Here is a 144,179-nt window from a genome sequence, read left to right on the forward strand (position 1 = left end):
GCTCCCTGCAGTTCCAGCTGTTCTGCAGCCTGTGCTTTTCCGTACCCTGCTTTGCTCTTCAGGTGGCAGATGCCTTGGGCAGGTCACTCCAGACACACGAGAGTGCCAGGGTAGGCCCAATCCCTAAAGCTCTCACAGAGCTGTGCTTGACTCCAAATTAGGTAAGCATGGAACGGAATTTAAAGACTGTAGGACATCTGCAGTTTCAAGGGATAGTAAAGCCAGTGCTGCACTCTGAGAAGTAAGTCCACAGTAGGAGTTGTTGATGTCATTTAACTAATTTGCAGCTCATTCTGGTGATGATGATGATGATAGTACCATAGAGCATTTACTTTTGTTTTTCATCCCCCAAATAAAATGGTGCCATTCCGCTTCTGGAGAAAAGAACTCTCAAAGTGCAGTTTGGCAGTCATAGAGGCAGAGGTGGAGGAGAAACAGATATGCCCTGGAGGGATGCTCTGGTGGGCTCCAGAATTTAAACAAGCTACTTGGATACATAGACTCGGACATTTTCAATACTAAATGGCTGCATTAAATGGTTTTCCAGGCCTTATGCTGGCCAGAAAGCTTTTAAAGCCCATGGGAGCTTAGCCTCCATGAGAAGGGCAGCATCAGTTCCTGTGCCAGGTGAGACATAGCATTCAAAAGCTCAGCTTGTGTCTAGAGAAGCCACCAGCCTAATGTAAGCAAGGCCAGAAAGCTTCTCCAGTCCTGCTGAGCGGCTGTGGCAGAGCTGTTGTGTTTTACAGCAGCTCCATGGCAGAGCAGCAGCTGCAGGAGAGGGCTCAGGACAGGCTTGGGGGGAGTGGGGCGGCAGGAAGCTGAGCAAAGCCCCTGCTCTGTGACTGAGGCACTTTGTGCAGAAGCAAACAAAGATGGTGACTTGAAGAGATTCCTGCTGTGCTCAAAGTTTGCCTCTGCAGACTGAGAGGTGAGCTTGTCCAGAATCCCAGAAAACATCAGGGAAAAGCTTTTAGGTTAGTTGTGATCAGGCACAAGTGTCCAGTGGGAAAAGAGCCTCTGAAGCAGGCTGTGAGTCATAGGCTGCGTTAGTTTCAAGAAGAGCATAGATTAGCAATAAAATAAAATTTTAATTTTTATTTGAGATGTGTAAAAATATTCTAAGTTTTTCTGAATTCTAAAACTACTTTGAAAAATATAGAACTGCTGTGGGAAAATGAACAAAATATTTGGAGTATTTTCTATGAAAAATATTCCTACATTTTGCAAAATGAAAAATAAACACAGTAGCTGCTGGTCTCAGTAGCCCAAAGCCCAGCTGAGCCTGCCCAGCACTGGCTGTGCCCAGACAAGCAGCTCCGCCAGTGCTGGTGGTAGCAGCCAGGGACCAGAGCTGAAGCCCAAAGATGCTGCTGGAGTCAGGCCCTACCCTGGCAGGAGGGCTGCACCTCCTGTCCTGGCTGGACACCAGGGCCAGCACCTTTGGGGACTGAGGGCTCTGTTGTGGGTGGTGGCAGCATGTCCCCAGCAGTAAGTGATTAATGCAGCTCTGGAAGGGCTGTTGGAAACTGGCTTGGGGAGGGCTGATGACAGGCACAGGTCTCCGTGGCTGAAGTCCTTGTCAGGTCTTGTGAAGCTGCAGAGGCGCTGCTGTGGAGAGAGCAGTGGCTGAGGCCCCAGCTGCCAGTGGCACACAGGAACCCTCGTGCACAGCAGGGCCTAGAGCTGGCAGGGCTCCCCAGCACGGCTGGAGCGGCTGGCACACCTTGGCCCAGCTGCACAGCTGCCCCTCGAGGCCCCGGCGAGCAGGGGACGGCTCTGGGTAGCTCCCTGGCCAGGAGCAGCCCCCGAGCGCCTCTGCCTTTCAGGGGCAATCTCGTCCCCGCTCTTTCTCCTGCCCACCTTGCTGTGCCTCTGCCCTGTGCCCCTGGGGCTGCTCCTGGCCAGGCAGCCTCAGGGGGAGCCAGCACTGGCTGCAGCCCCAGCGGCCCCCCAGGACAAGGCCCAGCAATGAAGAGGCCAAGGAAAGCACTGGGCAGCAGCAGAACACTCAGCAGAGTGCTTTGGACAGCCATGGACTGGCCACAACTCCACTGCAGCCTGACTGGAAATGTTTCCCATCTACATTAGACTTTTAAAAGAAACTGTTTGAGGGAGAGATGATAAAAACACTCACCGTCTTCTCTTCCAGTAACACCAGATTCCAACACAGGGCAATATGAAGATAAGCTCCAGAAACAGCAGACCTGCAATTAACTGTAGCACACAGTGTGTTTCCCAACAGCAACCACTTCTGAGGCTGTTCTGGGCATCGGGAACAGGTGTTGTGGGGCCGGCTGCATCTGTGGGAGCAATGGGGAGCGTGAGCCCGCGCTGTGCTGCACTGCTGAGCTGGCAGCACGGTGGATACGGCCAGGACATTCTCTGTTTGCCCAGAGCTGGGGCCTGCAGGCACCTTGCCGCCCCTTGGCACAGGCTGTGCCTCCCAACACAGCCCAGCAGGCCGGGAGGAGAGCCCGGGGCCAGCGCAGCTGCTTGGGCCGTGGCTGCTTGGAGGGACAGGGGCCAAACCCATCCCTGAGCAGCCCCTGCCAGCCCTGGCCCTCCCTGCCCTGGGACAGCTCCCCCAGCCCCAGGGGACAGAGCCAGGCCCTGTCAGGACCCAGTGCAGCCCCTGCCCAGCCGGGAGCCAGGGCTGGCTCTGGCCCTGGGCTGGCAGCAGGGCTCCCGCTCGGGGCTGCTCCTGTGCCTGGGGCCTCTGGGCACTCAGGGCGGCTGCGGGAGCAGCTGCAGCGGGAGGGACGTTGGTGCAGAGTCCCGATTCCCCGGGGCTGCCAACGAGCTCCAGAGCCCTGGAAGCCCAGGCGCCTCCAGCTTTGGCTGCTGCCGGGCCGTGCAAGGGCAGGGCCTGGGGGAAGAGCTGCTGCCACACAGCCCCGCCGAGGGCTGAGCCCGGCTGAGCCCGGCACAGCTATCACCTCCTGTGCCTGTGCCCGTGCCTGGCATCGCCTTCCTTCCTGCAGCAGAGGTTGGCACTGAGCCACTCCTTTCTCCGGGATGTGCCTCCTTCTGCAGAGATGTTTCGTCCATTACTTGGGAAAGAAAGAGAGACAACTGGATCAGATGAGACTATCCACCATTAATGGAAGAGGCATCTTCAGGGGGCAATGCTTTTCAAAGTCATCATTAGGGATCAGAAAAACATCTGGGTATTGGGACTCAGCCAGGGCACTCCCTCCTTCAAGCATCTGCCAGGCCTGAGCAGAAGTCATAAGGGCATGGCCCAGGGCGAGGGCACACACGTGCATGATTCTGTCCTGGCACCTGCAGCGATGCCCCCCTGGCCGAGGTCTGGGCTCTGAGCTGGCAGCTCTCACAGGGGGAAAGGCCTTGACCTACCCTCAGCATCTCCCAGAGGCTCCATCCTGAACGTGGGTTGGGAAGCCAGATCACTTTCACTAGCAGGGTTATCAGCAACGAAAGGCAGGACACAACATCTCCTGTGGCAATGTAGGAGATCCTCAGGCTGCACCCAAGGCTCAGCCACAGGGCACAGCCCTGGGCTTGGCCCCTTCCCTCTCTGCTCTTCTCTGTGGCTGCACAGAGCACACGGAAGGACAATCTGGCATTGCACACAGGAAGAAAACTGACAGCTAAATGCTCCTTCCTCCCACTGACAGTGATCCTGTGGGATCACTCAGGGTTTGAGAAGGGAGCAGGGCAGGGTTTCTTAATCTCAACAACCTTCAGGCTATTAAGGGAATGGCACATGATTGAGCTCTTGCAACATGGACATTGATTGTTCTTTCAGGAAGACAGACATTGGGAACTTGCCTCCAAAATTCTCTAAGGATTTCAAACTGTCTTGTGCTAGGCCTCCCAGATAAGCCATGTCACGCTCCCAATCTAGACAGAAGCACAGATCAGAAGCATTTCCATGGTGTTCTGGGACCTCACTCTGCCTTTGGGAAATGGGCACTGCAATGGGGGTCAGGTAAGGAAGTGGGAGCCAGATGTGAATGGCCAAGGCCAAAGCTCCACAAGGGCCTGGAGAGCCCTGCACTGGCTCCTGGTCACTCTCCACCCTCTTTGCAGGCCCTGTGCTACATCTCTGGTGGGGTTGCTGAACCTGCCCAGGGCCCATGGTGGTTCTCTGACTCGCACAGAGGAAACCCTCACTAATTTCCTGAGGAAATGCGCAGCAGGCAGTGCCACAATAATTCCTTCCTGCCTATCTCTGCTCAGTCAGCTCAGACCAGCCAAGGAACAGTCAGACCCTCTCACACAGGTCAGGCCCTTGGAGAAGAGCTTCTGCCACACAGCCTCACCAAGGGCTGAGGCCAGCACAGCAATTACCTCCTGTGCCTGTGCCCATGCCTGGAATTGCCTCCCTTCCTTCAGGAAATGCTGCCTTCCAGAGAGCATCTCTGTCCATCCCTTGAGAAAGGAAGAGGCACAGGTGAATCAGATGGAAGCATTACACATCAGGGGGGTGGAAACTTCAGGAGGCAATCCTTGTCAAAGATATGGATAAGGATCAGGAAAAGGCCCAGGCTCTTGGGGCTGTGACAGGGCTCACTCTTTTCCAAACCACCACCCCTCCTGATCTTCTGGGGACTGGGAAATTGCAGGGGACATCAGGGTGTGCATGGCCCGTGGTGCAGTTGGGGCTCCCTGTCAGCTGGTGCCAAATGCTTTCCTGCAGGTGCTGGGGAGAAGCTGCAGCCAGGCCAGCCTGGGAAACAGCCCTGCAGGGCATGAGAGCAGCAGCAGGGCAGCGAGGCTGCCATGGATCCCTTCCCACTGTTCCAGGCACAACCTGTCCAGATGTGCAGGGAAAGGCCCCAGCTGCTGAGTGTCAGTGGAAGACTGAGGAAATGCACCCACCTTGTCCTGCCTGCAGCATTTCCTTCAGCATATGCTGCATATTTTCAGATGTCTCATGTGGTTTCTTGCGTCCTATGGCTCTGTTCTTTCCTGTTGGAGGACCTTAGAGCAAAATAATTCCATTTCCCAGGAACGGATCTCACAGAACCAGTGTCCAACCTGTGGGATCAGCAGGGACACACTACTCACCCCTGCGATGGGAGATGGGCTTGCGAGCAATATCCACCAAAGGACCTGGGAAAGTCCTCCCTGCAGCCACACCTGTAACTCAACAGCCACAGAATCTTCTGCCATCTCTGCAGATCGTCACGGGCAGCACTGAGCCGCAGGAGCAGTGAGGGGATGGCCCAGGGCGAGGGCACACATGTGCATGATTCTGTCCTGGCACCTGCAGCGATGCCCCCCTGGCCGAGCTCTGGGCTCTGAGCTGGCAGCTCTCACAGGGGGAAAGGCCTTGACCTACCCTCAGCATCTCCCAGAGGCCCAATCCTGAACGTGGGTTGGGAAGCCAGATCACTTTTGCTAGCAGGGTTATCTGCAAAGAAAGGCAGGACAGGACAGCTCCTGTGACACTGTAGGAGATCCTCAGGCTGCACCCAGGGCTCAGCCCCAGGGCACAGCCCTGGGCTCAGCTCCTTCCCTCTCTGCTCTTCTCTGTGGCTGCACAGAGCACACGGAAGGACACACTGGCATTGCACACAGGAAGAAAACTGACAGCTAAATGCTCCTTCCTCCCACTGACAGTGGTCCTGTGGGACCACTCAGGGTTTGAGAAGGGAGCAGGAAAATTTTCCTGATTCCGTCTAACTTGAGATGGTCTTAAGGGAAAGTGCAAATGTATGAGCTCTTGCCACCTTTGCACTGCCTATTCTGACAGGAAAGGAACAGGGAGAATTTACCTCTAGCATTCTCCAACATTTTCAAGCTTTCATCCAGCAGGGCATCCAGATAATGCAATTTACGTTCCCAGTCTAGAAGAGAGCAGAGATTGGAACAATTTCCATGGTGTGCTGGGATCCCCTTCTGCCTCAGGGAAGGGGCTCTCCAAGGGGGTTGGGGAAGGTCCTGGGAGCCTAAAGTGAAAGGACAAGGCTGATGCTGCACAGGGACCTGGGGAGCTCTGGGATGGCTCCTGGTCAATCCCCATCCACTTTGCAGGCCCTGTGCAACATCCCTGGAGAGGAAACTGGAGCAGCACGGGGTCCATGGGGATTCTCTCACTTCCACAAAGGAAACTCTCTTTAATCCCTGGGGAAAACTGCAGCAGGGAGTGCTGCAAATATTCAAGGCGTGATCCAAATCTAGAGGGAAGCAGAGACCAGACCCATTTCCATTGTGCTGGGATCCCCTTTTGCCTCTGGGAACTGGGCACTGCAAGGGGATCAATAAGGCTGTGCAAGCCAGGTGGCAATGGGCAAGGCCAAAGATGCACAGGGGCCTGGGGAGCTCTGGGCTGGCTCCTTGTCACCCTCCACCCTCTTTCCCTGTCCTGTGTAAAGTCCCTGGAGAAGAAATTGGAGCTGCCGAGGGCCCACAGGGGCTCTCTACCTCCCACAGAGGAAACCCTCCCTAAAGCCCATGGGAAAACCATCCCCAGCAATTCGCGGGGAGCAGGGAGCGCTGTCCTGGGATAGGGCAGCCAGGCTGCCGGCTCACCTGCTCCCCGCGCTTGCAGAGGAGCAGCCTGGGCAGCCCTGGCAGGCAGGGCCACGGCCAGGAGGAGCAGGAGGAGGAGGCGCAGAGCAAGGGCCATAGTGCCTTGCCCTGTGCCAGTCCCGCCGCTCTCGCTGCCACCACTCTCCTGACACCGCTGTCCCAATGTCAGCACCACTGCTGCCACCGCCGCTGCTGCCGCAGCAGTTGTGCTCCAGGACTGCCTGCTCGGGCCTTGTGGTGCTGTGCAGCCACGGGGCTCTGGGACCTCTGTGACCTCAGAGCCCGCTGTGACCTCAGCCTGCTGTGACCCAGAGCCCTCTGTGACCTCAGCCTGCTGTGACCCAGAGCCCTCTGTGACCTCATGCTCTTAGCTGTACCCCCAGAGTGTACCCCCTTCTGTACAAATGGACTGCCCTGACTGTAAAGGTTTTGCTTCATCCAAGGGCCATTGCTCAGAAAAACCTTCAGGGACACAGGGTTTTGTTTGGGTGGAGGCAGCATCTGCAGAGCAACAAGCTGGTAATGCAGCTGTGACAGGGACATCAGGCATGGGCATGGAGATAGGAAATGTCGGGCAGATGTGTCCCTGACTGAGTTGTTTGGCCGTTCTTGGAATTCTTTGCCCCATTCAGATTGGCATCTGCTGGGAGAAGAGCTAGCCAAGGCCCCAGTTGCAGCTGGGACACTGTCCTGGGGTGACTTTATGATGTTTCTATCCCCATTCGTCAGTTCAGCCCAGAAATATGTTTTGCACCTTTAGGACTGGTTCCAAGAGTGAAGGGGGAGGCAAGAAGAAGCGCAGAGTTTGTTGTCAGAAACTGCACTTGCTCCCCCACATCCTTCTCCTGGACTCTGCTGTCTGCAGACAGACAAGACAGCAGGATAGAGCTCTCCTTTGCTTTTTAGTTAGTATTTAGCTAGCTGAGTCAGGGAATTTCTCTGGACTGTGTTTTTTCTTTTTTCGTGGAACTGTTTAAACCTGCTCTGGACTGAGCACCCAGAAGAGCCCCAGCAGCTCACACCTGTGGCCCACCAGGCTGGGCCAGGGCTGCGGAATTTCCAGGGTCAGAGGGACTGATAAAAGAATGAGTTTGCAGAGCCAGAGCCCGCAGAGGGGACTTTCTGAGTTTGTAATCTCTTCTAAGCGGCGAGAGGTTTTATATTTTAATAATGTTCTTTTTTTTTTTCTTTTTTTTTTTTTTTTTTTTCTGGCGGTGAATACTTTTCCTGTTAAATATAGAGGTTTTTTCCACTTTTCTCCAAAAAATCATTTTCCCAAACTAGCTGGGGGCAGGGCTGCTGTTTTCTTGGGAACCCCTTTGGAGGTCATTTCCCAAATTTGCCCTAAACCAAGATAAAAAGAGGAGACCTACCTGCACAGCAGGAGATTCCCACTGTGCTCAAAGTTTGTCTCTGAAGAGTAAGAGGTGAGCTTGTCAGAAATCCTGGAAAACATCAGGGAAAAGGTTTTACATTAGTTGTTGTGACTAGGTACAAATCTGCAGTGGGAAAAGAGCTTCTGCAGCAGATTAGGTGCCCTGGGTTGTCTTAGTTCTTCCCAGAGTAAATATGACCAATGAAATTGAATTCAAGTTTTTACTCTAGTAGTATAAAAATGTTCTAAGTTTTTCAAAATTTTAAATCTACTTTGAAAAATCCAAACTATTGTAGAAAAAGGGAAGAAATTTTTGGGGTTTTCTTTCTAAAAGAAGAAAAAATCTAAATATTTCTAAAAATTTGTAATTTCTAAAATTAAAAGCAAAGCCAAAACATGGTGTCTCAGGAGCCCCTGCCCAGCCCCTGCCTGCCCACCCCTGGCTGTGCCCAGACAAGCAGCTCTGCCAGTGCTGGTGGTAGCACCCACCTGAGCTGAAGCCCAAAGATGTTGCTCCAGCCCTTCCCTGGCAGGAGGGGCCTCCCTTCAGTCCTGGCCAGACACCAGGGCCAGCACCTTCGGGGACAGAGGGTCCTGTTCTGGGTGGTGTCACCATGCCCCAGCAACAAGCTGATAATGCAGCTGTGGACGAGATCTTGGAACCTGGCTTGGGGATGGCTGATGGCAGGTACAGGTCTCTGCAAGTGAAGATTTTGTCCAATCTTGTGAGGCTGCACAGGCGCTGCTGTGGAGAGAGGAGGTGGCTGAGGCCCCAGCTGCCAGTGGCACACTGGGACCTGTTGGTATTGCCAATAATGAGGCCGGGACATGCCTTGGCTATTCTGGCCCCTTCGGCTGATCCAAATAGCGGCAACTGTGGCCTTTCACCCCAGAGACACTTTTGGCCAGCTGGATGTTTCAGCTGGGCACAAGGAGACAAATCCAGGCATGCCAGAGCTCCGGTGGCGGCGGGATGGAGCTTCCTCTCGTAGAGGGTCCGCTCCCTCAGGTTTCCATCTGCTGGAGAAGCTTTTGAAGTGAAAATGAAGAAACGGAGTCAGTTCTGATGGAGGGTTTTAATCCAGAGCTTTTATTCTGGCCTGTTGGCTCTGAATCCAGCAACTGCTCCAACAGAACTCCCCGACTGCATGGTTGCTTATTGTAAATGCAGGCGAACCCAATGAGAAGAAATGACGATGTCTGACTCAATTCAGAAGTCTGACTGATTTCTTTATTATAACAATGGCTAAAATACAGTAATATACTGTTATGTGTAGTAAACATGATTTGCGCCATTCCTTGAATGAAATGTGTAATATTGGATACTTGTTAGATTATGCTCGTTTGTATTAGCCCCCCCTCCACCCTCGAAAGCGAGGCTGGGTGTATATTGGAAACTGATTTACAAGTAAGAAGGTGCAGCTTGGCCAGGATTATGTTCTCGGGCTGCGGCTGTTTGATCAGCAGCCCAGGCAGAGATGCACACACTCCTGACACCCTGACTGTCCGGTGTCTTCTTCTTCTCTCTCCCTGCCCAGGGCTGCTGCTATCTTTTATAAGATATATTACTTATAACATATTTACAATTATTCCCCAATACCTATTACCTATATTACCAAGTGCTTTTCTACTCTAAACCAATCTGTGAGTCCCAACATCACCAAGAACATGGAGGTAAGGAAGAAGAAAGAGGAAGGACAGGATCAGCCCACTTTCCTCCATCTTAGAACTTCTGACCCCCATGTACAAAGTAAAACCCCCCCTGTACATGTGCTAAAACCCCCCTGTACACTACTAAAAAAAATTTCCCTCTGCTTTGCAACTACATTTACTATACTATCTAACCCTTTGTGACTGCTTGTTCCATCTTCAAAGTTGGTAATTCATTCCATGGTTCAAACTCAAAATCACAGTTGTTTGCAGCTGCCTGCCAAGGTCTAGAATGCCTCTGACCAAGGCCTGGAACCTCTAAAAATGTCTGAGAGACATTTTGAGTTCCCACGTGGGCATAGGTGAAAAATCTCTCCTGAGGCTGACTCCTTGTTGCACACCCAGGGTTGATCCCCAGGCTCGGCACTGTGTTGTTTTGGGTTTTTTTCCGTGGCTGGCTAGATAGAATTTGACCGCTAATAAAACTATTTTTATTTTTAATTTGGCTGAATAAATTTTCATTTATAAAAAATACTATATAAAAGGAAGAGACTAAAACTATATACTCTATTTTCTAACTCTAACACAACTTGTGACCCTCTCTTGAGAGTCCAGACACAGGTGGACTGGATTGGATTGGATTGGATTGGATTGGATTGGATTGGATTGGACTGGATTGGATTGGATTGGATTGGATTGGATTGGATTGGATTGGCCATCAGGCTCAAACAATCCTCCCCAGAATCCAATCAAGCACTCACTCCAGGTAAATAATTCTCCAAACACATTCCACATAGGAAAAACAAGGAGCAGAAATAGAAATTGTTTTCTCTTTAATTTCTCTCTGTGCACCTCTATGATAAATACTGAGAGGGAGAGAAATGTGCTTGCCACAGTTGCTGTCCCTTTTACCTCGGGGAGGGGAGGAGGGAAGGGGTAAGGGAGCCCAAAAACCAGGAACAGGAGAGGAGGTCTCAGGGGACAAAAGACACCTGGATGGTCCAAAGCTCCCTGGGTGCAGAGGGCATCTTTTTGACATGTGCAGTGCAAGCCCCCAGCTGCTGAGTCTCAGGAGAAGGCTGAGGGAAATGCACCCACTACGTCCCCTCTGCCACTCACTCGGCATCTGGTGCTGAAGTTTGGATGCCTGCAGGGGTTGCTTGTCTCCTCTGGGTGTGTTCTTCCTTCCCTCTGGGAGGGCCTTCATGGAAATTGGTTCCATTTCTCCTGCACACCAGAGTGGCAGGGAGTCACTGCAGGCTGGTGATACTCTGATACAAGGAAACGGGTGTGCATACAAACCAGGCTGTGAAAAGCCAGTGTCCATAAGGGAGCCAGAGGAGCCCTGCATCTTCATTTGAATAAAGGGAGAGAGTCCATGGGGACATCTGCTGCTGGGGTTTTCTCTCTCAAAGTTTTGGAGGACACAGCCTCCTTTTAAACTCCTGGCCACATGCTGCCCCCTTCCTTTCCCCACTGGCTGGGGTACCAGGCCAGGGGACTGCAGGGACCTTTGTACCCTCTTTTCCTTTTGCAAGGTATTTGTTCTGGTCTCCATCCAAACTGTAATAGATAGATAATGAGATGATTGGCTCTTGCAGTTAAGGGAAGAATATTGTGTGAATCTTAAGAGAAGCTTTATTGATGTAGAATTGTTATTGTGATTTGTTGTTTAGATGTTCTCTGTTCTCCTCACAGTCCCCTTCACCCTTTTATAAATGAAAATTAGTCCAGGCAAATTAAAAATGAAATAATAAAATATTTATTTAGGATGAATTCTCTCTGAGCCAGCCACAAGGAAAAGGACAGCGCTGAGCCCGGGTTCGGCGCTGGGTGCGTGACAGGAAGGAGCCTCTCGGCAGAGGTTCCCCTGGACACACACACCACCCTCCTGGGCCCTGCCGTTCTTATAGGAAATTTTCTGCCCGAGGCCAGGATTTCAGTCATCTGCCTTTTCTTTCTATTCAGAGTCCCACATCTTCATAAAGTTCTTTTCTCTGAGCCAGGGTTGAACAATCCAGGTCCAGGTGTGGACAGTTTTTCCTGATGAGGTGATGGGAACCGTGGCATTCAGATGTATCAGCCCGGAGTGTTATAAATTATGACACGGCAATTTGAAGTGTCTTAATTCAATAAAGCAATTTTATTTAAAATTAGCAAGCGAGTAAGGCAGGCAAAAATTCAGCGCTGGGCGGCCAGGGAGTCTCCTGCTCCACCAACGGCGCGCGCAAAAATGTTCTGTCCCAACCTTCCTTTTATCCCCCCTTTTCTCCTTGCAGACGTGACTCTCCAAATGTAGTCTGAGTCTGGTCGTTGTGATAGCTTCTAAGTCTCTTCTTTTGAGATACAGCAAGCAGACCAGATACACACACGCCCAGGACTTTAATCTCAACCTCCTTATCACCTTGTAAGCAATTAAGCATTTCAAAGACACACCAGTACATTCTTAGCCACTATCTTATGCAAAACAAATTAGGTTAACATACCACAGTACATTCTTATGCAAACTAAGACAAGCAAGCATATTACAGTGAACAAATTATCTTCTACTTATCTCAATTTCCCCCTTTTCTTGTTCATCTTTATTTTGTTCACTGAATCTTTGTAACTCCTGGTGACTTAGTATTAGGGTCTCATCTACATTGTGTATGGGTTCATATTTTGCCCTAATGAGCATTAAATGTGCTGCCTCTAATCGTCCCTTTACTATTTTTATTGCCTTATTGAAGATGCATGGCCCAAAGGTCAGTCCTAATATTATCAGTATCAGAGGTCCTGCAAGGGTGGATAGCAAGGTAGTTAACCAAGGAGATTGATTGAGCCATGATTCATACCAACTTTGCTGTGCCTCTCTTTCCCTCTTTCTCTGCTCTAATCTTCTCCTTAATTCTGCCATGGTGTCTGTAACAATTCCAGTATGATCAGCGTATGCACAGCATTCCTCCTTTAGGGCTACACATAATCCCCCTTGTTGTAATAATAGCAAGTCTAAACCCCTTCTGTTCTGCAACACTACCTCAGATAGGGACCTTAATGATTTTACCAATCTATTGATGGCCTGCTCAATTTCACTCAGATCTTCATCTACTGAAATTCTTAATGCTTTAAATTCCTTTTGTTGATTTACTAGGGATGCCACCCCAGTTCCAGCTCCTATTCTCCCGATGGTAAGGAGAGTTGCAATAGTTAGGGCAGTGAGGGGTTCCCTTTTTATTAGATGGTGTTCTGGCACAGTTTGTTGTTCATATATGTAGTCACTTGTATGGTAGGTAATTCTGGGCATAATCGTTACCTGGATGCAGTAGTCTTGGCTTGGATTAAACAGTTTCAGTGAGATGCACGGTGTGACACCCAGAGTGTTACATACCCACTTAGTGTTAGCTGCTGGCAATAGCCAGTCAGCCGGTTTCTTTCCACCTGTTTCTATTACTCCACAAAGGTATTCTCTTTGTGTTGGGATTTTTCCTATGCATCTCCCTTTCCCTGTTACCTGAGCCAAGGTAAGCCCCGGTGTTGTCTCTTTACCCTTTTTCCAAAAACACTGATTCGGATTAGTTCCATTCACTCTCCTGGGCTTTGCAGTGACCCCTATGGCTTCATAAAATGGGGGTCTTAAATTATAGCACAGCCAACAGTCTTCCGTCAGTTTTGGGTTGGTTCTATTTAGGACACCATAACTTGCTTTCATAACCTTCCAGAGTATATTACCCTCCTGGGTTTTTTCCTGTTCGTCTCCTGGAGTGTTTTCATTCTGAATTTTATTCTGGGTCTGATCCCTTTCTTTTGTTTGGTTGGCTAAAACAACCTTCTTTTCTAATAACACTGGGTTTGGCCCTACAGGTTCAGGATCAGGGGGCACAAGTTCCTTCTTTATAAATATTAAGCTACCAAAATTGCCAAAATCAGCCGAATATAAGCGAACACCCTAAGTTTTTCCAATTAACCATATACTATCCTCTGGCCTTAATGCAGTAATTTGTATATTCCTGCAAATATTTTCTGGGGGTTTATGACCTGTCCAGTAGCTGGGAGGAATACAACCATCTGGCTTCCAGACCACCTTAATGTATGGATCAGGAGTGGGGGGGTCCCATGTACCAGCTATTGTTTCACAACCCCAATATGCACAGTAATATTGTCCAGGACTATTGCAATACCCTTTACCAGGATTTGAAGCAGGACACATATAAAACGATGAAACCCAATGGGAACCCCAACCAGTACCTAAGGATGCCACAGGTAACTGGAAAGTGGGAGCTCCAGCTGTAGTATTGCTCCTTATAACTCGTGAATCCTCCCATCTTCCTAAAGTCCACTTAAAAGGTTCATGAGTAGTTACTTCCGCAGTATTACAATATATACAAAGGAAAATCACAAGCAGTAAGCAAATGGCATGTGGGGTCTGGTTTCTCACACTGCAACAATTATACCTTTGAGCCCAAAAACTATTTCTGCCTTTGTTACTCCCAGTCCCGGGGTAGTTTCGCAAATATTGCTTGTGTATTCCATCCTGAGGGCTCCTTCCTCCACAGCTGTTTACTCCTCTGCCTCGCCTGTCGACTCGGGTGCTTCGAGCCACAGGGTGTACCATCTTCTCAGCAGCAAGAGTATTCTTCAGGAGGGGATTTATGCCCTCTGGTGCCTTGCCGCATGCAATAAGAACGCCAATTCTGATCTTTTACCTCTGATGCGGTACAACTGACCCCTTTTAGGTCTTTCTTACAAAGGCCTTTTATGATCTCTGCCACAAATGGGCTCGGCTCGTTTGTATGGTAGCAGTAATTTGAGAAAATTTCCCACCACTCTTTAGATTCCAATCGGATTTCCCCTCTAGTCACTTTACAAGTCAGTACCCAAGCTGTAATCTCTCTTTGTACGTTCCAACAGGAATTGCAAGTTCCTCGTGGAGGATACCCTCTGTTGCAATGTGACCACCACCGTTCCCCACACACCTTACAGATATAGCATACAAAAGGATAGCAATTACAATTTTGATTTTTACACTTTAACACTTGAATTACTAATTAGCCCACTATCTAAGTAATATAAGTCTGATGTGTATTCAATCTGATAAGAGTCCATTAGTTTCTCTGTAACTTCAATTTCAGGTTCCCGGGAGGACTGGTTACTTGCCACACAGTGTTGTTAACTGGTCCTTTTACTCGACTGGCATGTGTCCATCCTCTTTCTGCAGTCCGAATTGCAGTTTCTGTAGTGAGTAACACAAGATAAGGACCTTCCCATTGTGGGGTTAGTGTAGATTCTTTCCAGGATTTTATTAACACATAGTCTCCTGGGTGTATTTTATGTATTTTTAAATCTAAAGGGGGTCTTTGCGTAATGATTCCTTTTTCCCAAAGTTCATTGCGGCGTTTCATTAAGGCAATAATATATGAGGTTATTTTATAGTCTTTTAACCGGGGGTGGTCTCGGGGTTCCTCCAAATCATATGGCATCCCGTATAGCATTTCAAAAGAGGAAATCCCAACATCTGCTCTGGGTCTTGTTCTTATGTACAATAGGGCTAAAGGGAGACACTTGACCCATGTCAATTTTGTTTCTATTATTAATTTGGTTAATTGCTTTTTTAGTTCCCCATTCATTCTTTCCACTCTTCCCGAACTCTGGGGATGCCATGGGGTATGGTATTCCCACTTAATTCCCAGAGCTTGTGAGATATCCTCAGTTATTTTGGACACAAAGTGAGGTCCCCTATCAGAATCTATTGTTTCTACTATCCCATATCTAGGGATTATTTCTTCTAATAATATTCTGACCACTGTCTGAGCAGTAGTCCGAGTAGTGGGGTAAGCTTCTACAAAATGGGTGAGATGATCTACTATTACTAACAAATATTTATATCTACCCACTTTAGGCAATTCAGTGAAGTCTATTTGTATTTTGGCAAAAGGCCTGTGAGCTAATTCCCTTCCTCCCATGGGTCTTTCCCTAAGATGTTTTCTGTTTACTTTTTGACAGATCAGACAATCTCCCACTACTCTTTTAGCCAAATCATAGATTCCAATACTCATATATTTAGTGCCAAATTGATCTACTAATGCCTGAGTTCCCCAATGAGTCTGGTCATGCAATCTTTGCAAAATTTCTGAGGCCTTGCTTTTAGGTAAAACAGTTCTCCCATCTGGGAGCTTCCATTGTCCATCAGACCCCTCCTCAATTCCCATCTTTTGTAATTTTTCCTTTTCTTGAGTGGTAAAACTATATATTTGCCATTTTTCTTTGGGGGAGTTCACAGATACAGTGTCGCTCTACCCCATGTTCCCCTGAGTTCGTAGGGCTGCTTTTTTGGCTTCTTGGTCAGCTAAATTATTTCCTCTGTTTCTAAAGTCCAATCCTTTCTGGTGTCCCCTTAAGTGGACCACAGCAATTTGAGCCGGGTCCCTTAAGGCATTTAAAACTTGGACAATTAGCTCTTGATGAATTAGATCTTTTCCCTGTGAGTTTATAAGTCCCCTTTCTTCCCAAATTTTTCCAAATGTGTGCACTACCCCATATGCATATTTAGAGTCTGTGTATATTGTTCCAATTTTTCCTTTTAATAACCTTAAAGCCCTGAGTACTGCATATAATTCACAAGCTTGTGCAGACCAGGAGTTACTTAGTGGTCCGGATTAAATTACCTTTAAATCTTTTTCCCCAATTATAGCATATCCTGACTTTCTTTTTCCTTCTACAACCCGAGAAGAACCATCTACAAACAATCGCTCCCCTTCGTCTAATTCTTCCTCTTCCAGATCGGGTCTAATTTTTGTTTGACTTTCAATAGTTTGAAAGCAGTCATGTGCTAACTTTTCATCACAGGGTTTCCCATACAAAAATTGGGCAGGATTTTGCGAGGTAACCACTTCAAGTGACAAATTGGGGGAATCAATTAAAATACCTTCATACTTCAGAAGTCTAGAATCTGTAATCCATTTATCAGCTTTCTGTTGTAAGATTCCTCTGATATTATGTGGGGATAACACTTTCAATTTTCCATTAAAAGTTATTTTATGAGCCTCTTCTACCAAAAGGGCAGTGGCTACTATAGCCTGCAAGCATGTAGGCCATCCTCTGCTCACTGGATCCAGTAATTTAGATAAATACGCTACAGGCTTCTTTTTATCCGCCCATTCTTGGGTTAAAACCCCGTATGCTGTTCCTCCCTCTGTATTAACAAACAAATAGAAGGGTCTTTTTAAATCAGGTAGGCTGAGGACTGGCGCGTTTACCAAATCATTCTGGAGCTCCTGGAGTCGCTGATCATCCGTGGGGCTCCATTTCATTAGGCTATCTTGGCTTAATTTATCATAGAGGAATCTGACCTTCTGACTGTAATTATCAATCCATTGTCTGCAATATCCAATTAACCCCAGTAGCTGACGAACTTGCCTTTTATTTCTGGGGGCTGGAATCGAGAGGATTCCTTTTACTCTTTCAGGATCAATCTTCTTTACCCCTCCACTTAAATAATGCCCCAAATACTTCACCTCCTCCTCTACAAACTGTAATTTAGATTTGGATACTTTTAGTCCTTTTAGGCTTAGGAAGTTTAGTAATTTAATACTTTCTTGCCTCACTGTTTCTTCTCCTGTCCCAGCAATAAGCAAATCATCCACATACTGAATCAGGGTCGTCCCTTTATCTACTTTATATTCCTGAAGAATTTGTTCCAAAGCTTGGCCAAATAAGTTAGGTGAATCCGTGAATCCCTGCGGCAAAACCGTCCACCTTAATTGCTGCCGCCGGTGTGTTGCCGGATCCTCCCATTCAAATGCAAAATAATCCCTACTTTTCTCATCCAGGGGGCATGCCCAAAAGGCATCCTTTAGATCAATAACACTATACCATCGATTTTCAGGTCCCAGACGGCTCAACAAAGTATATGGATTTGCAACTACTGGAAACCGGGCCAAAGTCCTCTTATTTATTTCTCTTAAATCGTGTACCAATCTGTAGGACCCATCTGACTTCTTTACAGGCAGGATGGGAGTATTGAAGGGAGACATACAGGGCTCTAAAAGCCCTTTTTCCAATAACCTATCTATTTCAGGTTTTAGTCCTAATTTTCCCTCCCTAGGGATAGGGTATTGTTTTATTCTTACGGGTTTGCCAGGATCACTTATTTCCACTGAAAAAGGCTTAATCTGCAATTTTCCCACCGTTTCTGGGGTATACCACACCTCAGGATTAATTTTCTTTTCATCCTCTACCCTTAAAGGGCAGAGCTTTATCTGTAATTCTTTATTTACAACTTCTAAATTAATACCCAATTCTATTATCAGATCTCTCCCTAATAAATTGTAATCTGCTTCAGGTACCAGTAGTAAAGAACCTATACCAAATTTGGAATCAGTTTCTACTATCACATCCTTGATAACAGATACCTCAAAGGGCTCTCCTTTTGCCCCAATTACATGTACAGTGTCAGATGACTTTTTACATCCAAGCGGCAAGGCTTGCACCGTGGATCTTTCAGCCCCGGTATCCACTAAAAATTCCATCTCTTGTTGTTGGGGTCCTACTTTAAGCTTTACCAAGGGCTCCTTATGATGTTTCTTCCCCAACAAATAGAGCCCTTGACACCCCTAATCTTCCTTAAAGGCCTTCTCATCCGCTATCCGTTGTCTGCATCCCCTCTTCATATGTCCCTTCTTTCCACAGTAGAAGCAGACAATTTCACGACCTCTTTCTTTTCCTTCCCTAGAAATATAACTCTGCTCCCGATTCTCCCTTTGTTCTACATTCCTTGCACGGAAATTAGGGTTAGGCCCTTCCCGCACAACTGCAGCCATAATCCTCACCTGTCTCTTGAAATTCTCATCCTCCCTTCTCACAAAAACCTTCTGCGCTTCCCTCAAGAGCTCCTCTAATCCTCTAGTCTGCCATCCGTCCAACTTTTCCAGTTTCCTCCTAATATCTACCCATGCATTTGCCACAAACTGCATTTTCAACACCGCCTCTCCCTCCTGGGTATCAGGGTCTATCCCAGAATACAAACGGAAGGCTTTCCTTAAGCGCTCTAACCATTCCGTGGGATCCTCATCTTTTTTTTGTTGTAATCCAAAAGCCTTCTTCACATTCTGCCCCCGCGGAACTGATTGTTTTATTCCCTGAATGATGATGTTTCGCAAATCACCCATGTGAGTGCGATGCAAGGGATCCTGGTTATTCCACTGGGGATTTTGTAGGGGCCACTTCATATCTGCTAAGGGTCCTTGGTGGTGTTCGTCATCCCATATCCTCATACCCGTTTCCCTTATCATCCTCCTTTCCTCTGCCGTGAACAAAATCCTTAGTATTGACTGTAACTCCTCCCATGTGTATACATTGGGCCCCAAAAATTGGTCCAACCGTTCTGCCACTCCTAGAGGATCGTCCAACAAATGTCCCATTTCCTTCTTAAAGTCCCTGACTTGCCCAGAGTCTAAAGGCACAGTTACATAGGCAACCCCTGCTATTTGGGGTGGCTGACCTTCCTGTCCCACTTGGGGATTCGGGATCATACCAATGCTTTGTTCTCTTAGGGGAAACATCCCCAATTCCTGTTCCTTTTTTCTAGTCTGACTTCTAGTTACCCTACGATTGTTTTCCCTTGTTCCTCCACTCTCTGCCTCATCATCAGAGTCTGAAGGAGCCGTGGGGACCCCGGGGCCAACCGGCTCCGCAGGCAGCTGGGGATATATATTTTGACTGGCAGGGGGTGGGAGTGGAGGAATATATGGAGGAGGAACGTAGGGGGGCATATTATCTTCCTCCTTGTTTTTCTTGTTCTTTTCCCTGGCTGATAAGGCAAATAGTTTTGTCCTTGTCTCCCCAACTGTCCACAGGGAAGCATATTCGCTCTCTTCTGAATCAAAGGCTTCCTTTGAGTTAACATATATATTTAGAGCCTGACAAATCCAATCCACAAAGGACCCGAATACCGGCCAATACAAATGGTCTCCCCTAATTTGTTTCCCCCCCCACACTTCCATACAATAATGTATCATTTTAACTTTGTCTTTCCCTTTTCTAGATGGGAAAGCATCCCAATTAATTATCATCAAACCCAAGGGGCTATCCCTGGGAATCTGGGGAAGCTTAGCATGGGTCCCCTCTCCCATGGGACCAGAGCGCTTGCTTTTCCTCTGTCCCATCTTCCGGAGTGCACTCAATTTCTCACACACGTGCTCCCCTGGTTCGTGGCCCAGCCCCTCGCGGGGAATGGAAAACGCACTAATACAGAGTCTGCACTCACTTGGTCTCCACGAGACCTCTCACACACAGCACTCCGGGAAAACCACCCCAAACCGAGCGGGAAACCGGCCTATACTCACGCGTCCTGCGTCTTCGCTGGTTCTTCGTGCACAAAGATTACAGGGGTAACCGGTTCTCCTTTGCCCGTTACTCAATTTAGGTTCATCGGTGGAGAGTGATCAGAAAGCCTGGGGCAGCCGGGCCGCCATAAGGGCGGGGCGCCTCCCGATCGTCCCGTAGCGACTGATCTACTTCTCCATCCGAGTCACGGCACCAAATTGTTATAAATTGTGACACGGCAATTTGAAGTGTCTTAATTCAATAAAGCAATTTTATTTAAAATTAGCAAGCGAGTAAGGCAGGCAAAATCCAGCGCTGGGCGGCCGGGGAGTCTCCTGCTCCACCAACGGCGCGCAAAAATGTTCTGTCCCAACCTTCCTTTTATCCCCCCTTTTCTCCTTGCAGACGTGACTCTCCAAATGTAGTCTGAGTCTGGTCGTTGTGATAGCTTCTAAGTCTCTTCTTTTGAGATACAGCAAGCAGACCAGATACACACACGCCCAGGACTTTAATCTCAACCTCCTTATCACCTTGTAAGCAAATAAGCATTTCAAAGACACACCAGTACATTCTTAGCCACTATCTTATGCAAAACAAATTAGGTTAACATACCACAGTACATTCTTATGCAAACCAAGATAAGCAAGCATATTACAGTGAACAAATTATCTTCTACTTATCTCACTGGAGAGGTTTGGGGAGGGGTCTGGGGGGTCCTGGAAGGGTCCTGGGTGGGGTCCTGGGAAGGGTCTGGGGGGTCTCAGGGGACATCCTGGGCTGGGCTCGATTGGGGTCTGGGGGCTCTCAGGGGGTCCTGGGCCAACCTTGGGGGTCTCTGGGGGGGTTTGGGGTTCCTGGAGGGGGTCCTGGGGAGATTTGGGGGTCCCGGGGGGTCCCAGGCCCACCCTGAGCCGGGGTCTGGGGGTTTGGGGGAGGAGCACAACAGGGGTTCCCCCTGCCCCGATTTTGGGGGTCTCCCATGGTGCCCCCTCCCCAAAAAGCTCCGAGGGCCCCTGAAGTGGCTCCTGTTCCACCGGGCGGTGCCCCTGACCCAGGACAGCCCCCAGTGAGTCTGGCGGGCTCTGGGGGGTTTGGGGGGATTTTGATGGTGTTTTTGGGCTTTAGAGGATTTTGTTGGGAGTTTAGGGGGAAATATTGGGTTTTTGGAGAGAATTACTGGGTTTTGGGGGGGTTACAGGACTTTTTGGGGTTTTGTGGCTTTGGGGACATTGGATTTTGAGGGATTTTTTTTAGGGCTTTCGGGATGTTGTTTTTTGGAGGGTTTATTGAAGTTTTTGGGAGTTTTTTTGATTGTTGATGGGTTTCACTGGGATTTTATTGGATTCTTTGTGGTTTTGGAGGGTTTTATTGGGATTTTGGGGGGTTTAAGAAGAGTTTTGGGGGGGCTTTGCAGTTGTCCCAGAGTGTGGGGAAGGGCTGAGAGGCACCAAAATCTCCTTTAAACCCTTGAAAGTCCCAATAAAACTCACAAAATCCCAATTAAATCTCACAAAAACCTCATTAGAACACCCCAGAATCCCAATAAAAGCCCACAAAATCCCAATTAAACTCGAAAAATCCCCCCCAAAAATGTACCCAAAACCACAAGAAAATCCCCCCAAGACCCAAAGAAATACTTGCAACACCCCAAAACCCCACAAAATCCCCCAAAATCCCACCACAGAAAAAAACCCCAAACAAAACCAAAAACCAAATCCCCAGAGAATACCATTAAATACAAAAAAAAAAAAAAAAAAAATACAATAAAATGCCCAAAATTCCAGAGTTCCACAAAATACTTAATTATTACAAAATACACACACCAGCACTGTGAGCTGCCCCCCCCCACCACATATTCGGTTACACCAGAGCCACACCAGAGCCGGGTTTTTTGGCCAATGCCTCATTTACAATCCAATACATGTGGCTGGCCTGGAGATGGGCTGTCCCAAAAGGCGATTCTGGAACACCTGGGAGCTGATCATGCTGGTAGCGACCCAAGATTGGGATCGCTGGAGTCCTCCGGGCTGATACATCTGAATGCCACGGTTCCCATAACCTCATCAGGAAAAACTGTCCACACCTGCACCTGGATTGTTCAACCCTGGCTCAGAGAAAAGAACTTTATGAAGATGTGGGACTCTGAATAGAAAGAAAAGGCAGATGACTGAAATCCTGGCCTCGGGCAGAAAATTTCCTATAAGAACTGCAGGGCCCAGGAGGGTGGTGTGTGTGTCGAGGGGAACCTCTGCCGAGAGGCTCCTTCCTGTCACGCACCCAGCGCCGAACCCGGGCTCAGCACTGTCCTTTTCCTTGTGCCTGGCTCAGAGAGAATTCATTCCTAAAAAAATATTTTATTATTTCATTTTGAATTTGCCTGGACTAATTTTCATTTATAAAAGGGGAAAGCGGACTGTGAGGAGAACAGAGAACATCTAAACAACAAATCACAATAACATAATTCTACATCAATAAAGCTTCTCTTAAGATACACACAATATTCTTCCCTTAACTGCAAGAGCCAATCATCTCATTATCTATCTATTACAGTTTGGATGGAGACCAGAACAAATACCTTGCAAAAGGAAAAGAGGGTACAAAGGTCCCTGCAGTCCCCTGGCCTGGTACCCCAGCCAGTGGGGAAAGGAAGGGGGCAGCATGTGGCCAGGAGTTTAAAAGGAGGCTGTGTCCTCCAAAACTTTGAGAGAGAAAACCCCAGCAGCAGATGTCCCCATGGACTCTCTCCCTTTATTCAAATGAAGATGCAGGGCTCCTCTGGCTCCCTTATGGACACTGGCTTTTCACAGCCTGGTTTGTATGCACACCCGTTTCCTTGTATCAGAGTATCACCAGCCTGCAGTGACTCCCTGCCACTCTGGTGTGCAGGAGAAATGGAACCAATTTCCATGAAGGCCCTCCCAGAGGGAAGGAAGAACACACCCAGAGGAGACAAGCAACCCCTGCAGGCATCCAAACTTCAGCACCAGATGCGGAGTGAGTCACAGAGGGGACGTAGTGGGTGCATTTCCCTCAGCCTTCTCCTGAGACTCAGCAGCTGGGGGCTTGCACTGCACATGTCAAAAAGATGCCCTCTGCACCCGGGGAGCTTTGGACCATCCAGGTGTCCTTTGTCCCCTGAGACCTCCTCTCCTGTTCCTGGTTTTTGCGCTCCCTTACCCCTTCCCTCCTCCCCTCCCCGAGGTAAAAGGGACAGCAACTGTGGCAAGCACATTTCTCTCCCTCTCAGTATTTATCATAGAGGTGCACAGAGAGAAATGAAAGAGAAAACAATTTCTATTTCTGCTCCTTGTTTTTCCTATGTGGAGTGTGTTTGGAGAATTATTTACCTGGAGTGAGTGCATGATTGGATTCTGGGGAGGATTGTTTGAGCCTGATGTCCAATCCAATCCAGTCCAATCCAATCCAATCCAATCCAATCCAATCCAATCCAATCCAATCCAGTCCACCTGTGTCTGGACTCTCAAGAGAGGGTCACAAGTTGTGTTAGAGTTAGAAAATAGAGTATATAGTTTTAGTCTCTTCCTTTTTATATAGTATTTTTTATAAATGAAAATTTATTCAGCCAAATTAAAAATAAAAATAGTTTTATTAGCGGTCAAATTCTATCTAGCCAGCCACGGAAAAAAACCCAAAACAACACAGTGCCGAGCCTGGGGATCAACCCTGGGTGTGCAACAAGGAGTCAGCCTCAGGAGAGATTTTTCACCTATGCCCACGTGGGAACTCAAAATGTCTCTCAGACATTTTTAGAAGTTCCAGGCCTTGGTCAGAGGCATTCTAGACCTTGGCAGGCAGCTGCAAACAACTGTGATTTTGAGTTTGAACCATGGAATGAATTACCAACTTTGAAGATGGAACAAGCAGTCACAAAGGGTTAGATAGTATAGTAAATGTAGTTGCAAAGCAGAGGGAAATTTTTTTTAGTAGTGTACAGGGGGGTTTTAGCACATGTACAGGGGGGGTTTTACTTTGTACATGGGGGTCAGAAGTTCTAAGATGGAGGAAAGTGGGCTGATCCTGTCCTTCCTCTTTCTTCTTCCTTACCTCCATGTTCTTGGTGATGTTGGGACTCACAGATTGGTTTAGAGTAGAAAAGCACTTGGTAATATAGGTAATAGGTATTGGGGAATAATTGTAAATATGTTATAAGTAATATATCTTATAAAAGATAGCAGCAGCCCTGGGCAGGGAGAGAAAAGAAGAAGACACGAGACAGTCAGGGTGTCAGGAGTGTGTGCATTCCTGCCTGGGCTGCTGATCAAACAGCCGCAGCCCGAGAACATAATCCTGGCCAAGCTGCACCTTCTTACTTGTAAATCAGTTTCCAATATACACCCAGCCTCGCTTTCGAGGGTGGAGGGGGGGCTAATACAAATGAGCATAATCTAACAAGTATCCAATATTACACATTTCATTCAAGGAATGGCGCAAATCATGTTTACTACACATAACAGTATATTACTGTATTTTAGCCATTGTTATAATAAAGAAATCAGTCAGACTTCTGAATTGAGTCAGACATCGTCATTTCTTCTCATTGGGTTCGCCTGCATTTACAATAAGCAACCATGCAGTCGGGGAGTTCTGTTGGAGCAGTTGCTGGATTCAGAGCCAACAGGCCAGAATAAAAGCTCTGGATTAAAACCCTCCATCAGAACTGACTCCGTTTCTTCATTTTCACTTCAAAAGCTTCTCCAGCAGATGGAAACCTGAGGGAGCGGACCCTCTACGAGAGGAAGCTCCAGCCCGCCGCCACTGGAGCTCTGGCATGCCTGGATTTGTCTCCTTGTGCCCAGCTGAAACATCCAGCTAGCCAAAAGTGTCTCTGGGGTGAAAGGCCACAGTTGCCGCTATTTGGATCAGCCTTAGGGGCCAGACAAGCCAAGGCATGTCCCGTCCTCATTATTGGCAATACCAATAGGTCCCAGTGTGCCACTGGCAGCTGGGGCCTCAGCCACCTCCTCTCTCCACAGCAGCGCCCGTGCAGCCTCACAAGATTGGACAAAATCTTCACTTGCAGAGACCTGTACCTGCCATCAGCCATCCCCAAGCCAGGTTCCAAGATCTCGTCCACAGCTGCATTATCAGCTTGTTGCTGGGGCATGGTGACACCGCCCAGAACAGGACCCTCTGTCCCCGAAGGTGCTGGCCCTGGTGTCTGGCCAGGACTGAAGGGAGGCCCCTCCTGCCAGGGAAGGGCTGGAGCAACATCTTTGGGCTTCAGCTCAGGTGGGTGCTACCACCAGCACTGGCAGAGCTGCTTGTCTGGGCACAGCCAGGGGTGGGCAGGCAGGGGCTGGGCAGGGGCTCCTGAGACACCATGTTTTGGCTTTGCTTTTAATTTTAGAAATTACAAATTTTTAGAAATATTTAGATTTTTTCTTCTTTTAGAAAGAAAACCCCAAAAATTTCTTCCCTTTTTCTACAATAGTTTGGATTTTTCAAAGTAGATTTAAAATTTTGAAAAACTTAGAACATTTTTATACTACTAGAGTAAAAACTTGAATTCAATTTCATTGGTCATATTTACTCTGGGAAGAACTAAGACAACCCAGGGCACCTAATCTGCTGCAGAAGCTCTTTTCCCACTGCAGATTTGTACCTAGTCACAACAACTAATGTAAAACCTTTTCCCTGATGTTTTCCAGGACTTCTGACAAGCTCACCTCTTACTCTTCAGAGACAAACTTTGAGCACAGTGGGAATCTCCTGCTGTGCAGGTAGGTCTCCTCTTTTTATCTTGGTTTAGGGCAAATTTGGGAAATGACCTCCAAAGGGGTTCCCAAGAAAACAGCAGCCCTGCCCCCAGCTAGTTTGGGAAAATGATTTTTTGGAGAAAAGTGGAAAAAACCTCTATATTTAACAGGAAAAGTATTCACCGCCAGAAAAAAAAAAAAAAAAAGAAAAAAAAAAGAAAAAAAAGAACATTATTAAAATATAAAACCTCTCGCCGCTTAGAAGAGATTACAAACTCAGAAAGTCCCCTCTGTGGGCTGTGGCTCTGTGAACTCATTCTGTTATCAGTCCCTGAGACCCTGGAAATTCCGCAGCCCCGGCCCAGCCTGTTGGGCCACAGGTGTGAGCTGCTGGGGCTCTTCTGGGTGTTCAGTCCAGAGCAGGTTTAAACAGTTCCACGAAAAAAGAAAAACCACAGTCCAGAGAAATTCCCGTCCTCAGCTAGCTAAATACTAACTAAAAAGCAAAGGAGAGCTCTCTCCTGCTGTCTTGTCTGTCTGCAGACAGCAGAGTCCAGGAGAAGGATGTGGGGGAGCAAGTGCAGTTTCTGACAACAAACTCTGCGCTTCTTTTTGCCTCCCCCTTCACTCTTGGAACCAGTCCTAAAGGTGCAAAACTTATTTCTGGGCTGAACTGACGAATGGGGATAGAAACATCATAAAGTCACCCCAGGACAGTGTCCCAGCTGCAACTGGGGCCTTGGCTAGCTCTTCTCCCAGCAGATGCCCCTCTGAATGGGGCAAAGAATTCCAAGAACGGCCAAACAACTCAGTCAGGGACACATCTGCCCGACATTTCCTATCTCCATGCCCATGCCTGATGTCCCTGTCACAGCTGCATTACCAGCTTGTTGCTCTGCAGATGCTGCCTCCACCCAAACTAAACCCTGTGTCCCTGAAGGTTTTTCTGAGCAATGGCCCTTGGATGAAGCAAAACCTTTACAGTCAGGGCAGTCCATTTGTACAGAAGGGGGTACACTCTGGGGGTACAGCTAAGAGCATGAGGTCACAGAGGGCTCTGGGTCACAGCAGGCTGAGGTCACAGCAGGCTCTGGGTCACAGCAGGCTGAGGTCACAGCAGGCTCTGAGGTCACAGAGGTCCCAGAGCCCCGTGGCTGCACAGCACCACAAGGCCCCAGCAGGCAGTCCTGGAGCACAACTGCTGCGGCAGCAGCGGCGGTGGCAGCAGTGGTGCTGACATTGGGACAGCGGTGTCAGGACAGTGGTGGCAGCGAGAGCGGCGGGACTGGCACAGGGCAAGGCACCATGGCCCTTGCTCTGCGCCTCCTCCTCCTGCTCCTCCTGGCCGTGGCCCTGCCTGCCAGGGCTGCCCAGGCTGCTCCGCTAAAAGTGGGGGGAATAGGTGAGCCGGCACCTGGCTCCCCTTTCCCGGGACAGCGCTCCCTGCTCCCTGGGAAGTGCTGGGGATGGTTTTCCCCTGGGCTTTAGGGAGGGTTTCCTCTGTAGGAGGGAGAGAGCCCCCGTGGGCCCTGGGCAGCCCCATTTTCCTCTCCAGGGATGTTACACAGGACAGGGAAAGAGGGTGGAGAGTGACCAGGAACCAGCCCAGAGCTCCCCAGGCCCCTGTGTATCTTTGGCCTTGCCCATTGCCACCTGGCTTCCACAGCCTTATTGATCCCCTTGCAGTGTCCAGTTCCCGGAGGCAAAAGGGGATCCCAGCACAATGGAAATGGGTCTGGTCTCTGCTTCCCTCTAGATTTGGACCGCGACTTGAATGATTTGCAAGTCCTGGTGAATGACACTTTGAAGATCTTGGAGAATGCTGGAGGCAAGTTCTGCATTTCCCTTTTTCCTGACAGCATAATCAGTATCAATGTGGCAAGAACTCACACATGCCATTTTTGTTGAGGGTTTAAGAATTCTGAAAACTTTTCCCTGCTCCCCTTCTGGAGCCCTGAGTGATCCCACAGGATCACTGTCAGTGGAAGGAAGGAGCATTTAGATGTTCATCTTCCTCCCATGTGTGCAATGCCAGTGTGTCCTTCCATGTGCTCTGTGCAGCCACAGAGAAGAGCAGAGAGGGAAGGGGCTGAGCCCAGGGCTGTGCCCCGGGGCTGAGCCTTGGGTGCAGCCTGAGGATCTCCTACATTGCCACGGGAGATGTTCTGTCCTGCCTTTCTTTGCAGCTGAACCTGTTGGTGAAGGTGCTTCAGCTTCCCCACCCATACCCATTACTGAGCCTCTGGGAGATGCTGAGGGTAGGTCAAGGCCTTTCCCCCTGTGAGAGCTGCTAGCTCAGAGCCCAGAGCTCGGCCAGGGGGGCATCGCTGCAGGTGCCAGGACAGAATCACACACATGTGTGCCCTCGCCCTGGGCCATCCCCTCACCGCTTCTGTGGCTCAGTGCTGCCCGTGCAGATCTGCAGAGATGGCAGAAGCTTCTGTGGCTGTTGAGTTACAGGTGTGGCTGCAGGGAGGACTTCTCCAGCTCCTTTGCTGGTTACTACCCGCAAGCCCATCTCCTACCGCAGGGGTGAGTAGTGTGTCCCTGATGATCCCTCAAGCTGAGCATGGGTTTTGTGGAATCCATTCCTGGGAAATTGTATGGGTTTGCTCTAAGGTCCTCCAACAGGAAAGAACAAAGCTACAGGACACAAGAAACCCGATGAGCCATCCAAAAATATGAGGCAAATTCTGAAGGAAATGCTGCAGGCAGGACAAGGTGGGTGCATTTCCTCAGTCTTCCCCTGGGGCTCAGCAGCCAAGGGGCTTTCCCTGCACATCTGGACAGGCTGTGCCTGGCACAGCGGGAAGGGATCCATGGCAGCCTCGCTGCCCCGCTGCTGCTGCTCTCATGCCCTGCAGGGCTGTTTCCCAGGCTGGCCTGGCTGCAGCTTCTCCCCAGCCTCTGCAGGAAGGCACTTGGCACCAGCTGACTGGGAGCCCAAATTCCACCACAGCCCATGCCCACCCTGAGATCCTCTGCAATTTCCCAGTCTCAAGGCAGATTAGGAGAGGTGGCAGTTTGGAGGAGGGAGTGGCTCATAACCTACCCAGAAATTTTATAAGGATTTCCTGATCCTTAACCATGCTTGCCTTTGACAAGCATTGACTCCTGAAGATGCCAACTCCACTATGTGGAACAGCCCCGCCTGTGTCTTTTCTTTTCTCCAGAAGTGGATGTAGAAGCTGGGCTGAAGGCAGCATTTCCCAAAGGAAGCAGTGGCTCATTGGCAGCCTCTGCTTCAGGAAGGGAGGTGCTGCCAGGCACAGTCACAGGAGGTAATTGCTGTGCCTCAGGGTCTGCGCCCTGCTGAGTCTTGAGCTGCCCTCTCTGCTGCTTGGCAGTGCGGGCACAGCCCGGACAGGGCCAGCACAGCCCAGAGGAATTATTATGCTCAGGGCACTCGGGTACTGAGCAGACCTGCTGGGGTCCCTTCTTGGGAGACACGTCCCGAGACCTGGGAGCGACTGCACAGGGTGCCCATGGTGGGGAAGGGCAGAGGGGGAGAGCAAGGCTCCAGGGTGTCCTGTAAAAGCTCTGCCATCTCCTGTTGTGGCAGAGGAGCTGTTCCAGCAGAAGGACGATGGGCAGTTGGTAGGACAGGAGGGAGGGAGGGAGGGAGTTAGGAAGGGATATTTGCAGCACTGCCTGCTGCAGTTTTCCCCAGGGATTGAAGAGAGTTTCCTTTGTGCAAGAGACAGAATTCCCATGGACCCCGTGCTGCTCCAGTTTCCTCTCCAAGGGATGTTGCAGAGGGCCTGCAAAGTGGATGGGGATTGACCAGGAGCCATCCCAGAGCTCCCCAGGCCCCTGTGCATCATCAGCCTTGTCCTTTCACTTTAGGCTCTCACGACCTTCCCCAACCCCCTTGGAGAGCCCCTTCCCTGAGGCAGAAGGGGATCCCAGTACAGCATGGAAACGGTTCTGATCTTTGCTCCCTTCTAGACTGGGATCGTAAATTGCATTATCTGGATGCCCTGCTGGATGAAGGATTCAAAATGTTGGAGAATGCTAGAGGCAAGTTCTCCCTGTTTCTTTCCGGACAGAATAGGCAGTGACAAGGTGGAAAGAACTCATACATTTGCCCTTTCCCTTAAGACCATATGAAGTTAGATGGATTCACGAAAATTTGCCTGCTTCCATCTAGAGCCCTGAGTGATCCCACAGGATCACTGTCAGTGGGAGGAAAGAGCATTTAGCTGTCAGTTTTCTTCCTGTGTGCAATGCCAGTGTGTCCTTCCGTGTGCTCTGTGCAGCCACAGAGAAGAGCAGAGAGGCAAGGGGTTGGGCCCAGGGCTGTGTCCTGGGGCTGAGCCTTGGGTGCAGCCTGAGGATCTCCTACATTGCCACAGGAGATGTTCTGTCCTGCCTTTCTTTGCAGATAACCCTGCTAGTGAAAGTGATCTGGCTTCCCAACCCACGTTCAGGATTGAGCCTCTGGGAGATGCTGAAGGTAGGTCAAGGCCTTTCCCCCTGTGAGAGCTGCCAGCTCAGAGCCCAGACCTCGGCCAGGGGGGCATCGCTGCAGGTGCCAGGACAGAATCACGCACATGTGTGCCCTCGTCCTGGGCCATCCCCTCACTGCTCCTGTGGCTCAGTGCTGCTCGTGCAGATCTGCAGAGATGGCAGAAGCTTCTGTGGCTGTTGAGTTACAGGTGTGGCTGCAGGGAGGACTTTCCCAGGTCCTTTGGTGGATGTTGCTCGCAAGCCCATCTCCTACCGCAGGGGTGAGTAGCGTGTCCCTGCTGATCCCACAGGCTGGGCACTGGTTTTGTGGGATCGGTTCCTGGGAAATGGAATTATTTTACTCTAAGGTCCTCCAACAGGAAAGAACAAAGCTATAGGACGTAAGAAACTCCATGAGCCATCCGAAAACATGCAGCAAATACTGAAGGAAATGCTGCAGGCAGGACAAGGTGGGTGCATTTCCTCAGCCTTCCCCTGGGGCTCAGCAGCCGGGGCCTTTCCCTGCACATCTGGACAGGCCGTGCCTGGCACAGTGGGAAGGGATCCATGGCAGCCTCGCTGTCCCGCTGCTGCTCTCATGCCCTGCAGGGCTGTTTCCCAGGCTGGCCTGGCTTTAGCTTCTCCCCAGCACCTGCAGGAAGGCATTTGGCAACAGCTGACAGGGAGCCCCAATATCGCTATGGGCCATGCACACCCTGATGTCCCCTGCAATTTCCCAGTCCCCAGAAGATCAGGAGGGGTGGTGGTTTGGAAAAGAGAGAGCCCTGTCACAGCCCCAAGAGCCTGGGCCTTTTCCGGATCCTTATCCATATCTTTGACAAGGATTGCCTCCTGAAGTTTCCACCCCCCTGATGTGTAATGCTTCCATCTGATTCACCTGTGCCTCTTCCTTTCTCAAGGGATGGACAGAGACGCTCTATGGAAGGCAGCATTTCCTGAAGGAAGGGAGGCAATTCCAGGCATGGGCACAGGCACAGGAGGTAATTGCTGTGCTGGCCTCAGCCCTTGGTGAGGCTGTGTGGCAGAAGCTCTTCTCCAAGGGCCTGACCTGTGTGAGAGGGTCTGACTGTTCCTTGGCTGGTCTGAGCTGACTGAGCAGAGATATGCAAGAAGGAATAGTTGTGGCACTGCCTGCTGCGCATTTCCTCAGGAAATTAGTGAGGGTTTCCTCTGTGCGAGTCAGAGAACCACCATGGGCCCTGGGCAGGTTCAGCAACCCCACCAGAGATGTAGCACAGGGCCTGCAAAGAGGGTGGAGAGTGACCAGGAGCCAGTGCAGGGCTCTCCAGGCCCCTGTGCAGCTTTGGCCATGGCCATTCACATCTGGCTCCCGCTGCCTTACCTGACCCCTTGCAGTGCCCATTTCCCAAAGGCAGAGGGAGACCCCAGAACACCATGGAAATGCTTCTGATCTGTGCTTCTGTCTAGATTGGGAGCGTGACACGGCTTATCTGGGAGGCCTAGCACAAGACAGTTTGAAATCCTTAGAGAATTTTGGAGGCAAGTTCCCAATGTCCCTCTTCCTGAAAGAACAATCAATGTCCATGTTGCAAGAGCTCAATCATGTGCCATTCCCTTAATAGCCTGAAGGTTGTTGAGATTAAGAAACCCTGCCCTGCTCCCTTCTCAAACCCTGAGTGATCCCACAGGATCACTGTCAGTGGGAGGAAGGAGCATTTAGCTGTTAGTTTTCTTCCTGTGTGCAATGCCAGAGTGTCCTTCCGTGTGCTCTGTGCAGCCACAGAGAAAAGCAGAGAGGGAATGGGCCGAGCCCAGGGCTGTGCCCTGTGGCTGAGCCTTGGGTGCAGCCTGAGGATCTCCTACATTGCCACAGGAGATGTTCTGTCCTGCCTTTCTTTGCAGATAACCCTGCTAGTGAAAGTGATCTGGCTTCCCAACCCACGTTCAGGATTGAGCCTCTGGGAGATGCTGAGGGTAGGTCAAGGCCTTTCCCCCTGTGAGAGCTGCCAGCTCAGAGCCCAGACCTCGGCCAGGGGGGCATCGCTGCAGGTGCCAGGACAGAATCACACACGTGTTTGCCCTCACCCTGGGCCATCCCCTTATGACTTCTGCTCAGGCCTGGCAGATGCTTGAAGGAGGGAGTGCCCTGGCTGAGTCCCAAAACCCAGATGTTTTTCTGATCCTTAACCACAACTGTGAATAGCATTGCCCCCTGAAGATGCCTCTTCCCTTAATGGCGGACGGTCCCATCTGATCCAGCTGTCTCTCTTCCTTTCCCAAGTTATGGACCAAACATCTCTGCAGAAGGAGGCACATCCCGGAGGAAGGAGTGGCTCAGTGCCAACCTCTGCTGCAGGAAGGAAGGCGATGCCAGGCACGGGCACAGGCACAGGAGGTGATTGCTGTGCCGGGCTCAGCCGGGCTCAGCCCTCGGCGGGGCTGTGTGGCAGCAGCTCTTCCCCCAGGCCCTGCCCTTGCACGGCCCGGCAGCAGCCAAAGCTGGAGGCGCCTGGGCTTCCAGGGCTCTGGAGCTCGTTGGCAGCCCCGGGGAATCGGGACTCTGCACCAACGTCCCTCCCGCTGCAGCTGCTCCCGCAGCCGCCCTGAGTGCCCAGAGGCCCCAGGCACAGGAGCAGCCCCGAGCGGGAGCCCTGCTGCCAGCCCAGGGCCAGAGCCAGCCCTGGCTCCCAGCTGGGCAGGGGCTGCACTGGGTCCTGACAGGGCCTGGCTCTGTCCCCTGGGGCTGGGGGAGCTGTCCCAGGGCAGGGAGGGCCAGGGCTGGCAGGGGCTGCTCAGGGATGGGTTTGGCCCCTGTCCCTCCAAGCAGCCACGGCCCAAGCAGCTGCGCTGGCCCCGGGCTCTCCTCCCGGCCTGCTGGGCTGTGTTGGGAGGCACAGCCTGTGCCAAGGGGCGGCAAGGTGCCTGCAGGCCCCAGCTCTGGGCAAACAGAGAACGTCCTGGCCGTATGCACCGTGCTGCCAGCTCAGCAGTGCAGCACAGCGCGGGCTCACGCTCCCCATTGCTCCCACAGATGCAGCCGGCCCCACAACACCTGTTCCCGATGCCCAGAACAGCCTCAGAAGTGGTTGCTGTTGGGAAACACACTGTGTGCTACAGTTAATTGCAGGTCTGCTGTTTCTGGAGCTTATCTTCATATTGCCCTGTGTTGGAATCTGGTGTTACTGGAAGAGAAGACGGTGAGTGTTTTTATCATCTCTCCCTCAAACAGTTTCTTTTAAAAGTCTAATGTAGATGGGAAACATTTCCAGTCAGGCTGCAGTGGAGTTGTGGCCAGTCCATGGCTGTCCAAAGCACTCTGCTGAGTGTTCTGCTGCTGCCCAGTGCTTTCCTTGGCCTCTTCATTGCTGGGCCTTGTCCTGGGGGGCCGCTGGGGCTGCAGCCAGTGCTGGCTCCCCCTGAGGCTGCCTGGCCAGGAGCAGCCCCAGGGGCACAGGGCAGAGGCACAGCAAGGTGGGCAGGAGAAAGAGCAGGGACGAGATTGCCCCTGAAAGGCAGAGGCACTCGAGGGCTGCTCCTGGCCAGGGAGCTGCCCAGAGCCGTCCCCTGCTCGCCGGGGCCTCGAGGGGCAGCTGTGCAGCTGGGCCAAGGTGTGCCAGCCGCTCCAGCCGTGCTGGGGAGCCCTGCCAGCTCTGGGCCCTGCTGTGCACGAGGGTCCCTGTGTGCCACTGGCAGCTGGGGCCTCAGCCACTGCTCTCTCCACAGCAGCGCCTCTGCAGCTTCACAAGACCAGACAAGGACTTCAGCCACGGAGACCTGTGCCTGTCATCAGCCCTCCCCAAGCCAGTTTCCAACAGCCCTTCCAGAGCTGCATTAATCACTTACTGCTGGGGACCTGCTGCCACCACCCACAACAGAACCCTCAGTCCCCAAAGGTGCTGGCCCTGCTGTCCAGCCAGGACAGGAGGTGCAGCCCTCCTGCCAGGGCAGGGCCTGACTCCAGCAGCATCTTTGGGCTTCAGCTCTGGTCCCTGGCTGCTACCACCAGCACTGGCAGAGCTGCTTGTCTGGGCACAGCCAGTGCTGAGCAGACTCAGCTGGGCTTCGGGCTTCTGAGACCAGCAGCTGCTGTGTTTAGTTTTCATACTGCAAGATTTAGGAATATTTTTCATAGAGAATTCTCCACATATTTTGTTCATTTTCCCACAGCAGTTTTATATTTTTCAATGTAGTTTTAGAATTCAGAAAAACGTTGATTATTTTTACTCTTCTCGAATAAAAATTAAAATTGTATTTAATTGGTAATCTATGCTCTTCTTGAAACTAAAACACCCTATGACTCACAGCCTGCTTCAGAGGCTCTTTTCCCACTGGGCGCTTGTGCCTTATCACAACTAACCTAAAAGCTTTTCCCTGATGTTTTTTGGGATTCTGGACAAGCTCACCTCTCAGTCTTCAGAGGCAAACTTTGAGTACAGCAGGAATCTCTTCAAGTCACCATCTTTGTTTGCTTCTGCACAAAGTGCCTCAGTCACAGAGCAGGGGCTTTGCTCAGCTTCCTGCCGTCCCGCTCCCCCCAAGCCTGTCCTGAGCCCTCTCCTGCAGCTGCTGCTCTGCCATGGATCTGCTGTAAAACACAGCAGCTCTGCCACAGCCGCTCAGCAGGACTGGAGAAGCTTTCTGGCCTTGCTTACATTAGGCTGGTGGCTTCTCTAGACACAAGCTGAGCTTTTGAACGCTATGTCTCACCTGGCACAGGCACTGATGCTGCCCTTCTCATGGAGGCTAATCTCCCATGGGCTTTAAAAGCTTTCTGGCCAGCATAAGGCCTGGAAAACCATTTAATGCAGCAATTTATTATTGAAAATGTCCGAGTCTATGTATCCAAGTAGCTTGTTTAAATGCTGGAGCCCACCAGAGCATCCCACCAAGGGCATATCTGTTTCTCCTCCACCTCGGCCTCCATGACTGCCAAACTGCACCTTTGAGAGTTCTTTTCTCCAGAAGCCGAATGGCACCATTTTATTTGGGGAATGAAAAACAAAAGTAAATGCTCTATGGTACTATCATCATCATCATCACCAGAATGAGCTGCAAATTAGTTAAATGACATCAACAACTCCGACTGTGGACTTACTTCTCAGAGTGCAGCACTGGCTTTACTATCCCTTGAAACTGCAGATGTGCTACAGTCTTTAAAGTCCGTTTCATGCTTACCTAATTTGGAGTCAAGCACAGCTCTGTGAGAGCTTTAGGGATTGGGCCTACCCTGGCACTCTCGTGTGTCTGGAGTGACCTGCCCAAGGCATCTGCCACCTGAAGAGCAAAGCAGGGTATGGAAAAGCACAGGCTGCAGAACAGCTGGAACTGCAGGGAGCCCATTCCTGTCAGGAGTAACACGACCATCCCACCTTAGGACTGGGTTTTGTGAGAAACAACAGTGCACATCAAAATTTTGAAAACGTTTATTAAACATTTACAAAAACATAAGAGAAGGATTAATAAGGAAGAACAGGCCTGGGAAGGCTCCCTGCCCCATGGCTGCCTGCCAGGTGGCTGCCTCATCTTCAAGATTGATGCTTCACCTTTCACACTCCTGGAGGGTGCATCAGCCACCCCTGGCCCCTCCCAAAGTCTGTCAGTCAACCCTTCTTTGCCCTTTATTGGTGGGATTTATTTCTTGTAGCTGCATTTGAAGGTCAGGTGTTGTCATGCTGTGTCCCCACAGCAACAAGCTGTTCCATTCCTAACTCTCCCATGCAAGGGGTATATGTCAACACCTATTGTGGTGGACCCCCACCGCAGGGAATGACGTGCATTGACTCCATGTTTGCAGAAGGCTGAGCAAAAGCTTTATTAAGCTGTCCTATATTACATGATACTAAAAACTATACTACTGCTATAGTGAAGAAAAACCCGTGACCCTTAGAGACAGTCCAACACAGAGTGGCTCCAGTTGGTCAAATGAAATCAAAACACCATCACCAGAGTCCAATGAAGAAATCCCTCTTTGCTAAACAATCTCCATAACACATTTCACATGTGCCAAACAACAGATGCAGCAAATGAAGATAATTGGTTTTCTTCTTTCTCTGAGCTTTCTCACAGCCTTCCCCAGGATTTTCCTGGGAAAGTCTGTGTCTCTCACTGTTCAAAGGATAAGTGAATACCACACACACCTTCTTTCTACCTGTCCTGTACAGCCCAGGCTGTCTGGTGGGAACAATAGGGAGTGTGTGTGGGGGGGGGGGGGGAAGGGGACTGTGGGGAGAACAGAGAACATCTAAACAACAAATCACAAAAACATAATTCTACATCAATAAAGCTTCTCTTAAGATTCACACAATATTCATCCCTTAATTGTGAGAGCCAATCATCTCCTTATCTATCTATTACAGTTTGGATGGAGACCAGAACTTGAAGAGAGCCTGACAGAGGAATGGTTGAACAACAAGGGACATGATACTGTAAAATTAATCCAACTAGGGAGGGCTACGTGACTGCTGCAAAGTTCGCATGACCCTGAAGAGTAGATGGTGTGCAGAAAGCAGGATATTGAAACTGCTTGGTATGTAGAAGTAGATAGAGAAGAACAAAGAAGTACTAAGCTGTTCTAGCTGCAAGGCCAGCTGGACAGGCAAGTATCATTCACAAAGATACTTTTAAGATAATAGTACAAGTCACATAGCAACCACTCATGAGCTCGGCTTTTGCAATATGTACGACCTAATTAACAAACATCTATAAACTGTGTAATCTGTCACAATAAACTGAGACTTGATGATCATGATAGCATGAGTCTTGTCTCCCGCGCCACCCTCCAACAATCTCTGTTTTGTCTCATTGACCTTGTGAGGTCACACAGCTGTCTATGATGTCACTCAGACATCTCCTTGATGTCATACATCCTCCTCTGATGTCACAATGACATCTCTATGATGTCACACAGACACCTCTGTGACGTCACACTTCGATGGCTGTGATGTCGCACAGACCCTGTGGGGTCACAAAGCTTTTTGTGATGTCACAAAGACATCTCTGTGATGTCACTCAGACACCTCTGTGATGTTACAGAGACCCTTCGAAGTCACACAGCTTTTTCTGATGACACAAAGATATCTCTGTGACGTCACACCGCTCTCTGTGATGCCGCACTGACAACACTGTGATGTCACACAATTCTATTTGATGTCACACTGACTCCTCTATGGTTGCACAGATCCTCCTTTGATGTTACAATGACATCTCTCTGATGCCACACTGACACATCTGTGACGTCACACAGCTCACAGTGATATCACATGGACATCTCTGTGATGTCGCACAGCCCTTCATGATGTCACATTGACATTTCTGAGAGGTCACAGGGCTTTTAGTGATGTCACACAGACATCTCTGTGATGTCACAGAACTTCCTGTGATGTCCCAGAGCTATCTCTCTGACGTCACACTGACATCTCTGTGAGGTCACATTGACCTTGTGAGGTCACACAGCTGTCTATGATGTCACACGGACATCTCTGTGATGCCACACAACCTCCTCTGACATCACAGTGACATCTCTATGATGTCACACTGACACCTCTGTGACGTCACACTTAGATGGCTGTGATGTCGCACAGACCCTCTGAGGTCACAAATCTTTTTGTGATTTCACAAAGACATCTATGTGATGTCACTCTGACACCCCTGTGATGTCACAGTGACCCTGTGAGGTTACACATCTTTTTGAGATGCCACACTGACATCTCTGTGATGTCACACAGCTCTCTGAGATGTCACATGGACATCCCTGTGATGTTGCACCAAGATCTGTGAAGTCACACAGCCTCCTCCTCTGATCTCACAATTACATCTCTATGATATCACACTGATGCCTCCAGAACGTCACACAGCTCTCTGTGATATCACATGGACTTCCCTGTGATGGTTCATAGCTCTCTGTGATGTCACACTGACTTCTCTGTGAACTCACACAGCCTCCTCCTGTGATCTCACAATTACATCTCTATGATGTCACACGGATGCCTCCATAACGTCACACAGCTCCCTGTGATACCACATGGACGTCTCTGGGATGTCACACAGCTCTCTGTGATGTCACACTGAAATCTCTGTGAAAGCACTCAGCTTTTAGGAATGTCACACTTATATCTTTGTGATGTCACCAATAAACTTCTGCGATGTTACACAACTTCCTGTGATGTCACAGAGATATCTCTGTGACGTCACACTGACATCTCTTGAAGAGAGCTTGACAGAGGAATGGTTGTACAACAGGGGACATGATGCTGTAAAATTAATCCAACTAGGGAGGGCTACGTGACTGCTGCAAAGTTCGCATGACCCTGAAGAGTAGATGGTGTGCAGAAATCAGGATATTGAAACTGCTTGGTATGTAGAAGTAGATAGAGAAGAACAAAGAAGTACTAAGCTGTTCTAGCTGCAAGGCCAGCTGGACAGGCAAGTATCATTCACAAAGATACTTTTAAGATAATAGTACAAGTCACATAGCAACCAATCATGAGCTCGGCTTTTGCAATATGTACGACCTAATTAACAAACATCTATAAACTGTGTAATCTGTCACAATAAACTGAAACTTGATGATCATGATAGCATGAGTCTTGTCTCCCGCGGCACCCTCCAACAATCCCTGTTTTGTATCATTGACCTTGTGAGGTCACACAGCTGTCTATGATGTCACTCAGACATCTCCTTGATGTCATACATCCTCCTCTGATGTCACAATGACATCTCTATGATGTCACACAGACACCTCTGTGACGTCACACTTCGATGGCTGTGATGTCGCACAGACCCTGTGGGGTCACAAAGCTTTTTGTGATGTCACAAAGACATCTCTGTGATGTCACTCAGACACCTCTGTGATGTTACAGAGACCCTTCGAAGTCACGCAGCTTTTCCTGATGACACAAAGATATCTCTGTGACGTCACACCGCTCTCTGTGATGCCGCACTGACAACACTGTGATGTCACACAATTCTATTTGATGTCACACTGACTCCTCTATGGTTGCACAGATCCTCCTTTGATGTTACAATGACATCTCTCTGATGCCACACTGACACATCTGTGACGTCACACAGCTCACAGTGATATCACATGGACATCTCTGTGATGTCGCACAGCCCTTCATGATGTCACATTGACATTTCTGTGAGGTCACAGGGCTTTTAGTGATGTCACACAGACATCTCTGTGATGTCACAGAACTTCCTGTGATGTCCCAGAGCTATCTCTCTGACGTCACACTGACATCTCTGTGAGGTCACATTGACCTTGTGAGGTCACACAGCTGTCTATGATGTCACACGGACATCTCTGTGATGCCACACAACCTCCTCTGACATCACAGTGACATCTCTATGATGTCACACTGACACCTCTGTGACGTCACACTTAGATGGCTGTGATGTCGCACAGACCCTCTGAGGTCACAAATCTTTTTGTGATTTCACAAAGACATCTATGTGATGTCACTCTGACACCCCTGTGATGTCACAGTGACCCTGTGAGGTTACACATCTTTTTGAGATGCCACACTGACATCTCTGTGATGTCACACAGCTCTCTGAGATGTCACATGGACATCCCTGTGATGTTGCACCAAGATCTGTGAAGTCACACAGCCTCCTCCTCTGATCTCACAATTACATCTCTATGATATCACACTGATGCCTCCAGAACGTCACACAGCTCTCTGTGATATCACATGGACTTCCCTGTGATGGTTCATAGCTCTCTGTGATGTCACACTGACTTCTCTGTGAACTCACACAGCCTCCTCCTGTGATCTCACAATTACATCTCTATGATGTCACACGGATGCCTCCATAACGTCACACAGCTCCCTGTGATACCACATGGACGTCTCTGGGATGTCACACAGCTCTCTGTGATGTCACACTGAAATCTCTGTGAAAGCACTCAGCTTTTAGGAATGTCACACTTATATCTTTGTGATGTCACCAATAAACTTCTGCGATGTTACACAACTTCCTGTGATGTCACAGAGATATCTCTGTGACGTCACACTGACATCTCTTGAAGAGAGCTTGACAGAGGAATGGTTGTACAACAGGGGACATGATGCTGTAAAATTAATCCAGCTAGGGAGGGCTACGTGACTGCTGCAAAGTTCGCATGACCCTGAAGAGTAGATGGTGTGCAGAAAGCAGGATATTGAAACTGCTTGGTATGTAGAAGTAGATAGAGAAGAACAAAGAAGTACTAAGCTGTTATAGCTGCAAGGCCAGCTGGACAGGCAAGTATCATTCACAAAGATACTTTTAAGATAATAGTACAAGTCACATAGCAACCAATCATGAGCTCGGCTTTTGCAATATGTACGACCTAATTAACAAACATCTATAAACTGTGTAATCTGTCACAATAAACTGAAACTTGATGATCATGATAGCATGAGTCTTGTCTCCCGCGGCACCCTCCAACAATCCCTGTTTTGTATCATTGACCTTGTGAGGTCACACAGCTGTCTATGATGTCACTCAGACATCTCCTTGATGTCATACATCCTCCTCTGATGTCACAATGACATCTCTATGATGTCACACAGACACCTCTGTGACGTCACACTTCGATGGCTGTGATGTCGCACAGACCCTGTGGGGTCACAAAGCTTTTTGTGATGTCACAAAGACATCTCTGTGATGTCACTCAGACACCTCTGTGATGTTACAGAGACCCTTCGAAGTCACGCAGCTTTTCCTGATGACACAAAGATATCTCTGTGACGTCACACCGCTCTCTGTGATGCCGCACTGACAACACTGTGATGTCACACAATTCTATTTGATGTCACACTGACTCCTCTATGGTTGCACAGATCCTCCTTTGATGTTACAATGACATCTCTCTGATGCCACACTGACACATCTGTGACGTCACACAGCTCACAGTGATATCACATGGACATCTCTGTGATGTCGCACAGCCCTTCATGATGTCACATTGACATTTCTGAGAGGTCACAGGGCTTTTAGTGATGTCACACAGACATCTCTGTGATGTCACAGAACTTCCTGTGATGTCCCAGAGCTATCTCTCTGACGTCACACTGACATCTCTGTGAGGTCACATTGACCTTGTGAGGTCACACAGCTGTCTATGATGTCACACGGACATCTCTGTGATGCCACACAACCTCCTCTGACATCACAGTGACATCTCTATGATGTCACACTGACACCTCTGTGACGTCACACTTAGATGGCTGTGATGTCGCACAGACCCTCTGAGGTCACAAATCTTTTTGTGATTTCACAAAGACATCTATGTGATGTCACTCTGACACCCCTGTGATGTCACAGTGACCCTGTGAGGTTACACATCTTTTTGAGATGCCACACTGACATCTCTGTGATGTCACACAGCTCTCTGAGATGTCACATGGACATCCCTGTGATGTTGCACCAAGATCTGTGAAGTCACACAGCCTCCTCCTCTGATCTCACAATTACATCTCTATGATATCACACTGATGCCTCCAGAACGTCACACAGCTCTCTGTGATATCACATGGACTTCCCTGTGATGGTTCATAGCTCTCTGTGATGTCACACTGACTTCTCTGTGAACTCACACAGCCTCCTCCTGTGATCTCACAATTACATCTCTATGATGTCACACGGATGCCTCCATAACGTCACACAGCTCCCTGTGATACCACATGGACGTCTCTGGGATGTCACACAGCTCTCTGTGATGTCACACTGAAATCTCTGTGAAAGCACTCAGCTTTTAGGAATGTCACACTTATATCTTTGTGATGTCACCAATAAACTTCTGCGATGTTACACAACTTCCTGTGATGTCACAGAGATATCTCTGTGACGTCACACTGACATCTCTTGAAGAGAGCTTGACAGAGGAATGGTTGTACAACAGGGGACATGATGCTGTAAAATTAATCCAACTAGGGAGGGCTACGTGACTGCTGCAAAGTTCGCATGACCCTGAAGAGTAGATGGTGTGCAGAAAGCAGGATATTGAAACTGCTTGGTATGTAGAAGTAGATAGAGAAGAACAAAGAAGTACTAAGCTGTTCTAGCTGCAAGGCCAGCTGGACAGGCAAGTATCATTCACAAAGATACTTTTAAGATAATAGTACAAGTCACATAGCAACCAATCATGAGCTCGGCTTTTGCAATATGTACGACCTAATTAACAAACATCTATAAACTGTGTAATCTGTCACAATAAACTGAGACTTGATGATCATGATAGCATGAGTCTTGTCTGCCGCGGCACCCTCCAACAATCCCTGTTTTGTCTCATTGACCTTGTGATGTCACACTGCTGTCTATGATGTCACTCAGACATCTCCTTGATGTCATACATCCTCCTCTGATGTCACAATGACATCTCTATGATGTCACACAGACACCTCTGTGACGTCACACTTCGATGGCTGTGATGTCGCACAGACCCTGTGGGGTCACAAAGCTTTTTGTGATGTCACAAAGACATCTCTGTGATGTCACTCAGACACCTCTGTGATGTTACAGAGACCCTTCGAAGTCACACAGCTTTTTCTGATGACACAAAGATATCTCTGTGACGTCACACCGCTCTCTGTGATGCCGCACTGACAACACTGTGATGTCACACAATTCTATTTGATGTCACACTGACTCCTCTATGGTTGCACAGATCCTCCTTTGATGTTACAATGACATCTCTCTGATGCCACACTGACACATCTGTGACGTCACACAGCTCACAGTGATATCACATGGACATCTCTGTGATGTCGCACAGCCCTTCATGATGTCACATTGACATTTCTGTGAGGTCACAGGGCTTTTAGTGATGTCACACAGACATCTCTGTGATGTCACAGAACTTCCTGTGATGTCCCAGAGCTATCTCTCTGACGTCACACTGACATCTCTGTGAGGTCACATTGACCTTGTGAGGTCACACAGCTGTCTATGATGTCACACGGACATCTCTGTGATGCCACACAACCTCCTCTGACATCACAGTGACATCTCTATGATGTCACACTGACACCTCTGTGACGTCACACTTAGATGGCTGTGATGTCGCACAGACCCTCTGAGGTCACAAATCTTTTTGTGATTTCACAAAGACATCTATGTGATGTCACTCTGACACCCCTGTGATGTCACAGTGACCCTGTGAGGTTACACATCTTTTTGAGATGCCACACTGACATCTCTGTGATGTCACACAGCTCTCTGAGATGTCACATGGACATCCCTGTGATGTTGCACCAAGATCTGTGAAGTCACACAGCCTCCTCCTCTGATCTCACAATTACATCTCTATGATATCACACTGATGCCTCCAGAACGTCACACAGCTCTCTGTGATATCACATGGACTTCCCTGTGATGGTTCATAGCTCTCTGTGATGTCACACTGACTTCTCTGTGAACTCACACAGCCTCCTCCTGTGATCTCACAATTACATCTCTATGATGTCACACGGATGCCTCCATAACGTCACACAGCTCCCTGTGATACCACATGGACGTCTCTGGGATGTCACACAGCTCTCTGTGATGTCACACTGAAATCTCTGTGAAAGCACTCAGCTTTTAGGAATGTCACACTTATATCTTTGTGATGTCACCAATAAACTTCTGCGATGTTACACAACTTCCTGTGATGTCACAGAGATATCTCTGTGACGTCACACTGACATCTCTTGAAGAGAGCTTGACAGAGGAATGGTTGTACAACAGGGGACATGATGCTGTAAAATTAATCCAGCTAGGGAGGGCTACGTGACTGCTGCAAAGTTCGCATGACCCTGAAGAATACATGGTGTGCAGAAAGCAGGATATTGAAACTGCTTGGTATGTAGAAGTAGATAGAGAAGAACAAAGAAGTACTAAGCTGTTCTAGCTGCAAGGCCAGCTGGACAGGCAAGTATCATTCACAAAGATACTTTTAAGATAATAGTACAAGTCACATAGCAACCACTCATGAGCTCGGCTTTTGCAATATGTACGACCTAATTAACGAACATCTATAAACTGTGTAATCTGTCACAATAAACTGAGACTTGATGATCATGATAGCATGAGTCTTGTCTCCCGCGGCACCCTCCAACAATCCCTGTTTTGTCTCATTGACCTTGTGATGTCACACTGCTGTCTATGATGTCACTCAGACATCTCCTTGATGTCATACATCCTCCTCTGATGTCACAATGACATCTCTATGATGTCACACAGACACCTCTGTGACGTCACACTTCGATGGCTGTGATGTCGCACAGACCCTGTGGGGTCACAAAGCTTTTTGTGATGTCACAAAGACATCTCAGTGATGTCACTCAGACACCTCTGTGATGTTACAGAGACCCTTCGAAGTCACACAGCTTTTTCTGATGACACAAAGATATCTCTGTGACGTCACACCGCTCTCTGTGATGCCGCACTGACAACACTGTGATGTCACACAATTCTATTTGATGTCACACTGACTCCTCTATGGTTGCACAGATCCTCCTTTGATGTTACAATGACATCTCTCTGATGCCACACTGACACATCTGTGATGTCACACAGCTCACACTGATATCACATGGACGTCTCTGTGATGTCGCACAGCCCTTCATGATGTCACATTGACATTTCTGTGAGGTCACAGGGCTTTTAGTGATGTCACAGAACTTCCTGTGATGTCCCAGAGCTATCTCTCTGACGTCACACTGACATCTCTGTGAGGTCACATTGACCTTGTGAGGTCACACAGCTGTCTATGATGTCACACGGACATCTCTGTGATGCCACACAACCTCCTCTGACATCACAGTGACATCTCTATGATGTCACACTGACACCTCTGTGATGCCACACTTAGATGGCTGTGATGTCGCACAGACCCTCTGAGGTCACAAATCTTTTTGTGATTTCACAAAGACATCTATGTGATGTCACTCTGACACCCCTGTGATGTCACAGTGACCCTGTGAGGTTACACATCTTTTTGAGATGCCACACTGACATCTCTGTGATGTCACACAGCTCTCTGAGATGTCACATGGACATCCCTGTGATGTTGCACCAAGATCTGTGAAGTCACACAGCCTCCTCCTCTGATCTCACAATTACATCTCTATGATATCACACTGATGCCTCCAGAACGTCACACAGCTCTCTGTGATATCACATGGACTTCCCTGTGATGGTTCATAGCTCTCTGTGATGTCACACTGACTTCTCTGTGAAGTCACACAGCCTCCTCCTGTGATCTCACAATTACATCTCTATGATGTCACACGGATGCCTCCATAACGTCACACAGCTCCCTGTGATACCACATGGACGTCTCTGGGATGTCACACAGCTCTCTGTGATGTCACACTGAAATCTCTGTGAAAGCACTCAGCTTTTAGGAATGTCACACTTATATCTTTGTGATGTCACCAATAAACTTCTGCGATGTTACACAACTTCCTGTGATGTCACAGAGATATCTCTGTGACGTCACACTGACATCTCTTGAAGAGAGCTTGACAGAGGAATGGTTGTACAACAGGGGACATGATACTGTAAAATTAATCCAACTAGGGAGGGCTACGTGACTGCTGCAAAGTTCGCATGACCCTGAAGAGTAGATGGTGTGCAGAAAGCAGGATATTGAAACTGCTTGGTATGTAGAAGTAGATAGAGAAGAACAAAGAAGTACTAAGCTGTTCTAGCTGCAAGGCCAGCTGGACAGGCAAGTATCATTCACAAAGATACTTTTAAGATAATAGTACAAGTCACATAGCAACCACTCATGAGCTCGGCTTTTGCAATATGTACGACCTAATTAACAAACATCTATAAACTGTGTAATCTGTCACAATAAACTGAGACTTGATGATCATGATAGCGTGAGTCTTGTCTCCCGCGGCACCCTCCAACAATCTCTGTTTTGTCTCATTGACCTTGTGATGTCACACTGCTGTCTATGATGTCACTCAGACATCTCCTTGATGTCATACATCCTCCTCTGATGTCACAATGACATCTCTATGATGTCACACAGACACCTCTGTGACGTCACACTTCGATGGCTGTGATGTCGCACAGACCCTGTGGGGTCACAAAGCTTTTTGTGATGTCACAAAGACATCTCTGTGATGTCACTCAGACACCTCTGTGATGTTACAGAGACCCTTCGAAGTCACGCAGCTTTTTCTGATGACACAAAGATATCTCTGTGACGTCACACCGCTCTCTGTGATGCCGCACTGACAACACTGTGATGTCACACAATTCTATTTGATGTCACACTGACTCCTCTATGGTTGCACAGATCCTCCTTTGATGTTACAATGACATCTCTCTGATGCCACACTGACACATCTGTGACGTCACACAGCTCACAGTGATATCACATGGACATCTCTGTGATGTCGCACAGCCCTTCATGATGTCACATTGACATTTCTGTGAGGTCACAGGGCTTTTAGTGATGTCACACAGACATCTCTGTGATGTCACAGAACTTCCTGTGATGTCCCAGAGCTATCTCTCTGACGTCACACTGACATCTCTGTGAGGTCACATTGACCTTGTGAGGTCACACAGCTGTCTATGATGTCACACGGACATCTCTGTGATGCCACACAACCTCCTCTGACATCACAGTGACATCTCTATGATGTCACACTGACACCTCTGTGACGTCACACTTAGATGGCTGTGATGTCGCACAGACCCTCTGAGGTCACAAATCTTTTTGTGATTTCACAAAGACATCTATGTGATGTCACTCTGACACCCCTGTGATGTCACAGTGACCCTGTGAGGTTACACATCTTTTTGAGATGCCACACTGACATCTCTGTGATGTCACACAGCTCTCTGAGATGTCACATGGACATCCCTGTGATGTTGCACCAAGATCTGTGAAGTCACACAGCCTCCTCCTCTGATCTCACAATTACATCTCTATGATATCACACTGATGCCTCCAGAACGTCACACAGCTCTCTGTGATATCACATGGACTTCCCTGTGATGGTTCATAGCTCTCTGTGATGTCACACTGACTTCTCTGTGAACTCACACAGCCTCCTCCTGTGATCTCACAATTACATCTCTATGATGTCACACGGATGCCTCCATAACGTCACACAGCTCCCTGTGATACCACATGGACGTCTCTGGGATGTCACACAGCTCTCTGTGATGTCACACTGAAATCTCTGTGAAAGCACTCAGCTTTTAGGAATGTCACACTTATATCTTTGTGATGTCACCAATAAACTTCTGCGATGTTACACAACTTCCTGTGATGTCACAGAGATATCTCTGTGACGTCACACTGACATCTCTTGAAGAGAGCTTGACAGAGGAATGGTTGTACAACAGGGGACATGATGCTGTAAAATTAATCCAGCTAGGGAGGGCTACGTGACTGCTGCAAAGTTCGCATGACCCTGAAGAGTAGATGGTGTGCAGAAAGCAGGATATTGAAACTGCTTGGTATGTAGAAGTAGATAGAGAAGAACAAAGAAGTACTAAGCTGTTATAGCTGCAAGGCCAGCTGGACAGGCAAGTATCATTCACAAAGATACTTTTAAGATAATAGTACAAGTCACATAGCAACCAATCATGAGCTCGGCTTTTGCAATATGTACGACCTAATTAACAAACATCTATAAACTGTGTAATCTGTCACAATAAACTGAAACTTGATGATCATGATAGCATGAGTCTTGTCTCCCGCGGCACCCTCCAACAATCCCTGTTTTGTATCATTGACCTTGTGAGGTCACACAGCTGTCTATGATGTCACTCAGACATCTCCTTGATGTCATACATCCTCCTCTGATGTCACAATGACATCTCTATGATGTCACACAGACACCTCTGTGACGTCACACTTCGATGGCTGTGATGTCGCACAGACCCTGTGGGGTCACAAAGCTTTTTGTGATGTCACAAAGACATCTCTGTGATGTCACTCAGACACCTCTGTGATGTTACAGAGACCCTTCGAAGTCACGCAGCTTTTCCTGATGACACAAAGATATCTCTGTGACGTCACACCGCTCTCTGTGATGCCGCACTGACAACACTGTGATGTCACACAATTCTATTTGATGTCACACTGACTCCTCTATGGTTGCACAGATCCTCCTTTGATGTTACAATGACATCTCTCTGATGCCACACTGACACATCTGTGACGTCACACAGCTCACAGTGATATCACATGGACATCTCTGTGATGTCGCACAGCCCTTCATGATGTCACATTGACATTTCTGAGAGGTCACAGGGCTTTTAGTGATGTCACACAGACATCTCTGTGATGTCACAGAACTTCCTGTGATGTCCCAGAGCTATCTCTCTGACGTCACACTGACATCTCTGTGAGGTCACATTGACCTTGTGAGGTCACACAGCTGTCTATGATGTCACACGGACATCTCTGTGATGCCACACAACCTCCTCTGACATCACAGTGACATCTCTATGATGTCACACTGACACCTCTGTGACGTCACACTTAGATGGCTGTGATGTCGCACAGACCCTCTGAGGTCACAAATCTTTTTGTGATTTCACAAAGACATCTATGTGATGTCACTCTGACACCCCTGTGATGTCACAGTGACCCTGTGAGGTTACACATCTTTTTGAGATGCCACACTGACATCTCTGTGATGTCACACAGCTCTCTGAGATGTCACATGGACATCCCTGTGATGTTGCACCAAGATCTGTGAAGTCACACAGCCTCCTCCTCTGATCTCACAATTACATCTCTATGATATCACACTGATGCCTCCAGAACGTCACACAGCTCTCTGTGATATCACATGGACTTCCCTGTGATGGTTCATAGCTCTCTGTGATGTCACACTGACTTCTCTGTGAACTCACACAGCCTCCTCCTGTGATCTCACAATTACATCTCTATGATGTCACACGGATGCCTCCATAACGTCACACAGCTCCCTGTGATACCACATGGACGTCTCTGGGATGTCACACAGCTCTCTGTGATGTCACACTGAAATCTCTGTGAAAGCACTCAGCTTTTAGGAATGTCACACTTATATCTTTGTGATGTCACCAATAAACTTCTGCGATGTTACACAACTTCCTGTGATGTCACAGAGATATCTCTGTGACGTCACACTGACATCTCTTGAAGAGAGCTTGACAGAGGAATGGTTGTACAACAGGGGACATGATGCTGTAAAATTAATCCAACTAGGGAGGGCTACGTGACTGCTGCAAAGTTCGCATGACCCTGAAGAGTAGATGGTGTGCAGAAAGCAGGATATTGAAACTGCTTGGTATGTAGAAGTAGATAGAGAAGAACAAAGAAGTACTAAGCTGTTCTAGCTGCAAGGCCAGCTGGACAGGCAAGTATCATTCACAAAGATACTTTTAAGATAATAGTACAAGTCACATAGCAACCAATCATGAGCTCGGCTTTTGCAATATGTACGACCTAATTAACAAACATCTATAAACTGTGTAATCTGTCACAATAAACTGAGACTTGATGATCATGATAGCATGAGTCTTGTCTGCCGCGGCACCCTCCAACAATCCCTGTTTTGTCTCATTGACCTTGTGATGTCACACTGCTGTCTATGATGTCACTCAGACATCTCCTTGATGTCATACATCCTCCTCTGATGTCACAATGACATCTCTATGATGTCACACAGACACCTCTGTGACGTCACACTTCGATGGCTGTGATGTCGCACAGACCCTGTGGGGTCACAAAGCTTTTTGTGATGTCACAAAGACATCTCTGTGATGTCACTCAGACACCTCTGTGATGTTACAGAGACCCTTCGAAGTCACACAGCTTTTTCTGATGACACAAAGATATCTCTGTGACGTCACACCGCTCTCTGTGATGCCGCACTGACAACACTGTGATGTCACACAATTCTATTTGATGTCACACTGACTCCTCTATGGTTGCACAGATCCTCCTTTGATGTTACAATGACATCTCTCTGATGCCACACTGACACATCTGTGACGTCACACAGCTCACAGTGATATCACATGGACATCTCTGTGATGTCGCACAGCCCTTCATGATGTCACATTGACATTTCTGTGAGGTCACAGGGCTTTTAGTGATGTCACACAGACATCTCTGTGATGTCACAGAACTTCCTGTGATGTCCCAGAGCTATCTCTCTGACGTCACACTGACATCTCTGTGAGGTCACATTGACCTTGTGAGGTCACACAGCTGTCTATGATGTCACACGGACATCTCTGTGATGCCACACAACCTCCTCTGACATCACAGTGACATCTCTATGATGTCACACTGACACCTCTGTGACGTCACACTTAGATGGCTGTGATGTCGCACAGACCCTCTGAGGTCACAAATCTTTTTGTGATTTCACAAAGACATCTATGTGATGTCACTCTGACACCCCTGTGATGTCACAGTGACCCTGTGAGGTTACACATCTTTTTGAGATGCCACACTGACATCTCTGTGATGTCACACAGCTCTCTGAGATGTCACATGGACATCCCTGTGATGTTGCACCAAGATCTGTGAAGTCACACAGCCTCCTCCTCTGATCTCACAATTACATCTCTATGATATCACACTGATGCCTCCAGAACGTCACACAGCTCTCTGTGATATCACATGGACTTCCCTGTGATGGTTCATAGCTCTCTGTGATGTCACACTGACTTCTCTGTGAACTCACACAGCCTCCTCCTGTGATCTCACAATTACATCTCTATGATGTCACACGGATGCCTCCATAACGTCACACAGCTCCCTGTGATACCACATGGACGTCTCTGGGATGTCACACAGCTCTCTGTGATGTCACACTGAAATCTCTGTGAAAGCACTCAGCTTTTAGGAATGTCACACTTATATCTTTGTGATGTCACCAATAAACTTCTGCGATGTTACACAACTTCCTGTGATGTCACAGAGATATCTCTGTGACGTCACACTGACATCTCTTGAAGAGAGCTTGACAGAGGAATGGTTGTACAACAGGGGACATGATGCTGTAAAATTAATCCAGCTAGGGAGGGCTACGTGACTGCTGCAAAGTTCGCATGACCCTGAAGAATACATGGTGTGCAGAAAGCAGGATATTGAAACTGCTTGGTATGTAGAAGTAGATAGAGAAGAACAAAGAAGTACTAAGCTGTTCTAGCTGCAAGGCCAGCTGGACAGGCAAGTATCATTCACAAAGATACTTTTAAGATAATAGTACAAGTCACATAGCAACCACTCATGAGCTCGGCTTTTGCAATATGTACGACCTAATTAACGAACATCTATAAACTGTGTAATCTGTCACAATAAACTGAGACTTGATGATCATGATAGCATGAGTCTTGTCTCCCGCGGCACCCTCCAACAATCCCTGTTTTGTCTCATTGACCTTGTGATGTCACACTGCTGTCTATGATGTCACTCAGACATCTCCTTGATGTCATACATCCTCCTCTGATGTCACAATGACATCTCTATGATGTCACACAGACACCTCTGTGACGTCACACTTCGATGGCTGTGATGTCGCACAGACCCTGTGGGGTCACAAAGCTTTTTGTGATGTCACAAAGACATCTCAGTGATGTCACTCAGACACCTCTGTGATGTTACAGAGACCCTTCGAAGTCACACAGCTTTTTCTGATGACACAAAGATATCTCTGTGACGTCACACCGCTCTCTGTGATGCCGCACTGACAACACTGTGATGTCACACAATTCTATTTGATGTCACACTGACTCCTCTATGGTTGCACAGATCCTCCTTTGATGTTACAATGACATCTCTCTGATGCCACACTGACACATCTGTGATGTCACACAGCTCACACTGATATCACATGGACGTCTCTGTGATGTCGCACAGCCCTTCATGATGTCACATTGACATTTCTGTGAGGTCACAGGGCTTTTAGTGATGTCACAGAACTTCCTGTGATGTCCCAGAGCTATCTCTCTGACGTCACACTGACATCTCTGTGAGGTCACATTGACCTTGTGAGGTCACACAGCTGTCTATGATGTCACACGGACATCTCTGTGATGCCACACAACCTCCTCTGACATCACAGTGACATCTCTATGATGTCACACTGACACCTCTGTGATGCCACACTTAGATGGCTGTGATGTCGCACAGACCCTCTGAGGTCACAAATCTTTTTGTGATTTCACAAAGACATCTATGTGATGTCACTCTGACACCCCTGTGATGTCACAGTGACCCTGTGAGGTTACACATCTTTTTGAGATGCCACACTGACATCTCTGTGATGTCACACAGCTCTCTGAGATGTCACATGGACATCCCTGTGATGTTGCACCAAGATCTGTGAAGTCACACAGCCTCCTCCTCTGATCTCACAATTACATCTCTATGATATCACACTGATGCCTCCAGAACGTCACACAGCTCTCTGTGATATCACATGGACTTCCCTGTGATGGTTCATAGCTCTCTGTGATGTCACACTGACTTCTCTGTGAAGTCACACAGCCTCCTCCTGTGATCTCACAATTACATCTCTATGATGTCACACGGATGCCTCCATAACGTCACACAGCTCCCTGTGATACCACATGGACGTCTCTGGGATGTCACACAGCTCTCTGTGATGTCACACTGAAATCTCTGTGAAAGCACTCAGCTTTTAGGAATGTCACACTTATATCTTTGTGATGTCACCAATAAACTTCTGCGATGTTACACAACTTCCTGTGATGTCACAGAGATATCTCTGTGACGTCACACTGACATCTCTTGAAGAGAGCTTGACAGAGGAATGGTTGTACAACAGGGGACATGATACTGTAAAATTAATCCAACTAGGGAGGGCTACGTGACTGCTGCAAAGTTCGCATGACCCTGAAGAGTAGATGGTGTGCAGAAAGCAGGATATTGAAACTGCTTGGTATGTAGAAGTAGATAGAGAAGAACAAAGAAGTACTAAGCTGTTCTAGCTGCAAGGCCAGCTGGACAGGCAAGTATCATTCACAAAGATACTTTTAAGATAATAGTACAAGTCACATAGCAACCACTCATGAGCTCGGCTTTTGCAATATGTACGACCTAATTAACAAACATCTATAAACTGTGTAATCTGTCACAATAAACTGAGACTTGATGATCATGATAGCGTGAGTCTTGTCTCCCGCGGCACCCTCCAACAATCTCTGTTTTGTCTCATTGACCTTGTGATGTCACACTGCTGTCTATGATGTCACTCAGACATCTCCTTGATGTCATACATCCTCCTCTGATGTCACAATGACATCTCTATGATGTCACACAGACACCTCTGTGACGTCACACTTCGATGGCTGTGATGTCGCACAGACCCTGTGGGGTCACAAAGCTTTTTGTGATGTCACAAAGACATCTCTGTGATGTCACTCAGACACCTCTGTGATGTTACAGAGACCCTTCGAAGTCACGCAGCTTTTTCTGATGACACAAAGATATCTCTGTGACGTCACACCGCTCTCTGTGATGCCGCACTGACAACACTGTGATGTCACACAATTCTATTTGATGTCACACTGACTCCTCTATGGTTGCACAGATCCTCCTTTGATGTTACAATGACATCTCTCTGATGCCACACTGACACATCTGTGACGTCACACAGCTCACAGTGATATCACATGGACATCTCTGTGATGTCGCACAGCCCTTCATGATGTCACATTGACATTTCTGTGAGGTCACAGGGCTTTTAGTGATGTCACACAGACATCTCTGTGATGTCACAGAACTTCCTGTGATGTCCCAGAGCTATCTCTCTGACGTCACACTGACATCTCTGTGAGGTCACATTGACCTTGTGAGGTCACACAGCTGTCTATGATGTCACACGGACATCTCTGTGATGCCACACAACCTCCTCTGACATCACAGTGACATCTCTATGATGTCACACTGACACCTCTGTGACGTCACACTTAGATGGCTGTGATGTTGCACAGACCCTCTGAGGTCACAAATCTTTTTGTGATTTCACAAAGACATCTATGTGATGTCACTCTGACACCCCTGTGATGTCACAGTGACCCTGTGAGGTTACACATCTTTTTGAGATGCCACACTGACATCTCTGTGATGTCACACAGCTCTCTGAGATGTCACATGGACATCCCTGTGATGTTGCACCAAGATCTGTGAAGTCACACAGCCTCCTCCTCTGATCTCACAATTACATCTCTATGATATCACACTGATGCCTCCAGAACGTCACACAGCTCTCTGTGATATCACATGGACTTCCCTGTGATGGTTCATAGCTCTCTGTGATGTCACACTGACTTCTCTGTGAAGTCACACAGCCTCCTCCTGTGATCTCACAATTACATCTCTATGATGTCACACGGATGCCTCCATAACGTCACACAGCTCCCTGTGATACCACATGGACGTCTCTGGGATGTCACACAGCTCTCTGTGATGTCACACTGAAATCTCTGTGAAAGCACTCAGCTTTTAGGAATGTCACACTTATATCTTTGTGATGTCACCAATAAACTTCTGCGATGTTACACAACTTCCTGTGATGTCACAGAGATATCTCTGTGACGTCACACTGACATCTCTTGAAGAGAGCTTGACAGAGGAATGGTTGTACAACAGGGGACATGATACTGTAAAATTAATCCAACTAGGGAGGGCTACGTGACTGCTGCAAAGTTCGCATGACCCTGAAGAGTAGATGGTGTGCAGAAAGCAGGATATTGAAACTGCTTGGTATGTAGAAGTAGATAGAGAAGAACAAAGAAGTACTAAGCTGTTCTAGCTGCAAGGCCAGCTGGACAGGCAAGTATCATTCACAAAGATACTTTTAAGATAATAGTACAAGTCACATAGCAACCACTCATGAGCTCGGCTTTTGCAATATGTACGACCTAATTAACAAACATCTATAAACTGTGTAATCTGTCACAATAAACTGAGACTTGATGATCATGATAGCGTGAGTCTTGTCTCCCGCGGCACCCTCCAACAATCTCTGTTTTGTCTCATTGACCTTGTGAGGTCACACTGCTGTCTATGATGTCACTCAGACATCTCCTTGATGTCATACATCCTCCTCTGATGTCACAATGACATCTCTATGATGTCACACAGACACCTCTGTGACGTCACACTTCGATGGCTGTGATGTCGCACAGACCCTGTGGGGTCACAAAGCTTTTTGTGATGTCACAAAGACATCTCTGTGATGTCACTCAGACACCTCTGTGATGTTACAGAGACCCTTCGAAGTCACGCAGCTTTTCCTGATGACACAAAGATATCTCTGTGACGTCACACCGCTCTCTGTGATGCCGCACTGACAACACTGTGATGTCACACAATTCTATTTGATGTCACACTGACTCCTCTATGGTTGCACAGATCCTCCTTTGATGTTACAATGACATCTCTCTGATGCCACACTGACACATCTGTGACGTCACACAGCTCACAGTGATATCACATGGACATCTCTGTGATGTCGCACAGCCCTTCATGATGTCACATTGACATTTCTGAGAGGTCACAGGGCTTTTAGTGATGTCACACAGACATCTCTGTGATGTCACAGAACTTCCTGTGATGTCCCAGAGCTATCTCTCTGACGTCACACTGACATCTCTGTGAGGTCACATTGACCTTGTGAGGTCACACAGCTGTCTATGATGTCACACGGACATCTCTGTGATGCCACACAACCTCCTCTGACATCACAGTGACATCTCTATGATGTCACACTGACACCTCTGTGACGTCACACTTAGATGGCTGTGATGTCGCACAGACCCTCTGAGGTCACAAATCTTTTTGTGATTTCACAAAGACATCTATGTGATGTCACTCTGACACCCCTGTGATGTCACAGTGACCCTGTGAGGTTACACATCTTTTTGAGATGCCACACTGACATCTCTGTGATGTCACACAGCTCTCTGAGATGTCACATGGACATCCCTGTGATGTTGCACCAAGATCTGTGAAGTCACACAGCCTCCTCCTCTGATCTCACAATTACATCTCTATGATATCACACTGATGCCTCCAGAACGTCACACAGCTCTCTGTGATATCACATGGACTTCCCTGTGATGGTTCATAGCTCTCTGTGATGTCACACTGACTTCTCTGTGAAGTCACACAGCCTCCTCCTGTGATCTCACAATTACATCTCTATGATGTCACACGGATGCCTCCATAACGTCACACAGCTCCCTGTGATACCACATGGACGTCTCTGGGATGTCACACAGCTCTCTGTGATGTCACACTGAAATCTCTGTGAAAGCACTCAGCTTTTAGGAATGTCACACTTATATCTTTGTGATGTCACCAATAAACTTCTGCGATGTTACACAACTTCCTGTGATGTCACAGAGATATCTCTGTGACGTCACACTGACATCTCTTGAAGAGAGCTTGACAGAGGAATGGTTGTACAACAGGGGACATGATGCTGTAAAATTAATCCAACTAGGGAGGGCTACGTGACTGCTGCAAAGTTCGCATGACCCTGAAGAGTAGATGGTGTGCAGAAAGCAGGATATTGAAACTGCTTGGTATGTAGAAGTAGATAGAGAAGAACAAAGAAGTACTAAGCTGTTCTAGCTGCAAGGCCAGCTGGACAGGCAAGTATCATTCACAAAGATACTTTTAAGATAATAGTACAAGTCACATAGCAACCACTCATGAGCTCGGCTTTTGCAATATGTACGACCTAATTAACAAACATCTATAAACTGTGTAATCTGTCACAATAAACTGAGACTTGATGATCATGATAGCATGAGTCTTGTCTCCCGCGGCACACTCCAACAATCCCTGTTTTGTCTCATTGACCTTGTGATGTCACACTGCTGTCTATGATGTCACTCAGACATCTCCTTGATGTCATACATCCTCCTCTGATGTCACAATGACATCTCTATGATGTCACACAGACACCTCTGTGACGTCACACTTCGATGGCTGTGATGTCGCACAGACCCTGTGGGGTCACAAAGCTTTTTGTGATGTCACAAAGACATCTCTGTGATGTCACTCAGACACCTCTGTGATGTTACAGAGACCCTTCGAAGTCACGCAGCTTTTTCTGATGACACAAAGATATCTCTGTGACGTCACACCGCTCTCTGTGATGCCGCACTGACAACACTGTGATGTCACACAATTCTATTTGATGTCACACTGACTCCTCTATGGTTGCACAGATCCTCCTTTGATGTTACAATGACATCTCTCTGATGCCACACTGACACATCTGTGACGTCACACAGCTCACAGTGATATCACATGGACATCTCTGTGATGTCGCACAGCCCTTCATGATGTCACATTGACATTTCTGTGAGGTCACAGGGCTTTTAGTGATGTCACACAGACATCTCTGTGATGTCACAGAACTTCCTGTGATGTCCCAGAGCTATCTCTCTGACGTCACACTGACATCTCTGTGAGGTCACATTGACCTTGTGAGGTCACACAGCTGTCTATGATGTCACACGGACATCTCTGTGATGCCACACAACCTCCTCTGACATCACAGTGACATCTCTATGATGTCACACTGACACCTCTGTGACGTCACACTTAGATGGCTGTGATGTCGCACAGACCCTCTGAGGTCACAAATCTTTTTGTGATTTCACAAAGACATCTATGTGATGTCACTCTGACACCCCTGTGATGTCACAGTGACCCTGTGAGGTTACACATCTTTTTGAGATGCCACACTGACATCTCTGTGATGTCACACAGCTCTCTGAGATGTCACATGGACATCCCTGTGATGTTGCACCAAGATCTGTGAAGTCACACAGCCTCCTCCTCTGATCTCACAATTACATCTCTATGATATCACACTGATGCCTCCAGAACGTCACACAGCTCTCTGTGATATCACATGGACTTCCCTGTGATGGTTCATAGCTCTCTGTGATGTCACACTGACTTCTCTGTGAAGTCACACAGCCTCCTCCTGTGATCTCACAATTACATCTCTATGATGTCACACGGATGCCTCCATAACGTCACACAGCTCCCTGTGATACCACATGGACGTCTCTGGGATGTCACACAGCTCTCTGTGATGTCACACTGAAATCTCTGTGAAAGCACTCAGCTTTTAGGAATGTCACACTTATATCTTTGTGATGTCACCAATAAACTTCTGCGATGTTACACAACTTCCTGTGATGTCACAGAGATATCTCTGTGACGTCACACTGACATCTCTTGAAGAGAGCTTGACAGAGGAATGGTTGTACAACAGGGGACATGATGCTGTAAAATTAATCCAGCTAGGGAGGGCTACGTGACTGCTGCAAAGTTCGCATGACCCTGAAGAGTAGATGGTGTGCAGAAAGCAGGATATTGAAACTGCTTGGTATGTAGAAGTAGATAGAGAAGAACAAAGAAGTACTAAGCTGTTCTAGCTGCAAGGCCAGCTGGACAGGCAAGTATCATTCACAAAGATACTTTTAAGATAATAGTACAAGTCACATAGCAACCAATCATGAGCTCGGCTTTTGCAATATGTACGACCTAATTAACAAACATCTATAAACTGTGTAATCTGTCACAATAAACTGAAACTTGATGATCATGATAGCATGAGTCTTGTCTCCCGCGGCACCCTCCAACAATCCCTGTTTTGTATCATTGACCTTGTGATGTCACACTGCTGTCTATGATGTCACTCAGACATCTCCTTGATGTCATACATCCTCCTCTGATGTCACAATGACATCTCTATGATGTCACACAGACACCTCTGTGACGTCACACTTCGATGGCTGTGATGTCGCACAGACCCTGTGGGGTCACAAAGCTTTTTGTGATGTCACAAAGACATCTCTGTGATGTCACTCAGACACCTCTGTGATGTTACAGAGACCCTTCGAAGTCACGCAGCTTTTCCTGATGACACAAAGATATCTCTGTGACGTCACACCGCTCTCTGTGATGCCGCACTGACAACACTGTGATGTCACACAATTCTATTTGATGTCACACTGACTCCTCTATGGTTGCACAGATCCTCCTTTGATGTTACAATGACATCTCTCTGATGCCACACTGACACATCTGTGACGTCACACAGCTCACAGTGATATCACATGGACATCTCTGTGATGTCGCACAGCCCTTCATGATGTCACATTGACATTTCTGTGAGGTCACAGGGCTTTTAGTGATGTCACACAGACATCTCTGTGATGTCACAGAACTTCCTGTGATGTCCCAGAGCTATCTCTCTGACGTCACACTGACATCTCTGTGAGGTCACATTGACCTTGTGAGGTCACACAGCTGTCTATGATGTCACACGGACATCTCTGTGATGCCACACAACCTCCTCTGACATCACAGTGACATCTCTATGATGTCACACTGACACCTCTGTGACGTCACACTTAGATGGCTGTGATGTCGCACAGACCCTCTGAGGTCACAAATCTTTTTGTGATTTCACAAAGACATCTATGTGATGTCACTCTGACACCCCTGTGATGTCACAGTGACCCTGTGAGGTTACACATCTTTTTGAGATGCCACACTGACATCTCTGTGATGTCACACAGCTCTCTGAGATGTCACATGGACATCCCTGTGATGTTGCACCAAGATCTGTGAAGTCACACAGCCTCCTCCTCTGATCTCACAATTACATCTCTATGATATCACACTGATGCCTCCAGAACGTCACACAGCTCTCTGTGATATCACATGGACTTCCCTGTGATGGTTCATAGCTCTCTGTGATGTCACACTGACTTCTCTGTGAAGTCACACAGCCTCCTCCTGTGATCTCACAATTACATCTCTATGATGTCACACGGATGCCTCCATAACGTCACACAGCTCCCTGTGATACCACATGGACGTCTCTGGGATGTCACACAGCTCTCTGTGATGTCACACTGAAATCTCTGTGAAAGCACTCAGCTTTTAGGAATGTCACACTTATATCTTTGTGATGTCACCAATAAACTTCTGCGATGTTACACAACTTCCTGTGATGTCACAGAGATATCTCTGTGACGTCACACTGACATCTCTTGAAGAGAGCTTGACAGAGGAATGGTTGTACAACAGGGGACATGATGCTGTAAAATTAATCCAACTAGGGAGGGCTACGTGACTGCTGCAAAGTTCGCATGACCCTGAAGAGTAGATGGTGTGCAGAAAGCAGGATATTGAAACTGCTTGGTATGTAGAAGTAGATAGAGAAGAACAAAGAAGTACTAAGCTGTTCTAGCTGCAAGGCCAGCTGGACAGGCAAGTATCATTCACAAAGATACTTTTAAGATAATAGTACAAGTCACATAGCAACCACTCATGAGCTCGGCTTTTGCAATATGTACGACCTAATTAACAAACATCTATAAACTGTGTAATCTGTCACAATAAACTGAGACTTGATGATCATGATAGCATGAGTCTTGTCTCCCGCGGCACACTCCAACAATCCCTGTTTTGTCTCATTGACCTTGTGATGTCACACTGCTGTCTATGATGTCACTCAGACATCTCCTTGATGTCATACATCCTCCTCTGATGTCACAATGACATCTCTATGATGTCACACAGACACCTCTGTGACGTCACACTTCGATGGCTGTGATGTCGCACAGACCCTGTGGGGTCACAAAGCTTTTTGTGATGTCACAAAGACATCTCTGTGATGTCACTCAGACACCTCTGTGATGTTACAGAGACCCTTCGAAGTCACGCAGCTTTTTCTGATGACACAAAGATATCTCTGTGACGTCACACCGCTCTCTGTGATGCCGCACTGACAACACTGTGATGTCACACAATTCTATTTGATGTCACACTGACTCCTCTATGGTTGCACAGATCCTCCTTTGATGTTACAATGACATCTCTCTGATGCCACACTGACACATCTGTGACGTCACACAGCTCACAGTGATATCACATGGACATCTCTGTGATGTCGCACAGCCCTTCATGATGTCACATTGACATTTCTGTGAGGTCACAGGGCTTTTAGTGATGTCACACAGACATCTCTGTGATGTCACAGAACTTCCTGTGATGTCCCAGAGCTATCTCTCTGACGTCACACTGACATCTCTGTGAGGTCACATTGACCTTGTGAGGTCACACAGCTGTCTATGATGTCACACGGACATCTCTGTGATGCCACACAACCTCCTCTGACATCACAGTGACATCTCTATGATGTCACACTGACACCTCTGTGACGTCACACTTAGATGGCTGTGATGTCGCACAGACCCTCTGAGGTCACAAATCTTTTTGTGATTTCACAAAGACATCTATGTGATGTCACTCTGACACCCCTGTGATGTCACAGTGACCCTGTGAGGTTACACATCTTTTTGAGATGCCACACTGACATCTCTGTGATGTCACACAGCTCTCTGAGATGTCACATGGACATCCCTGTGATGTTGCACCAAGATCTGTGAAGTCACACAGCCTCCTCCTCTGATCTCACAATTACATCTCTATGATATCACACTGATGCCTCCAGAACGTCACACAGCTCTCTGTGATATCACATGGACTTCCCTGTGATGGTTCATAGCTCTCTGTGATGTCACACTGACTTCTCTGTGAAGTCACACAGCCTCCTCCTGTGATCTCACAATTACATCTCTATGATGTCACACGGATGCCTCCATAACGTCACACAGCTCCCTGTGATACCACATGGACGTCTCTGGGATGTCACACAGCTCTCTGTGATGTCACACTGAAATCTCTGTGAAAGCACTCAGCTTTTAGGAATGTCACACTTATATCTTTGTGATGTCACCAATAAACTTCTGCGATGTTACACAACTTCCTGTGATGTCACAGAGATATCTCTGTGACGTCACACTGACATCTCTTGAAGAGAGCTTGACAGAGGAATGGTTGTACAACAGGGGACATGATGCTGTAAAATTAATCCAGCTAGGGAGGGCTACGTGACTGCTGCAAAGTTCGCATGACCCTGAAGAGTAGATGGTGTGCAGAAAGCAGGATATTGAAACTGCTTGGTATGTAGAAGTAGATAGAGAAGAACAAAGAAGTACTAAGCTGTTCTAGCTGCAAGGCCAGCTGGACAGGCAAGTATCATTCACAAAGATACTTTTAAGATAATAGTACAAGTCACATAGCAACCAATCATGAGCTCGGCTTTTGCAATATGTACGACCTAATTAACAAACATCTATAAACTGTGTAATCTGTCACAATAAACTGAAACTTGATGATCATGATAGCATGAGTCTTGTCTCCCGCGGCACCCTCCAACAATCCCTGTTTTGTATCATTGACCTTGTGATGTCACACTGCTGTCTATGATGTCACTCAGACATCTCCTTGATGTCATACATCCTCCTCTGATGTCACAATGACATCTCTATGATGTCACACAGACACCTCTGTGACGTCACACTTCGATGGCTGTGATGTCGCACAGACCCTGTGGGGTCACAAAGCTTTTTGTGATGTCACAAAGACATCTCTGTGATGTCACTCAGACACCTCTGTGATGTTACAGAGACCCTTCGAAGTCACGCAGCTTTTCCTGATGACACAAAGATATCTCTGTGACGTCACACCGCTCTCTGTGATGCCGCACTGACAACACTGTGATGTCACACAATTCTATTTGATGTCACACTGACTCCTCTATGGTTGCACAGATCCTCCTTTGATGTTACAATGACATCTCTCTGATGTCACACTGACACATCTGTGATGTCACACAGCTCACACTGATATCACATGGACGTCTCTGTGATGTCGCACAGCCCTTCATGATGTCACATTGACATTTCTGTGAGGTCACAGGGCTTTTAGTGATGTCACAGAACTTCCTGTGATGTCCCAGAGCTATCTCTCTGACGTCACACTGACATCTCTGTGAGGTCACATTGACCTTGTGAGGTCACACAGCTGTCTATGATGTCACACGGACATCTCTGTGATGCCACACAACCTCCTCTGACATCACAGTGACATCTCTATGATGTCACACTGACACCTCTGTGACGTCACACTTAGATGGCTGTGATGTCGCACAGACCCTCTGAGGTCACAAATCTTTTTGTGATTTCACAAAGACATCTATGTGATGTCACTCTGACACCCCTGTGATGTCACAGTGACCCTGTGAGGTTACACATCTTTTTGAGATGCCACACTGACATCTCTGTGATGTCACACAGCTCTCTGAGATGTCACATGGACATCCCTGTGATGTTGCACCAAGATCTGTGAAGTCACACAGCCTCCTCCTCTGATCTCACAATTACATCTCTATGATATCACACTGATGCCTCCAGAACGTCACACAGCTCTCTGTGATATCACATGGACTTCCCTGTGATGGTTCATAGCTCTCTGTGATGTCACACTGACTTCTCTGTGAAGTCACACAGCCTCCTCCTGTGATCTCACAATTACATCTCTATGATGTCACACGGATGCCTCCATAACGTCACACAGCTCCCTGTGATACCACATGGACGTCTCTGGGATGTCACACAGCTCTCTGTGATGTCACACTGAAATCTCTGTGAAAGCACTCAGCTTTTAGGAATGTCACACTTATATCTTTGTGATGTCACCAATAAACTTCTGCGATGTTACACAACTTCCTGTGATGTCACAGAGATATCTCTGTGACGTCACACTGACATCTCTTGAAGAGAGCTTGACAGAGGAATGGTTGTACAACAGGGGACATGATGCTGTAAAATTAATCCAGCTAGGGAGGGCTACGTGACTGCTGCAAAGTTCGCATGACCCTGAAGAGTAGATGGTGTGCAGAAAGCAGGATATTGAAACTGCTTGGTATGTAGAAGTAGATAGAGAAGAACAAAGAAGTACTAAGCTGTTCTAGCTGCAAGGCCAGCTGGACAGGCAAGTATCATTCACAAAGATACTTTTAAGATAATAGTACAAGTCACATAGCAACCAATCATGAGCTCGGCTTTTGCAATATGTACGACCTAATTAACAAACATCTATAAACTGTGTAATCTGTCACAATAAACTGAAACTTGATGATCATGATAGCATGAGTCTTGTCTCCCGCGGCACCCTCCAACAATCCCTGTTTTGTATCATTGACCTTGTGATGTCACACTGCTGTCTATGATGTCACTCAGACATCTCCTTGATGTCATACATCCTCCTCTGATGTCACAATGACATCTCTATGATGTCACACAGACACCTCTGTGACGTCACACTTCGATGGCTGTGATGTCGCACAGACCCTGTGGGGTCACAAAGCTTTTTGTGATGTCACAAAGACATCTCTGTGATGTCACTCAGACACCTCTGTGATGTTACAGAGACCCTTCGAAGTCACACAGCTTTTCCTGATGACACAAAGATATCTCTGTGACGTCACACCGCTCTCTGTGATGCCGCACTGACAACACTGTGATGTCACACAATTCTATTTGATGTCACACTGACTCCTCTATGGTTGCACAGATCCTCCTTTGATGTTACAATGACATCTCTCTGATGCCACACTGACACATCTGTGACGTCACACAGCTCACAGTGATATCACATGGACATCTCTGTGATGTCGCACAGCCCTTCATGATGTCACATTGACATTTCTGTGAGGTCACAGGGCTTTTAGTGATGTCACACAGACATCTCTGTGATGTCACAGAACTTCCTGTGATGTCCCAGAGCTATCTCTCTGACGTCACACTGACATCTCTGTGAGGTCACATTGACCTTGTGAGGTCACACAGCTGTCTATGATGTCACACGGACATCTCTGTGATGCCACACAACCTCCTCTGACATCACAGTGACATCTCTATGATGTCACACTGACACCTCTGTGACGTCACACTTAGATGGCTGTGATGTCGCACAGACCCTCTGAGGTCACAAATCTTTTTGTGATTTCACAAAGACATCTATGTGATGTCACTCTGACACCCCTGTGATGTCACAGTGACCCTGTGAGGTTACACATCTTTTTGAGATGCCACACTGACATCTCTGTGATGTCACACAGCTCTCTGAGATGTCACATGGACATCCCTGTGATGTTGCACCAAGATCTGTGAAGTCACACAGCCTCCTCCTCTGATCTCACAATTACATCTCTATGATATCACACTGATGCCTCCAGAACGTCACACAGCTCTCTGTGATATCACATGGACTTCCCTGTGATGGTTCATAGCTCTCTGTGATGTCACACTGACTTCTCTGTGAAGTCACACAGCCTCCTCCTGTGATCTCACAATTACATCTCTATGATGTCACACGGATGCCTCCATAACGTCACACAGCTCCCTGTGATACCACATGGACGTCTCTGGGATGTCACACAGCTCTCTGTGATGTCACACTGAAATCTCTGTGAAAGCACTCAGCTTTTAGGAATGTCACACTTATATCTTTGTGATGTCACCAATAAACTTCTGCGATGTTACACAACTTCCTGTGATGTCACAGAGATATCTCTGTGACGTCACACTGACATCTCTTGAAGAGAGCTTGACAGAGGAATGGTTGTACAACAGGGGACATGATGCTGTAAAATTAATCCAACTAGGGAGGGCTACGTGACTGCTGCAAAGTTCGCATGACCCTGAAGAGTAGATGGTGTGCAGAAAGCAGGATATTGAAACTGCTTGGTATGTAGAAGTAGATAGAGAAGAACAAAGAAGTACTAAGCTGTTCTAGCTGCAAGGCCAGCTGGACAGGCAAGTATCATTCACAAAGATACTTTTAAGATAATAGTACAAGTCACATAGCAACCACTCATGAGCTCGGCTTTTGCAATATGTACGACCTAATTAACAAACATCTATAAACTGTGTAATCTGTCACAATAAACTGAGACTTGATGATCATGATAGCATGAGTCTTGTCTCCCGCGGCACACTCCAACAATCCCTGTTTTGTCTCATTGACCTTGTGATGTCACACTGCTGTCTATGATGTCACTCAGACATCTCCTTGATGTCATACATCCTCCTCTGATGTCACAATGACATCTCTATGATGTCACACAGACACCTCTGTGACGTCACACTTCGATGGCTGTGATGTCGCACAGACCCTGTGGGGTCACAAAGCTTTTTGTGATGTCACAAAGACATCTCTGTGATGTCACTCAGACACCTCTGTGATGTTACAGAGACCCTTCGAAGTCACACAGCTTTTTCTGATGACACAAAGATATCTCTGTGACGTCACACCGCTCTCTGTGATGCCGCACTGACAACACTGTGATGTCACACAATTCTATTTGATGTCACACTGACTCCTCTATGGTTGCACAGATCCTCCTTTGATGTTACAATGACATCTCTCTGATGTCACACTGACACATCTGTGATGTCACACAGCTCACACTGATATCACATGGACGTCTCTGTGATGTCGCACAGCCCTTCATGATGTCACATTGACATTTCTGTGAGGTCACAGGGCTTTTAGTGATGTCACAGAACTTCCTGTGATGTCCCAGAGCTATCTCTCTGACGTCACACTGACATCTCTGTGAGGTCACATTGACCTTGTGAGGTCACACAGCTGTCTATGATGTCACACGGACATCTCTGTGATGCCACACAACCTCCTCTGACATCACAGTGACATCTCTATGATGTCACACTGACACCTCTGTGACGTCACACTTAGACGGCTGTGATGTCGCACAGACCCTCTGAGGTCACAAATCTTTTTGTGATTTCACAAAGACATCTATATGATGTCACTCTGACACCCCTGTGATGTCACAGTGACCCTGTGAGGTTACACATCTTTTTGAGATGCCACACTGACATCTCTGTGATGTCACACAGCTCTCTGAGATGTCACATGGACATCCCTGTGATGTTGCACCAAGATCTGTGAAGTCACACAGCCTCCTCCTCTGATCTCACAATTACATCTCTATGATATCACACTGATGCCTCCAGAACGTCACACAGCTCTCTGTGATATCACATGGACTTCCCTGTGATGGTTCATAGCTCTCTGTGATGTCACACTGACTTCTCTGTGAAGTCACACAGCCTCCTCCTGTGATCTCACAATTACATCTCTATGATGTCACACGGATGCCTCCATAACGTCACACAGCTCCCTGTGATACCACATGGACGTCTCTGGGATGTCACACAGCTCTCTGTGATGTCACACTGAAATCTCTGTGAAAGCACTCAGCTTTTAGGAATGTCACACTTATATCTTTGTGATGTCACCAATAAACTTCTGCGATGTTACACAACTTCCTGTGATGTCACAGAGATATCTCTGTGACGTCACACTGACATCTCTTGAAGAGAGCTTGACTGAGGAATGGTTGTACAACAGGGGACATGATGCTGTAAAATTAATCCAACTAGGGAGGGCTACGTGACTGCTGCAAAGTTCGCATGACCCTGAAGAGTAGATGGTGTGCAGAAAGCAGGATATTGAAACTGCTTGGTATGTAGAAGTAGATAGAGAAGAACAAAGAAGTACTAAGCTGTTCTAGCTGCAAGGCCAGCTGGACAGGCAAGTATCATTCACAAAGATACTTTTAAGATAATAGTACAAGTCACATAGCAACCACTCATGAGCTCGGCTTTTGCAATATGTACGACCTAATTAACAAACATCTATAAACTGTGTAATCTGTCACAATAAACTGAGACTTGATGATCATGATAGCATGAGTCTTGTCTCCCGCGGCACCCTCCAACAATCCCTGTTTTGTATCATTGACCTTGTGATGTCACACTGCTGTCTATGATGTCACTCAGACATCTCCTTGATGTCATACATCCTCCTCTGATGTCACAATGACATCTCTATGATGTCACACAGACACCTCTGTGACGTCACACTTCGATGGCTGTGATGTCGCACAGACCCTCTGAGGTCACAAATCTTTTTGTGATGTCACAATGACATCTCTGTGATGTCACTCAGACACCTCTGTGATGTCACAGTGACCCTGTGAGGTCACACATCTTTTTGAGATGCCACACTGACATCTCTGTGATGTCACACAGCTCTCTGTGATGTCACACTGAAATCTCTGTGAAAGCACTCAGCTTTTAGGAATGTCACACTTATATCTTTGTGATGTCACCAATAAACTTCTGCGATGTTACACAACTTCCTGTGATGTCACAGAGATATCTCTGTGACGTCACACTGACATGTCTTGAAGAGAGCTTGACAGAGGAATGGTTGTACAACAGGGGACATGATGCTGTAAAATTAATCCAACTAGGGAGGGCTACGTGACTGCTGCAAAGTTCGCATGACCCTGAAGAGTAGATGGTGTGCAGAAAGCAGGATATTGAAACTGCTTGGTATGTAGAAGTAGATAGAGAAGAACAAAGAAGTACTAAGCTGTTCTAGCTGCAAGGCCAGCTGGACAGGCAAGTATCATTCACAAAGATACTTTTAAGATAATAGTACAAGTCACATAGCAACCACTCATGAGCTCGGCTTTTGCAATATGTACGACCTAATTAACAAACATCTATAAACTGTGTAATCTGTCACAATAAACTGAGACTTGATGATCATGACAGCATGAGTCTTGTCTCCCGCGGCACCCTCCAACAATCTCTGTTTTGTCTCATTGACCTTGTGAGGTCACACTGCTGTCTATGATGTCACTCAGACATCTCCTTGATGTCATACATCCTCCTCTGATGTCACAATGACATCTCTATGATGTCACAAAGACACCTCTGTGACGTCACACTTCGATGGCTGTGATGTCGCACAGACCCTGTGGGGTCACAAAGCTTTTTGTGATGTCACAAAGACATCTCTGTGACGTCACTCAGACACCTCTGTGATGTCACTCAGACACCTCTGTGATGTTACAGAGACCCTTCGAAGTCACACAGCTTTTTCTGATGACACAAAGATATCTCTGTGACGTCACACCGCTCTCTGTGATGCCGCACTGACAACACTGTGATGTCACACAATTCTATTTGATGTCACACTGACTCCTCTATGGTTGCACAGATCCTCCTTTGATGTTACAATGACATCTCTCTGATGCCACACTGACACATCTGTGACGTCACACAGCTCACAGTGATATCACATGGACATCTCTGTGATGTCGCACAGCCCTTCATGATGTCACATTGACATTTCTGAGAGGTCACAGGGCTTTTAGTGATGTCACACAGACATCTCTGTGATGTCACAGAACTTCCTGTGATGTCCCAGAGCTATCTCTCTGACGTCACACTGACATCTCTGTGAGGTCACATTGACCTTGTGAGGTCACACAGCTGTCTATGATGTCACACGGACATCTCTGTGATGCCACACAACCTCCTCTGACATCACAGTGACATCTCTATGATGTCACACTGACACCTCTGTGACGTCACACTTAGATGGCTGTGATGTCGCACAGACCCTCTGAGGTCACAAATCTTTTTGTGATTTCACAAAGACATCTATGTGATGTCACTCTGACACCCCTGTGATGTCACAGTGACCCTGTGAGGTTACACATCTTTTTGAGATGCCACACTGACATCTCTGTGATGTCACACAGCTCTCTGAGATGTCACATGGACATCCCTGTGATGTTGCACCAAGATCTGTGAAGTCACACAGCCTCCTCCTCTGATCTCACAATTACATCTCTATGATATCACACTGATGCCTCCAGAACGTCACACAGCTCTCTGTGATATCACATGGACTTCCCTGTGATGGTTCATAGCTCTCTGTGATGTCACACTGACTTCTCTGTGAAGTCACACAGCCTCCTCCTGTGATCTCACAATTACATCTCTATGATGTCACACGGATGCCTCCATAACGTCACACAGCTCCCTGTGATACCACATGGACGTCTCTGGGATGTCACACAGCTCTCTGTGATGTCACACTGAAATCTCTGTGAAAGCACTCAGCTTTTAGGAATGTCACACTTATATCTTTGTGATGTCACCAATAAACTTCTGCGATGTTACACAACTTCCTGTGATGTCACAGAGATATCTCTGTGACGTCACACTGACATCTCTTGAAGAGAGCTTGACTGAGGAATGGTTGTACAACAGGGGACATGATGCTGTAAAATTAATCCAACTAGGGAGGGCTACGTGACTGCTGCAAAGTTCGCATGACCCTGAAGAGTAGATGGTGTGCAGAAAGCAGGATATTGAAACTGCTTGGTATGTAGAAGTAGATAGAGAAGAACAAAGAAGTACTAAGCTGTTCTAGCTGCAAGGCCAGCTGGACAGGCAAGTATCATTCACAAAGATACTTTTAAGATAATAGTACAAGTCACATAGCAACCACTCATGAGCTCGGCTTTTGCAATATGTACGACCTAATTAACAAACATCTATAAACTGTGTAATCTGTCACAATAAACTGAGACTTGATGATCATGATAGCATGAGTCTTGTCTCCCGCGGCACCCTCCAACAATCCCTGTTTTGTCTCATTGACCTTGTGATGTCACACTGCTGTCTATGATGTCACTCAGACATCTCCTTGATGTCATACATCCTCCTCTGATGTCACAATGACATCTCTATGATGTCACACAGACACCTCTGTGACGTCACACTTCGATGGCTGTGATGTCGCACAGACCCTGTGGGGTCACAAAGCTTTTTGTGATGTCACAAAGACATCTCTGTGATGTCACTCAGACACCTCTGTGATGTTACAGAGACCCTTCGAAGTCACACAGCTTTTTCTGATGACACAAAGATATCTCTGTGACGTCACACCGCTCTCTGTGATGCCGCACTGACAACACTGTGATGTCACACAATTCTATTTGATGTCACACTGACTCCTCTATGGTTGCACAGATCCTCCTTTGATGTTACAATGACATCTCTCTGATGCCACACTGACACATCTGTGATGTCACACAGCTCACAGTGATATCACATGGACATCTCTGTGATGTCGCACAGCCCTTCATGATGTCACATTGACATTTCTGTGAGGTCACAGGGCTTTTAGTGATGTCACACAGACATCTCTGTGATGTCACAGAACTTCCTGTGATGTCCCAGAGCTATCTCTCTGACGTCACACTGACATCTCTGTGAGGTCACATTGACCTTGTGAGGTCACACAGCTGTCTATGATGTCACACGGACATCTCTGTGATGCCACACAACCTCCTCTGACATCACAGTGACATCTCTATGATGTCACACTGACACCTCTGTGACGTCACACTTAGATGGCTGTGATGTCGCACAGACCCTCTGAGGTCACAAATCTTTTTGTGATGTCACAATGACATCTCTGTGATGTCACTCAGACACCTCTGTGATGTTACAGAGACCCTTCGAAGTCACACAGCTTTTTCTGATGACACAAAGATATCTCTGTGACGTCACACCACTCTCTGTGATGCCGCACTGACAACACTGTGATGTCACACAATTCTATTTGATGTCACACTGACTCCTCTATGGTTGCACAGATCCTCCTTTGATGTTACAATGACATCTCTCTGATGCCACACTGACACATCTGTGATGTCACACAGCTCACAGTGATATCACATGGACGTCTCTGTGATGTCGCACAGCCCTTCATGATGTCACATTGACATTTCTGTGAGGTCACAGGGCTTTTAGTGATGTCACACAGACATCTCTGTGATGTCACAGAACTTCCTGTGATGTCCCAGAGCTATCTCTCTGACGTCACACTGACATCTCTGTGAGGTCACATTGACCTTGTGAGGTCACACAGCTGTCTATGATGTCACACTGACACCTCTGTGACATCACACTTAGATGGCTGTGATGTCGCACAGACCCTCTGAGGTCACAAATCTTTTTGTGATGTCACAATGACATCTCTGTGATGTCACTCAGACACCTCTGTGATGTCACTGTGACCCTGTGAGGTCACACATCTTTTTGAGATGCCACACTGACATCTCTGTGATGTCACACAGCTCTCTGTGATGTCACACTGAAATCTCTGTGAAAGCACTCAGCTTTTAGGAATGTCACACTTATATCTTTGTGATGTCACCAATAAACTTCTGCGATGTTACACAACTTCCTGTGATGTCACAGAGATATCTCTGTGACGTCACACTGACATCTCTTGAAGAGAGCTTGACAGAGGAATGGTTGTACAACAGGGGACATGATGCTGTAAAATTAATCCAACTAGGGAGGGCTACGTGACTGCTGCAAAGTTCGCATGACCCTGAAGAGTAGATGGTGTGCAGAAAGCAGGATATTGAAACTGCTTGGTATGTAGAAGTAGATAGAGAAGAACAAAGAAATGCTAAGGTGTTCTAGCTGCAAGGCCAGCTGGACAGGCAAGTATCATTCACAAAGATACTTTTAAGATAATAGTACAAGTCACATGGCAACCACTTATGAGCTCGGCTTTTGCAGTATGTATGACCTAATTAACAAACATCTATAAACTGTGTAATCTGTCACAATAAACTGAGACTTGATGATCATGATAGCATGAGCCTTGTCTCCCGCGGCAGCCTCCAACAATCTCTGTTTTTTCTCATTGACCTTGTGAGGTCACACTGCTGTCTATGATGTCACTCAGACATCTCCTTGATGTCATACATCCTCCTCTGATGTCACAATGACATCTCTATGATGTCACACAGACACCTCTGTGACGTCACAATTCGATGGCTGTGATGTCGCACAGACCCTGTGGGGTCACAAAGCTTTTTGTGATGTCACAAAGACATCTCTGTGATGTCACTCAGACACCTCTGTGATGTTACAGAGACCCTTCGAAGTCACACAGCTTTTTCTGATGACACAAAGATATCTCTGTGACGTCACACCGCTCTCTGTGATGCCGCACTGACAACACTGTGATGTCACACAATTCTATTTGATGTCACACTGACTCCTCTATGGTTGCACAGATCCTCCTTTGATGTTACAATGACATCTCTCTGATGCCACACTGACACATCTGTGATGTCACACAGCTCACAGTGATATCACATGGACATCTCTGTGATGTCGCACAGCCCTTCATGATGTCACATTGACATTTCTGTGAGGTCACAGGGCTTTTAGTGATGTCACACAGACATCTCTGTGATGTCACAGAACTTCCTGTGATGTCCCAGAGCTATCTCTCTGACGTCACACTGACATCTCTGTGAGGTCACATTGACCTTGTGAGGTCACACAGCTGTCTATGATGTCACACGGACATCTCTGTGATGCCACACAACCTCCTCTGACATCACAGTGACATCTCTATGATGTCACACTGACACCTCTGTGACGTCACACTTAGATGGCTGTGATGTCGCACAGACCCTCTGAGGTCACAAATCTTTTTGTGATGTCACAATGACATCTCTGTGATGTCACTCAGACACCTCTGTGATGTTACAGAGACCCTTCGAAGTCACACAGCTTTTTCTGATGACACAAAGATATCTCTGTGACGTCACACCACTCTCTGTGATGCCGCACTGACAACACTGTGATGTCACACAATTCTATTTGATGTCACACTGACTCCTCTATGGTTGCACAGATCCTCCTTTGATGTTACAATGACATCTCTCTGATGCCACACTGACACATCTGTGATGTCACACAGCTCACAGTGATATCACATGGACGTCTCTGTGATGTCGCACAGCCCTTCATGATGTCACATTGACATTTCTGTGAGGTCACAGGGCTTTTAGTGATGTCACACAGACATCTCTGTGATGTCACAGAACTTCCTGTGATGTCCCAGAGCTATCTCTCTGACGTCACACTGACATCTCTGTGAGGTCACATTGACCTTGTGAGGTCACACAGCTGTCTATGATGTCACACTGACACCTCTGTGACATCACACTTAGATGGCTGTGATGTCGCACAGACCCTCTGAGGTCACAAATCTTTTTGTGATGTCACAATGACATCTCTGTGATGTCACTCAGACACCTCTGTGATGTCACTGTGACCCTGTGAGGTCACACATCTTTTTGAGATGCCACACTGACATCTCTGTGATGTCACACAGCTCTCTGTGATGTCACACTGAAATCTCTGTGAAAGCACTCAGCTTTTAGGAATGTCACACTTATATCTTTGTGATGTCACCAATAAACTTCTGCGATGTTACACAACTTCCTGTGATGTCACAGAGATATCTCTGTGACGTCACACTGACATCTCTTGAAGAGAGCTTGACAGAGGAATGGTTGTACAACAGGGGACATGATGCTGTAAAATTAATCCAGCTAGGGAGGGCTACGTGACTGCTGCAAAGTTCGCATGACCCTGAAGAATACATGGTGTGCAGAAAGCAGGATATTGAAACTGCTTGGTATGTAGAAGTAGATAGAGAAGAACAAAGAAGTACTAAGCTGTTCTAGCTGCAAGGCCAGCTGGACAGGCAAGTATCATTCACAAAGATACTTTTAAGATAATAGTACAAGTCACATAGCAACCACTCATGAGCTCGGCTTTTGCAATATGTACGACCTAATTAACGAACATCTATAAACTGTGTAATCTGTCACAATAAACTGAGAATTGATGATCATGATAGCATGAGTCTTGTCTCCCGCGGCACCCTCCAACAATCCCTGTTTTGTCTCATTGACCTTGTGATGTCACACTGCTGTCTATGATGTCACTCAGACATCTCCTTGATGTCATACATCCTCCTCTGATGTCACAATGACATCTCTATGATGTCACACAGACACCTCTGTGACGTCACACTTCGATGGCTGTGATGTCGCACAGACCCTGTGGGGTCACAAAGCTTTTTGTGATGTCACAAAGACATCTCAGTGATGTCACTCAGACACCTCTGTGATGTTACAGAGACCCTTCGAAGTCACACAGCTTTTTCTGATGACACAAAGATATCTCTGTGACGTCACACCGCTCTCTGTGATGCCGCACTGACAACACTGTGATGTCACACAATTCTATTTGATGTCACACTGACTCCTCTATGGTTGCACAGATCCTCCTTTGATGTTACAATGACATCTCTCTGATGCCACACTGACACATCTGTGATGTCACACAGCTCACACTGATATCACATGGACGTCTCTGTGATGTCGCACAGCCCTTCATGATGTCACATTGACATTTCTGTGAGGTCACAGGGCTTTTAGTGATGTCACAGAACTTCCTGTGATGTCCCAGAGCTATCTCTCTGACGTCACACTGACATCTCTGTGAGGTCACATTGACCTTGTGAGGTCACACAGCTGTCTATGATGTCACACGGACATCTCTGTGATGCCACACAACCTCCTCTGACATCACAGTGACATCTCTATGATGTCACACTGACACCTCTGTGATGCCACACTTAGATGGCTGTGATGTCGCACAGACCCTCTGAGGTCACAAATCTTTTTGTGATTTCACAAAGACATCTATGTGATGTCACTCTGACACCCCTGTGATGTCACAGTGACCCTGTGAGGTTACACATCTTTTTGAGATGCCACACTGACATCTCTGTGATGTCACACAGCTCTCTGAGATGTCACATGGACATCCCTGTGATGTTGCACCAAGATCTGTGAAGTCACACAGCCTCCTCCTCTGATCTCACAATTACATCTCTATGATATCACACTGATGCCTCCAGAACGTCACACAGCTCTCTGTGATATCACATGGACTTCCCTGTGATGGTTCATAGCTCTCTGTGATGTCACACTGACTTCTCTGTGAAGTCACACAGCCTCCTCCTGTGATCTCACAATTACATCTCTATGATGTCACACGGATGCCTCCATAACGTCACACAGCTCCCTGTGATACCACATGGACGTCTCTGGGATGTCACACAGCTCTCTGTGATGTCACACTGAAATCTCTGTGAAAGCACTCAGCTTTTAGGAATGTCACACTTATATCTTTGTGATGTCACCAATAAACTTCTGCGATGTTACACAACTTCCTGTGATGTCACAGAGATATCTCTGTGACGTCACACTGACATCTCTTGAAGAGAGCTTGACAGAGGAATGGTTGTACAACAGGGGACATGATGCTGTAAAATTAATCCAGCTAGGGAGGGCTACGTGACTGCTGCAAATTTCGCATGACCCTGAAGAATACATGGTGTGCAGAAAGCAGGATATTGAAACTGCTTGGTATGTAGAAGTAGATAGAGAAGAACAAAGAAGTACTAAGCTGTTATAGCTGCAAGGCCAGCTGGACAGGCAAGTATCATTCACAAAGATACTTTTAAGATAATAGTACAAGTCACATAGCAACCAATCATGAGCTCGGCTTTTGCAATATGTACGACCTAATTAACAAACATCTATAAACTGTGTAATCTGTCACAATAAACTGAAACTTGATGATCATGATAGCATGAGTCTTGTCTCCCGCGGCACCCTCCAACAATCCCTGTTTTGTATCATTGACCTTGTGATGTCACACTGCTGTCTATGATGTCACTCAGACATCTCCTTGATGTCATACATCCTCCTCTGATGTCACAATGACATCTCTATGATGTCACACAGACACCTCTGTGACGTCACACTTCGATGGCTGTGATGTCGCACAGACCCTGTGGGGTCACAAAGCTTTTTGTGATGTCACAAAGACATCTCTGTGATGTCACTCAGACACCTCTGTGATGTTACAGAGACCCTTCGAAGTCACACAGCTTTTTCTGATGACACAAAGATATCTCTGTGACGTCACACCGCTCTCTGTGATGCCGCACTGACAACACTGTGATGTCACACAATTCTATTTGATGTCACACTGACTCCTCTATGGTTGCACAGATCCTCCTTTGATGTTACAATGACATCTCTCTGATGCCACACTGACACATCTGTGACGTCACACAGCTCACACTGATATCACATGGACGTCTCTGTGATGTCGCACAGCCCTTCATGATGTCACATTGACATTTCTGTGAGGTCACAGGGCTTTTAGTGATGTCACACAGACATCTCTGTGATGTCACAGAACTTCCTGTGATGTCCCAGAGCTATCTCTCTGACGTCACACTGACATCTCTGTGAGGTCACATTGACCTTGTGAGGTCACACAGCTGTCTATGATGTCACACGGACATCTCTGTGATGCCACACAACCTCCTCTGACATCACAGTGACATCTCTATGATGTCACACTGACACCTCTGTGACGTCACACTTAGATGGCTGTGATGTCGCACAGACCCTCTGAGGTCACAAATCTTTTTGTGATTTCACAAAGACATCTATGTGATGTCACTCTGACACCCCTGTGATGTCACAGTGACCCTGTGAGGTTACACATCTTTTTGAGATGCCACACTGACATCTCTGTGATGTCACACAGCTCTCTGAGATGTCACATGGACATCCCTGTGATGTTGCACCAAGATCTGTGAAGTCACACAGCCTCCTCCTCTGATCTCACAATTACATCTCTATGATATCACACTGATGCCTCCAGAACGTCACACAGCTCTCTGTGATATCACATGGACTTCCCTGTGATGGTTCATAGCTCTCTGTGATGTCACACTGACTTCTCTGTGAAGTCACACAGCCTCCTCCTGTGATCTCACAATTACATCTCTATGATGTCACACGGATGCCTCCATAACGTCACACAGCTCCCTGTGATACCACATGGACGTCTCTGGGATGTCACACAGCTCTCTGTGATGTCACACTGAAATCTCTGTGAAAGCACTCAGCTTTTAGGAATGTCACACTTATATCTTTGTGATGTCACCAATAAACTTCTGCGATGTTACACAACTTCCTGTGATGTCACAGAGATATCTCTGTGACGTCACACTGACATCTCTTGAAGAGAGCTTGACAGAGGAATGGTTGTACAACAGGGGACATGATACTGTAAAATTAATCCAACTAGGGAGGGCTACGTGACTGCTGCAAAGTTCGCATGACCCTGAAGAGTAGATGGTGTGCAGAAAGCAGGATATTGAAACTGCTTGGTATGTAGAAGTAGATAGAGAAGAACAAAGAAGTACTAAGCTGTTCTAGCTGCAAGGCCAGCTGGACAGGCAAGTATCATTCACAAAGATACTTTTAAGATAATAGTACAAGTCACATAGCAACCACTCATGAGCTCGGCTTTTGCAATATGTACGACCTAATTAACAAACATCTATAAACTGTGTAATCTGTCACAATAAACTGAGACTTGATGATCATGATAGCGTGAGTCTTGTCTCCCGCGGCACCCTCCAACAATCTCTGTTTTGTCTCATTGACCTTGTGATGTCACACTGCTGTCTATGATGTCACTCAGACATCTCCTTGATGTCATACATCCTCCTCTGATGTCACAATGACATCTCTATGATGTCACACAGACACCTCTGTGACGTCACACTTCGATGGCTGTGATGTCGCACAGACCCTGTGGGGTCACAAAGCTTTTTGTGATGTCACAAAGACATCTCTGTGATGTCACTCAGACACCTCTGTGATGTTACAGAGACCCTTCGAAGTCACGCAGCTTTTTCTGATGACACAAAGATATCTCTGTGACGTCACACCGCTCTCTGTGATGCCGCACTGACAACACTGTGATGTCACACAATTCTATTTGATGTCACACTGACTCCTCTATGGTTGCACAGATCCTCCTTTGATGTTACAATGACATCTCTCTGATGCCACACTGACACATCTGTGACGTCACACAGCTCACAGTGATATCACATGGACATCTCTGTGATGTCGCACAGCCCTTCATGATGTCACATTGACATTTCTGTGAGGTCACAGGGCTTTTAGTGATGTCACACAGACATCTCTGTGATGTCACAGAACTTCCTGTGATGTCCCAGAGCTATCTCTCTGACGTCACACTGACATCTCTGTGAGGTCACATTGACCTTGTGAGGTCACACAGCTGTCTATGATGTCACACGGACATCTCTGTGATGCCACACAACCTCCTCTGACATCACAGTGACATCTCTATGATGTCACACTGACACCTCTGTGACGTCACACTTAGATGGCTGTGATGTCGCACAGACCCTCTGAGGTCACAAATCTTTTTGTGATTTCACAAAGACATCTATGTGATGTCACTCTGACACCCCTGTGATGTCACAGTGACCCTGTGAGGTTACACATCTTTTTGAGATGCCACACTGACATCTCTGTGATGTCACACAGCTCTCTGAGATGTCACATGGACATCCCTGTGATGTTGCACCAAGATCTGTGAAGTCACACAGCCTCCTCCTCTGATCTCACAATTACATCTCTATGATATCACACTGATGCCTCCAGAACGTCACACAGCTCTCTGTGATATCACATGGACTTCCCTGTGATGGTTCATAGCTCTCTGTGATGTCACACTGACTTCTCTGTGAACTCACACAGCCTCCTCCTGTGATCTCACAATTACATCTCTATGATGTCACACGGATGCCTCCATAACGTCACACAGCTCCCTGTGATACCACATGGACGTCTCTGGGATGTCACACAGCTCTCTGTGATGTCACACTGAAATCTCTGTGAAAGCACTCAGCTTTTAGGAATGTCACACTTATATCTTTGTGATGTCACCAATAAACTTCTGCGATGTTACACAACTTCCTGTGATGTCACAGAGATATCTCTGTGACGTCACACTGACATCTCTTGAAGAGAGCTTGACAGAGGAATGGTTGTACAACAGGGGACATGATACTGTAAAATTAATCCAACTAGGGAGGGCTACGTGACTGCTGCAAAGTTCGCATGACCCTGAAGAGTAGATGGTGTGCAGAAAGCAGGATATTGAAACTGCTTGGTATGTAGAAGTAGATAGAGAAGAACAAAGAAGTACTAAGCTGTTCTAGCTGCAAGGCCAGCTGGACAGGCAAGTATCATTCACAAAGATACTTTTAAGATAATAGTACAAGTCACATAGCAACCACTCATGAGCTCGGCTTTTGCAATATGTACGACCTAATTAACAAACATCTATAAACTGTGTAATCTGTCACAATAAACTGAGACTTGATGATCATGATAGCGTGAGTCTTGTCTCCCGCGGCACCCTCCAACAATCTCTGTTTTGTCTCATTGACCTTGTGAGGTCACACTGCTGTCTATGATGTCACTCAGACATCTCCTTGATGTCATACATCCTCCTCTGATGTCACAATGACATCTCTATGATGTCACACAGACACCTCTGTGACGTCACACTTCGATGGCTGTGATGTCGCACAGACCCTGTGGGGTCACAAAGCTTTTTGTGATGTCACAAAGACATCTCTGTGATGTCACTCAGACACCTCTGTGATGTTACAGAGACCCTTCGAAGTCACGCAGCTTTTTCTGATGACACAAAGATATCTCTGTGACGTCACACCGCTCTCTGTGATGCCGCACTGACAACACTGTGATGTCACACAATTCTATTTGATGTCACACTGACTCCTCTATGGTTGCACAGATCCTCCTTTGATGTTACAATGACATCTCTCTGATGCCACACTGACACATCTGTGACGTCACACAGCTCACAGTGATATCACATGGACATCTCTGTGATGTCGCACAGCCCTTCATGATGTCACATTGACATTTCTGTGAGGTCACAGGGCTTTTAGTGATGTCACACAGACATCTCTGTGATGTCACAGAACTTCCTGTGATGTCCCAGAGCTATCTCTCTGACGTCACACTGACATCTCTGTGAGGTCACATTGACCTTGTGAGGTCACACAGCTGTCTATGATGTCACACGGACATCTCTGTGATGCCACACAACCTCCTCTGACATCACAGTGACATCTCTATGATGTCACACTGACACCTCTGTGACGTCACACTTAGATGGCTGTGATGTCGCACAGACCCTCTGAGGTCACAAATCTTTTTGTGATTTCACAAAGACATCTATGTGATGTCACTCTGACACCCCTGTGATGTCACAGTGACCCTGTGAGGTTACACATCTTTTTGAGATGCCACACTGACATCTCTGTGATGTCACACAGCTCTCTGAGATGTCACATGGACATCCCTGTGATGTTGCACCAAGATCTGTGAAGTCACACAGCCTCCTCCTCTGATCTCACAATTACATCTCTATGATATCACACTGATGCCTCCAGAACGTCACACAGCTCTCTGTGATATCACATGGACTTCCCTGTGATGGTTCATAGCTCTCTGTGATGTCACACTGACTTCTCTGTGAACTCACACAGCCTCCTCCTGTGATCTCACAATTACATCTCTATGATGTCACACGGATGCCTCCATAACGTCACACAGCTCCCTGTGATACCACATGGACGTCTCTGGGATGTCACACAGCTCTCTGTGATGTCACACTGAAATCTCTGTGAAAGCACTCAGCTTTTAGGAATGTCACACTTATATCTTTGTGATGTCACCAATAAACTTCTGCGATGTTACACAACTTCCTGTGATGTCACAGAGATATCTCTGTGACGTCACACTGACATCTCTTGAAGAGAGCTTGACAGAGGAATGGTTGTACAACAGGGGACATGATGCTGTAAAATTAATCCAGCTAGGGAGGGCTACGTGACTGCTGCAAAGTTCGCATGACCCTGAAGAGTAGATGGTGTGCAGAAAGCAGGATATTGAAACTGCTTGGTATGTAGAAGTAGATAGAGAAGAACAAAGAAGTACTAAGCTGTTCTAGCTGCAAGGCCAGCTGGACAGGCAAGTATCATTCACAAAGATACTTTTAAGATAATAGTACAAGTCACATAGCAACCAATCATGAGCTCGGCTTTTGCAATATGTACGACCTAATTAACAAACATCTATAAACTGTGTAATCTGTCACAATAAACTGAAACTTGATGATCATGATAGCATGAGTCTTGTCTCCCGCGGCACCCTCCAACAATCCCTGTTTTGTATCATTGACCTTGTGATGTCACACTGCTGTCTATGATGTCACTCAGACATCTCCTTGATGTCATACATCCTCCTCTGATGTCACAATGACATCTCTATGATGTCACACAGACACCTCTGTGACGTCACACTTCGATGGCTGTGATGTCGCACAGACCCTGTGGGGTCACAAAGCTTTTTGTGATGTCACAAAGACATCTCTGTGATGTCACTCAGACACCTCTGTGATGTTACAGAGACCCTTCGAAGTCACGCAGCTTTTCCTGATGACACAAAGATATCTCTGTGACGTCACACCGCTCTCTGTGATGCCGCACTGACAACACTGTGATGTCACACAATTCTATTTGATGTCACACTGACTCCTCTATGGTTGCACAGATCCTCCTTTGATGTTACAATGACATCTCTCTGATGCCACACTGACACATCTGTGACGTCACACAGCTCACAGTGATATCACATGGACATCTCTGTGATGTCGCACAGCCCTTCATGATGTCACATTGACATTTCTGTGAGGTCACAGGGCTTTTAGTGATGTCACACAGACATCTCTGTGATGTCACAGAACTTCCTGTGATGTCCCAGAGCTATCTCTCTGACGTCACACTGACATCTCTGTGAGGTCACATTGACCTTGTGAGGTCACACAGCTGTCTATGATGTCACACGGACATCTCTGTGATGCCACACAACCTCCTCTGACATCACAGTGACATCTCTATGATGTCACACTGACACCTCTGTGACGTCACACTTAGATGGCTGTGATGTCGCACAGACCCTCTGAGGTCACAAATCTTTTTGTGATTTCACAAAGACATCTATGTGATGTCACTCTGACACCCCTGTGATGTCACAGTGACCCTGTGAGGTTACACATCTTTTTGAGATGCCACACTGACATCTCTGTGATGTCACACAGCTCTCTGAGATGTCACATGGACATCCCTGTGATGTTGCACCAAGATCTGTGAAGTCACACAGCCTCCTCCTCTGATCTCACAATTACATCTCTATGATATCACACTGATGCCTCCAGAACGTCACACAGCTCTCTGTGATATCACATGGACTTCCCTGTGATGGTTCATAGCTCTCTGTGATGTCACACTGACTTCTCTGTGAAGTCACACAGCCTCCTCCTGTGATCTCACAATTACATCTCTATGATGTCACACGGATGCCTCCATAACGTCACACAGCTCCCTGTGATACCACATGGACGTCTCTGGGATGTCACACAGCTCTCTGTGATGTCACACTGAAATCTCTGTGAAAGCACTCAGCTTTTAGGAATGTCACACTTATATCTTTGTGATGTCACCAATAAACTTCTGCGATGTTACACAACTTCCTGTGATGTCACAGAGATATCTCTGTGACGTCACACTGACATCTCTTGAAGAGAGCTTGACAGAGGAATGGTTGTACAACAGGGGACATGATGCTGTAAAATTAATCCAACTAGGGAGGGCTACGTGACTGCTGCAAAGTTCGCATGACCCTGAAGAGTAGATGGTGTGCAGAAAGCAGGATATTGAAACTGCTTGGTATGTAGAAGTAGATAGAGAAGAACAAAGAAGTACTAAGCTGTTCTAGCTGCAAGGCCAGCTGGACAGGCAAGTATCATTCACAAAGATACTTTTAAGATAATAGTACAAGTCACATAGCAACCACTCATGAGCTCGGCTTTTGCAATATGTACGACCTAATTAACAAACATCTATAAACTGTGTAATCTGTCACAATAAACTGAGACTTGATGATCATGATAGCATGAGTCTTGTCTCCCGCGGCACACTCCAACAATCCCTGTTTTGTCTCATTGACCTTGTGATGTCACACTGCTGTCTATGATGTCACTCAGACATCTCCTTGATGTCATACATCCTCCTCTGATGTCACAATGACATCTCTATGATGTCACACAGACACCTCTGTGACGTCACACTTCGATGGCTGTGATGTCGCACAGACCCTGTGGGGTCACAAAGCTTTTTGTGATGTCACAAAGACATCTCTGTGATGTCACTCAGACACCTCTGTGATGTTACAGAGACCCTTCGAAGTCACACAGCTTTTTCTGATGACACAAAGATATCTCTGTGACGTCACACCGCTCTCTGTGATGCCGCACTGACAACACTGTGATGTCACACAATTCTATTTGATGTCACACTGACTCCTCTATGGTTGCACAGATCCTCCTTTGATGTTACAATGACATCTCTCTGATGCCACACTGACACATCTGTGACGTCACACAGCTCACAGTGATATCACATGGACATCTCTGTGATGTCGCACAGCCCTTCATGATGTCACATTGACATTTCTGTGAGGTCACAGGGCTTTTAGTGATGTCACACAGACATCTCTGTGATGTCACAGAACTTCCTGTGATGTCCCAGAGCTATCTCTCTGACGTCACACTGACATCTCTGTGAGGTCACATTGACCTTGTGAGGTCACACAGCTGTCTATGATGTCACACGGACATCTCTGTGATGCCACACAACCTCCTCTGACATCACAGTGACATCTCTATGATGTCACACTGACACCTCTGTGACGTCACACTTAGATGGCTGTGATGTCGCACAGACCCTCTGAGGTCACAAATCTTTTTGTGATTTCACAAAGACATCTATGTGATGTCACTCTGACACCCCTGTGATGTCACAGTGACCCTGTGAGGTTACACATCTTTTTGAGATGCCACACTGACATCTCTGTGATGTCACACAGCTCTCTGAGATGTCACATGGACATCCCTGTGATGTTGCACCAAGATCTGTGAAGTCACACAGCCTCCTCCTCTGATCTCACAATTACATCTCTATGATATCACACTGATGCCTCCAGAACGTCACACAGCTCTCTGTGATATCACATGGACTTCCCTGTGATGGTTCATAGCTCTCTGTGATGTCACACTGACTTCTCTGTGAAGTCACACAGCCTCCTCCTGTGATCTCACAATTACATCTCTATGATGTCACACGGATGCCTCCATAACGTCACACAGCTCCCTGTGATACCACATGGACGTCTCTGGGATGTCACACAGCTCTCTGTGATGTCACACTGAAATCTCTGTGAAAGCACTCAGCTTTTAGGAATGTCACACTTATATCTTTGTGATGTCACCAATAAACTTCTGCGATGTTACACAACTTCCTGTGATGTCACAGAGATATCTCTGTGACGTCACACTGACATCTCTTGAAGAGAGCTTGACAGAGGAATGGTTGTACAACAGGGGACATGATGCTGTAAAATTAATCCAGCTAGGGAGGGCTACGTGACTGCTGCAAAGTTCGCATGACCCTGAAGAGTAGATGGTGTGCAGAAAGCAGGATATTGAAACTGCTTGGTATGTAGAAGTAGATAGAGAAGAACAAAGAAGTACTAAGCTGTTCTAGCTGCAAGGCCAGCTGGACAGGCAAGTATCATTCACAAAGATACTTTTAAGATAATAGTACAAGTCACATAGCAACCAATCATGAGCTCGGCTTTTGCAATATGTACGACCTAATTAACAAACATCTATAAACTGTGTAATCTGTCACAATAAACTGAAACTTGATGATCATGATAGCATGAGTCTTGTCTCCCGCGGCACCCTCCAACAATCCCTGTTTTGTATCATTGACCTTGTGATGTCACACTGCTGTCTATGATGTCACTCAGACATCTCCTTGATGTCATACATCCTCCTCTGATGTCACAATGACATCTCTATGATGTCACACAGACACCTCTGTGACGTCACACTTCGATGGCTGTGATGTCGCACAGACCCTGTGGGGTCACAAAGCTTTTTGTGATGTCACAAAGACATCTCTGTGATGTCACTCAGACACCTCTGTGATGTTACAGAGACCCTTCGAAGTCACGCAGCTTTTCCTGATGACACAAAGATATCTCTGTGACGTCACACCGCTCTCTGTGATGCCGCACTGACAACACTGTGATGTCACACAATTCTATTTGATGTCACACTGACTCCTCTATGGTTGCACAGATCCTCCTTTGATGTTACAATGACATCTCTCTGATGCCACACTGACACATCTGTGACGTCACACAGCTCACAGTGATATCACATGGACATCTCTGTGATGTCGCACAGCCCTTCATGATGTCACATTGACATTTCTGTGAGGTCACAGGGCTTTTAGTGATGTCACACAGACATCTCTGTGATGTCACAGAACTTCCTGTGATGTCCCAGAGCTATCTCTCTGACGTCACACTGACATCTCTGTGAGGTCACATTGACCTTGTGAGGTCACACAGCTGTCTATGATGTCACACGGACATCTCTGTGATGCCACACAACCTCCTCTGACATCACAGTGACATCTCTATGATGTCACACTGACACCTCTGTGACGTCACACTTAGATGGCTGTGATGTCGCACAGACCCTCTGAGGTCACAAATCTTTTTGTGATTTCACAAAGACATCTATGTGATGTCACTCTGACACCCCTGTGATGTCACAGTGACCCTGTGAGGTTACACATCTTTTTGAGATGCCACACTGACATCTCTGTGATGTCACACAGCTCTCTGAGATGTCACATGGACATCCCTGTGATGTTGCACCAAGATCTGTGAAGTCACACAGCCTCCTCCTCTGATCTCACAATTACATCTCTATGATATCACACTGATGCCTCCAGAACGTCACACAGCTCTCTGTGATATCACATGGACTTCCCTGTGATGGTTCATAGCTCTCTGTGATGTCACACTGACTTCTCTGTGAAGTCACACAGCCTCCTCCTGTGATCTCACAATTACATCTCTATGATGTCACACGGATGCCTCCATAACGTCACACAGCTCCCTGTGATACCACATGGACGTCTCTGGGATGTCACACAGCTCTCTGTGATGTCACACTGAAATCTCTGTGAAAGCACTCAGCTTTTAGGAATGTCACACTTATATCTTTGTGATGTCACCAATAAACTTCTGCGATGTTACACAACTTCCTGTGATGTCACAGAGATATCTCTGTGACGTCACACTGACATCTCTTGAAGAGAGCTTGACAGAGGAATGGTTGTACAACAGGGGACATGATGCTGTAAAATTAATCCAACTAGGGAGGGCTACGTGACTGCTGCAAAGTTCGCATGACCCTGAAGAGTAGATGGTGTGCAGAAAGCAGGATATTGAAACTGCTTGGTATGTAGAAGTAGATAGAGAAGAACAAAGAAGTACTAAGCTGTTCTAGCTGCAAGGCCAGCTGGACAGGCAAGTATCATTCACAAAGATACTTTTAAGATAATAGTACAAGTCACATAGCAACCACTCATGAGCTCGGCTTTTGCAATATGTACGACCTAATTAACAAACATCTATAAACTGTGTAATCTGTCACAATAAACTGAGACTTGATGATCATGATAGCATGAGTCTTGTCTCCCGCGGCACACTCCAACAATCCCTGTTTTGTCTCATTGACCTTGTGATGTCACACTGCTGTCTATGATGTCACTCAGACATCTCCTTGATGTCATACATCCTCCTCTGATGTCACAATGACATCTCTATGATGTCACACAGACACCTCTGTGACGTCACACTTCGATGGCTGTGATGTCGCACAGACCCTGTGGGGTCACAAAGCTTTTTGTGATGTCACAAAGACATCTCTGTGATGTCACTCAGACACCTCTGTGATGTTACAGAGACCCTTCGAAGTCACACAGCTTTTCCTGATGACACAAAGATATCTCTGTGACGTCACACCGCTCTCTGTGATGCCGCACTGACAACACTGTGATGTCACACAATTCTATTTGATGTCACACTGACTCCTCTATGGTTGCACAGATCCTCCTTTGATGTTACAATGACATCTCTCTGATGCCACACTGACACATCTGTGACGTCACACAGCTCACAGTGATATCACATGGACATCTCTGTGATGTCGCACAGCCCTTCATGATGTCACATTGACATTTCTGTGAGGTCACAGGGCTTTTAGTGATGTCACACAGACATCTCTGTGATGTCACAGAACTTCCTGTGATGTCCCAGAGCTATCTCTCTGACGTCACACTGACATCTCTGTGAGGTCACATTGACCTTGTGAGGTCACACAGCTGTCTATGATGTCACACGGACATCTCTGTGATGCCACACAACCTCCTCTGACATCACAGTGACATCTCTATGATGTCACACTGACACCTCTGTGACGTCACACTTAGATGGCTGTGATGTCGCACAGACCCTCTGAGGTCACAAATCTTTTTGTGATTTCACAAAGACATCTATGTGATGTCACTCTGACACCCCTGTGATGTCACAGTGACCCTGTGAGGTTACACATCTTTTTGAGATGCCACACTGACATCTCTGTGATGTCACACAGCTCTCTGAGATGTCACATGGACATCCCTGTGATGTTGCACCAAGATCTGTGAAGTCACACAGCCTCCTCCTCTGATCTCACAATTACATCTCTATGATATCACACTGATGCCTCCAGAACGTCACACAGCTCTCTGTGATATCACATGGACTTCCCTGTGATGGTTCATAGCTCTCTGTGATGTCACACTGACTTCTCTGTGAAGTCACACAGCCTCCTCCTGTGATCTCACAATTACATCTCTATGATGTCACACGGATGCCTCCATAACGTCACACAGCTCCCTGTGATACCACATGGACGTCTCTGGGATGTCACACAGCTCTCTGTGATGTCACACTGAAATCTCTGTGAAAGCACTCAGCTTTTAGGAATGTCACACTTATATCTTTGTGATGTCACCAATAAACTTCTGCGATGTTACACAACTTCCTGTGATGTCACAGAGATATCTCTGTGACGTCACACTGACATCTCTTGAAGAGAGCTTGACAGAGGAATGGTTGTACAACAGGGGACATGATGCTGTAAAATTAATCCAACTAGGGAGGGCTACGTGACTGCTGCAAAGTTCGCATGACCCTGAAGAGTAGATGGTGTGCAGAAAGCAGGATATTGAAACTGCTTGGTATGTAGAAGTAGATAGAGAAGAACAAAGAAGTACTAAGCTGTTCTAGCTGCAAGGCCAGCTGGACAGGCAAGTATCATTCACAAAGATACTTTTAAGATAATAGTACAAGTCACATAGCAACCACTCATGAGCTCGGCTTTTGCAATATGTACGACCTAATTAACAAACATCTATAAACTGTGTAATCTGTCACAATAAACTGAGACTTGATGATCATGATAGCATGAGTCTTGTCTCCCGCGGCACCCTCCAACAATCCCTGTTTTGTCTCATTGACCTTGTGATGTCACACTGCTGTCTATGATGTCACTCAGACATCTCCTTGATGTCATACATCCTCCTCTGATGTCACAATGACATCTCTATGATGTCACACAGACACCTCTGTGACGTCACACTTCGATGGCTGTGATGTCGCACAGACCCTGTGGGGTCACAAAGCTTTTTGTGATGTCACAAAGACATCTCTGTGATGTCACTCAGACACCTCTGTGATGTTACAGAGACCCTTCGAAGTCACACAGCTTTTTCTGATGACACAAAGATATCTCTGTGACGTCACACCGCTCTCTGTGATGCCGCACTGACAACACTGTGATGTCACACAATTCTATTTGATGTCACACTGACTCCTCTATGGTTGCACAGATCCTCCTTTGATGTTACAATGACATCTCTCTGATGTCACACTGACACATCTGTGATGTCACACAGCTCACACTGATATCACATGGACGTCTCTGTGATGTCGCACAGCCCTTCATGATGTCACATTGACATTTCTGTGAGGTCACAGGGCTTTTAGTGATGTCACAGAACTTCCTGTGATGTCCCAGAGCTATCTCTCTGACGTCACACTGACATCTCTGTGAGGTCACATTGACCTTGTGAGGTCACACAGCTGTCTATGATGTCACACGGACATCTCTGTGATGCCACACAACCTCCTCTGACATCACAGTGACATCTCTATGATGTCACACTGACACCTCTGTGACGTCACACTTAGACGGCTGTGATGTCGCACAGACCCTCTGAGGTCACAAATCTTTTTGTGATTTCACAAAGACATCTATATGATGTCACTCTGACACCCCTGTGATGTCACAGTGACCCTGTGAGGTTACACATCTTTTTGAGATGCCACACTGACATCTCTGTGATGTCACACAGCTCTCTGAGATGTCACATGGACATCCCTGTGATGTTGCACCAAGATCTGTGAAGTCACACAGCCTCCTCCTCTGATCTCACAATTACATCTCTATGATATCACACTGATGCCTCCAGAACGTCACACAGCTCTCTGTGATATCACATGGACTTCCCTGTGATGGTTCATAGCTCTCTGTGATGTCACACTGACTTCTCTGTGAAGTCACACAGCCTCCTCCTGTGATCTCACAATTACATCTCTATGATGTCACACGGATGCCTCCATAACGTCACACAGCTCCCTGTGATACCACATGGACGTCTCTGGGATGTCACACAGCTCTCTGTGATGTCACACTGAAATCTCTGTGAAAGCACTCAGCTTTTAGGAATGTCACACTTATATCTTTGTGATGTCACCAATAAACTTCTGCGATGTTACACAACTTCCTGTGATGTCACAGAGATATCTCTGTGACGTCACACTGACATCTCTTGAAGAGAGCTTGACAGAGGAATGGTTGTACAACAGGGGACATGATGCTGTAAAATTAATCCAACTAGGGAGGGCTACGTGACTGCTGCAAAGTTCGCATGACCCTGAAGAGTAGATGGTGTGCAGAAAGCAGGATATTGAAACTGCTTGGTATGTAGAAGTAGATAGAGAAGAACAAAGAAGTACTAAGCTGTTCTAGCTGCAAGGCCAGCTGGACAGGCAAGTATCATTCACAAAGATACTTTTAAGATAATAGTACAAGTCACATAGCAACCACTCATGAGCTCGGCTTTTGCAATATGTACGACCTAATTAACAAACATCTATAAACTGTGTAATCTGTCACAATAAACTGAGACTTGATGATCATGATAGCATGAGTCTTGTCTCCCGCGGCACCCTCTAACAATCCCTGTTTTGTATCATTGACCTTGTGATGTCACACTGCTGTCTATGATGTCACTCAGACATCTCCTTGATGTCATACATCCTCCTCTGATGTCACAATGACATCTCTATGATGTCACACAGACACCTCTGTGACGTCACACTTCGATGGCTGTGATGTCGCACAGACCCTCTGAGGTCACAAATCTTTTTGTGATGTCACAATGACATCTCTGTGATGTCACTCAGACACCTCTGTGATGTCACAGTGACCCTGTGAGGTCACACATCTTTTTGAGATGCCACACTGACATCTCTGTGATGTCACACAGCTCTCTGTGATGTCACACTGAAATCTCTGTGAAAGCACTCAGCTTTTAGGAATGTCACACTTATATCTTTGTGATGTCACCAATAAACTTCTGCGATGTTACACAACTTCCTGTGATGTCACAGAGATATCTCTGTGACGTCACACTGACATGTCTTGAAGAGAGCTTGACAGAGGAATGGTTGTACAACAGGGGACATGATGCTGTAAAATTAATCCAACTAGGGAGGGCTACGTGACTGCTGCAAAGTTCGCATGACCCTGAAGAGTAGATGGTGTGCAGAAAGCAGGATATTGAAACTGCTTGGTATGTAGAAGTAGATAGAGAAGAACAAAGAAGTACTAAGCTGTTCTAGCTGCAAGGCCAGCTGGACAGGCAAGTATCATTCACAAAGATACTTTTAAGATAATAGTACAAGTCACATAGCAACCACTCATGAGCTCGGCTTTTGCAATATGTACGACCTAATTAACAAACATCTATAAACTGTGTAATCTGTCACAATAAACTGAGACTTGATGATCATGATAGCATGAGTCTTGTCTCCCGCGGCACCCTCCAACAATCTCTGTTTTGTCTCATTGACCTTGTGAGGTCACACTGCTGTCTATGATGTCACTCAGACATCTCCTTGATGTCATACATCCTCCTCTGATGTCACAATGACATCTCTATGATGTCACAAAGACACCTCTGTGACGTCACACTTCGATGGCTGTGATGTCGCACAGACCCTGTGGGGTCACAAAGCTTTTTGTGATGTCACAAAGACATCTCTGTGACGTCACTCAGACACCTCTGTGATGTCACTCAGACACCTCTGTGATGTTACAGAGACCCTTCGAAGTCACACAGCTTTTTCTGATGACACAAAGATATCTCTGTGACGTCACACCGCTCTCTGTGATGCCGCACTGACAACACTGTGATGTCACACAATTCTATTTGATGTCACACTGACTCCTCTATGGTTGCACAGATCCTCCTTTGATGTTACAATGACATCTCTCTGATGCCACACTGACACATCTGTGACGTCACACAGCTCACAGTGATATCACATGGACATCTCTGTGATGTCGCACAGCCCTTCATGATGTCACATTGACATTTCTGAGAGGTCACAGGGCTTTTAGTGATGTCACACAGACATCTCTGTGATGTCACAGAACTTCCTGTGATGTCCCAGAGCTATCTCTCTGACGTCACACTGACATCTCTGTGAGGTCACATTGACCTTGTGAGGTCACACAGCTGTCTATGATGTCACACGGACATCTCTGTGATGCCACACAACCTCCTCTGACATCACAGTGACATCTCTATGATGTCACACTGACACCTCTGTGACGTCACACTTAGATGGCTGTGATGTCGCACAGACCCTCTGAGGTCACAAATCTTTTTGTGATTTCACAAAGACATCTATGTGATGTCACTCTGACACCCCTGTGATGTCACAGTGACCCTGTGAGGTTACACATCTTTTTGAGATGCCACACTGACATCTCTGTGATGTCACACAGCTCTCTGAGATGTCACATGGACATCCCTGTGATGTTGCACCAAGATCTGTGAAGTCACACAGCCTCCTCCTCTGATCTCACAATTACATCTCTATGATATCACACTGATGCCTCCAGAACGTCACACAGCTCTCTGTGATATCACATGGACTTCCCTGTGATGGTTCATAGCTCTCTGTGATGTCACACTGACTTCTCTGTGAAGTCACACAGCCTCCTCCTGTGATCTCACAATTACATCTCTATGATGTCACACGGATGCCTCCATAACGTCACACAGCTCCCTGTGATACCACATGGACGTCTCTGGGATGTCACACAGCTCTCTGTGATGTCACACTGAAATCTCTGTGAAAGCACTCAGCTTTTAGGAATGTCACACTTATATCTTTGTGATGTCACCAATAAACTTCTGCGATGTTACACAACTTCCTGTGATGTCACAGAGATATCTCTGTGACGTCACACTGACATCTCTTGAAGAGAGCTTGACTGAGGAATGGTTGTACAACAGGGGACATGATGCTGTAAAATTAATCCAACTAGGGAGGGCTACGTGACTGCTGCAAAGTTCGCATGACCCTGAAGAGTAGATGGTGTGCAGAAAGCAGGATATTGAAACTGCTTGGTATGTAGAAGTAGATAGAGAAGAACAAAGAAGTACTAAGCTGTTCTAGCTGCAAGGCCAGCTGGACAGGCAAGTATCATTCACAAAGATACTTTTAAGATAATAGTACAAGTCACATAGCAACCACTCATGAGCTCGGCTTTTGCAATATGTACGACCTAATTAACAAACATCTATAAACTGTGTAATCTGTCACAATAAACTGAGACTTGATGATCATGATAGCATGAGTCTTGTCTCCCGCGGCACCCTCCAACAATCCCTGTTTTGTCTCATTGACCTTGTGATGTCACACTGCTGTCTATGATGTCACTCAGACATCTCCTTGATGTCATACATCCTCCTCTGATGTCACAATGACATCTCTATGATGTCACACAGACACCTCTGTGACGTCACACTTCGATGGCTGTGATGTCGCACAGACCCTGTGGGGTCACAAAGCTTTTTGTGATGTCACAAAGACATCTCTGTGATGTCACTCAGACACCTCTGTGATGTTACAGAGACCCTTCGAAGTCACACAGCTTTTTCTGATGACACAAAGATATCTCTGTGACGTCACACCGCTCTCTGTGATGCCGCACTGACAACACTGTGATGTCACACAATTCTATTTGATGTCACACTGACTCCTCTATGGTTGCACAGATCCTCCTTTGATGTTACAATGACATCTCTCTGATGCCACACTGACACATCTGTGATGTCACACAGCTCACAGTGATATCACATGGACATCTCTGTGATGTCGCACAGCCCTTCATGATGTCACATTGACATTTCTGTGAGGTCACAGGGCTTTTAGTGATGTCACACAGACATCTCTGTGATGTCACAGAACTTCCTGTGATGTCCCAGAGCTATCTCTCTGACGTCACACTGACATCTCTGTGAGGTCACATTGACCTTGTGAGGTCACACAGCTGTCTATGATGTCACACGGACATCTCTGTGATGCCACACAACCTCCTCTGACATCACAGTGACATCTCTATGATGTCACACTGACACCTCTGTGAAGTCACACTTAGATGGCTGTGATGTCGCACAGACCCTCTGAGGTCACAAATCTTTTTGTGATGTCACAATGACATCTCTGTGATGTCACTCAGACACCTCTGTGATGTTACAGAGACCCTTCGAAGTCACACAGCTTTTTCTGATGACACAAAGATATCTCTGTGACGTCACACCACTCTCTGTGATGCCGCACTGACAACACTGTGATGTCACACAATTCTATTTGATGTCACACTGACTCCTCTATGGTTGCACAGATCCTCCTTTGATGTTACAATGACATCTCTCTGATGCCACACTGACACATCTGTGATGTCACACAGCTCACAGTGATATCACATGGACGTCTCTGTGATGTCGCACAGCCCTTCATGATGTCACATTGACATTTCTGTGAGGTCACAGGGCTTTTAGTGATGTCACACAGACATCTCTGTGATGTCACAGAACTTCCTGTGATGTCCCAGAGCTATCTCTCTGACGTCACACTGACATCTCTGTGAGGTCACATTGACCTTGTGAGGTCACACAGCTGTCTATGATGTCACACTGACACCTCTGTGACATCACACTTAGATGGCTGTGATGTCGCACAGACCCTCTGAGGTCACAAATCTTTTTGTGATGTCACAATGACATCTCTGTGATGTCACTCAGACACCTCTGTGATGTCACTGTGACCCTGTGAGGTCACACATCTTTTTGAGATGCCACACTGACATCTCTGTGATGTCACACAGCTCTCTGTGATGTCACACTGAAATCTCTGTGAAAGCACTCAGCTTTTAGGAATGTCACACTTATATCTTTGTGATGTCACCAATAAACTTCTGCGATGTTACACAACTTCCTGTGATGTCACAGAGATATCTCTGTGACGTCACACTGACATCTCTTGAAGAGAGCTTGACAGAGGAATGGTTGTACAACAGGGGACATGATGCTGTAAAATTAATCCAACTAGGGAGGGCTACGTGACTGCTGCAAAGTTCGCATGACCCTGAAGAGTAGATGGTGTGCAGAAAGCAGGATATTGAAACTGCTTGGTATGTAGAAGTAGATAGAGAAGAACAAAGAAATGCTAAGGTGTTCTAGCTGCAAGGCCAGCTGGACAGGCAAGTATCATTCACAAAGATACTTTTAAGATAATAGTACAAGTCACATGGCAACCACTTATGAGCTCGGCTTTTGCAGTATGTATGACCTAATTAACAAACATCTATAAACTGTGTAATCTGTCACAATAAACTGAGACTTGATGATCATGATAGCATGAGCCTTGTCTCCCGCGGCAGCCTCCAACAATCTCTGTTTTTTCTCATTGACCTTGTGAGGTCACACTGCTGTCTATGATGTCACTCAGACATCTCCTTGATGTCATACATCCTCCTCTGATGTCACAATGACATCTCTATGATGTCACACAGACACCTCTGTGACGTCACAATTCGATGGCTGTGATGTCGCACAGACCCTGTGGGGTCACAAAGCTTTTTGTGATGTCACAAAGACATCTCTGTGATGTCACTCAGACACCTCTGTGATGTTACAGAGACCCTTCGAAGTCACACAGCTTTTTCTGATGACACAAAGATATCTCTGTGACGTCACACCGCTCTCTGTGATGCCGCACTGACAACACTGTGATGTCACACAATTCTATTTGATGTCACACTGACTCCTCTATGGTTGCACAGATCCTCCTTTGATGTTACAATGACATCTCTCTGATGCCACACTGACACATCTGTGATGTCACACAGCTCACAGTGATATCACATGGACATCTCTGTGATGTCGCACAGCCCTTCATGATGTCACATTGACATTTCTGTGAGGTCACAGGGCTTTTAGTGATGTCACACAGACATCTCTGTGATGTCACAGAACTTCCTGTGATGTCCCAGAGCTATCTCTCTGACGTCACACTGACATCTCTGTGAGGTCACATTGACCTTGTGAGGTCACACAGCTGTCTATGATGTCACACGGACATCTCTGTGATGCCACACAACCTCCTCTGACATCACAGTGACATCTCTATGATGTCACACTGACACCTCTGTGACGTCACACTTAGATGGCTGTGATGTCGCACAGACCCTCTGAGGTCACAAATCTTTTTGTGATGTCACAATGACATCTCTGTGATGTCACTCAGACACCTCTGTGATGTTACAGAGACCCTTCGAAGTCACACAGCTTTTTCTGATGACACAAAGATATCTCTGTGACGTCACACCACTCTCTGTGATGCCGCACTGACAACACTGTGATGTCACACAATTCTATTTGATGTCACACTGACTCCTCTATGGTTGCACAGATCCTCCTTTGATGTTACAATGACATCTCTCTGATGCCACACTGACACATCTGTGATGTCACACAGCTCACAGTGATATCACATGGACGTCTCTGTGATGTCGCACAGCCCTTCATGATGTCACATTGACATTTCTGTGAGGTCACAGGGCTTTTAGTGATGTCACACAGACATCTCTGTGATGTCACAGAACTTCCTGTGATGTCCCAGAGCTATCTCTCTGACGTCACACTGACATCTCTGTGAGGTCACATTGACCTTGTGAGGTCACACAGCTGTCTATGATGTCACACTGACACCTCTGTGACATCACACTTAGATGGCTGTGATGTCGCACAGACCCTCTGAGGTCACAAATCTTTTTGTGATGTCACAATGACATCTCTGTGATGTCACTCAGACACCTCTGTGATGTCACTGTGACCCTGTGAGGTCACACATCTTTTTGAGATGCCACACTGACATCTCTGTGATGTCACACAGCTCTCTGTGATGTCACACTGAAATCTCTGTGAAAGCACTCAGCTTTTAGGAATGTCACACTTATATCTTTGTGATGTCACCAATAAACTTCTGCGATGTTACACAACTTCCTGTGATGTCACAGAGATATCTCTGTGACGTCACACTGACATCTCTTGAAGAGAGCTTGACAGAGGAATGGTTGTACAACAGGGGACATGATGCTGTAAAATTAATCCAACTAGGGAGGGCTACGTGACTGCTGCAAAGTTCGCATGACCCTGAAGAGTAGATGGTGTGCAGAAAGCAGGATATTGAAACTGCTTGGTATGTAGAAGTAGATAGAGAAGAACAAAGAAATGCTAAGGTGTTCTAGCTGCAAGGCCAGCTGGACAGGCAAGTATCATTCACAAAGATACTTTTAAGATAATAGTACAAGTCACATGGCAACCACTTATGAGCTCGGCTTTTGCAGTATGTATGACCTAATTAACAAACATCTATAAACTGTGTAATCTGTCACAATAAACTGAGACTTGATGATCATGATAGCATGAGCCTTGTCTCCCGCGGCAGCCTCCAACAATCTCTGTTTTTTCTCATTGACCTTGTGAGGTCACACTGCTGTCTATGATGTCACTCAGACATCTCCTTGATGTCATACATCCTCCTCTGATGTCACAATGACATCTCTATGATGTCACACAGACACCTCTGTGACGTCACAATTCGATGGCTGTGATGTCGCACAGACCCTGTGGGGTCACAAAGCTTTTTGTGATGTCACAAAGACATCTCTGTGATGTCACTCAGACACCTCTGTGATGTTACAGAGACCCTTCGAAGTCACACAGCTTTTTCTGATGACACAAAGATATCTCTGTGACATCACACCGCTCTCTGTGATGCCGCACTGACAACACTGTGATGTCACACAATTCTATTTGGTGTCACACTGACTCCTCTATGGTTGCACAGATCCTCCTTTGATGTTACAATGACATCTCTCTGATGCCACACTGACACATCTGTGACCTCACAAAGCTCACAGTGATATCACATGGACATCTCTGTGATGTCGCACAGCCCTTCATGATGTCACATTGACATTTCTGTGAGGTCACAGGGCTTTTAGTGATGTCACACAGACATCTCTGTGATGTCACAGAACTTCCTGTGATGTCACAGAGCTATCTCTCTGACGTCACACTGACATCTCTGTGAGGTCACATTGACCTTGTGAGGTCACACAGCTGTCTATGATGTCACACGGACATCTCTGTGATGCCACACAACCTCCTCTGACATCACAGTGACATCTCTATGATGTCACACTGACACCTCTGTGACGTCACACTTCGATGGCTGTGATGTCGCACAGACCCTCTGAGGTCACAAATCTTTTTGTGATGTCACAATGACATCTCTGTGATGTCACTCAGACACCTCTGTGATGTCACAGTGACCCTGTGAGGTTACACATCTTTTTGAGATGCCACACTGACATCTCTGTGATGTCACACAGCTCTCTGAGATGTCACATGGACATCCCTGTGATGTTGCACCAAGATCTGTGAAGTCACACAGCCTCCTCCTCTGATCTCACAATTACATCTCTATGATGTCACACTGATGCCTCCAGAACGTCACACAGCTCTCTGTGATATCACATGGACTTCCCTGTGATGGTTCACAGCTCTCTGTGATGTCACACTGACTCCTCTGTGAAGTCACACAGCCTCCTCCTCTGATCTCACAATTACATCTCTATGATGTCACACGGATGCCTCCATAACGTCACGCAGCTCCCTGTGATACCACATGGACGTCTCTGGGATGTCATACAGTTCTCTGTGATGTCACACTGAAATCTCTGTGAAAGCACTCAGCTTTTAGGAATGTCACACTTATATCTTTGTGATGTCACCAATAAACTTCTGCGATGTTACACAACTTCCTGTGATGTCACAGAGATATCTCTGTGACGTCACACTGACATCTCTTGAAGAGAGCTTGACCGAGGAATGGTTGTACAACAGGGGACATGATGCTGTAAAATTAATCCAACTAGGGAGGGCTACGTGACTGCTGCAAAGTTCGCATGACCCTGAAGAGTAGATGGTGTGCAGAAAGCAGGATATTGAAACTGCTTGGTATGTAGAAGTAGATAGAGAAGAACAAAGAAATGCTAAGGTGTTCTAGCTGCAAGGCCAGCTGGACAGGCAAGTATCATTCACAAAGATACTTTTAAGATAATAGTACAAGTCACATGGCAACCACTTATGAGCTCGGCTTTTGCAGTATGTATGACCTAATTAACAAACATATATAAACTGTGTAATCTGTCACAATAAACTGAGACTTGATGATCATGATAGCATGAGCCTTGTCTCCCGCGGCAGCCTCCAACAATCTCTGTTTTTTCTCATTGACCTTGTGAGGTCACACTGCTGTCTATGATGTCACTCAGACATCTCCTTGATGTCATACATCCTCCTCTGATGTCACAATGACATCTCTATGATGTCACACAGACACCTCTGTGACGTCACACTTCGATGGCTGTGATGTCGCACAGACCCTGTGGGGTCACAAAGCTTTTTGTGATGTCACAAAGACATCTCTGTGATGTCACTCAGACACCTCTGTGATGTTACAGAGACCCTTCGAAGTCACACAGCTTTTTCTGATGACACAAAGATATCTCTGTGACGTCACACCGCTCTCTGTGATGCCGCACTGACAACACTGTGATGTCACACAATTCTATTTGGTGTCACACTGACTCCTCTATGGTTGCACAGATCCTCCTTTGATGTTACAATGACATCTCTCTGATGCCACACTGACACATCTGTGACGTCACACAGCTCACAGTGATATCACATGGACATCTCTGTGATGTCGCACAGCCCTTCATGATGTCACATTGACATTTCTGTGAGGTCACAGGGCTTTTAGTGATGTCACACAGACATCTCTGTGATGTCACAGAACTTCCTGTGATGTCCCAGAGCTATCTCTCTGACGTCACACTGACATCTCTGTGAGGTCACATTGACCTTGTGAGGTCACACAGCTGTCTATGATGTCACACGGACATCTCTGTGATGCCACACAACCTCCTCTGACATCACAGTGACATCTCTATGATGTCACACTGACACCTCTGTGACGTCACACTTCGATGGCTGTGATGTCGCACAGACCCTCTGAGGTCACAAATCTTTTTGTGATGTCACAATGACATCTCTGTGATGTCACTCAGACACCTCTGTGATGTCACAGTGACCCTGTGAGGTTACACATCTTTTTGAGATGCCACACTGACATCTCTGTGATGTCACACAGCTCTCTGAGATGTCACATGGACATCCCTGTGATGTTGCACCAAGATCTGTGAAGTCACACAGCCTCCTCCTCTGATCTCACAATTACATCTCTATGATGTCACACTGATGCCTCCAGAACGTCACACAGCTCTCTGTGATATCACATGGACTTCCCTGTGATGGTTCACAGCTCTCTGTGATGTCACACTGACTTCTCTGTGAAGTCACACAGCCTCCTCCTCTGATCTCACAATTACATCTCTATGATGTCACACGGATGCCTCCATAACGTCACGCAGCTCCCTGTGATACCACATGGACGTCTCTGGGATGTCACACAGCTCTCTGTGATGTCACACTGAAATCTCTGTGAAAGCACTCAGCTTTTAGGAATGTCACACTTATATCTTTGTGATGTCACCAATAAACTTCTGCGATGTTACACAACTTCCTGTGATGTCACAGAGATATCTCTGTGACGTCACACTGACATCTCTTGAAGAGAGCTTGACCGAGGAATGGTTGTACAACAGGGGACATGATGCTGTAAAATTAATCCAACTAGGGAGGGCTACGTGACTGCTGCAAAGTTCGCATGACCCTGAAGAGTAGATGGTGTGCAGAAAGCAGGATATTGAAACTGCTTGGTATGTAGAAGTAGATAGAGAAGAACAAAGAAATGCTAAGGTGTTCTAGCTGCAAGGCCAGCTGGACAGGCAAGTATCATTCACAAAGATACTTTTAAGATAATAGTACAAGTCACATGGCAACCACTTATGAGCTCGGCTTTTGCAGTATGTATGACCTAATTAACAAACATATATAAACTGTGTAATCTGTCACAATAAACTGAGACTTGATGATCATGATAGCATGAGCCTTGTCTCCCGCGGCAGCCTCCAACAATCTCTGTTTTTTCTCATTGACCTTGTGAGGTCACACTGCTGTCTATGATGTCACTCAGACATCTCCTTGATGTCATACATCCTCCTCTGATGTCACAATGACATCTCTATGATGTCACACAGACACCTCTGTGACGTCACACTTCGATGGCTGTGATGTCGCACAGACCCTGTGGGGTCACAAAGCTTTTTGTGATGTCACAAAGACATCTCTGTGATGTCACTCAGACACCTCTGTGATGTTACAGAGACCCTTCGAAGTCACACAGCTTTTTCTGATGACACAAAGATATCTCTGTGACATCACACCGCTCTCTGTGATGCCGCACTGACAACACTGTGATGTCACACAATTCTATTTGGTGTCACACTGACTCCTCTATGGTTGCACAGATCCTCCTTTGATGTTACAATGACATCTCTCTGATGCCACACTGACACATCTGTGACGTCACACAGCTCACAGTGATATCACATGGACATCTCTGTGATGTCGCACAGCCCTTCATGATGTCACATTGACATTTCTGTGAGGTCACAGGGCTTTTAGTGATGTCACACAGACATCTCTGTGATGTCACAGAACTTCCTGTGATGTCCCAGAGCTATCTCTCTGACGTCACACTGACATCTCTGTGAGGTCACATTGACCTTGTGAGGTCACACAGCTGTCTATGATGTCACACGGACATCTCTGTGATGCCACACAACCTCCTCTGACATCACAGTGACATCTCTATGATGTCACACTGACACCTCTGTGACGTCACACTTCGATGGCTGTGATGTCGCACAGACCCTCTGAGGTCACAAATCTTTTTGTGATGTCACAATGACATCTCTGTGATGTCACTCAGACACCTCTGTGATGTCACAGTGACCCTGTGAAGTTACACATCTTTTTGAGATGCCACACTGACATCTCTGTGATGTCACACAGCTCTCTGAGATGTCACATGGACATCCCTGTGATGTTGCACCAAGATCTGTGAAGTCACACAGCCTCCTCCTCTGATCTCACAATTACATCTCTATGATGTCACACTGATGCCTCCAGAACGTCACACAGCTCTCTGTGATATCACATGGACTTCCCTGTGATGGTTCACAGCTCTCTGTGATGTCACACTGACTTCTCTGTGAAGTCACACAGCCTCCTCCTCTGATCTCACAATTACATCTCTATGATGTCACACGGATGCCTCCATAACGTCACGCAGCTCCCTGTGATACCACATGGACGTCTCTGGGATGTCATACAGTTCTCTGTGATGTCACACTGAAATCTCTGTGAAAGCACTCAGCTTTTAGGAATGTCACACTTATATCTTTGTGATGTCACCAATAAACTTCTGCGATGTTACACAACTTCCTGTGATGTCACAGAGATATCTCTGTGACGTCACACTGACATCTCTTGAAGAGAGCTTGACCGAGGAATGGTTGTACAACAGGGGATGAAGAGAGCCTGACAGAGGAATGGTTGAACGACAAGGGACATGATACTGTAAAGTTAATCCAAATAGGGAGGGCTACGTGACTGCTGCAAAGTTCGCATGGCCCTGAAGAATAGATGATGTGCAGAAAGCAGGATATTGAAATTGCTTAGTATGTAGAAGTAGATAGAGAAGAACAAAGGGGGTACTAAGCTGTTCTAACTGCAAGGCCAGCCGGACAGGCATGTATCGATCATAACGATACTTTTAAGATAATAGTACAAGTCACATAGCAACCAATCATGAGCTTGGCTTTTGCAATATGTATGAGCTAATTAACGAACATATATAAACTATGTAATCTGTTACAATAAACTGAGACTTGATGATCATGATATCATGAGTCTTGTCTCCCGCGGCATTTTTCTCTAACAACTGGCGCCCGAAAGCAGGGACCTGATCCGAGCCTAAGGCGAGAGAGGTGCTGCGTTGGAGTGCGGGTCCTGCAGCTGGAAGGACGGCGAAAATAGAGAGAAGAGGCGAAACGCTCTTCTCCGCGCCCTGAGTGACCGTAGAAGCGGGCTCAGCCGATACGTGCTGCCGAAGCCTGAAGGAGCCAGCAACGGTACCGACTTAACCATGGAAAGGCAAGCAGCATATGATTTATTTAGTGCTTCTCTTAGAAAAAGGCAGATTAGGGGGATTGACTTAGATAAGGATCTCCCTTCGCTATTGCATCATGCTGAGTCTTACGGCTTTTTCGTTAACCCCCATAGTGTTCATGAACTTTCCGAATGGAGGAAATATGGGGATAAGTTGGTGGAGTTAGTGTTAGATGAGGATAAAACGGGTAAGAAGATGGGTAAGCTTTGGCGGGTAGTTCATAGTGAATTGCTAATGTGTCAGGCAGAAAAGAAGGCGGTGGAAGGGATACGGACAGCCCGGGAAAAAAATAAGGAATATGAACCCTCGCTTTCTTCTAGTGAGCCTAACCCTCCGGTCCTTACAAATTTCCCTGTCCCCATCTCTGCTCCTGAAATGCCTGCACCGCCCACAGATACTAGTGGCATTGAGGTGCTGCCATCAGCTCCCCCTCTACCCCCACCGTCGCGTCCCCCTCCGGCAATTCAAAACGTTACCGTAACACCCTCCTCGCGGCATCCGCCGTCTCCCGGCCAGGCGCCTGTCCCTAGGGCAGATTCTGACCTCGTGGAGGCCATGGCTAAGGGAAGACGTGAGTTATGGGCTGCTATTGCACAGGAGGGCATGCAGACGGGGGACGCTGAGCTCTTCACGGCAGCACAGGAAACCCTTGCGTTTCCGGTGATATTTTCGCCGAATGGCGACGGGGGGTACACTGCGCAGGTCCAGAGCATGGACTGGAAACTGTTGACACAGCTGCGCGCCACTGTGGGGAGCTATGGTATCGCCAGTGAGCCTGCCAGGCAAATGCTTGATTTTATTTTTAATGCTCACACTTTATTGCCTTCCGATGTTAGGGGAATGGCCAAATTGATCTTCACGCCGCATCAACGCTTACTTTTTGAGGCACGCTGGAGAGAGGAAGCGGAGAGAAGTGCCAATTTACCAAGGGCTCAGGGGGATCCTTTGGCAGGGCTTACTGTAGCCGAGCTCATGGGACAGGGTAATCATGTACGCTTAGAACAACAGGCAGCACTAGGACCTGACAAATTAAGAGAAGCAACAGTGGTGGCAAGAAGAGCCATAGACAAAGTCAAGACCCCGGGTGGAATTCCAATGTATATGGGGATTAAACAAGGCAGGGAGGAGCCTCTTGGCACATTCGTAGATAAAATAATGGAGGCGTTGTCCAAAGCAGGGGTGGCTGATCATATGCAGGATGCCCTACTTAAGCAGTGCATACTCCAGAATAGCAATCCCACAACTAGAAATTTGATTACTTCTATCCCTGGGGATTGGACTGTCCAAGCATTGTTAGAAAAGGCTGCTTCAGTACCAGTTGGAACTCAGGCACTATTGGTTAATGCTTTGCAAGAGATAGGACAGGGATTACGAGAACAGGCAAGCTCTCAAAATCAGGTTTTAGCTTCTCAAAATCAGGTTTTAGCAGCCCTTGCTCCCCTTCAGGCTACGGCTGGCCGCCCCCATTCTAATACTACCGGGGGGGCACGTGTAAAATGCTACCGCTGTGGAAGCTTAGGTCACACTCGAAGGGAATGCGGAGCAACAGGAGTCTGGTGTGGCAGATGCCAATCAAACACCCACAACTCTAACGCATGCAAAAGGAAGCAGGGAAACTTCAGGAGCAGCGCGATCAGCGGCCGCGCCAGGACACAAATAGCAGCTGCAGAAATGAAGCCACTCAGCAATTCCAGCCTGCCACCTGCGGGAGCCTCGGCCTGGACTTGGCAGCCGCAGTAGACACTGATCTCCTAACTTCAAGACCACATAAAATTCCAACTGGAATCCATGGCCCCTTGCGAATACACGGACAAGCTATGGGAGGACTCATTATTGGCCGCTCTTCAGCCTCTATTTTAGGCCTCTTTGTGGAACCAGGGATCATCGATGCCGACTGCTGCGGCGAAATCATGATCATTGCTCATACGCCATATCCCCCCGTGACAGTACCAAAAGGTCAAAGGATTGCTCAGTTAATCCCACTGCCACAAATGACCAAAGGATTGGAACCTATATCCCAAGTCCCCAGGACTCCAGAGGGATTTGGCTCAACAGGAGGTCTCGCATTGCTTACCTTGGATCTCAACACCCGCCCCAGGAAATCCTGTCGCTTGATCCATCAGGGACACAGCATTGTGCTTAAAGGACTTCTGGATACGGGCGCAGATACCAGCATTATTGACCCAGGTCATTGGCCTGCGTCTTGGCCCACCCAGCCCACAGCAACCACGGTGAGCGGCATCGGCGGAATGACACTCGCAAGCCGCACCCCAGTGCTGACTGTTGAAATTGAAGGGAGACAGGCGTCTGCAGCGCTCTCTATAACAACCTTACCACCCGCTGTTCAATGCTTGATTGGCCGTGATGTTCTGGCCCAGCTGGGCCTCGTCCTTACCAACGATCATTCTTTTCAGTGATGGCCATTGCTTGGATCTTCCCGCTACCACTTACATGGACTACTAACGAGCCTGTGGTAGTTAAGCAATGGCCTTTGAAACGGGAAAGTCTGGAGCAGGCACATTTGTTGGTTGATGAACAATACAAGCAGGGACATCTTAGACCATCCACAAGCCCTTGGAACACTCCGATCTTTGTTATCAAGAAAAAGTCGGGCAATTACCGGCTCTTGCATGATCTCAGAGCAGTAAATGATCAGATGGAACCTATGGGAGCACTGCAACCTGGGATGCCGAATCCTGCTATGTTACCACAAGAATGGCCCATCTTAGTTATAGATTTGAAAGACTGCTTCTTTACTATTGCTCTGCACCCTGCAGATACTAAAAGGTTTGCCTTTACTCTCCCTGCCCTCAATCATGGCGAGCCAGCCAGGAGATTTGAATGGACGGTTTTGCCACAAGGAATGCGTAATTCGCCCACAATTTGTCAGCTATATGTGGATGCAGCACTTCAGCCACTGCGACAACGCATGCCCGATACCATCATCTATCACTACATGGATGATATTCTGTTCGCACAAGCAACCCCCTTTTTAGACTCTCAAATCCATGATATCCTGCATACCTTAGAGAAGTCTTCTCTTGTCATTGCACCCAACAAAATTCAATTTTCTGCTCCATGGAAATACTTGGGATGGACGATCACTCAACAGCGAGTTACACCACAGAAGCTATCTATCCAGTCATCAGTCAACACCTTGCATGAAGCGCAAAGGCTTTTGGGCGACCTACAATGGCTCAAGCCAGTTACTGGAATTCCTAATATCCTTTTAGACAAACTGCGCCCACTCCTCAAAGGAACCGATCCCTGCACTCCAGTTCGCCTGACGTCAGATCAACGTCGTGCTTTACACGACATTACACACTGCATCTCTACTGGTTTTGTGAGACGTCTTGATCCTGATCTTCCTTTACATTTGACCATTTGGAACACTGAGGACCACCTATTAGGGGCTGTCACCCAGCATGAAAAGAAAACGGGGGAGACAGTGGTGCTAGAATGGATCTCACCCCCATTACAGCAAAAAAGAACAGTAACCTCCAAGGTCGACAGCCTGGCAACACTTATCAAGAAGGGACGTACTCGTATTTTAGAGATAAGTGGTTCAGAACCAGTAAAAATCAATATACCCATGGAAAAACCCACTTTGGACTGGTACCTTCTAAACTCTGCACCCCTTGCCGAAGCATTGCTCTCATCTGCAGCTACTGTTAGTACAGGACCCCTTACACCCAAACAATTACAATGGGTAGGAAAATGGACATGGATACAGAAACCCCTCAGAAAGGAGAAGCCTATCTCAAATGCCATTACAGCTTTCACAGACGCAGGCCACAAATCACGCAGAGCGGCTGTGGTCTGGAAGACAGAACAACAATGGCATTACCAGATACTGGAAGCAACATTTCAGGACAACTTACAGACATTGGAGTTAAGGGCAGTTATTTGGGCAGTGTCTCACTTGTTGGGGCCGCTGAACGTTGTTTCTGACTCACTCTATGTCGTAGGAGTGGCATCAAGGATTGAAGATGCCGCCATCAAGGAGGTCCAAAATCAGCGTCTTTACGAGCTCTTTCTTCAATTAAAGCGCGCCTTAAGGAACAGAAGGGAGGCATATTCTATCATACATGTCCGCAGCCACAAATGGAATGAAGGACTGGGAGCAGGCAATGCCAGAGCCGACAAATTAGTGTCAGTGTCAATTGCTCATCATGTAGTACTTCCACGGCAAACAATGGCCCGAGAGAACCATGCTATCTTTCATCAGAATGCCAAAGGCCTATCACAGGAGTTCCGTATTCCACTACAAGAAGCTAGAGCTATTGTTAAGGCTTGCCCCATATGTAGCCATCACAACAGAGGAGTGGGCCTGGGAATAGGAGTAAATCCGCGAGGCCTGCAAGCTAATGAACTTTGGCAGATGGATGTCACCCATGTACCTAGTTTTGGTCGTTTGAAGTACGTCCATGTGACTATTGATACTTACAGCCATTACATATGGGCTACTGCTCAGACAGGAGAACGGGCCCTTCATGTGGAGCGACATCTCAGCAGCTGTATCGCAGTCATGGGAGTGCCTCAGAAGATCAAGACTGATAATGGCCCTGCTTATTGCAGTAAACGTGTTGCCCGCTTTATGCAAACATGGAACATCACACACGTTACAGGGATTGCAAACTCCCCTACTGGACAGGCAATAGTAGAGAGAGCCAATGGAACTCTTAAACAATATCTGGAAAAATACATTGATACAGTCAGCGTGCAGGATAGGTTATTGAAATGCCTGTTTGTGCTTAATCACTTATGTATTTTTGGAGATGGGGGGTTACCCGCAGCAATTACTCACTTTGCCTCTAAAGCCCCTACCCCTCCGCAAATGGTAGTCAGGTATAGAGATCCAAAAACAGGGATTTGGCAAGGTCCAGCCAAAGTATTATACTGGGGCAGGGGCTATCTCTGTGTTTCTACACCAACAGGTACTGTCTGGGTCCCAGCTAAGTGGGTGCGGCCCACCAATGACCAGCCCGGAGCAGAGAAGGAGGCAGCGCCTACAGAGGACGATCTCCAGGATCCTGTATGAATTAGAAGAAGAGTTTCAGATTAAATTCCTGTTTGACTCGGAGAGAGAAGTTGAAGACTGCCTCTTGCCTCAGTTAGCTAGAGACTTTGACCGCTGTTGTCCGCTTGCTTGCTTGACTTGCAATAGTTATGACCACCAATCTTGGGTAAAAATATATTGTGGAGGGTGCTCTCATCGTTGGTGGATTCATCAGCACCACCTTACCTCTGCATTCTGGTGTCTTACCTGTCAGCGCCAGTGGAGCTTTGACTCACCACAGCGCGCTTTAACACGATTAACAGGTCAGCCTATCAGGGAGAGCCTGAGATTAATAGAAAATAGAGAAGACCTGGAATTAAGAAGGCTAGCTTGGAGGGTACAGCACTTAGTAGAGAAAATTCTAGGTGTTAAAAGGACAGGGATTATAGATTCCTGTTGTCAGAATGGTATTGGCATCCCCATTCAGTGGCAAGTTGACCCAGACGAATGGGACACGCAGTGTAGGAGGTTTCGTCATCGCAGCCGTGCTGCTAAGTGTGCAGGCATACGTCCCACCTCAACCTAAAACAAATGTATGGGTCACAATGGCAAATCTAACAGGGCAAGAGTCCATCTGTCTTGCTTTATCTTCCCCAGGCAATCCGTTCTCCACCTGCCTAGTCGGTCTACCATTGGATACATGGCCATGTCCTACACGTGTTCCAACTTGCGATAATTTAAATTTGAATACTACTGTAGATAATTGGGACAGGTGGGTGCCCTACTTACCGATCGCCCCGGCAGAACCCCAGGAACTAGAGCTACTGGGGGCAGTTGGCATGGATTGCTGTTTGTACTTTAACTGGACAAGCAAGCAACAGAGAATCAATGAGTCTGCAATTGTCGTTAATTCCACTTTGCCAATTTACAGAAACAGTAGTATCTGGTGTCAGTACACGGCCAAAAAGGTTTCAAAGTCAACAAATAATCCGCTTTCTTTGCCCCGAGGAATATTCTTTATTTGTGGTGACAGAGCTTGGGCTGGCATACCTTCCAGAATAAAGGGAGGCCCTTGTTCGTTAGGAAGATTGTCATTGCTGACACCCAACACATCAATGATATTAGACATGGCTCGGCGTTATCATGGCAGCAGATTGCGACGCAGTGTACATAACTTTGCCAGTAACTGTCAAGATAATGTTAGATTTTGGTCCCCTGAGGCGATTATTGCTGCCTCTTTCCTAGCGCCTGGTGTTGCCTCAGCAGGAGCATTAGCTCAACTCAACAAGCTGGGGTGCTGGCTAGCTAAACAGACAAATGCTACATCGAAGGCCTTAAGTGACATGCTTTTGGATGTAGACTCAGTAAGACATGCCACACTGCAGAATAGGGCGGCTATAGATTTCCTATTGCTAGCCCAAGGTCATGGTTGTGAGGAATTTGAAGGAATGTGCTGTATGAACTTATCTGACCACTCTACATCCATCCATAAGCAAATACGAAAATTGACCGAGCTAACTCAACAGTTGAAGGTGGAGGACGGATTGGGCTTGGAAGGCTGGCTGAAAGGATTGGGGATTGGACCATGGTTGAGGGACATCATCAAATATGGCATAATAGTTCTAAGCATAATTGTGATACTTTTGCTTGTCTTGCCCTGTGTGTTTACTTGCTTACAAGGCTTGATGCAGCAGCTTTTGCAGAAAATGCTGAATGCACACCTTCTTGTCCAAAAGGAAAACGGGGGAGATGAAGAGAGCCTGACAGAGGAATGGTTGAACGACAAGGGACATGATACTGTAAAGTTAATCCAAATAGGGAGGGCTACGTGACTGCTGCAAAGTTCGCATGGCCCTGAAGAATAGATGATGTGCAGAAAGCAGGATATTGAAATTGCTTAGTATGTAGAAGTAGATAGAGAAGAACAAAGGGGGTACTAAGCTGTTCTAACTGCAAGGCCAGCCGGACAGGCATGTATCGATCATAACGATACTTTTAAGATAATAGTACAAGTCACATAGCAACCAATCATGAGCTTGGCTTTTGCAATATGTATGAGCTAATTAACGAACATATATAAACTATGTAATCTGTTACAATAAACTGAGACTTGATGATCATGATATCATGAGTCTTGTCTCCCGCGGCATTTTTCTCTAACAAGGGGACATGATGCTGTAAAATTAATCCAACTAGGGAGGGCTACGTGACTGCTGCAAAGTTCGCATGACCCTGAAGAGTAGATGGTGTGCAGAAAGCAGGATATTGAAACTGCTTGGTATGTAGAAGTAGATAGAGAAGAACAAAGAAGTGCTAAGCTGTTCTAGCTGCAAGGCCAGCTGGACAGGCAAGTATCATTCACAAAGATACTTTTAAGATAATAGTACAAGTCACATGGCAACCACTCATGAGCTCGGCTTTTGCAGTATGTATGACCTAATTAACAAACATCTATAAACTGTGTAATCTGTCACAATAAACTGAGACTTGATGATCATGATAGCATGAGTCTTGTCTCCCGCGGCAGCCTCCAACAATCTCTGTTTTGTCTCATTGACCTTGTGAGGTCACACTGCTGTCTATGATGTCACTCAGACATCTCCTTGATGTCATACATCCTCCTCTGATGTCACAATGACATCTCTATGATGTCACAAAGACACCTCTGTGACGTCACACTTAGATGGCTGTGATGTCGCACAGACCCTGTAGGGTCACAAAGCTTTTTGTGATGTCACAAAGACATCTCTGTGATGTCACTCAGACACCTCTGTGATGTTACAGAGACCCTTCGAAGTCACACAGTTTTTTCTGATGACACAAAGATATCTCTGTGACGTCACACCGCTCTCTGTGATGCCGCACTGACAACACTGTGATGTCACACAATTCTATTTGATGTCACACTGACTCCTCTATGGTTGCAGAGATCCTCCTTAGATGTTACAATGACATCTCTCTGATGCCACACTGACACATCTGTGACCTCACAAAGCTCACAGTGATATCACATGGACATCTCTGTGATGTCGCACAGCCCTTCATGATGTCACATTGACATTTCTGTGAGGTCACAGGGCTTTTAGTGATCTCACACAGACATCTCTGTGATGTCACAGAACTTCCTGTGATGTCACAGAGCTATCTCTCTGACGTCACACTGACATCTCTGTGAGGTCACATTGACCTTGTGAGGTCACACAGCTGTCTATGATGTCACACGGACATCTCTGTGATGCCACACAACCTCCTCTGACATCACAGTGACATCTCTATGATGTCACACTGACACCTCTGTGACGTCACACTTCGATGGCTGTGATGTCGCACAGACCCTCTGAGGTCACAAATCTTTTTGTGATGTCACAATGACATCTCTGTGATGTCACTCAGACACCTCTGTGCTGTCACAGTGACCCTGTGAGGTTACACATCTTTTTGAGATGCCACACTGACATCTCTGTGATGTCACACAGCTCTCTGAGATGTCACATGGACATCCCTGTGATGTTGCACCAAGATCTGTGAAGTCACACAGCCTCCTCCTCTGATCTCACAATTACATCTCTATGATGTCACACGGATGCCTCCAGAACGTCTCACAGCTCCCTGTGATACCACATGGACGTCTCTGGGATGTCACACAGCTCTCTGTGATGTCACACTGAAATCTCTGTGAAAGCACTCAGCTTTTAGGAATGTCACACTTATATCTTTGTGATGTCACCAATAAACTTCTGTGATGTTACACAACTTCCTGTGATGTCACAGAGATATCTCTGTGACGTCACACTGACATCTCTTGAAGAGAGCTTGACCGAGGAATGGTTGTACAACAGGGGACATGATGCTGTAAAATTAATCCAACTAGGGAGGGCTACGTGACTGCTGCAAAGTTCGCATGACCCTGAAGAGTAGATGGTGTGCAGAAAGCAGGATATTGAAACTGCTTGGTATGTAGAAGTAGATAGAGAAGAACAAAGAAGTGCTAAGCTGTTCTAGCTGCAAGGCCAGCTGGACAGGCAAGTATCATTCACAAAGATACTTTTAAGATAATAGTACAAGTCACATGGCAACCACTCATGAGCTCGGCTTTTGCAGTATGTATGACCTAATTAACAAACATCTATAAACTGTGTAATCTGTCACAATAAACTGAGACTTGATGATCATGATAGCATGAGTCTTGTCTCCCGCGGCAGCCTCCAACAATCTCTGTTTTGTCTCATTGACCTTGTGAGGTCACACTGCTGTCTATGATGTCACTCAGACATCTCCTTGATGTCATACATCCTCCTCTGATGTCACAATGACATCTCTATGATGTCACAAAGACACCTCTGTGACGTCACAATTCGATGGCTGTGATGTCGCACAGACCCTGTGGGGTCACAAAGCTTTTTGTGATGTCACCAAGACATCTCTGTGATGTCACTCAGACACCTCTGTGATGTTACAGAGACCCTTCGAAGTCACACAGCTTTTTCTGATGACACAAAGATATCTCTGTGACGTCACACCGCTCTCTGTGATGCCGCACTGACAAGACTGTGATGTCACACAATTCTATTTGATGTCACACTGACTCCTCTATGGTTGCACAGATCCTCCTTTGATGTTACAATGACATCTCTCTGATGCCACACTGACACATCTGTGACGTCACACAGCTGACAGTGATATCACATGGACGTCTCTGTGATGTCGCACAGCCCTTCATGATGTCACATTGACATTTCTGTGAGGTCACAGGGCTTTTAGTGATGTCACACAGACATTTCTGTGATGTCACAGAACTTCCTGTGATGTCACAGAGCTATCTCTCTGACGTCACACTGACATCTCTGTGAGGTCACATTGACCTTGTGAGGTCACACAGCTGTCTATGATGTCACACGGACATCTCTGTGATGCCACACAACCTCCTCTGACATCACAGTGACATCTCTATGATGTCACACTGACACCTCTGTGACGTCACACTTAGATGGCTGTGATGTCGCACAGACCCTCTGAGGTCACAAATCTTTTTGTGATGTCACAATGACATCTCTGTGATGTCACTCAGACACCTCTGTGATGTCACAGTGACCCTGTGAGGTTACACATCTTTTTGAGATGCCACACTGACATCTCTGTGATGTCACACAGCTCTCTGAGATGTCACATGGACATCCCTGTGATGTTGCACCAAGATCTGTGAAGTCACACAGCCTCCTCCTCTGATCTCACAATTACATCTCTATGATGTCACACTGATGCCTCCAGAACGTCACACAGCTCTCTGTGATATCACATGGACTTCCCTGTGATGGTTCACAGCTCTCTGTGATGTCACACTGACTCCTCACTGAAGTCACACAGCCTCCTCCTCTGATCTCACAATTACATCTCTATGATGTCACACGGATGCCTCCATAACGTCTCACAGCTCCCTGTGATACCACATGGACGTCTCTGGGATGTCACACAGCTCTCTGTGATGTCACACTGAAATCTCTGTGAAAGCACTCAGCTTTTAGGAATGTCACACTTATATCTTTGTGATGTCACCAATAAACTTCTGCGATGTTACACAACTTCCTGTGATGTCACAGAGATATCTCTGTGACGTCACACTGACATCTCTTGAAGAGAGCTTGACCGAGGAATGGTTGTACAACAGGGGACATGATGCTGTAAAATTAATCCAACTAGGGAGGGCTACGTGACTGCTGCAAAGTTCGCATGACCCTGAAGAGTAGATGGTGTGCAGAAAGCAGGATATTGAAACTGCTTGGTATGTAGAAGTAGATAGAGAAGAAAAATGAAGTGCTAAGCTGTTCTAGCTGCAAGGCCAGCTGGACAGGCAAGTATCATTCACAAAGATACTTTTAAGATAATAGTACAAGTCACATGGCAACCACTCATGAGCTCGGCTTTTGCAGTATGTATGACCTAATTAACAAACATCTATAAACTGTGTAATCTGTCACAATAAACTGAGACTTGATGATCATGATAGCATGAGTCTTGTCTCCCGCGGCAGCCTCCAACAATCTCTGTTTTGTCTCATTGACCTTGTGAGGTCACACTGCTGTCTATGATGTCACTCAGACATCTCCTTGATGTCATACATCCTCCTCTGATGTCACAATGACATCTCTATGATGTCACACAGACACCTCTGTGACGTCACACTTCGATGGCTGTGATGTCGCACAGACCCTGTGGGGTCACAAAGCTTTTTGTGATGTCACAAAGACATCTCTGTGATGTCACTCAGACACCTCTGTGATGTTACAGAGACCCTTCGAAGTCACACAGCTTTTTCTGATGACACAAAGATATCTCTGTGACGTCACACCGCTCTCTGTGATGCCGCACTGACAAGACTGTGATGTCACACAATTCTATTTGATGTCACACTGACTCCTCTATGGTTGCACAGATCCTCCTTTGATGTTACAATGACATCTCTCTGATGCCACACTGACACATCTGTGACGTCACACAGCTGACAGTGATATCACATGGACATTTCTGTGATGTCGCACAGCCCTTCATGATGTCACATTGACATTTCTGTGAGGTCACAGGGCTTTTAGTGATGTCACACAGACATCTCTGTGATGTCACAGAACTTCCTGTGATGTCACAGAGCTATCTCTCTGACGTCACACTGACATCTCTGTGAGGTCACATTGACCTTGTGAGGTCACACAGCTGTCTATGATGTCACACGGACATCTCTGTGATGCCACACAACCTCCTCTGACATCACAGTGACATCTCTATGATGTCACACTGACACCTCTGTGACGTCACACTTAGATGGCTGTGATGTCGCACAGACCCTCTGAGGTCACAAATCTTTTTGTGATGTCACAATGACATCTCTGTGATGTCACTCAGACACCTCTGTGATGTCACAGTGACCCTGTGAGGTTACACATCTTTTTGAGATGCCACACTGACATCTCTGTGATGTCACACAGCTCTCTGAGATGTCACATGGACATCCCTGTGATGTTGCACCAAGATCTGTGAAGTCACACAGCCTCCTCCTCTGATCTCACAATTACATCTCTATGATGTCACACTGATGCCTCCAGAACGTCACACAGCTCTCTGTGATATCACATGGACTTCCCTGTGATGGTTCACAGCTCTCTGTGATGTCACACTGACTCCTCACTGAAGTCACACAGCCTCCTCCTCTGATCTCACAATTACATCTCTATGATGTCACACGGATGCCTCCATAACGTCTCACAGCTCCCTGTGATACCACATGGACGTCTCTGGGATGTCACACAGCTCTCTGTGATGTCACACTGAAATCTCTGTGAAAGCACTCAGCTTTTAGGAATGTCACACTTATATCTTTGTGATGTCACCAATAAACTTCTGTGATGTTACACAACTTCCTGTGATGTCACAGAGATATCTCTGTGACGTCACACTGACATCTCTTGAAGAGAGCTTGACCGAGGAATGGTTGTACAACAGGGGACATGATGCTGTAAAATTAATCCAACTAGGGAGGGCTACGTGACTGCTGCAAAGTTCGCATGACCCTGAAGAGTAGATGGTGTGCAGAAAGCAGGATATTGAAACTGCTTGGTATGTAGAAGTAGATAGAGAAGAACAAAGAAGTGCTAAGCTGTTCTAGCTGCAAGGCCAGCTGGACAGGCAAGTATCATTCACAAAGATACTTTTAAGATAATAGTACAAGTCACATAGCAACCACTCATGAGCTCGGCTTTTGCAGTATGTATGACCTAATTAACAAACATCTATAAACTGTGTAATCTGTCACAATAAACTGAGACTTGATGATCATGATAGCAAGAGTCTTGTCTCCCGCGGCAGCCTCCAAAAATCTCTGTTTTGTCTCATTGACCTTGTGAGGTCACACTGCTGTCTATGATGTCACTCAGACATCTCCTTGATGTCATACATCCTCCTCTGATGTCACAATGACATCTCTATGATGTCACACAGACACCTCTGTGACGTCACACTTAGATGGCTGTGATGTCGCACAGACCCTGTGCGGTCACAAAGCTTTTTGTGATGTCACAAAGACATCTCTGTGATGTCACTCAGACACCTCTGTGATGTTACAGAGACCCTTCGAAGTCACACAGCTTTTTCTGATGACACAAAGATATCTCTGTGACGTCACACCGCTCTCTGTGATGCCGCACTGACAACACTGTGATGTCACACAATTCTATTTGATGTCACACTGACTCCTCTATGGTTGCAGAGATCCTCCTTAGATGTTACAATGACATCTCTCTGATGCCACACTGACACATCTGTGACCTCACACAGCTCACAGTGATATCACATGGACATCTCTGTGATGTCGCACAGCCCTTCATGATGTCACATTGACATTTCTGTGAGGTCACAGGGCTTTTAGTGATGTCACACAGACATTTCTGTGATGTCACAGAACTTCCTGTGATGTCACAGAGCTATCTCTCTGACGTCACACTGACATCTCTGTGAGGTCACATTGACCTTGTGAGGTCACACAGCTGTCTATGATGTCACACGGACATCTCTGTGATGCCACACAACCTCCTCTGACATCACAGTGACATCTCTATGATGTCACACTGACACCTCTGTGACGTCACACTTCGATGGCTGTGATGTCGCACAGACCCTCTGAGGTCCCAAATCTTTTTGTGATGTCACAATGACACCTCTGTGATGTCACAGTGACCCTGTGAGGTTACACATCTTTTTGAGATGCCACACTGACATCTCTGTGATGTCACACAGCTCTCTGAGATGTCACATGGACATCCCTGTGATGTTGCACCAAGATCTGTGAAGTCACACAGCCTCCTCCTCTGATCTCACAATTACATCTCTATGATGTCACACTGATGCCTCCAGAACGTCACACAGCTCTCTGTGATATCACATGGACTTCCCTGTGATGGTTCACAGCTCTCTGTGATGTCACACTGACTCCTCTGTGAAGTTACACAGCCTCCTCCTCTGATCTCACAATTACATCTCTATGATGTCACACGGATGCCTCCATAATGTCACACAGCTCCCTGTGATACTACATGGACGTCTCTGGGATGTCATACAGTTCTCTGTGATGTCACACTGAAATCTCTGTGAAAGCACTCAGCTTTTAGGAATGTCACACTTATATCTTTGTGATGTCACCAATAAACTTCTGTGATGTTACACAACTTCCTGTGATGTCACAGAGATATCTCTGTGACGTCACACTGACATCTCTTGAAGAGAGCTTGACAGAGGAATGGTTGTACAACAGGGGACATGATGCTGTAAAATTAATCCAACTAGGGAGGGCTACGTGACTGCTGCAAAGTTCGCATGACCCTGAAGAGTAGATGGTGTGCAGAAAGCAGGATATTGAAACTGCGTGGTATGTAGAAGTAGATAGAGAAGAACAAAGAAGTACTAAGCTGTTCTAGCTGCAAGGCCAGCTGGACAGGCAAGTATCATTCACAAAGATACTTTTAAGATAATAGTACAAGTCACATAGCAACCAATCATGAGCTCGGCTTTTGCAATATGTATGACCTAATTAACAAACATATATAAACTGTGTAATCTGTCACAATAAACTGAGACTTGATGATCATGATAGCATGAGTCTTGTCTCCCGCGGCAGCCTCTAACAATCTCTGTTTTGTCTCATTGACCTTGTGAGGTCACACTGCTGTCTATGATGTCACTCAGACATCTCCTTGATGTCATACATCCTCCTCTGATGTCACAATGACATCTCTATGATGTCACACTGACACCTCTGTGACGTCACACTTCGATGGCTGTGATGTCGCACAGACCCTGTGGGGTCACAAAGCTTTTTGTGATGTCACAAAGACATCTCTGTGATGTCACTCAGACACCTCTGTGATGTTACAGAGACCCTTCGAAGTCACACAGTTTTTTCTGATGACACAAAGATATCTCTGTGACGTCACACCGCTCTCTGTGATGCCGCACTGACAACACTGTGATGTCACACAATTCTATTTGATGTCACACTGACTCCTCTATGGTTGCAGAGATCCTCCTTAGATGTTACAATGACATCTCTCTGATGCCACACTGACACATCTGTGACCTCACAAAGCTCACAGTGATATCACATGGACATCTCTGTGATGTCGCACAGCCCTTCATGATGTCACATTGACATTTCTGTGAGGTCACAGGGCTTTTAGTGATCTCACACAGACATCTCTGTGATGTCACAGAACTTCCTGTGATGTCACAGAGCTATCTCTCTGACGTCACACTGACATCTCTGTGAGGTCACATTGACCTTGTGAGGTCACACAGCTGTCTATGATGTCACACGGACATCTCTGTGATGCCACACAACCTCCTCTGACATCACAGTGACATCTCTATGATGTCACACTGACACCTCTGTGACGTCACACTTAGATGGCTGTGATGTCGCACAGACCCTCTGAGGTCACAAATCTTTTTGTGATGTCACAATGACATCTCTGTGATGTCACTCAGACACCTCTGTGCTGTCACAGTGACCCTGTGAGGTTACACATCTTTTTGAGATGCCACACTGACATCTCTGTGATGTCACACAGCTCTCTGAGATGTCACATGGACATCCCTGTGATGTTGCACCAAGATCTGTGAAGTCACACAGCCTCCTCCTCTGATCTCACAATTACATCTCTATGATGTCACACGGATGCCTCCAGAACGTCTCACAGCTCCCTGTGATACCACATGGACGTCTCTGGGATGTCACACAGCTCTCTGTGATGTCACACTGAAATCTCTGTGAAAGCACTCAGCTTTTAGGAATGTCACACTTATATCTTTGTGATGTCACCAATAAACTTCTGTGATGTTACACAACTTCCTGTGATGTCACAGAGATATCTCTGTGACGTCACACTGACATCTCTTGAAGAGAGCTTGACCGAGGAATGGTTGTACAACAGGGGACATGATGCTGTAAAATTAATCCAACTAGGGAGGGCTACGTGACTGCTGCAAAGTTCGCATGACCCTGAAGAGTAGATGGTGTGCAGAAAGCAGGATATTGAAACTGCTTGGTATGTAGAAGTAGATAGAGAAGAACAAAGAAGTGCTAAGCTGTTCTAGCTGCAAGGCCAGCTGGACAGGCAAGTATCATTCACAAAGATACTTTTAAGATAATAGTACAAGTCACATGGCAACCACTCATGAGCTCGGCTTTTGCAGTATGTATGACCTAATTAACAAACATCTATAAACTGTGTAATCTGTCACAATAAACTGAGACTTGATGATCATGATAGCATGAGTCTTGTCTCCCGCGGCAGCCTCCAACAATCTCTGTTTTGTCTCATTGACCTTGTGAGGTCACACTGCTGTCTATGATGTCACTCAGACATCTCCTTGATGTCATACATCCTCCTCTGATGTCACAATGACATCTCTATGATGTCACACAGACACCTCTGTGACGTCACAATTCGATGGCTGTGATGTCGCACAGACCCTGTGGGGTCACAAAGCTTTTTGTGATGTCACCAAGACATCTCTGTGATGTCACTCAGACACCTCTGTGATGTTACAGAGACCCTTCGAAGTCACACAGCTTTTTCTGATGACACAAAGATATCTCTGTGACGTCACACCGCTCTCTGTGATGCCGCACTGACAAGACTGTGATGTCACACAATTCTATTTGATGTCACACTGACTCCTCTATGGTTGCACAGATCCTCCTTTGATGTTACAATGACATCTCTCTGATGCCACACTGACACATCTGTGACGTCACACAGCTGACAGTGATATCACATGGACATTTCTGTGATGTCGCACAGCCCTTCATGATGTCACATTGACATTTCTGTGAGGTCACAGGGCTTTTAGTGATGTCACACAGACATCTCTGTGATGTCACAGAACTTCCTGTGATGTCACAGAGCTATCTCTCTGACGTCACACTGACATCTCTGTGAGGTCACATTGACCTTGTGAGGTCACACAGCTGTCTATGATGTCACACGGACATCTCTGTGATGCCACACAACCTCCTCTGACATCACAGTGACATCTCTATGATGTCACACTGACACCTCTGTGACGTCACACTTAGATGGCTGTGATGTCGCACAGACCCTCTGAGGTCACAAATCTTTTTGTGATGTCACAATGACATCTCTGTGATGTCACTCAGACACCTCTGTAATGTCACAGTGACCCTGTGAGGTTACACATCTTTTTGAGATGCCACACTGACATCTCTGTGATGTCACACAGCTCTCTGAGATGTCACATGGACATCCCTGTGATGTTGCACCAAGATCTGTGAAGTCACACAGCCTCCTCCTCTGATCTCACAATTACATCTCTATGATGTCACACTGATGCCTCCAGAACGTCACACAGCTCTCTGTGATATCACATGGACTTCCCTGTGATGGTTCACAGCTCTCTGTGATGTCACACTGACTCCTCACTGAAGTCACACAGCCTCCTCCTCTGATCTCACAATTACATCTCTATGATGTCACACGGATGCCTCCATAACGTCTCACAGCTCCCTGTGATACCACATGGACGTCTCTGGGATGTCACACAGCTCTCTGTGATGTCACACTGAAATCTCTGTGAAAGCACTCAGCTTTTAGGAATGTCACACTTATATCTTTGTGATGTCACCAATAAACTTCTGCGATGTTACACAACTTCCTGTGATGTCACAGAGATATCTCTGTGACGTCACACTGACATCTCTTGAAGAGAGCTTGACCGAGGAATGGTTGTACAACAGGGGACATGATGCTGTAAAATTAATCCAACTAGGGAGGGCTACGTGACTGCTGCAAAGTTCGCATGACCCTGAAGAGTAGATGGTGTGCAGAAAGCAGGATATTGAAACTGCTTGGTATGTAGAAGTAGATAGAGAAGAACAAAGAAGTGCTAAGCTGTTCTAGCTGCAAGGCCAGCTGGACAGGCAAGTATCATTCACAAAGATACTTTTAAGATAATAGTACAAGTCACATAGCAACCACTCATGAGCTCGGCTTTTGCAGTATGTATGACCTAATTAACAAACATCTATAAACTGTGTAATCTGTCACAATAAACTGAGACTTGATGATCATGATAGCAAGAGTCTTGTCTCCCGCGGCAGCCTCCAAAAATCTCTGTTTTGTCTCATTGACCTTGTGAGGTCACACTGCTGTCTATGATGTCACTCAGACATCTCCTTGATGTCATACATCCTCCTCTGATGTCACAATGACATCTCTATGATGTCACACAGACACCTCTGTGACGTCACACTTAGATGGCTGTGATGTCGCACAGACCCTGTGCGGTCACAAAGCTTTTTGTGATGTCACAAAGACATCTCTGTGATGTCACTCAGACACCTCTGTGATGTTACAGAGACCCTTCGAAGTCACACAGCTTTTTCTGATGACACAAAGATATCTCTGTGACGTCACACCGCTCACTGTGATGCCGCACTGACAAGACTGTGATGTCACACAATTCTATTTGATGTCACACTGACTCCTCTATGGTTGCAGAGATCCTCCTTAGATGTTACAATGACATCTCTCTGATGCCACACTGACACATCTGTGACCTCACACAGCTCACAGTGATATCACATGGACATCTCTGTGATGTCGCACAGCCCTTCATGATGTCACATTGACATTTCTGTGAGGTCACAGGGCTTTTAGTGATGTCACACAGACATTTCTGTGATGTCACAGAACTTCCTGTGATGTCACAGAGCTATCTCTCTGACGTCACACTGACATCTCTGTGAGGTCACATTGACCTTGTGAGGTCACACAGCTGTCTATGATGTCACACGGACATCTCTGTGATGCCACACAACCTCCTCTGACATCACAGTGACATCTCTATGATGTCACACTGACACCTCTGTGACGTCACACTTCGATGGCTGTGATGTCGCACAGACCCTCTGAGGTCCCAAATCTTTTTGTGATGTCACAATGACACCTCTGTGATGTCACAGTGACCCTGTGAGGTTACACATCTTTTTGAGATGCCACACTGACATCTCTGTGATGTCACACAGCTCTCTGAGATGTCACATGGACATCCCTGTGATGTTGCACCAAGATCTGTGAAGTCACACAGCCTCCTCCTCTGATCTCACAATTACATCTCTATGATGTCACACGGATGCCTCCAGAACGTCACACAGCTCTCTGTGATATCACATGGACTTCCCTGTGATGGTTCACAGCTCTCTGTGATGTCACACTGACTCCTCTGTGAAGTTACACAGCCTCCTCCTCTGATCTCACAATTACATCTCTATGATGTCACACGGATGCCTCCATAACGTCACACAGCTCCCTGTGATACCACATGGACGTCTCTGGGATGTCATACAGTTCTCTGTGATGTCACACTGAAATCTCTGTGAAAGCACTCAGCTTTTAGGAATGTCACACTTATATCTTTGTGATGTCACCAATAAACTTCTGTGATGTTACACAACTTCCTGTGATGTCACAGAGATATCTCTGTGACGTCACACTGACATCTCTTGAAGAGAGCTTGACAGAGGAATGGTTGTACAACAGGGGACATGATGCTGTAAAATTAATCCAACTAGGGAGGGCTACGTGACTGCTGCAAAGTTCGCATGACCCTGAAGAGTAGATGGTGTGCAGAAAGCAGGATATTGAAACTGCGTGGTATGTAGAAGTAGATAGAGAAGAACAAAGAAGTACTAAGCTGTTCTAGCTGCAAGGCCAGCTGGACAGGCAAGTATCATTCACAAAGATACTTTTAAGATAATAGTACAAGTCACATAGCAACCAATCATGAGCTCGGCTTTTGCAATATGTATGACCTAATTAACAAACATATATAAACTGTGTAATCTGTCACAATAAACTGAGACTTGATGATCATGATAGCATGAGTCTTGTCTCCCGCGGCAGCCTCTAACAATCTCTGTTTTGTCTCATTGACCTTGTGAGGTCACACTGCTGTCTATGATGTCACTCAGACATCTCCTTGATGTCATACATCCTCCTCTGATGTCACAATGACATCTCTATGATGTCACACTGACACCTCTGTGACGTCACACTTCGATGGCTGTGATGTCGCACAGACCCTGTGGGGTCACAAAGCTTTTTGTGATGTCACAAAGACATCTCTGTGATGTCACTCAGACACCTCTGTGATGTTACAGAGACCCTTCGAAGTCACACAGCTTTTTCTGATGACACAAAGATATCTCTGTGACGTCACACCGCTCTCTGTGATGCCGCACTGACAACACTGTGATGTCACACAATTCTATTTGATGTCACACTGACTCCTCTATGGTTGCACAGATCCTCCTTTGATGTTACAATGACATCTCTCTGATGCCACACTGACACATCTGTGACGTCACACAGCTCACAGTGATATCACATGGACATCTCTGTGATGTCGCACAGCCCTTCATGATGTCACATTGACATTTCTGTGAGGTCACAGGGCTTTTAGTGATGTCACACAGACATCTCTGTGATGTCACAGAACTTCCTGTGATGTCACAGAGCTATCTCTCTGACGTCACACTGACATCTCTGTGAGGTCACATTGACCTTGTGAGGTCACACAGCTGTCTATGATGTCACACGGACATCTCTGTGATGCCACACAACCTCCTCTGACATCACAGTGACATCTCTATGATGTCACACTGACACCTCTGTGACGTCACACTTCAATGGCTGTGATGTCGCACAGACCCTCTGAGGTCACAAATCTTTTTGTGATGTCACAATGACATCTCTGTGATGTCACTCAGACACCTCTGTGATGTCACAGTGACCCTGTGAGGTTACACATCTTTTTGAGATGCCACACTGACATCTCTGTGATGTCACACAGCTCTCTGAGATGTCACATGGACATCCCTGTGATGTTGCACCAAGATCTGTGAAGTCACACAGCCTCCTCCTCTGATCTCACAATTACATCTCTATGATGTCACACTGATGCCTCCAGAACGTCACACAGCTCTCTGTGATATCACATGGACTTCCCTGTGATGGTTCACAGCTCTCTGTGATGTCACACTGACTCCTCTGTGAAGTCACACAGCCTCCTCCTCTGATCTCACAATTACATCTCTATGATGTCACACGGATGCCTCCATAATGTCACACAGCTCCCTGTGATACCACATGGACGTCTCTGGGATGTCACACAGCTCTCTGTGATGTCACACTGAAATCTCTGTGAAAGCACTCAGCTTTTAGGAATGTCACACTTATATCTTTGTGATGTCACCAATAAACTTCTGTGATGTTACACAACTTCCTGTGATGTCACAGAGATATCTCTGTGACGTCACACTGACATCTCTTGAAGAGAGCTTGACCGAGGAATGGTTGTACAACAGGGGACATGATGCTGTAAAATTAATCCAACTAGGGAGGGCTACGTGACTGCTGCAAAGTTCGCATGACCCTGAAGAGTAGATGGTGTGCAGAATGCAGGATATTGAAACTGCTTGGTATGTAGAAGTAGATAGAGAAGAACAAAGAAGTACTAAGCTGTTCTAGCTGCAAGGCCAGCTGGACAGGCAAGTATCATTCACAAAGATACTTTTAAGATAATAGTACAAGTCACATAGCAACCACTCATGAGCTCGGCTTTTGCAATATGTATGACCTAATTAACAAACATATATAAACTGTGTAATCTGTCACAATAAACTGAGACTTGATGATCATGATAGCAAGAGTCTTGTCTCCCGCGGCAGCCTCCAAAAATCTCTGTTTTGTCTCATTGACCTTGTGAGGTCACACTGCTGTCTATGATGTCACTCAGACATATCCTTGATGTCATACATCCTCCTCTGATGTCACAATGACATCTCTATGATGTCACACAGACACCTCTGTGACGTCACACTTAGATGGCTGTGATGTCGCACAGACCCTGTGCGGTCACAAAGCTTTTTGTGATGTCACAAAGACATCTCTGTGATGTCACTCAGACACCTCTGTGATGTTACAGAGACCCTTCGAAGTCACACAGCTTTTTCTGATGACACAAAGATATCTCTGTGACGTCACACCGCTCTCTGTGATGCCGCACTGACAACACTGTGATGTCACACAATTCTATTTGATGTCACACTGACTCCTCTATGGTTGCACAGATCCTCCTTTGATGTTACAATGACATCTCTCTGATGCCACACTGACACATCTGTGAGGTCACACAGCTCACAGTGATATCACATGGACATCTCTGTGATGTCGCACAGCCCTTCATGATGTCACATTGACATTTCTGTGAGGTCACAGGGCTTTTAGTGATGTCACACAGACATCTCTGTGATGTGACAGAACTTCCTGTGATGTCACAGAGCTATCTCTCTGACGTCACACTGACATCTCTGTGAGGTCACATTGACCTTGTGAGGTCACACAGCTGTCTATGATGTCACACGGACATCTCTGTGATGCCACACAACCTCCTCTGACATCACAGTGACATCTCTATGATGTCACACTGACACCTCTGTGACGTCACACTTCGATGGCTGTGATGTCGCACAGACCCTCTGAGGTCACAAATCTTTTTGTGATGTCACAATGACATCTCTGTGATGTCACTCAGACACCTCTGTGATGTCACAGTGACCCTGTGAGGTTACACATCTTTTTGAGATGCCACACTGACATCTCTGTGATGTCACACAGCTCTCTGAGATGTCACATGGACATCCCTGTGATGTTGCACCAAGATCTGTGAAGTCACACAGCCTCCTCCTCTGATCTCACAATTACATCTCTATGATGTCACACGGATGCCTCCATAACGTCACACAGCACTCTGTGATACCACATGGACGTCTCTGGGATGTCACACAGTTCTCTGTGATGTCACACTGAAATCTCTGTGAAAGCACTCAGCTTTTAGGAATGTCACACTTATATCTTTGTGATGTCACCAATAAACTTCTGCGATGTTACACAACTTCCTGTGATGTCACAGAGATATCTCTGTGACGTCACACTGACATCTCTTGAAGAGAGCTTGACCGAGGAATGGTTGTACAACAGGGGACATGATGCTGTAAAATTAATCCAACTAGGGAGGGCTACGTGACTGCTGCAAAGTTCGCATGACCCTGAAGAGTAGATGGTGTGCAGAAAGCAGGATATTGAAACTGCTTGGTATGTAGAAGTAGATAGAGAAGAACAAAGAAGTGCTAAGCTGTTCTAGCTGCAAGGGCAGCTGGACAGGCAAGTATCATTCACAAAGATACTTTTAAGATAATAGTACAAGTCACATGGCAACCACTTATGAGCTCGGCTTTTGCAGTATGTATGACCTAATTAACAAACATCTATAAACTGTGTAATCTGTCACAATAAAATGAGACTTGATGATCATGATAGCATGAGTCTTGTCTCCCGCGGCAGCCTCCAACAATCTCTGTTTTGTCTCATTGACCTTGTGAGGTCACACTGCTGTCTATAATGTCACTCAGACATCTCCTTGATGTCATACATCCTCCTCTGATGTCACAATGACATCTCTATGATGTCACACAGACACCTCTGTGACGTCACACTTCGATGGCTGTGATGTCGCACAGACCCTGTGGGGTCACAAAGCTTTTTGTGATGTCACAAAGACATCTCTGTGATGTCACTCAGACACCTCTGTGATGTTACAGAGACCCTTCGAAGTCACACAGCTTTTTCTGATGACACAAAGATATCTCTGTGACGTCACACCGCTCTCTGTGATGCCGCACTGACAAGACTGTGATGTCACACAATTCTATTTGATGTCACACTGACTCCTCTATGGTTGCACAGATCCTCCTTTGATGTTACAATGACATCTCTCTGATGCCACACTGACACATCTGTGACGTCACACAGCTCACAGTGATATCACATGGACATTTCTGTGATGTCGCACAGCCCTTCATGATGTCACATTGACATTTCTGTGAGGTCACAGGGCTTTTAGTGATGTCACACAGACATCTCTGTGATGTCACAGAACTTCCTGTGATGTCACAGAGCTATCTCTCTGACGTCACACTGACATCTCTGTGAGGTCACATTGACCTTGTGAGGTCACACAGCTGTCTATGATGTCACACGGACATCTCTGTGATGCCACACAACCTCCTCTGACATCACAGTGACATCTCTATGATGTCACACTGACACCTCTGTGACGTCACACTTAGATGGCTGTGATGTCGCACAGACCCTCTGAGGTCACAAATCTTTTTGTGATGTCACAATGACATCTCTGTGATGTCACTCAGACACCTCTGTGATGTCACAGTGACCCTGTGAGGTTACACATCTTTTTGAGATGCCACACTGACATCTCTGTGATGTCACACAGCTCTCTGAGATGTCACATGGACATCCCTGTGATGTTGCACCAAGATCTGTGAAGTCACACAGCCTCCTCCTCTGATCTCACAATTACATCTCTATGATGTCACACTGATGCCTCCAGAACGTCACACAGCTCTCTGTGATATCACATGGACTTCCCTGTGATGGTTCACAGCTCTCTGTGATGTCACACTGACTCCTCTGTGAAGTTACACAGCCTCCTCCTCTGATCTCACAATTACATCTCTATGATGTCACACGGATGCCTTCATAACGTCACACAGCTCCCTGTGATACCACATGGACGTCTCTGGGATGTCATACAGTTCTCTGTGATGTCACACTGAAATCTCTGTGAAAGCACTCAGCTTTTAGGAATGTCACACTTATATCTTTGTGATGTCACCAATAAACTTCTGCAATGTTACACAACTTCCTGTGATGTCACAGAGATATCTCTGTGACGTCACACTGACATCTCTTGAAGAGAGCTTGACAGAGGAATGGTTGTACAACAGGGGACATGATGCTGTAAAATTAATCCAACTAGGGAGGGCTACGTGACTGCTGCAAAGTTCGCATGACCCTGAAGAGTAGATGGTGTGCAGAAAGCAGGATATTGAAACTGCTTGGTATGTAGAAGTAGATAGAGAAGAACAAAGAAGTACTAAGCTGTTCTAGCTGCAAGGCCAGCTGGACAGGCAAGTATCATTCACAAAGATACTTTTAAGATAATAGTACAAGTCACATGGCAACCACTCATGAGCTCGGCTTTTGCAGTATGTATGACCTAATTAACAAACATCTATAAACTGTGTAATCTGTCACAATAAACTGAGACTTGATGATCCTGATAGCATGAGTCTTGTCTCCCGCGGCACCCTCCAACAATCTCTGTTTTGTCTCATTGACCTTGTGAGGTCACACAGCTGTCTATGATGTCACTCAGACATCTCCTTGATGTCATACATCCTCCTCTGATGTCACAATGACATCTCTATGATGTCACACTGACACCTCTGTGACGTCACACTTCGATGGCTGTGATGTCGCACAGACCCTGTGGGGTCACAAAGCTTTTTGTGATGTCACAAAGACATCTCTGTGATGTCACTCAGACACCTCTGTGATGTTACAGAGACCCTTCGAAGTCACACAGCTTTTTCTGATGACACAAAGATATCTCTGTGACGTCACACCGCTCTCTGTGATGCCGCACTGACAACACTGTGATGTCACACAATTCTATTTGATGTCACACTGACTCCTCTATGGTTGCACAGATCCTCCTTAGATGTTACAATGACATCTCTCTGATGCCACGCTGACACATCTGTGACCTCACAAAGCTCACAGTGATATCACATGGACATCTCTGTGATGTCGCACAGCCCTTCATGATGTCACATTGACATTTCTGTGAGGTCACAGGGCTTTTAGTGATCTCACACAGACATCTCTGTGATGTCACAGAACTTCCTGTGATGTCACAGAGCTATCTCTCTGACGTCACACTGACATCTCTGTGAGGTCACATTGACCTTGGGAGGTCACACAGCTGTCTATGATGTCACACGGACATCTCTGTGATGCCACACAACCTCCTCTGACATCACAGTGACATCTCTATGATGTCACACTGACACCTCTGTGACGTCACACTTCGATGGCTGTGATGTCGCACAGACCCTCTGAGGTCACAAATCTTTTTGTGATGTCACAATGACATCTCTGTGATGTCACTCAGACACCTCTGTGATGTCACAGTGACCCTGTGAGGTTACACATCTTTTTGAGATGCCACACTGACATCTCTGTGATGTCACACAGCTCTCTGAGATGTCACATGGACATCCCTGTGATGTTGCACCAAGATCTGTGAAGTCACACAGCCTCCTCCTCTGATCTCACAATTACATCTCTATGATGTCACACTGATGCCTCCAGAACGTCACACAGCTCTCTGTGATATCACATGGACTTCCCTGTGATGGTTCACAGCTCTCTGTGATGTCACACTGACTCCTCTGTGAAGTCACACAGCCTCCTCCTCTGATCTCACAATTACATCTCTATGATGTCACACGGATGCCTCCATAACGTCTCACAGCTCCCTGTGATACCACATGGACGTCTCTGGGATGTCACACAGCTCTCTGTGATGTCACACTGAAATCTCTGTGAAAGCACTCAGCTTTTAGGAATGTCACACTTATATCTTTGTGATGTCACCAATAAACTTCTGCGATGTTACACAACTTCCTGTGATGTCACAGAGATATCTCTGTGACGTCACACTGACATCTCTTGAAGAGACCTTGACCGAGGAATGGTTGTACAACAGGGGACACGATGCTGTAAAATTAATCCAACTAGGGAGGGCTACGTGACTGCTGCAAAGTTCGCATGACCCTGAAGAGTAGATGGTGTGCAGAAAGCAGGATATTGAAACTGCTTGGTATGTAGAAGTAGATAGAGAAGAACAAAGAAGTGCTAAGCTGTTCTAGCTGCAAGGCCAGCTGGACAGGCAAGTATCATTCACAAAGATACTTTTAAGATAATAGTACAAGTCACATAGCAACCACTCATGAGCTCGGCTTTTGCAGTATGTATGACCTAATTAACAAACATCTATAAACTGTGTAATCTGTCACAATAAACTGAGACTTGATGATCATGATAGCATGAGTCTTGTCTCCCGCGGCAGCCTCCAACAATCTCTGTTTTGTCTCATTGACCTTGTGAGGTCACACTGCTGTCTATGATGTCACTCAGACATCTCCTTGATGTCATACATCCTCCTCTGATGTCACAATGACATCTCTATGATGTCACACAGACACCTCTGTGACGTCACAATTCGATGGCTGTGATGTCGCACAGACCCTGTGGGGTCACAAAGCTTTTTGTGATGTCACAAAGACATCTCTGTGATGTCACTCAGACACCTCTGTGATGTTACAGAGACCCTTCGAAGTCACGCAGCTTTTCCTGATGACACAAAGATATCTCTGTGACGTCACACCGCTCTCTGTGATGCCGCACTGACAACACTGTGATGTCACACAATTCTATTTGATGTCACACTGACTCCTCTATGGTTGCACAGATCCTCCTTTGATGTTACAATGACATCTCTCTGATGCCACACTGACACATCTGTGAGGTCACACAGCTCACAGTGATATCACATGGACATCTCTGTGATGTCGCACAGCCCTTCATGATGTCACATTGACATTTCTGTGAGGTCACAGGGCTTTTAGTGATGTCACACAGACATCTCTGTGATGTCACAGAACTTCCAGTGATGTCACAGAGCTATCTCTCTGACGTCACACTGACATCTCTGTGAGGTCACATTGACCTTGTGAGGTCACACAGCTGTCTATGATGTCACACGGACATCTCTGTGATGCCACACAACCTCCTCTGACATCACAGTGACATCTCTATGATGTCACACTGACACCTCTGTGACGTCACACTTCGATGGCTGTGATGTCGCACAGACCCTCTGAGGTCACAAATCTTTTTGTGATGTCACAATGACATCTCTGTGATGTCACTCAGACACCTCTGTGATGTCACAGTGACCCTGTGAGGTTACACATCTTTTTGAGATGCCACACTGACATCTCTGTGATGTCACACAGCTCTCTGAGATGTCACATGGACATCCCTGTGATGTTGCACCAAGATCTGTGAAGTCACACAGCCTCCTCCTCTGATCTCACAATTACATCTCTATGATGTCACACTGATGCCTCCAGAACGTCACACAGCTCTCTGTGATATCACATGGACTTCCCTGTGATGGTTCACAGCTCTCTGTGATGTCACACTGACTTCTCTGTGAAGTCACACAGCCTCCTCCTCTGATCTCACAATTACATCTCTATGATGTCACACGGATGCCTCCATAACGTCACACAGCTCCCTGTGATACCACATGGACGTCTCTGGGATGTCACACAGTTCTCTGTGATGTCACACTGAAATCTCTGTGAAAGCACTCAGCTTTTAGGAATGTCACACTTATATCTTTGTGATGTCACCAATAAACTTCTGCGATGTTACACAACTTCCTGTGATGTCACAGAGATATCTCTGTGACCTCACACTGACATCTCTTGAAGAGAGCTTGACCGAGGAATGGTTGTACAACAGGGGACACGATGCTGTAAAATTAATCCAACTAGGGAGGGCTACGTGACTGCTGCAAAGTTCGCATGACCCTGAAGAGTAGATGGTGTGCAGAAAGCAGGATATTGAAACTGCTTGGTATGTAGAAGTAGATAGAGAAGAACAAAGAAGTGCTAAGCTGTTCTAGCTGCAAGGCCAGCTGGACAGGCAAGTATCATTCACAAAGATACTTTTAAGATAATAGTACAAGTCACATAGCAACCAATCATGAGCTCGGCTTTTGCAATATGTATGACCTAGTTAACAAACATCTATAAACTGTTTAATCTGTCACAATAAACTGAGACTTGATGATCATGATAGCATGAGTCTTGTCTCCCGCGGCACCCTCCAACAATCTCTGTTTTGTCTCATTGACCTTGTGAGGTCACACAGCTGTCTATGATGTCACTCAGACATCTCCTTGATGTCATACATCCTCCTCTGATGTCACAATGACATCTCTATGATGTCACACAGACACCTCTGTGACGTCACACTTCTATGGCTGTGATGTCGCACAGACCCTGTGGGGTCACAAAGCTTTTTGTGATGTCACAAAGACATCTCTGTGATGTCACTCAGACACCTCTGTGATGTTACAGAGACCCTTCGAAGTCACACAGCTTTTTCTGATGACACAAAGATATCTCTGTGACGTCACACCGCTCTCTGTGATGCCGCACTGACAACACTGTGATGTCACACAATTCTATTTGATGTCACACTGACTCCTCTATGGTTGCACAGATCCTCCTTTGATGTTACAATGACATCTCTCTGATGCCACACTGACACATATGTGACGTCACACAGCTCACAGTGATATCACATGGACGTCTCTGTGATGTCACACAGCTCTTCGTGATGTCACATTGACATTTCTGTGAGGTCACAGGGCTTTTGCTGATGTCACACAGACATCTCTGTGATGTCACAGAACTTCCATTGATATCACAGTGACAACTCTGTGACGTCACACAGCTCTCTGTGATGCCACACTGAAATCACTGTGATGTCACACAATTCTATTTGATGTCACACTGACTCCTCTATGGTTGCACAGATCCTCCTTTGATGTTACAATGACATCTCTCTGATGCCACACTGACACATTTGTGATGTCACACAGCTCACAGTGATATCACATGGACATCTCTGTGATGTCGCACAGCCCTTCATGATGTCACATTGACATTTCTGTGAGGTCACAGGGCTTTTAGTGATGTCACACAGACATCTCTGTGATGTCACAGAACTTCCTGTGATGTCACAGAGCTATCTCTCTGACGTCACACTGACATCTCTGTGAGGTCAAATTGACCTTGTGAGGTCACACAGCTGTCTATGATGTCACACGGACATCTCTGTGATGTCAAACAACCTCCTCTGACATCACAATGACATCTCTATGATGTCACACTGACACCTCTGTGACGTCACACTTAGATGGCTGTGATATCGCACAGACCCTCTGAGATCAAAAATCTTTTTGTGATTTCACAAAGACATCTATGTGTTTTCAATCTTACACCCCTGTGATGTCACATTGTACCTGTGAGTTCACACATCTTTTTGAGATGCCACACTGGCATCTCTGGGATGTCACACAGCTCTCTGAGATGTCACATGGACATCCCTGTGATGTTGCACCAATATCTCTGATTTCACACAGCTTTCTGCGATATCACACTGACTTTTCTGTGATGTCACACTGAAACCTCCAGAATGTCACACAGATCTCTGTGATATCACATGGACTTCCCTGTGATGTTACACAGCTCTCTCAGATGTCACACTGACTTCCCTGTGAAGTCACACAACCTCCTCCTCTGATGTCACAATGACATCTCTATGATGTTACTCTGATGCCTCCATAACGTCACACAGCTCCCTGTGATGTCACACTGATACAACTGTTATGTCACACAATTCTATTTGATGTCATTCTGACTCTTCTGTGATTGCACAGGTCCTCCTTTGATGTTACAATGGCATCTCTCTGATGCCACACTGACACATCTGTGACGTCACACAGATCACAGTGATATCACATGGACATCTCTGTGATGTCACACAGCTCTTTGTGATGTCACATTGACACTTCTGTGAGTTCACAGGGCTTTTACAGTGATGTCACACAGACATCTCTGTGATGTCACAGAACTTCCTGTGATGTCACAGAGCTATCTCTGTGACGTCACACTGACATCTCTGTGAGGTCACATTGACCTTGTGAGGTCACACAGCTGTCTATGATGTCACACAGGCATCTTTGTGATACCACACCACCTCCTCTGACATCACAGTGACATCTCTATGATATCACACTGGCACCTCTGTGACGTCTCACTTAGATGGCTGTGATGTCGCACAGACCCCCTGAGATCACAAATCTTTTTGTGATGTCACAAAGACATCTATTTGATGTCACTCTGACACCTCTGTGATGTCACAGTGACCCTGTGAGGTTACACATCTTTTTGAGATGCCACACTGACATCTCTGTGATGTCACACAGCTCTCTGAGATGTCACATGGTCATCCCTGTGATGTTGCACCAATATCTGTGATTTCACACAGACATCTCTGTGATATCACACTGACTTCTCTTTGATGTCACACTGATGCCTCCAGAACATCCCTTTGATGTTACACAGCTGTCTCCGATGTCACACTGACTTCTTTGTGAAGTCACACAGCCTCCTCTTCTGATCTCACAATTACATCTCTATGATGTCACACTGATGCCTCCATAACGTCACACAGCTCCCTGTGATACCACATGGACGTCTCTGGGATGTCACACAGCTCTCTGTGATGTCACACTGAAATCTCTGTGAAAGCACTCAGCCTTTAGGAATGTCACACTTATATCTTTGTGATGTCACCAATACACTTCTGTGATGTTACACAACTTCCTGTGATGTCACAGAGATATTTCTGTGACATCACACTGACATCTCCGTTTTGTCTCTTTGACTTTGTGAGGTCACACAACTGTCTATGGTGTCACTCGGACACTGCTATGATGTCACACATCCTCCTCTGACGTCACAATGATATCTCTATGATGTCACACAGAGCTCTCTGTGACATCACACTTATATGGCTGTGTTATGTGTAATAAATATAATTCGTGCCATTCCTCGTATGAAATATGTAATATTGGATATTTGTTAAATCACTCCCGTCGTATTAGTTCCCTCCCCCTTTACAGGCGAGACTGGATGTATATTAGAAACTGATTTACAAGTAAAAGGATGTGGCTTGGCCAGGAGATGGGCCATGTCTGGGCTCCAGGTGTTAATCATCACGGTGATCAGTGCTGATCGTCCAAGATGGATATCATGGAAATCCTCAGACAGATCCATGTGAATGCAGCCTTCCCGTAAACTCTCATTAAGAATTCAACTACTCCGGACATTGAATTATTTCTCCTCATCACCAAAAAGAAATCCTTATTAACATATGGACTCTGAATAGAAGAAAGGACTGATTGCTAAAACCTTGGCCTCAGGCAGAATTTTCCCTATAAAAACCACCTGTGCCAGGATGGAGGTGTGTGGGCATAGGGGAAAACCTCTGCTGAGGCTGACTCCTTGTTGCACACCCAGGGTCGACCCTGGGCTTGGCTCTGTCCTTTCCGTGTGGCTGACTAGATAGAAACCGACCGCAAATAAAATGATTTCTAATTTTAATCTGCCTGAATAAATTCTCATTTATAACAATCTTGGTGACCCCGACACGATCTGGTTTGGGGGTATCCAGGGGGTTCCCGTATCCTTGATCCGGGCGGTGCCCCGCTGATTTCAGCGGCCGGACAGGACTGAGGAACTCCACGGAACTAACCAGATTCCGAAAACAGCCGAAAAACCACGTTAAGGAAAGGGTATAAACGGGCCCAGAGCTCTCGGAACTCAGAGCTAAATCTCCGAGGCTGCAGCAGCAAACTTTCACTCGTAAAATCAACGTGCACGAAGAACCCACGCGGGAAATGGAGCCGTGAGTATCGCGTGGTTGAGTGGGGCGTGAGTGGGTGTGTGTGTGAGACGTGACATAGTCACGGCGAGAATTTGGACCCCAATGAACCACAGTTCCACTAGCCCGAGAGGGAGGTGGTCGGTCACGGGGGAAGCGAAAGGATTCCGGTATACTCACAACATTCATACGACCTGAAACTCGGGGAGTTACGGGGATCCACCCACGGACGGGTTGGGGGAGGGAAGGTACGTTCTCATGGATTCGAGAAACTGGTAAACCTCACTGGCCCCGGGCTCGGGGAGCCTGACAAAAAGGTAAAAGAGAGCTCACTGTTCTTCCAACTGAAAACCCACGGACTGGTTCGCCGTGAGGTAACTAGGTTGGCAAGTTTCGGTCGGGAATAGACCGGTTTAAACACTTGGTAAGACTCAGTCCGGGACAGAACTGAAATACACATTTTAGCACGCGGGTTGCTGAATTCTTGGAACGGCTTACAGACACTGACTTAGAATACGGTAAGGAAAACTTTTAAATATGGGACAGGGAGGCAGTAAAATGCCCCTTGGTTTAATGTTTTAAAAAGGCTGTGCAGCCCCGTGCAGCTGCAGGCAGCGTGGCTCTGCAGTTTTTAGAACCCGAACGGCAGCGGCAGAGGCGGCGGTGCCGGCTCAGAGGGAGCAGGGGGCTCTGCCTGCCCCTGCCCTTCGCAGCGGTGCGGAGCGGCTTTGGTTTCTCCGTGGCGGGAGGGGGAGAGGGCTCCGACCTACCCCGATAGCAGCGGGAGGCAGCGGCGGCTCCCGGAGGCGGCGGGGAGCGCGGGTGGCGGGGGGAGCCCCGCTCGGGCTTCCCTGACACGCACGGGTGGCGGGGATCCCAGCTCAGGCTTCCCTAACACGCACGGGTGGCGGGGGAGCCCGGCTCGGCCACGTAGCATGAGAAGTCTCCGTTCCTGCAGGCGGCAGTTTTAAAAGCAGCACAAGCTGCTGCTGCTCTGCAGGGTTGAAATCTAAGCACGTTTCGCTTCTCAACCACAATTTTTAGAAATCAGTAGTGAATTTGTTTTGTTGCTAGTCAGTATAAAGTTGTGTTGTGCATTTTACGCCTAAAATGAGAATGGGACCAAACTATTACAATATGTAGATGACTTATTGGTAGCTGGCTCTAAGGAGGAAGAAGTCAGGGCTAGAACCATAGCTTTATTAAACTTCCTGGGAGGACAAGGGTTGAAAGTTTCAAAATCTAAATTACAATTCACTGAACCTGAAGTAAAATATTTAGGGCACTAGTTAACAAAACGGAAAAAGAAACTAGATCCAGACCAGGTGGCAGGAAAATTGCATTACCCTCTCCTAAGACAAAAAGAGAAATCAGGCAATTACTGGGACTTTTGGGCTTTTGCAGACAATGGATCGAAGGATACAGTGAAAAGGTAAGGTTTTTATATGACAAACTTACCACAGACAGACTTAAGTGGACTAAAAAAGGACGAAGAGGGTTACCAAGGATTAAAAGAAACCCTCATAGCAGCTCCAATACTCTCTAACATAAAAAGGCCCTTTCAGCTCTTTGTGGATGTTAGTAACCACACTGCCCACGGGGTTCTGACCCAGGACTGGGCAGGGGCCAAGAAACCAGTCGGTTATCTATCCAAGCTTCTGGACCCTGTCAGCAGGGGGTGGCCCACCTGTTTACATGCAATTGTGGCAGTGGCAATAGTAGTAGAAGAAGCCAAAAAGGTAACATTCAGGGCTTCATTAACCATCTACTCCTCCATCATGTAAGAAGCATCTTGCAGCTAAAAGCTGACAAGTGGCTGACAGACACCAGTCTTCTGAAATATGAAGCCATTCTAACCCATTCCCAGGACCTGGAGCTAAAGACTACCCCGGCACAAAATCCTGCCCAATTCCTGTTTGGGGCAGTCCCAGGGGACCCCCTCCATAACTGTGCTGAAATTATAGAATTACAGACAAAAATACGACCAGATTTAGAAGAAGAACTCTAAGAAGGGGAAAAAATGGTTTGTGGACGGTTCTGCAAAAATTGTGGAAGGTAAAAGAAAGTCAGGATATGCAGTCATAGACGGGAAGATGGGAAGGGTAGTAGAATCCTGCTCAGGGATTCTACTGAGTGCAGGGTGGTCAGCTCAGGCCTGTGGGCTGTATGTTGTATACAGGGCTCTACTGGGACTTGAAGGGAAAAAGGGAACAATTTTCACTGACTCCAAATATGCATTTGGGGTAGTACACATCTTTGGAAAATAGGGGGTCTGCTAAACACACGGGGAAAAGGGCTAATTCATGAAGAAATAATTAGACAAATCCTAAAAGCCATCAGGGGACCAGAAGCTATTGCTGTGGTCCATGTACAGGGACATCAAACTGGGATGCGATTCAGGACTCGAGGAAACAATTTAGCCGACAAAGAGGTAAAGAGTGCTGCTTTGTTGAAACTGAGTACCCCAGAACTTGGGAAAGGAAAAGCTCAAGAATTCCCCCACCACCCCTCTGAAAAAGAGATAAAGGCTTATCAAGAGATCGGGGGACGGTTAGAAGAAGGTAAGTGGAAGCTATCAGACGGGCGGGAATTGTTATCAAAGGAATACACCAGGAAAATTTAAAAAAGATTACATCAACAAACACACTGGGGAGCCCGAGCTCTGGCAGAACAATTCCTAAGATTCTTTGGCTGCAGAGGTATATACAAATTGGCTAAACAAGAGGTACAAGGGTGTATAATTTGCAGAAAAATAAATTGAGCAAACTCTCAAAAGTTAACAATGGGGAGTTGCCCAGCAGCTTACCTGTGGGATGAGTATTCTCCTCTGCACGGTGGGGGTGTAGGGAGGCAGAGATCTCTGAAGCTTGCTCTTGGAGGGAGAGGTTTATTCAAAGATTCAGGAATGCCCGAGCCTCGTGCTCTCAGGCGTAGCACGTGGCCGGACTTAGGAGGACGGGGGAGGGGAGAGAGAAACGGAGGGTTTAGGAGAGGGGAAGCCCCAGAGGGGGAGGAAGTCCAAGAGAGAACATGGCCCCTCGAAGCCTTCTTTTCAGGGGCTCCTAGGTGGGCTGGGACAAGGCATGGGCCAATGGGGTTGCAGACCCCGATGCTTCAGGGACAGGTACAGGGGTGTGGGATGAGCCACAATCTTTTGGGGGGTGGGATGGAAGAGTCCATTTCACTCCAGGATTCATCCAAGGGCGGAAGTGACATCCGGCTAGCTAAGATAACAATCATATCTATCTATCCTCTGCAACAATTGCCCTTTTTCGTTAAACTTTTTAAAAGGTGAATACTGACTTAATTACTATTTTTGTACAACTTGGGGTATATAACATATTGGTACTGAAATTATAACCTATAGGTGGAACTTCAATACAGAAATTTGAAACAAGAGAGAACACCGTAACAACAAGGGTACAAAAGTAACATGCATGTGAAAACAAATGTCCATAGTCTTGAATTGTTTCTGGCAGGTAGTTTTCATCTCGTCTTAGCACAGTTCAAATCTGAGCGCTTGCTTCTTGGTTTGCACCTGCAAAGTCACTGCCATTTGTGAGGGCACTGCTAGATTTCGGTGTATGGTAAGGCCCCACGTTCCCTGCTGGGACCCACCTGGATCTTTCACCTGTGAAAACACAAGAAAGCTCTCTCTCCCATGTTACAAGGTTACATGGGCTTTCTATTTGTCCTGTGACTGAGGTTTTGGTTAAGACTTTTATTTTTACATTTTTGTTGTTCAGAAAGTGTCTGTAAATGGGGATGTCAGGCTGTCCTATACAGCAATTTGAAAAATTGTATGCATATGGGGCTTTGCTGAACCTGTTTTGGGGTGTGGCCTGATACATTCCCCTCTTCTGTTTTAATAAGCTGCTTTCTAGGGCCTCAGATGTCTTTTCCATGGTACCCCCCAACAGCTGGTAACCATAGGAGAAAGGGAAGCTACTATCTCCTGCCGCTACTAGGAATTCTCTCTCGTCCAGAGATGGGACAGCTGTCCACTCTCTGGGACCATGAGGCTTGGATATATGCCTGTCCATCAGTTGGAGGCCATCAATGATCCCCTGAGCATCCTGGGAAACTGAGGCAGCAGGGGTGGTATTGGTAGGGGTAGCACAGTTCTCCGTGGATCCTGTAGTCGTCAAAGCAGCTGCCAGGTGCTGTTCCTCTTTCCCTGGCTGCATGCTAAGGTGTAAGTCAGATGCAGCAGCTGCCAACAGCTGGGGCAGAGGGGCAGGAGGAGAGGTGTCTGTAAGCGAAGCCACCAGGGAGGAACCGGCAGGTGTGGAAGGACACACTGAGGATGAGGCTGCATCTGTGGAACGTGGACACAGCGTAGGAGAGGAGGCGGAGGCATCCAGGGGCTGCAGGGGCGGCGACGGTGTGACGGGAACCACTTGTTGCGCGGCTGGCCAGAGTTACGGGCGGGCACCCAGCACGGAGGGCTTTAGCGGCAAACCCGGAAGTGACTTGGGATTCCCCGGCTGCGGCAGCAGCGGTGGAACTCCTTCTGGCGGCTCTGGGGGTCCTGCCGGCGCCGTCGCTGAGCTCGGGGGTTCTGGCTGATCGCAGACCGTGGCACGGGGCGCGTGGGGATTGGCGGGCTCCATCGGCGGCGCGGCAGAGGCGGCAGGAACTGGCCGGACCGGGGGCACCGTGAACTGCGCATGCGCGGGGCGCGTCACGTGGTCCGCCGGCCGAACCAAGATGGCGGCCGCGTCTGCCTCCCCGCCGGAGCCCGCTGACGATGGGCACGTTCCGCGGGGGGGTTGCTGGAGGGCGGGGGGTGGCGGGGCCGCGGCGCGGGGACCCGGGGTGTCCCCCCGCGGCCGGGGCTCGGGCTGGGGTGGGCGCACCGGGCTTCCCGGTGCTTCCTGCCGCGCGGTCGGGATTGGGGGCGTGGCCACGTGCTCTCCCGGTGCGGGTGGCAAGGCGGCGGCGGCGAGTGCCGGGTTGAGCGTTTGTAGAAATGCGGCGAAGCCGCTTTGTAGGAAGCCAGCGAAAGTAGAAAACCGCCGCTGCTAGGGGGGTTTCGGGGGGAGCCGGGGAGGGCACAAGCCCCGCGGCCAGTGGGGGGGGCGGGGCAGCCGTGGGGGCCGGGACAGGAGCGGTGGCCGCGGGGGGTGGGGCGGGGCCGGGGCTGATCGCAGCCGTGGGGGGTGGGGCTGCGGCGGAGGTGGGAGGGGTGGCAGCAGCCACGGCGGGGGCAGGAGGGGCGGGGGAGGCCGCGGCAGGAAAGGTGGGGGCGGCCGCGGCGGGAGGGGCGAGGGCGGCCGTGGCGGGGGCCGCTGAGCCCGGCGGCAGGCGGCGCGGCGCGGGGCTCGGGGGGGTGCGGGGGGTGGTCGTGGGGGCCGGGGCGCGGGCGGCCATGGCTGTTGAGGGTGGGGTTGCGGCGGTCGGCGCCCAGCGGCGCGGCGCGGGGGTTGGGCGGGGGGTTGCAGGGGCTGGGGCGGGGGCGGCGGGAACCGCGTCACTCAGGGGGGCGGCCGCGGCGGTTGCGGCCGGGGCCGGGGCCGCGGCGGGAGGGGGAGGGGCGGGGTGGAAGGGGATCGTGGCAGGGTCGTCAGCGGCCGCGTGGGCCGGCCACATGGCCGGGACCGGCTTTCACGGAACGAACAATTCGGCCACAGCTCTAAAAGCTGGGAGTAACTTGCAAGCAACGGCGTCTCTCCTATAAATCTCAATAAAAAGCTTATCACCTACTGAGTCCCAGAATTCTTTGGTAAAGGCGGCTGATCGATCAGTATGAGGGAAGTGGGGCAGGACCCATTCCAAGAAGGATTTTAACGCTTTCTTAGGCAAAGTACTGTTATAACTATGTAAAAGATGGTTCAATTGTTTATAGAGATCTCTATCTTGGGTAGAGTGGGATTGTCCCATATTTTAGACCTGTGTAGCTCACTTCGAGTTCGCTAAAGCAGAGATCCTCTCCTCAGGACTCTGCACAAGTCCCCTCAGAGCTTCGGGCGTCTCTCCGGACGGCTTTTCCGTGCTCAGGACCTTCAAACCTCCCCCCTCGGGGCTTCCAGCGCAGGCAGTGCTAGGCAGTGCTCAGTGCGCTCTCTTAACGTGGCCACGTGCCACCAGCTCACAGCTCCTTGCTCGGGCAGTCCCAAGAGCTCCAAAAGCTCGCTATTCACGGGCGATGGTGCTCGAGGGTAAATTGCCTCGGCAAACTTTAAAGAGATAAGGCTTCTACGTTGCTTAGCAACGACAGCCTGTGCTCAGAGTGAAGAGGAGGCTATCACAGGTAAATACCGTGCATGGAGGTGTTGAGATTCGTGGATTCCTTTTTCTTTCACGTCGGGCGCCGGTTGTGGGAAGAGTATGCTCCTCTGCATGGTTGGGGTGTAGTGAGGCAGAGATCTCTGAAGCTTGCTCTTGGGGAGAGAGGTTTATTCAAAGATTCAGGAATGCCCAAGCCTCGTGCTCTCAGGCGTAGCAGGTGGCTGGGCTTAGGAGAACGGGGGAGGGGAGAGAGAAACGGAGGGTTTAGGAGAGGGGAAGCCCCAGGCAGGGAGGGAGTCCTAGAGGGGAGGAGGGAGGAAGTCCAAGAGGCCGCATGGCTGCTCGGAGACCCCTTATCAGGGGCTCCCAGGTGGGCCAGGACAAGGCATGGGCCAATGGGGTTACAGACTCTGTTTTAGGGGCAGGTACAGAGGTGCGGGATGAACCACAATCTTTTGCGGGGTGGGATGGAACAGTCCATTTCACTCCAGAATTCATCCAAGGGTAGAAGTGACATTCGGCTAGCTAAGATAACAATCATATCTATCTATCCTCTGCAACAATGGTCTATCCTGGAGCCTTTGGCAGAAGGTGCCTGATGAGACTCAAGGCCGACCACTGGAATTTTGGAGTCGGAGCTACAAAGGGTCTGAAGCCAACTACACCCCAACAGAGAAGGAAATCTTGGCTGCCTATGAGGGAGTCCATGCTGCCTAAGAGGTGATTGGTACAGAAGCACAACTCCTCCTGGCACCCCGACTACCAGTACTGGGCTGGATGTTCAAAGCAAATGTTACCTCCACCCACCATGCCACCAGATCTCCATGGATCAAGTGGATTGCTCTCATCACACAGCATGCCCATATTGGCAAACTGAATCACCCTGGGATTTTGGAAGTAATTACAAATTGGCCCAAAGGTGAAAGTTTTGGTGTCACAGATGAATAAGAAGAACCAGTGACACGGGCTGAAGAAGCTCCACCATACAACCAACTGCCAGCAGAGGAAACCGTTACACTCTATTCACTGACAGTTCCTGTCGCATCGTAGGGATGAATTGGACGTGGAAAGCAGCTGTATGGAGTTCCACACAACAGGTTGCAGAGGCCACTGAAGGAGAAGGTGGATCAAGCCAGCTTGGTCAACTCAAAGCCGTTCAACTGGCCCTAGACATTGCAGGAAGGGAGAAGCGGCCAAAGCTCTACCTCTACACTGATTCATGGATGGTAGCCAGTGCTCTGTGGGGGTGGCTGGAGAGGTGGAAAGAGGCTAACTGTCAGCGTAGAGGAAAACCTATTTGGTCTGCTGAAGAGTGGAAAGATATAGGTACCTGGGTAAAGTTACCTGTGAAGGTTAGCCATGTAGATGCCCATGTCCCCAGAAGTAGAGCTAATGAAGAGCAGTAAAACAATCAGCAGGTAGTTAAGGCTGCAAAGATAGGGGTATCAAAGATAGACCTTGATTTGGAACACAAGGGGGAGTTGTTCCTAGCACGATGGGCTCATGATGCCTCAGGTCATTAGGGCAGAGATGCCACCTACAAGTGGGCACGAAACTGAGGGGTGGATCTTGCCATGGACAGTATTTCTCAGGTGATCCATGATTGTGAGACATGTGCTGCCATCAAACAGCCATCAAACAGGCCAAGCAGGTGAAGCCCCTCTGGTATGGTGGGCGGTGGTCCAAGTACAAGTATGGGGAGGCCTGGCAGATTGACTACATCACACTGCCCCAGACACACCACGGCAAGTGCTACATGCTCACAATGGTAGAAGCCACCACTGGATGGCTGGAAAG

The 144,179-nt window shown here is 47.1% G+C and overlaps 2 protein-coding genes across 2 annotated transcripts; both read left to right on the forward strand.

The window, feature by feature from the left end:
- The first annotated feature begins 24,951 nt into the window (after positions 1-24,951).
- LOC146765921 (uncharacterized) lies at positions 24,952-105,323 on the forward strand. The gene is made up of 5 exons (XM_085593500.1): positions 24,952-24,991; positions 27,302-27,373; positions 28,177-28,266; positions 29,494-29,548; positions 103,424-105,323. Exons 1-5 carry the CDS (start codon positions 24,952-24,954, stop codon positions 105,315-105,317), a joined length of 2,151 nt encoding a protein of 716 aa, XP_085449626.1. The 3' UTR covers positions 105,318-105,323.
- A 3,711-nt stretch (positions 105,324-109,034) lies between these two features.
- Positions 109,035-112,942, forward strand: LOC146765922 (syncytin-2-like). Its single transcript, XM_085593547.1, has one exon. The coding sequence runs from the start codon at positions 109,041-109,043 to the stop codon at positions 110,406-110,408; it is 1,368 nt and encodes a 455-aa protein (XP_085449673.1). The 5' UTR covers positions 109,035-109,040; the 3' UTR covers positions 110,409-112,942.
- Positions 112,943-144,179: the final 31,237 nt, after the last annotated feature.

Source organism: Lonchura striata, chromosome 16, assembly GCF_050655825.1.
Source record: "Lonchura striata isolate lonStrDom1 chromosome 16, ASM5065582v1, whole genome shotgun sequence".
Lineage (NCBI taxonomy): Eukaryota > Metazoa > Chordata > Aves > Passeriformes > Estrildidae > Lonchura > Lonchura striata.

Coding starts and splice junctions, on each gene's coding strand:
- LOC146765921 (XM_085593500.1), top strand. CDS start 24,952: ATGGTGACACCGCCCAGAACAGGACCCTCTGTCCCCGAAG. Junction 24,992..27,301: donor AGGACCCTCTGTCCCCGAAG/GTGCTGGCCCTG, acceptor GCTTCCCTCTAG/ATTTGGACCGCGACTTGAAT. Junction 27,374..28,176: donor GATCTTGGAGAATGCTGGAG/GCAAGTTCTGCA, acceptor GTCCTCCAACAG/GAAAGAACAAAGCTACAGGA.
- LOC146765922 (XM_085593547.1), top strand. CDS start 109,041: ATGGTATTGGCATCCCCATTCAGTGGCAAGTTGACCCAGACGAATGGG.